The following is a 144,179-nucleotide window of genomic DNA, read 5'->3' as shown; positions in this document are numbered from 1 at the left end:
TCTGCTTCACGTTGCATCAGAAAACCCATCAGGATGAAGTCTTCATATCCAGTGTGGTTTCCCATCTCTAATCTTACAAAACACAACACAACAGCACACAACACAACACAACACACAAACAAAGAAACAAACACAAAGAGAATTTGCCTCCATAAATTGGCATGCAACTGCAATAGAATTAATTTCAAGTGCAGGTTTGAGTTTCAAAGAATTGGAAGGAACCTCAGAAATCATGTAGACCAACTCCATGCTGATGTAGGCTATGTGTTGCTAGACCATCCCTGGAAGGCTGCCATTTTGCAGCTGCCTAAAAGTTTCTAATGAAATCTGGGAGCCCGTGAAATCAAATACAGATTTGGCTGCCTAAATTTCAAAGACAGTTTTTTTCAAATTCAGATCTTAGGATTGTTACTTTAGCATTGAAAATGGTACTTCTTCCTCCCTCCTCATCCCCCACCCACAACCTGATGTATGATCTACAGCAGAGGTGTGCAGACTTCTGACTTGTCAGCTTTATCTGGATGATGATGATTCACTATAATCCTACGATCTACCAGGCAGAACCAGGTGCAAACTGAGAGACCATGGTGCTTATGAGCTAAACTGAGCTAAACTGAGAAGTACTCGCTTTATTCATTTCCGTAGTCCAATTCAGAAGAAGAAGTCATTTTAGATTGGGAATTTGAAACTCTTCCTGGTCTACTGCAAATCAGCTAGATATCTATCAGTAGTTCCTGATCTACCCTATCCTAGGGTTGCCATATTTCAAATCCAGAAAGAAAAGTTGTTGAGCTTTTCTTGGCCAAAGTTGTTGAACTGTGTTTCTTTGTTTCTTTGTGTTTGTTTTTGCAAAATCATTTTTATGGAAAATCAACAAAAATGACACCACTGACATGGGTTGCTATATGTCTGGATTATCCCAGACATTTCTGCCAATTTCCACCCAGACACTGCTACCAACTACAGTATTCCATATTTGTCCAGGAAATTTTGGACATGTGGCAACCCTACTGATTGACAGCATTTGTTCACCCATTGTGGTTTTAAAACTGTAAGACAATGGACCCAAGAGGCTTAGAGCGCACAGCAGGAGGAGAGGACTGTGGCATATTATAATATTATCCAAACTTTACAAAGTGATTTCTGATTTGTCCTGAAAACAAAGTAATACCCTTTTTGTGCACATTTTCTCCCAATATCAACATTTTCCTACACATTTTTTTGGGGGGGGGGGGAGGTTGTTGTATTGTTGCAAAATTCAGAAAATGAGAATTTTGAATATAGATTCATATCTGTGTATTGGTTTGGGCATTATGAATTGTATTAATTTGCATTCAGATGTGCACCAACATTACTTTCTCCCCACCCACAATCTGAACTAGAGTACAGCATTATTATTATTATTATTATTATTATTATTATTATTATTATTATTATTCCACCCATCTGACTAGGTTCCCCCAGCTGTTGTTGTTTAGTCGTTTAGTCATGTCCGACTCTTCGTGACCCCATGGACCATAGCACGCCAGGCACTCCTGTCTTCCACTGCCTCCCGCAGTTTGGTCAAACTCATGTTCGTAGCTTCGAGAACACTGTCCAACCATCTCGTCCTCTGTCGTCCCCTTCTCCTAGTGCCCTCCATCTTTCCCAACAGCAGGGTCTTTTCCAAGGATCTTTCCCCCAAGCTACTCACATATGAATATCAGATATTTACACTGAACTCTCATTCAGATCTGTGGCAAGGGAGGTTCCACCCAAAGTGTATATTAGCAACCTGTGAACTGAAACATTTTCTACAGATTTCACTGCATTTGAAACACTCGGCAGATGAGGAGGAGGAATGTCTCAGTGATTCAATGAATGGGTTAGTAGAACCCTCCAGATTATTCACGCAAGGAGGACTACTGTAGCCTCATGCTACAAAATAAATTGAAAGCAACTTGTCTGAAACAGTGAAAAACAGCCATGTAAAAATACTCACTTTAGCATATGAACAAGATCCAGTCTGATATTCCTTTTAGTTCCATTTCATTTAATGAGAGACCGTGCTCTTCTTCTTGGTTGTAGGCATCTAGTGATGAATGAACGTCCATTCTCTTTTTAATTGTTCAACAGCACATTCATAAGACTCAGAGGTAAGTTTCCCTGAGTTCGAAATGACTTTGCTGAATCACTGCATTGAAAGGAAGGAACCTCAAAGGTCATTTAGTCTTCAGCCCTGATGACTGAAGATTCACACTTCCCACAAACCACTTCATGTAATATTAGCTTATTCTAAAGGTAAAGGTAAAGGACCCCTGACAGTTGAGTCCAGACGCAGATGACTTTGGGGTTGCGGCGCTCATGTCACTTTACAGACTGAGGGAGCCGGCGTTTGTCCGGGTCATGTGGCAAGCATGACAAAGCGCTTCTGGCACAATGGAAACCCTGTTTCCTTCCCGCTTTAGTGGTACCTATTTATCTACTTGCACTTTTTGCCGTGCTTTCGAACTGCTAGGTTGGCAGGAGCTAGGACAAAGCAACGGGAGCTCACAGGGATTCGAACCGCCAACCTTCTGATCGGCAAACCCAAGAGACTCAGTGGTTTAGACCACAGCGCCACCCGCATCCTACCGTTGGCTTAATTTGGTTTGGGAGCATATAGAAATGGCAAAATTGTTGTTCCAGGAAAACAACTGAGACAGCATGAAACGATCATTCCCCACTTTCCCTGCTTACCAGTGTTTTAAGCATGAATTTTTGGGAGCTTAAATGAACATCCTCTTCAATAAGAGATCACAACATGTGGGGAGGGGATTTCCTCCTAAAATAGTTTTATACAAATGATATTTGTCTGGAATTGATTGGTGGAAAATGTATACACAGAATGGAATGGAAGGAAAGGGAATGACACAGAAAAAGGCCCACTTACTGACAGGAGAGACATTATTCCGTAAGTATTTAAAGGGAAAATGGGAAGTGAGGTGGGTCCACAAGTTGAACAAGAAGACAATGTTCCATTTGTACTCTACAGAAAAATCTGAAGCTTCTTCTCATCCAAAATCTCATTTCCCCTCCCCTTCTTCAGCTTACTTTTTCAATCTGTAGTGTGTTCAATTTCCTAAGATGATTCTATCTTCTCATCTTCTCTGGGGATGCAATCAGAAGAACATTCCAAGGCAAGGCTTGCTTGTTAACAGGAAGCCAAGGGATTCCATTATTTGTCATCCTACAAGGTGCAGCACATCTACCACCAAATTTAATGAGACTTCAGGACAGACGTTCAGTGGTAGGGCACATACAGTGCATGATGAAGGTCCCAGGTTTTGCCCCTTGGGATCTCCTGATAGGGCTGGTGTTAGAGTTATGGTTATGGTTGCATCGGAGCAAGGAGAAGCTTTGGGAGTCTTTTGCCAATCACTGTGGACAATACTGAGCCATATGGAGCAATGATATGACTTGGTGAAAAGCAGCTTCCTGTATTTCTATGCCTTTTAGCAAATCTGTATATTTTCCACTCATCATGCCAATGCTTGCATCTACATGGTTCCCACACTGTGTCTATACATAAATAAAATTCTGAATTTTATTATTTCCTTTCTTACGCTTACATTCTGCCTTTCTTTCGTCATGGAATCCAAGGTGGCGTGCACATATGGTTCTCAAGGGGTAATCCATCTAACCACTGACCAGACAGAGACCTACTTAGTCTCAGTGGTGGCATCATGTGCCATCAGATTGTATTGACCTTGATTAAAATAAACACAGATGACACAACCTTGATGGCAGAAAGTGAGGAGGAATTAAAGAACCTTTTAATGAAGGTGAAAGAGGAGAGCGCAAAATATGGCCTGAAGCTCAACATCAAAAAAACCAAGATCATGGCCACTGGTCCCATCACCTCCTGGCAAATAGAAGGGGAAGAAATGGAGGCAGTGAGAGATTTTACTTTCTTAGGCTCCTTGATCACTGCAGGTGGTGACAGCAGTCACGAAATTAAAAGACACCTGCTTCTTGGGAGAAAAGCAATGACAAACCTAGACAGCATCTTAAAAAGCAGAGACATCACCTTGCCGACAAAGGTCTGTATAGTTAAAGCTATGGTTTTCCCACTAGTGATGTACTGAAGTGAGAGCTGGACCATAAAGAAGGCTGATCGCCGAAGAATTGATGCTTTTGAATTATGGTGCTGGAGGAGACTCTTGAGAGTCCCGTGGACTGCAAGAAGCTAAAACCTATCCATTCTAAAGGAAATCAGCCCTGAGTGCTCACTGGAAGGACAGATCCTGAAGCTGAGGCTCCAATACTTTGGCCACCTCATGAGAAGAGAAGACTCCCTGGAAAAGACCCTGATGTTGGGAAAGATTGAGGGCACAAGGAGAAGGGGACGACAGAGGACGAGATGGTTGGACAGTGTTCTCGAAGCTACCAACATGAGTTTGACCAAACTGCGGGAGGCAGTGGAAGACAGGAGTGCCTGGCGTGCTCTGGTCCATGGGGTCACGAAGAGTCGAACACGACTAAACGACTAAACAACAACAACAACAACAACACAAAAACTACAAGGTTATATGCAGTTGCATCAGACCAAAGTTCCTGTTAGAACATTGATCCATCAAGCTCAGTGTTGTCTTCAATGAGTACCTGTCAGTCAGAGAAGGCAATACTGAACTAGATGAACCAATGACCTGTCTCAGAATAAGACAGCTTACTGTGTAGCCCATAATCTTGTGGCCTACACTGAGTAGTCCAGGGATGGGGACCTTTTTCAGCCCAAAGGTCACATTCAATTCTGGGCAACCCTCTCAGGGCCACATACCAATGATGCGTCAGCTAGGAGTGTTAAGTGGGTGGAGGCATGAGTGTTAATTTTACCACTGTACACACAGACACCTCCTTCCAGTTTAGCAAGAGACTTTATCAGAGTTCAGGGCTACGTTGTAGCTGGGCAAAAACACTCAAGGAGATTGTGAAGCAGGATTGGTTAGGGGGGTGGCTTGAAAAATAGTCCTAAGGGCCCGAAAGGGACATGAAGAGCTGCTGTCAGTCATTGGGCCTGAGGTTCACCATCCCTGGACTCTGCCTCAGCAACAATACTCTTTTGTTGTTCTGTGATCCCCCCCCCAACATATCCTTTTGAAGCAATCTAAAAACCACTTGCCACAGCAGTGAGCTCCAGAAGTTTAGTGTTTTGTGGGAAAGGATTTTATTTGGTATGTTCTAAATCTGCTACCAGCCAATATCAGGGTGACCTAGGGTGTTATAGAAGCCTAGTCATGGTCAGTTCATTTATATAAGGGATAGAGAACTGGTAGCCCCCTAAACGTTGCTCCTTGAATCCACTGGGTCAAACCGACTGGTACTGATGAGAGCTCGTGTACAGCAATGTAAGCAGGTCCACAAGTTCAGCTTCTTTAATTTATATACGCTGTTTACCCTATTTTAAGACGTGGTCATAAAATAAGGCATAGCAGGATTTTTAAGCATTCAAGGAATATAAGCCATACCCCAAAAATAAGACATGGTGATATGCCGGCTGCTGCAGGAGGAGGAGGAGGAGGGGAAAAAATAAGACATCCCTTGAAAATAAGCCGTAGTGTGGTTTTTTTGAGGAAAAATAAATATAAGATGGTGTCTTATTTTCGGAGAAACACAGGAACCTCATTTCACACATGCATCATGTTCAAAGTGTTTTGTTTTGGTTTTTAATAGAAAATAGAGAATTTATCACCATCTGCTATTGCCTTTCCTCCCTTTAATCATAGTGATTACATAGTTACTCCCAAGCAAAACAATTGGATGTTGTTTCGTTTCGTTTCATTCTCTCCTTGCCTCTCTGAGTCACCTCCAAACTTATCTGGGACCTCAATTTTTTTGAGTAATCAACACCTTGTATTGCCTCGACACATCTTTCAGTTCCTGCTTCGCAGTGTCATTTTTCAATGTTTCCTCAGCACCCTAACCCAGAAGAAGCCTGATTGTAGTCAGTTTATTCATATCAGGGATAGGGAACATGTGGCCCTCTAAATGTTGCTCCCACAGTCCCTGACCACTGGGGCCTTATTGACCATCACTGATGAGAATTCATGCCAGGCAATGTCAGCTAGTCCACAAGTTCAACTTCCTCGAGTTACGTACTGCATTTCACCCAGATGCACCATGTTTAAAGGGGGGGGTATTTTTTTAAAGAAAATAGAGGTTTCCAAACAATACGAAATACATTATATATTTTTAATAAAGGCATTCCAAATACCATTGTATTTATCCATATACCACCTGCCGCTAAAAGCAATCCATTCATTTGTTGCAAGAGTTGTCATATCTTTGGTCCATTGTTCAAAGGGGACCATGGTATTTTCTTTCCAATCATAGACTCAAAGAGTTAAAAAGGGGCCCAAGGCTCATCTAGTCCAAACCCCTGCAATGATCAACATCAGTCTTTGGCAGAAGTTAGGGCATGGAGAGTCCATCTACATTTATACGCTGTCAAACTTCATGTAATTGGTGTATATTTGAGAATTTTAAATCCCCCCCCCCAAAATTGGTATATATACACTATACTTATATACCTATATTTTGTATCCTATGACAATTTCAAGTTTTCTTCTTTTTCTTTTTGTCGTTTTTCTTTTCTATTCATTCACTTTATTTTCTCGCTGAAAAGTTTCAATAAAACATAAAAATTACACAAATAAAATAGAGAATTTATATACATCTGCCATTGCCTCTCCTCCCTTTAATCACAGTGATTACACCATAGCTGCCAACCCTCCCTTTTTTGCGGGAAACTCCCTTATTCCAAGCCACAACTGTCAACTTTCCCTTTTTTTGCTGGAAATTCCCTTATTCCAGCATCGTTTCCCGCTGCTATCCTGGATTGTTAGATATACCGTAGACTGTCCCCAGGACAGGTGAGGCTCCTGACCATTAGGTCCAGCCGTGACCGACTCTGGGGTTGCGGCGCTCATCTCACGTTATTGGCCGAGGGAGCCGGTGTACAGCTTCCAGGTCATGTGGCCAGCATGACAAAGCTGCTTCTGGCGAACCAGAGCAGCACACGGAAGCACCGTTTACCTTCCTGCTGTAGCAGTACCTATTTATCTACTTGCACTTTGAGGTGCTTTCAAACTGCTAGGTTGGCAGGAGCAGGGACCGAGCAACGGGAGCTCACCCCGTCGCAGGAATTCGAACCGCCGACCTTCTGATCGGCAAGCCCTAGGCTCAGTGGTTTAACCCACAGCGTCACCTGCGTCCCTGACTACACAGTTACTCCCAAACAAAACAATTGGATGTTGTTTTAGTTTCTTCCATTTCCCCCTTGCCCCTGTGAGTCACCTCTAAACTTACTTAAAAGGGTCTTTTCTTTTGCAAGGAGCTCCAAGCTTTCTGAGTGATCAACACCTTGCACTGTCTCAATACATCTTTCAGTGCCTGCTTCACAGTGTCATTTTTCAATGTGAAGATAAATGGGTTCAGAAAGGGGCAGACGATGGTGGTGAGAATGGCGGGCACTTTGTGAATTTCTAATGTCTCTTTCTGGGAAGGTGTGACATAGATGAAGATGCTGATGCCGCAGGAGATGGAGATTATGGTCAGGTGTGCAGCACAGGTGTTGAAAGCCTTAGCCCGGCCAGTGGTGGTGGAGATGCGCATCACTGCTGAGATGATGAACATGTAGGAAAACAGAGTCACGGTCAATGAGCATATGATGACAACAGCAGACAGAAAAAAGTCCATCAGCTCAATGAAACTTGTATCGCTGCACGACAGGTCCAGCAGTGGGCCGCTGTCACAGAAGAAATGATCGATGACGTTGGACCTACAGAATGACAATCTGGTGATCAGGATGGTGGGAAAGAGGACCGAGAGGAATCCACCCAGCCAGGATCCCACCAGCATTTGAATACACACCTGGCTGTTCATAATGGCATGGTACTGCAGGGGTTTGCAAATGGCAGCATATCGGTCATAGGACATGGAAGTCAAGAGGATGAACTCCACTGTGCCCAGAAAGAAGTAGAAATAGGATTGGGTCATGCAGCCAGCAAAAGAGATGGACTTGTTGTTGGAAAAGAGGTTCCACAGCAGCTGTGGGCTGATGGCCGAGGTGAAGAAGATATCTAGGGCAGCAAAGTTGCCAAGGAAGAAGTACATTGGGGTGTGGAGCCGGTTGTCCACCAACACCACAAAGATGATGAATATGTTGCCCAACACGGTCACAACGTACAGGACCAAAAAGAGGATAGCCAGAAGGATCTCTTCTTGACGGTCAATGGAGAAGCCCAGTAGGATGAATTCAGACACGCTCTGGTTCTCCATCACACTTTCCCCTCATCACTCCCAGCACATTCTCTTGAAGGAATAGTAGAATTGCGAGAGTCAGAACTTGAACCCAACACACAAAATGTTCTTTAAAATCCTCATTCATCTTTCCCACTACACTTTTTAGTCATTTATTTGAGATGGAATATAAATCTACTAAATGAATTAAATCAAAAACACAATTATGACAAACGTGAACATTTACTTACAGTAGCAAGCAAGAACCCAGTCATGTCCAATATTGAATTTGTAGGCATGGTTGCAAAGAAGATGCTTCCAGATACTCAAAGTTATTTTGTGTTCTGTCAATAAACCTGCTGTCTGTCTATCAAATTTGATTTGTAAAATACTCCATTCTTCAACCCTCTTTGATCTCAACTGTCCATGTTTTCTTAAAAATAGGAAGAAGAATTCTACTGAAAAATCTTCCTCCCTCCATGCTCTGTGGCAAGTAACCCGCCCATTTGTAGTTAGAATTGAATTGTTCCCAATGTGTGCATATGAGAGAGGACAAGATTTGAAGAATCCCATTTAGTAATGCATTGAGAGTCTGAAATCATTAGTGGGGCTCCAGAGAGACAGACTCCAGGGATATTGTTAGAATAATTCTCTAATACAAAACTTGATGTGGTAGTCGATGAAACCAAATTTTATCTAGTTCTTTTGATCCAGTTCTTTTCTATAATAATAATAATAATAATAATTAATAAATAAATAAATAAATAAACCAATTTTCCCTTTTACAAATGTACTATATTGGAATGAGTGTTCAATTCCAGGTGGAGAGTTCTGGACTCAAAAAAATTGTTTTCTGTGAAATTCACTTGGTACCCTTAGGATAATCACTATGTATATCTCAGCCGAACTTACATCACAGGGATGCTGAGTCGAAAGGAGAATTGGAATAGAAAACAACCCTGTTGCATCAAGTCAAAGACCCATCTAGTCAAGAATTGTGTTCTCACTGTGGCCAGCCAGATACCCATAGGAATTATTGCACAACAGAACGTGAACACAACACAAGTTGTCATTCCCAGTGACTGGTATTCAGATGCATACTGTCTCTGATGGCATAGGCAGAACATAGACACTGTGAATAGTGAATAGCCCTTGATGAGTTTGTCTAATCATCTTTTAAAGCTATCCATTTGCTCAATCATGATGCTTGCTCTTCTGGGAGCAAATTCCTTAAAATGGGGAACTGGGAGCTCAAATCAAGATCCAAGCCAGAGAAGAACTCTGGGGATTGTAGTGTTCCACCCCATAGTTAAGTTTGACCGGAATTGACTTCCGGTCTGCTGCAGAGTGGAATGGCGGTGCGCTCCGTGTCGTCCGATTAAAGATGACACGGTCCTGGCTGATATGGCACAGGGGGTGAACGCCAGGACTAGGTTCCCCCCCCCTGGAAAAAACCACGGATTAGTGGGGATTCCAGGGGTCCAGCAGAGCGTGGGATCTCCCCCTAACCCCGATATTCCCTTTGGAAGTGCTGCAAGGGGAAGGGGCTTGAATCCGCTCATGGCTCCATTGCCCCCTACAGCCGAAGCCACATACTGTTGCCAAAAGCAGTGGATCTTCTGATCAGAGGTAAAAACCGAAAAGAAAAAAATTAAAGAAGAAATTAGGCGTAAATTAACTAATTTGGGGAAAACGGAAGCCAAAAAGGAAGTCAGCTTCCGCTTTCTGCGGACAGGCTCTGCGAGGAGCTCTTTTTTAATGGGAGAGGAGTATAAGTAGCAGCTAATGGAGACTTTTTAGCAACTGGAAATTTTAAGAGACTCTCTTTCTTTTGGATACATATTGGTTACAGTAATGTCAGGTTGCCTTTCAGAGGGTAACTTTTGGATATAAGTTGACAGCTGGTGGAGATACAATTTGACAGACTGATATTTGGCAGAGTAGAAGGCAAAAAGACTTTTACATGAAGAGACTGGATATACAGGCTTTAAAACTCTAAACCCTGGAACTTGGAGGCACCAACCGAGGCTAAGCAGGAGAACTCTCTATTTACACTGGGGGAGGAATCCACCAGAAAGAAAAGAGAACCTGGAACAGCTGGAGTGGGATTAGAATATAAGTGCTTACTGAGACCAGGGAACTTTATTGCAACACTACCTGCCAGCAAGCAACTTTTAGCACCTTTTGACATTTTTGGAAGCATATCTCTTAAAGCTGGAAATTTGAAGATTTGGACTATAATATATTGGATTACAAATAAAGAACTGGACTATAACATATTGGATTATAATTAAGTTAAATTAAAAGTTGGCTACTTTCTGGATAAGGAAAAGAACTGCTGAAGAGAAGTATACAATTTTGGATTGATTGTTTGTACAGGTTTTATTCCTTTTTTGGTTATTTCTATGTCTGAATTCTCCTGTTTGATATTGGGCCTGTCGATTTTGACAAGTAGGATTTGGCTGTGCTAACTAACTAATTTCTGGGTGACAGAGGTATTGAAACAGATTGATATTATCCACTCTTTTTTATTTTTATTTTTGCTCTGGTCTTCTTACTTTTTCTTTTCTCCCCTTTCATTCTTCTATAAGGATTTGCAGGGGGAGAGGGCCCAAAAGTGTAAAGGGAAGATAGTATGGTCCAGCTTGGGAGTGGGAAAATCCTTTCACTTCTGGGCAGAACAAGTTGGGGGGGGGCAGTGAGGAACTGGGCCATCTCAAAGAGGAGCAGGAAGCTGTTATGGGAACTGTGAGACGCCTCCAGGAAAGACAAAATTATCTGGAATATCAAATCCTTCTTTTGTAGTTAAGAGAGAGGGAATAAATATTGAGAATAAGAGGATTACCAATTTCTGAGGAAGAACAGAATTTAGAAACATATGTTGCAAAGACAATTGCAGACTGGATGGGGGTGAGTCAAGAAGTGGTGGTGGAAATGATTCGCACGAGGGAAACTGGACAGAGAAAGCAGCCAGGGGATGTCCTTTTAACACTTGTTGCAGCCTTATTTGCTGATAAGGGTCCTTAAGTTGCGCCCAGGCAAGGACAAAGATAGTCAAAACGACACCGGGGTTGAGTTCCAGAGAAAGAATTTAATTCTTAAATTTAAGAGACTCTTGGTGGCCCATGTTTCACGACAAGAGTAAAGAAACATAAATTTGCAAACATTCTTATACACTTCTTGGGCTGCTTTCCGCCTCCTCTGTAATGTGCGCACGCAAGGTTGCAAATCCATATAAGGATCTTCCTGTGTCCGGTTGTTCTCATAAACAACTGACTCAGCAATGCTATCAAGCAGCCTTGAGTGTGCCTGATACTTGCGTCATCTCCTGGTGTAGACCTTGAGCATCTCCTGATGCTCCTTGTGCTTTCTGGCAAGGCCATCCTGTCTAGCTGTTGAATGTTTTCATTACACTTTGACACAGTGGCACTGAAATGCACAGAGGCAAAGGAAAGCACCCAGGAATATGGGGCTAAGCCACACAGTCAGAATTATACAATGCAGGCAATGCAAACTTATAGGATCCGATTTAGCTCAATAATACAATTGGCAAACCTCTCTCCACATTGTTACAAAAAAAGTAAGGACTACAATCTGGTCAGTGCCTGGATGGGAGACCTCCTGGAAACCATATGGATGTTGAATGGAGTTTAAGACATGCGAGATGTAAAATGTATTAGTTAACCTAGAAGTAGAAGTAAATAAATGGAACATACAGTGATTCTTGGGTTACATTGAGTAAATCCTCTTGCTCTGGGGAAGAAAGCAGAATATGCTTGTTTCATAAACAGAAATTAGTCCAACATTGCCTTGAAGGTACTCAAGTGAAGGAGCTCCCATCCTTCCCTGTGGAAATGTAGCAGGACCCCCAAGACCTACATCCGGTCACACCAGCAGCTTCACATCTCACCCGCCACAATTTTGTGAAAGTTCTTCCCAGTCTTTTCCTTTACTTCTTCCTTGAGGAACAGTCCTCTCTTCCTTGCAGCATCTCGAAGGGCTTCCTTCACCTTCTCATTGCGCAGGGTGTAGATGAAGGGGTTGAGCGATGGGGCCACCACACTAGTCAAAAGAGCCACCACTTTGTCCACCCTCTCAGTATAGGTGTGTGTGGTGCGGACATGCATGAAGATGTGGCTGCCATAGACAATGGTGACCACAACCATGTGGGAGGCGCAAGTGGAGAAGGCCTTGCTTCGACCTTGCACGGAGGGGATCCTCAGAACAGCCAGGGTGATCAAACAGTAAGAGATGACAGTCAGAACCAAGGATCCGAGGATGAGCACCCCAGCCAGAACCAAGTTGATGGTCTCCACCCATTCGGTATTGGTGCAAGCCAGGTTCACCAAGGGTGTGCGGTCGCAGAAGAAATGGTTGATGACGTTGGAGTCACAGTAGGGTAGACCAGTGACCATGATGAGTGGGCCAAGGATGTTGAAGAAGGCTGCTACCCATGTCCCACAGACCAGCTTAAAGCAGAACTTCCTGGTCATCAGTGCTGGGTAGCGCAAGGGGTTGCACACGGCTTGATAGCGGTCAAAGGACATGACTCCTAAAAGCAAGAACTCAGTAGCTCCGAGGAGAAAGTAGAAGTAACATTGAGTCATGCAACCAGCAAAGGAGATGGTGTGGCTTCCCCAGAGGAACCCGGCCAAAAGCTTAGGCACCGTCACCGTCGTGAACCAAATTTCTGCAAAGGAAAAATTGCGTAGGAAGAAGTACATGGGGCTCTGCAGGCGATGGTCGGACAGGGTGATGCAGATGATGACCGCGTTCCCTGAGAGTGTGATGAGGTAGTTGGTCAACACCAGGAAGAAGAGAAGCAACTGGGTGGAAGGTTCTGTGGGGAAGCCCACCAGGTAGAATTCCCGCACGGCTGAAGAATTGGCATAAGGCATGGATGGATGGTGGGCTCTGCTCTTTTCTGCAGGGGCAAAACAAAATTTGCAAATGATGTTCAACTCTGGATGGGGGAGAAATCAGATTTCGTTCACATTTAAAGGAGGAATTATTGAATTTGAGTTTCCTGAAACTTTGCCCTCGTATATGCATTTTGGTACACATTACTGGGCTGAAGAATTGCACTGCAGATTTCGGAGAAGTGTGAAATTGGAAGTATGGCTGTGCTTCGACTCACATTTCATTCTAGAAAGTGCACATTGGGCAGGTTTAAATGTGAGCCCCAGCTCTCTAAGAAAGATCTCTTCTCCCTTCAAGAGGCTTAGGGTGCTCTGCTTGGTTTTGTGTGCTCACTAACAGTGTCAAGGGAGCCTGATGATTTGGAGGGAGCAGAATCAAAACTGTACATATTTTACGCTCTGACTCTGCAGATGTTCATTCTATTGAAATCAATGGCATTACCTCAACCAAGAGGATAAAAACTTTATAAAAGAATGGGGGGAATTATAAGCTATTTAGGAGACCACTGTAAGCAGATGGAAACATTAGTGGGATTTTGATTTCACTTGTTGTGTAACAATTACCATGGATAATTATGGATTGATATAGAAGTTGGAGTATTGAAAAATATGCAGTATTACATGTTTAAAATAGGACCCCATGGAGGGGATGGGGGGAAGTCCTGAGATTCAGAGGAATCTCTGTTTATGGATATATATTTGGATAACTTTGTTTTTGTAAAACCAAATAAAAATGATTTCAAAAAAAGGAGAAATCAGTGGCATTACCCCAACTGATGATGTGAGGAGCTTCCAGCAGGGCATGTCATTACTACACTCCAATGAAATATAGTTTCTTACAAAGGAATGTGGATTCTGAGCCTCTGATAACAAGTAGGCGACTATGGACAGATACTTAAATCAACAGGATGGTTTGTGTTTTGGCTTGTGTTATTTTATTTTATTTATATTGTTATTGTTATTTTGTTTATATTTAGTGTTTATCTATTTAATTAAAATTATTTTTAAAAAAACCTACAAAGTGGTTTCCCCCACCCAAAAAAAAACCACCACAGCAGTAAAAGCAAGAAAAATTAGCAATCCTACTTTAAAACACACAAAAGCTAAAATATTAAGATTAAAATTACTTCAACTTCCTAGGCATCTAGGTATGCTTGCCTAAAGAAGAATGCTTTTAGCAGGTGCCCGAAAAGAGTCTAGCAAAGGCACGTGCTTTGTTGAAATTTCCTCCTTCACGACATAAGAAAACGGCCAAGTAAACAGCTATTTTCGTGGAGAAGGGTCAAGATATTAACTTATATGCATGAAATTTCATATGTAGCTATATAATCCCTAGTGTAGTAAGGTAAGACCTTTGGGGCAGGCATTTTTATATATATATAAAAAGTTTTTTTTATGAACCACCCTAGTAGGGCAGTAATTGTTCCTTGATAATTTGTCACCCCCCTCCATGATGGCACCTGGGTCGAACCGACACCTCCCCCCCGACACCCCTTTCCTACGCCCCTATGTGTATTATTTCTTTCATTTTAGTTTATTCAGATGTGCTTTCTATATCTGCACATATGCAATTCAGTGTGCTGTGTGAATAGAGCCCAAGGTAAGCAGGTAGACCTGCATTTTACCTATGTGTGTTTGGGATGATAAAAACAAAGAGACATGCAATTCTGTTATGTGCATTTAAGGGAAGGGCCACACCTCAATGATATAACATCTGCCTTACATGCAGAAGGTCTCAAGTTCAGTCCCCAGTATCTTTAGATAGAGAGCTTCTGCCTGTCAGTGTAGCCAGCACTGACTTTAAAGGACCAATAGCCCAACTCAGTATAAGAGAGATCCCTGTGCTCCTAAGAGAGAAAGTTACAGGTGATCTGGGATTGAATTGTTTTATGAATTAAATGTTTGTATGCATAGTGTGTTCCATGTTTGAGAATGGCAACTAAATCTGTGCCATTTTCCTCCCTCTCACTTATTCTCTCCTTTTACAACAGACAGAGCAGAGCAGAAAGAGATGATGGAATAAGTGATGTGCTGGTTTGTACTCCTCAAAAACCTTTTCTCTGTGGAGCAGGCACTTGACAAATATTGTATAATGTTCATTCCATATTTGTGAGACTTCCTATTGATATTAGGAAGGTACTTTCATTGCACTGTTTCAACGCCTGCTAAAAACCTTTGGATTTGTGCAAGCCAAACCTGATTTTATGTGCATTTGCACTTAAACTCTGTTGATTCTAGCTATATTTTGATCATTTTATTGTGTCTATTGTTCTACAAGTCTGCTTTTATTGCTATATATTTTTAGGATTGTTTTTAGTCATTTTAGTAAACCATTTATGTCTTTCTCAGTAGAGACCAAAATACAATTCTGCCTCACAGATTCTACCAATCCATCACCGTGGTAAGAGTTTTCTTAACATGTTGTAAAGAAAGGATTGAGTGGGAGTTGGTCAAGATTCCCCATAAGCTCCAGGGTGGATTGCCAGCTAGGGTGGGTCACAACAGACCAGGCATGTCCACAATCCGTTTTGGGGACCGTCTTTATCCAGCCCCTGTGGCTTTAATCCTAAAAAGAAGCTCAACAACTTTGGGGTAAAATCGTAAAAAAAAAAAAAAAAGGTTCACTTCATCAAATCTGGCCCTCTTTGAAAAAAGTTTGGGCACCCCTGCCCTAGAGGGACCAAAGCATTTCCACATACCTACCCTAGTTTTCACAGCCAAGATCACTCCTCAGAAGTTGTTTTCCATCACAGAGGCTGGGTGAGCAAGGTCAGAAGCAAGGTGATGCCTTGACAAAAGAGGAAAATGATGATGAACTATGTGCATACGAGAGACACAGACAAAGGGATAGAATTGGGCTCACCACCAGCTTCTTAATGCTTTGGTGAGGATCATTTCCCTGATTTCAGAAGCGTTTAAAGGAAGCAATTCTCCGGGGGCAGAAATCCCAAGAGAAAAGTGGCTGTTGAAAAAAAGATGAAGTATGTAAAGCTAATCTAGGATTCATTGGCCTGAGATGTTGACATGATAATTTTATTGCTTGAATGTGCAGAAGCTCCCTACATTTAAGTGATCAGAGCCCTGAAGCTACAGTTCCATGAAAATATTAAATATTACTGTACATATATAGCTACCGGTATCCCTTCCTTCAATGATGCATGGTTCTTCCCCCTGCCTGCATTACATATTCACAACACCCCTGTGAGGTAGATTGGATTGAGAGATAATGTGGATTTCATCATGTGTTTTAAGATTAGATTGGTGTTTGGCTAGGAATCCAGCATTTCCTTAGTACCGTATTTTTCGCTCCATGGGACACACCTGACCATAGGACGCACCTAGTTTTTAGAGGAGGAAAACAAGGAAAAAAATACTTTGCTTTCTTGAATTGTCCTAGGCATAGCAGCCAACTCCTAGAGGCCTAGGTGCCTTTGCCCTCCCCCCATTAACTATTTGAGGAAGCTTCTTTTGCAAAGGGGGAAAGCTCCATTTTTTTTAGGATCAGCTCAAAGTTGTGCATCTTTTTTTGCAAATGGGAAAAGCCGCTTTTTGGGGGGGGAGGGTCAGCTCAGAGTTGTGCATCTTTTTTGCAAAGGGGGAAAGCTCCATTGTTTAGGATCAGCTCAAAGTTGCTGAGTTTTCTTGCAAAGTGAAAAAATCCTGTTTTTATGGGGTTCAACTCACAGTTCTGCAGCTTCTCTAGGAAATGAAAGGGATCCATTTCTACAGTTTCTTGTGTAGGCTTGAAGATGCTCAAGAACTGGAGCTTTAACTCTGCAACAGAGCTAGGAAGGCTGCAATGCCAAGCTCCAGAGAGCTGTGTCCTCCATCACAGTTTCACAGAATTCCATATGGTCCCAGAGGCAAAGCACTCTGGGAAATAAAGATGGTGGCCAGAACGACGCAAGAAACTAAGAAAAGCCCTGCTAGATCAAGCCAAAGGCTCATTTAGTCCATCTTCACAGTGGTCAACCAAAAGCCTGAATGCAGGATGTGAGCAAAGGATGTGGTATTCAGAGGCATAAGACCTCCAACAGTGGAGGGACAACATAGCCATCGTGGTACGTAGCCATTGATACCCACGATGGACTGTCTAGTGCTTTGCTCTGCAATGCACCATCTTGGTTTAAAAAAAGAGGAAATACATTGTGGTTGACTGCCACAATGAAGTTATTTGGGGATGTCCTTGTGCCATACTGGTCCCACTGGTTCCACACAACAAAACAGTCCTTTGTGTTACATCAGCATCTTACAATATGCTGTCTTATGGTCCATTGTCTTTAACATTCAATACTTTTACACCTTGCATTGATGTATCCATTGGGGTATAATCATTTATAATAATATTTTATCATTTATACCCCAGCCACTCTGGGAGGCTTCCAACAGAATAATAATAATAGCAATAAAACATCAAACATTAAAACTTCCCTAAACAGGGCTGCCTTCAGATGTCTTCTAAAATTCAGATAGTTGTTTATTTCCTTGACATCTGATGGGAGGACGTTCCACAGAGAGGGCGCCACCACCAAGAAGGCCCTCTGCCTGGTTCCCTGTAACCTCACTTCTTGCAGGGAGGGAACCACCAGAAGGCCCTCAGTGCTGGATCTCAGTGTCCAGGTTGAACGATGGGGGTGGAGACACTATTTCAGGTATACTGGGCTGAGGCTGTAAATGGGGGTAAATAGTGTTGGACTCCAGGAAATCAAAGGTGCTCAGATTCAGCTCAGAATCTCCGCTTGATCACGTGATGCTATCTATGGCTGAAATGTACCACCTTTCTGAAATCAATAGAGTAGTACGTTCCATTGAACTATGCTGGATGTTGCACCTGAGAATATAATTAGTAATTGTGAGGTGTAAAGCTAAGTGCAGTCAAGTCACAACAGTTCCAAGAGTGACCACATGGAGGGTCACCTCACCAGGTCAGCAGCAAAACTTCCTGCAACTGATCTGGGATGGGCTTCCTCTACATGTAATTGAGATGGGCGTTACCTGGCCAGGTAAAGTCACTGGTCAGCAGCCATTTCATTTTTCTTTGAATCCTGACTTCAGAGAAGCAACATCTTAGTGAGAGGCTCTCTCTCGGCTTCCAGCCAAGAGAGAGAAAATGGAGTCTCACCCCTTATGAGTGAACTTCACATGTATATATTACTTTTTCTAAGCAAGCCTGCCCTTCTGAGATTATGCTGTTAACTCAGGATGTACTGTAAGTAAACTCTTTTTCCTTTTAAAGAGCACTGTGTCGTGTCTTTTCTTTTAAGAGGGATAAAAGGGGAAAATCCAGGAAATATATTTTATTCTAGAGGCTTAAGCAAGCCTGTGCAACCGTTTTTGCTGTGTATTAAAAGGGGAATGTAAACTCTGCTAAGTTTGGAGTTTGCTAACACAAGCTGGGATAGGATATATTAAACAATATCTCCTCATCCACATTCCTGAACATTCCCACAGTAATGAGCTACAAAACTTTGGTCTAAGATCCTCATTCCCTTAGGAAATTGCCCAATTAAACTTTGTAGTGAACTTCTTAAAAAAACCAAACAAACAGGACTGGGAGCTAGCAGCTCATAGACCTAATTAAGAGCAAGGGATCCCCTGGGTCAAAGAATATCCCTGGACAGGTGATCTTCTCCTTAATTAGAAAGGAGTTTTGTTTTTTTCCCAGTCCCCCTTAGTTTATTTTAGGAAAAAAGAAGAGTTTCAACAGATTATAAATGTCCCACCTGAGCATGGTCCTGCTTCCGCCACCCACCGTCTACTGATGAAATAATCCTATTTCTTTTAAGTTTTTTTTGTTTTTTTTATACAATAAACTTTATTTCTCATCTTAAAAACAACATATCAATAAACAGTAAACACTGCAATATACAAATACAAACCTATAGACAAGAAAACGGAAAAAACAAAAACAAATCAACAAATAACAAACATCAATACACTTAAATTAAAAATTCTTCCCAACCAGTTATATATCGCTTTCCTTATAAATTCTCTATTGCTTGCAATGCCTTTTATTTTTCTTCTACTAAATCTACTTCATCCGTCCTTATAATTCCCTTACAAATTACAAATATAAATATTTCCCCGTGTGACTCTAAGTTTCTTTCTATAACTGCAACAAACTGCTAGTAGAATAAGCATTCATTGTCCTAAGCCACCCCTAATACGGTGAGGGGGCTTGTAGACTTGTCTGTGGGGCACAGCAGTTAGGCATGTATTGCTCCAGAACACTTTGGCCCTGACTTTCATTAAAAAATATATTCAAAATATATTCAATTGCATCTATTTGTGTGCAACCCCACTGTGTTTATCCAGGGTTGGGTGTCCTTGGAATGAAGGTCAACTGTAACACGTTGGGCCTATTTTCCTCCATCCTAGAATGACTGGCGTATCACCAGCTGAGGTGGAAAAGGGGTTCATTTTTAAGATGTTGATGATGGATAGTTAGGTGAGCAGCTAAGGCCATTAGCTAACAAATAAGCCTTCCTTGATGATGATGATGATGCCACACATCTGACTGGTTTGCCCAAGCCACACTAGGCAACTTCCAGTAAATTATAAAACTTCCAGATTGAGAACCACTGATCTAGACTGATCCTCCAAACCTTTAACAATACAGTGGTACCTCTAGTTACGAACTTAATTCGTTCTGGAGGTCCATTCTTAACCTGAAACCGTTCTTAACCTGAGGTACCACTTTAGCTAATGCCACCGCACAATTTCTGTTCTCATCCTGAGATCAAGTTCTTAACCCAACGTACTACTTCCGGGTTAACCGAGTCTGTAACCCTAAGTGTTTGTAACCCGAGGTACCACTGTATGTGTTTCTGTTTTTCACAACTGACATAGCCGTGGTTGGAATAAGGAGACATAAAGGCACGCCATGAGATGCTTCTACCAGATGTTTCATTTTATTCTCCCCTCTGGGTGCCATGGTCAAGGTTGAGGTGGGGCAAAGGATGCCCTTCTGCCATGATCATGCCGTTAGCCAGGTATCGGAGGGGAGGAGGAGGAGGTGGACCCACAGCATCGTCTCTTGGGACCTCATACCACGTGGGGGGAGGCAAGTCTTCTTCTGCCACCATGGAAGAGACGAGATTCCCCATCAGGCGGTGGTACCTGTAGTTCTCTTCGCGCTCGCCCCCATCTCCGGCCACCCACAGAGTTAAAGAGGAGAGTGGAGGACAAGATCTCTGAGCCGCCCGGCGGAGACGGGCACCTCTACGTCCCCAGGAAGACAGCATCTCCTTTCGAATGGGGTCCAGGTCTTGGTAGAATATCTCGCTAGGGGCAAGCGATATTTCTTTGGGCTGGAACAAAAAGTTCGAGGTGAAATGCCTCCCTCTTTTAGGTGGAGTGGGGAGAGACAATCAAGAACATTAGCAAATCGGAAGGTATTTGACATCCTTGTTTCCATTCAGAGCTGAAATCCTGGTGGTTAAATGGAAACAAACAAATGGGGGCCATGTTCAACGCCATCCAATGGCTAAACTGTATCATGACACTTATCCATGCATACAGGTGAGACTTGGAAAATTAGAATATCGTCAAAAAGTGCATTTATTTCAGTAATGCAACTTATTATTTTTTATTTCTCTTTTAATTTTTACAAATGCTTTCATTTGGAAATTCCACAGTAATAAAACAAATAGTTACAATAACACAAAAATAAACACCACTATTACATTTCATTAACTGCATTCCATTTATAATTGACCCGCCTAATGACAAATAATTACAATTACAACAAATAAAGGCTTGACATATCTTGCTTTGCATGTCATGCACCTATCTCATATATTGGTTTCACCTTTTAAGTTGTGTTACTGAAATAAATGCACTTTTCGATTATATTCTAATTTTCTGAGTTTCACCTGTACATAATGGTCATATCAAGAACATAGCTGCCAAGTTATCCCTTTTTTAAAGGGATTTTCCCTTATGCTGAATAGGCTTCCTCGCGAGAAAAGGGAAAACTTGGCAGCTATGATCAAGAAAGGTTTGGAAAGTATGGCATGCCTAATGCTAGGCCACATTCATGGATGGGTTTGACTTTGTTAATAATAATAATAATAATAATAATAATAATAATAATAATAATTAATAATACCCCACCCATCTGGGTTTCACCAGCCATTCTGGGCAGCTTCCAGCAAAATACATAAAATAATAAAATGTCAAACATTAAAAACTTCCCGATACAGGGCTGCCTTCAGGTGTATTCTAAAAGTTGTGTAGTTCTTTATCTCCTTGACATCTGAAGGGAGGGTGTTCCACAGGTTGGGTGCCACTACCAAGAAGGCCCTCTGCATGGTTCCCTGTAACTTCACTTCTTACAGTGATGGAACCACCAGGAGGCCCTCGGAGGAGGACCTCTGTGTCCAGGCTGAATCGTGGGGGTGGATACACTCCTTCAGGTACAGTGGTACCTCTACTTACGAATAACTCTACTTACAAATGTTTCTACTTACGAATGGAGCTCTGTCTGCCATCTTGGATGTGGTTTAGATAGGATTTTTTCTACTTACGAATTTTTAGATAGGGTTGCTTCTACTTACGAATTTTTTCTCCCAATGCATTTCTATGGGATTCGACTTACAATTTTTTTCGACTTACGAATGTGCATTCGGAACGCATTAAATTCGTAAGTAGAGGTACCACTGTATACTGTTTCATAGTGATTTCTCTTCTTTTCATGGTGTTGATTGAAATGTGTCTGTAATTGTTTCAGAGTATGAATGCAATCGTTTCAGTTTGTTACAAAATCACTTATGCTGTTATAAAGAAGGTGAGTGAACTAACTACATGCTAGATTGAGTCTGACATAATTTGAAATGAAACCATTCCACTTCATTTTACACACACATACACTTTTCAAGCATTGAGGTGAGCAATGGGTGTTAAGGAAGTGGTGTTTTTAACTCAAAATAATCAATATGAATGGGAGTCATCTTCATGTGTGCATAGGACAGCCCAATAAATGCACTTTGACCTTCTCTTTAACAATAAATTGCAGCCTCTAGTGATATTCAGTTTAACTCAAAGCAGACAAATTGCAGCAAGAGAAACAAAAAAGAAAAATATTGACTTGGGTTCTCCTGACAAATGTGCTTCAAAAATTAAATATGTTCTCATGCTTCTAATGTTTATGCATTTTCTGTTAAAGATCTCCATTTAAAGATTTTTTTAAAAATGCAAAATATTAAATTCACCATTAGTATTTTTGCTTCATACCTCCTGTGGGGAAGACCAATGTTCAGTTGTGCACCTCCCGCAATCACAAATTTCTTGCCCCTTTCTAAAATTAATTTATTGGTTTGTGTGTGTGTGTGTGTGTGTGTTTTTCTTTGTAAATCTAGCAAAGAATAAAATGAAATCAGAATTAAGGAGATTTTCTCAGGACGGTGGAGGGCGTGTGGCACTCGTCCTTCTGATTGACATCCTATGCCCTTTTAAAATGTGGTGGTTTGGGGAAAACAGGTTGTTTTCTGCTGCTTCAGAGAAGTGGACACGGAGCAATGGATTCAAACTACAAGAAAGAAGATTCCACCTAAACATTAGGAAGAACTTCCTGACAGTAAGAGCTGTTCGGCAGTGGAATTTGCTACCAAGGAGTGTGGTGGAGTCTCCTTCTTTGGAGGTCTTTAAGCAGAGGCTTGGCAGGCATATGTCAGGAATGCTTTGATGGTGTTTCCTGCTCGGCAGGGGGTTGGACTGGATGGCCCTTGTGGTCTCTTCCAACTCTATGATTCTATGATTCTATGATAGAAAATGCTCTGCGGGGGCACACAGAAAAAGGAAGGTTGAGTCAAGCATGCACCCTTGCCCGCATGATTGGGGGAGCCGGGGTGCATGATGTAAGCATGTCTTATGTGTGCAGACCCCGTGACATGTTGATGTGTTGTGCACATGCCCCACAGCTTGTATGTGTGATGCAAGTACACCACAGGGCACACACACACACACGGCCGCTGGGTTAATTTTGAGGGGGCCCAGCCTCCTCCTTTGAAAATTTTGGGCGCCCTCAGCCCCCTGGTTTCCCTTTAGATGGTGTCCCTGGTGTCAGTTATGGGGCAGTGAGAAATGTCCCTGTTTTCTTCTGTGGAATGTTGGAAGGCATGTTAATCTAGGGCAGTGGTGTCCAAACTTTTTTCAAAGAGGGCCAGATTTGATGAAGTGAAGGACTGTGAGGGCCAACCAAAGGGCCAACCAAAATTGTTGACCTTTTTTAAAAGTTATTGAGCTTTTTTTTAAGGACTGAAGTTGTTGAGGGTTTTTTTTAAAAGGATTTTACCCCTGGAAATAAACTGCCAAAGGGGCCGGATTAAACCGACCGGCGGGCCCCTTGAACGGACTTTGGACATGCCCAATCTAGAGGGTGAGAATGTGGCCTAAGAAGCTGCTGCTGCTATTATTATTATTATTATTATTATTATTATTATTATTATTATTATTTATTGAATTTATATACCGCCCTATAGCTTAAGGTCTCAGGGCAGTTCACGGAACAAAATCAAAATATAAACCCACAAAATATATAATCAAAAGAAAAACAATGACTGAATAGCACACCCCTCCAAAACCACCACATTTTAAAAGGGCATAGGATGTCAATCAGATCAAACAAAGGCCTGGTTAAAAAAGGAACGTTTTTGCCTGGTGCCTACAGGTGTATAATGAAGACCAACTTCCCTGGGGAGAGAATCCCACAGACAGGGAGCCACTGCAGAGAAGGCCTCGTTCTCGTGCTTCCACCCTCTCAAGGAGGAGGCACACGAGAAAGGCCCTTGAGACCCAACGTCCCTGCAATGCCACTTCCATACCCCAATACTCACTGCCCATTGGCCTCTCCTAAAGAACTTCATCAACCCCTGACTTCCCCTGTCTGCTTTCTCCGACTTAGGTTCTTCATCGCCTGTTGCCTCCAGCTTCCTTCCGGAGGCCCAGTTCCCCATTCCAGGGGGCTCACCCCCTCTTGCTGGGAGATGCCCTTCTCCCCTTTCTCCAGCTTTCCCCTGTGTGGCTACCACCACTGGGGCTGAGGGCTGTGGTGGGGATGGAGCCATTGTGACCTCAGCTGGTCGCTGCCAAGGAGACATTGAGACCTACGGCCTTGACTCCAACCTCTTCAAGAGCTGTAGAATTCGGGCTGTCTGCATGAAGAGGAATCCGCCCGCCCCTTGTCGGACCAACACAATCCTTATTTTTATTTTGTCTGAAAAGCAGGAGTGGGGAACTTTTTACTGCCTGAGGGCCGCCTTGGCTTCAGAGAGACCTTCCAAGGGCCACATGGCAGGGCCAGAGGCAAAAGTGGGCGGGGTGACTATGCAAATGTTACTCTGGTTTAGGAGGCTGGTTTCAATGCATCTCTTTTTGTCCCCATAGAACCATAGAGTTGGAAGGGACCCTGAAAGTCACCTAGCCCAACTCCCTGCAATGCAGGAATCTCAACGGGAGATTCATCCAGGCAAGCAAAGTTCAAGGGCACAATCCGGCCAGGGGAAACCCACTTGGGGGCAGTGAGAGATGCGTCCTTGAGAGAGCTCTAAAGACCAAACAGAGAGGTCAGCAGGGACAGACGTTCCCTATCCCTGCTTTTAGGGGATGACCTATGACATGGAAGTCTGAGGGGTCATTTCGGAACTGTCTTCAAAGGCAGCCCCATGTATAACACATTTCCGCAATCTAACCTGGAATTTACCAGAGTCTATACAAGAGAAACTAGAGCATTGGCCCTCAGGACTCAAACCCCTCACTCTCCTTGAGTGTTTTTTGGCCTGGCTGGAATGTGTTCTTGAACTCTGAAAATAGCTCTTACTTGTCTGGAAGGAGCATAGGGAGGGCAAATTACGTGTAGAAACTAGTCTACTGTGCAAAGTTTGCCCCATTTTGTTCCTGGCCCTTCTGACTACTGGCGTGTGGCCCCTTGAAAAGTTTGCGGCCCTTGATCCCCACCTTTGATTTGAAGACGCCCAACCACAAAATGTATGGCGAGGGACCAACAATGTAATCAAAATGGCCCAGAACGAAGGCTTAGCTCTCAGATCTTTATTGTCCAGCAAAACGCACAATTTATCCCTTCAAACTTCCCCCCCTATGGCCCCTCAGAACATTGTTAGGTTTTTCCATCGGCGCTTGATCTCACGGGCTGCTTGATCCAGCCACCACTCTGCGTACATGACCTCCTGGAGCCAGAGCTGGAACTTCTCCCATTCATAGGAATTCTTGAAATCCTGAGACGTCAGCTCCAAGAGAGCTGTCTCCAGCCTACGGAGCGTGGCACTGGAAAGGCGCAGGTTCCGATAGCGGAAATTCTCCTTCCAGCCTCTGGCTTGCCCCTGTAACATAGAGTTGGTTACACAACAGGGTTAAACCTCCGTTTCTTACCATCTGTGGCAGGGCTACCAGGGGCAGATATAGACTTTTAGAGGCCCTAATCACTTGAAGGATTTTGGTGAAATGAAAACTGCGGTAGGATGGAAAATAATGTGGTGGTTTTTTGTTTTTTGTTTTGGTATACTTCCTTTTTTTCAAATAATTTTTATTGAATTTGCAAATAAACACAACAATTTAAACACAACAAATACAAACAGAAATAACAAGAAAAATAACAATAAAAATAACAATAAAAAACACATAAATCAAAATACCATAATCCTTCTTTTCCATTAACATTGTAAAGGGGGGGACTTCCTCGAGATCCCCCTATCTGCGGTTCATTTCTCATTCATCTTTAGCAATTTCCAATCCATTGTTTAAAACTCCTTCCTATTTCTAGTCTCACATACATCAATTTATTTAACATAATTCTCATACCCACAGTTTCTATGAACTTCTAAATCTAAACTCAATATACAATTTTACCATATTTTTTAAAATAAACTTTAAAATCTTTCCAATCTTCTTCTGTCGCTTCTTCTCCCCGGTCATGTAGTCTCTCGGTCATTTCAGCAAGTTCCATGTACTCCATCATTTTCATTTGCCAATCTTCCACTGTTGGTAGTTCTTGAGTCTTCCAGTTCTTATCTTATCTAATAATACTCTTGCCACCGTTGTGGCATACAGAAAAAAAAGTTACATCTTTCTTGGGAATCTCTTTTCCAACTGTACCCAGTAGAAAGGATTCTGGCTTCTTAATACAGTGGTACCTCGGTTTATGAACACAATTAGTTCCGGAAGTCCGTTCATAAACTGAAGCGTTCATAAACTGAAGCGAACTTTCCCATTGAAAGTAATGGAAAGTGGATTAATCTGTTCCAGACAGTCCACGGAGTACTTAAACTGAAGTGTTCATAAACTGAAGCGAACTTTCCCATTGTAAGTAATGGAAAGTGAATTAATCCGTTCCAGATGGGTCGGCAGCGTTCATAAACCAAAATTCGTAAACCGAGGTGTTCATAAACCGAGGTTCCACTGTAAATGTGTTTTTCAACACTCTCTTTAGTTCATTATAAATCTTCTCCCAGAAATCCCTTACTAGTGGGCATAAGATACCATCTCTACATCATCTTCATTATATTTTCTCTTAAAAGATTACACGCAGTAAATTTCAAGTTCTGTTTCCATAATCTTTCCCAATCTTCCATCAAAATATTATGTCCCACATCCTTTGCCCAAAGTATCATGACATTTTTTGTTTGTTCATCTTTCGTATGCCACTCAAGCAATAGCTTATACATTCTGGAAAGTATTTTTGTTTTTGGTTGTAACAATTCTGTTTCCAACTTTGACAATTGTTTTGGTATACTTCCACTTTATTCATATTTTAATTTCCCACCCTACGTTTTCCAATCGCAGTCTTCGATCAGATCTTCAAAACGAACCTTACATAACACATCTGCTTCTATACTTAGTAAAGATAAAGAATTCAGCCTGCCTCGTTGCATAGTTCTCAAGTTTTAATGCAGTGGAACCTCGGTTTTCAAACGAAATCCGTTCCGGAAGACCGTTCGACTTCCAAAATGTTCAAAAACCGAAGCAGTTACTTCCAGGTTTTCGGCGTTCGAAAGCCGAAACGTCCGACTTCTGAGACGATCGAAAACCGAGGTTCCACTGTATATTTCAAATAAGAAAATGAATAGCTCCACTGAGCAATTTGTTCCGCCCAACGCCCCCCCCCCCCCAAGCCAGCACAGCACACAACATGGAGTTGGAGCTGCTTTGGAGGCAAATAGCAACAAACAACAACAACAAAATAAATAAAGTGCAATGGACCTGAAAATCCTTTGGCCTGGAAAGAAAAGAAAAGTCATTTGGCCTGAAATGGCAAGACAGGCTGGGGTGGAAGCCTGTCCACCCCCTCCCATGGATGTGGCAGCTGCGAGTATGAAATGGGCTGGGGCAAGGGAAATCTGTCCCCTTCCCAGTCCTCAAAAATGGCACAATCCAGTCAGTGTGATCCTAAAGATCTTCTGCAGCAGAAGCAAAGGTCCCCTTCCACCAGCAGGGGGCAGCACAGAATTGTCATAGAACAATAGACCCGTAGCACTGGGAGGTCCCCCCCCCCCATGGCCATCTCCTCTAACCCCCTGCAGTGCAGTTGCCTGGCTCCACTGAGCAATTTGTGACTATTGATGTTAAAAATCCAGCAGTGGAAGATTTGTGTGGTGCTCCTCTTCCCTTGATGCCCTAAGCATGTGCGTATCTTGCATAAGGGTTAATCCCATCCGGTGGTGGCGGCAGACAGCATGTGGCGGGGTGTTGGTGGCAAGAGGCCGGGCACCCACAGAATTTTTTGTATGGGTGCCCCAAGGCTCCTTGGAATTAGCACCCCTATCAAAAGTAAGTTTACTTTTGATAGTAAAGAGTTGCCTTATTTTCCCATGTATAAGACGCCCCCATGTATAAGACAACCCCTAATTTTTTAATAATAAATAATAATAATAATTTATTATTTATACCCCGCCCATCTGGCTGGGTTTTCCCAGCCACTCTGGGAGGCTTCCAACAGAAAAATAAAACACAATAATCTATTATACATTAAAAGCCTCCCTGAACAGGGCTGCCTTCAGACGTCTTCTAAAAGTCTGGTAGTTGTTTTCCTCTTTGACATCTGTTGGGAGGGCGTTCCACAGGGCAGGCGCCACCACCGAGAAGGCCCTCTGCCTAGTTCCCTGCAACTTGGCTTCTCTCGATGAAGGAACCGCCAGAAGGCCCTCGGTGCTGGATCTCAGTGTCCGGGAAGAATGATGGAGGTGGAGATGCTCCTTCAGGTATACCGGACCGAGGTCATTTAGGGCTTTAAAGGTCAGCACCAACACTTTGAACTGTGCTCGGAAACGTACTGGGAGCCAATGTAGATCTTTCAAGACTGGTGTTATGTGGTCTCAGCGGCCGCTCCCAGTCACCACTCTAACTGCCGCTTTCTGGATTAGTTGTAGTTTCCGAGTCACCTTCAAAGGTAGCCCCACGTAGAGCGCATTGCAGTAGTCCAAGCGGGAGCATGCACCACTCTGGCTAGACAGTCTGCAGGCAGGTAGGGTCTCAGCCTGCATACCAGATGGAGCTGGTAGACAACTGCCCTGGACACAGAATTGACCTGCGCCTCCATGGACAGCTGTGAGTCCAAAATGACTCCCAGGCTGCACACCTGGTCCTTCAGGGGCATAGTTACCCCATTCAGAACCAGGGAATCCTCCACACCTGCCCGCCTCCTGTCCCCCACAAACAGTACTTCTGTCTTGTCGGGATTCAACCTCAATCTGTTAGCCGCCATCCATCCTCCAACCGCCTCCAGGCACTCACACAGGACCTTCACTGCCTTCACTGGTTCTGATTTGAAAGAGAGGTAGAGCTGGGTATCGTCCGCATACTGATGAACACCCAGCCCAAACCGCCTGATGATCTCTCCCAGCGGCTGCATGTAGATGTTAAAAAGCATGGGGGGAGAAGACAGAACCCTGAGGCACCCCACAAGTGAGAGCCCAAGCGTCTGAACACTCATCCCCCACCACCACTTTCTGAACACGGCCCAGGAGGAAGGAGCGGAACCACTGTATAACAGTGCCCCCAGCTCCCAAACCCTCTAGACGGTCCAGAAGGATGTTATGGTCGATGGTGTCAAAAGCCGCTGAGAGATCCAGCAGGACTAGGAAGCAGCTCTCACCTTTCTCCCTAGCCCGCCGGAGATCATCAACCAGTGCGAACAGAGCAGTTTCAGTCCCATGATGAGGCCTGAATCCCAGCTGGAAGGGATCCAAATGGTCCTGTTCTTCCAGGCGTGCCTGGAGTAGTTCATTAACCCCAAATTAAGAAATTAAGTTGTTTAGCTTTTGGGGGGAGTGGGGGAGGTCATTTCCACCAATCACTCACCCGCCTGCCCGCCACTGCTGACCCCTTGCCACAGCCACTGTCGATCGCACAACTCGCCAAAGCTGCCAACTGTCTGCCCGCTCGCCACCACCAACAGCTCACCCGCCTACTTGCCACAGCTGCCAATCTTCTGCCTGCCTTGCCACAGCCACCAACCACCCGCCCAATCACCACTGCCAATCTCCTGTTTGCTGCTGCCATTAATCGCACGCGCCCCCCTCTGCATTCACTCTCCATGTATAATACAACACCCAATTTTTGCCTAATTTTTTTTAGCAAAAGCATCGTCTTATACACAGAAAAATATGAGTTACAGGTAGGTGTTGGTCTGACATAGTCGAAACAAACAAACAAAAAATATTCCTTCCAGTAGCACCTTAGAGACCACCTAAGTTTGTCATTGGTATGATCTTTCATGTGCATGCACACTTCTTCAGATACACTGAAACAGAAGTCACCAGACCCTTATGTATAGTCAGATGGTGGGGAGGGGTATATGGTAATATGGTAATTCCTCACTCTGGACATACCTTGTCTGATGGCGCCATGACAGGCATTAACTCTGAATTGAAATTGGTTGGGGAGTAGAAATGAAACCTTGAATGAGGTTAGCTGCACCAACAAGCAAACTTTAATCTTACATTGACTAAGGATAATAATATCCACATAGAAATCTACTGTTGGGGCCGTAGCTCAGCGGTAGAGCATCTGCCTTGCATGTCAAAGGTCCCAGGTTCAACCCCCAACATCTCCAAGCAGGGCTGGGAGACACCTTTGTCCAAAACTCAGAAGACATGGCCAGAAGTGTGTGAGATCAGCCATCTTCAAACTTGGATCTCTATATGATGTTGGACTACAACTCCTATCATCCCCAACCATTGGCTAAACTTTCTGGGGATCAGAGTTGCCATCCAGCAATATCTGGGGATTCAAGGTTGAAAAGCAATGAGCTAGACCAGGCACCCCCAAACTGCGGCCCTCAAGATGTTTTGGCCTACAACTCCCATGATCCCTAGCTAACAGGACCAGTGGTCGGGGAAGATGGGAATTTTAGTCCAAAACATCTGGAGGGCCAAAGTTTGGGGGTGCCTGAGCTAGCCAGACCAGTGGTCAGCATAAGGCAGCTTCTTGGGTTCCTATGACAAAAACCACCCATGCCCTGTGGCTTGTGGCAGTGAATCTTCTGAAGATGTCCACCCAATGGTAAAGGTAAAAAGGTAAAGGACACCTGGATGGTTAAGTCCAGTCAAAGGAGACCATGGAGTTGCATTGCTCATCTCGCTTTTGGGCCGAAGGAGCCGGCATTTGTCCACAGACAGCTTTCTGGGTCAAGTGGCCAGCATAACTTACGCTTCTGGTACAACGGAACACCGTGAAGGAAACCGGAGCGCACGGAAACGCCGTCTACCTTCCCGTCACAGTGGTACCTATTTATCTACTTGCACTGGCGTGCTTTTCAACTGCTAGGTTGGCTGGGACAGAGCAACGGGAGCTCACTCCGTTACGGGGATTCGAACTGCCAACCTTCTGATCAGCAAGCCCTAGAGGCTCAGTGGTTTAGACCACAGTGCCACCCGCGTCCCTCCAATGGCGCATTAGTTGAAACATCAAATCTCATGTCGCCTTCACTGTCTTCCTCCTTCACTTCCCCCATACTCACAGCACAACAAATCCTTGGCCAACAGCAGTCAAACAGGTCCAGCTGTTTCTCTGGTCTTCTTGGGCTGCTGGATGTTGCCTGGCTGAGCCCAACTTGGGAAGGAACACTCCCCATCAGCCCCCCAGGGTGCTGTTTGGGACGGAGGCTCTGCCGTGGCTTTTGTTATGTGGAATGAAAGGAGCCCTCCCCATGCAGCTCTGGTGGCTTCAAGACCCCACCTGACCTCACAATGCAAAGGTGAAATCACAGAGGAACCATGCACACTATCTCTGCAATATCTATAAGGGTTGTGAACAGGGCCACAACCCAGGGGAAATCATGCCTGATCTGGATCTGCCCCCACATCGATTCAAGGATGGGGCTCGTGTTTAATTAGGGCTTTGAATTAAAAATACATTTGGGAGGGGAAGCAAGGAGACACTGAGTTCTGTTCCCTCCCTCCCAACCACACTGTGGGCAGGAGGGTTTAATCCTGCTGGGGCAGCCTGCCTCTGCTTCCTGACTGCTGCCTCACCTTGTGACAGGGCCCAGATTGCTCCAGGTGACTCGACCCAACCTAGGGCTCCACCATAGCTGCCAAGTCTCCCATTGCAAAATCCGGGATCAGCAGCAGCACGGCACCAGAAGTCACTTCTACGCATGTCTGGACATGCGTAGAAGCAACCTCCGGTGCCGCTCTGCCCGATTTCCGGTGCCCAGACATGGGCAGAGCAGCACCTGAAATTGGTTCTGTGCATGTCCAGAAGAAGCCTCCCTGACAGGTAGGAAATCGGGGGATTTGTGGGATTTTTTTTTCTATTCGGGATAACAGCAGGAAACAGATTAAAATCCGGGGGTTTCCCGCGAAAAACGGGAGACTTGACAGTTATGATCTCCACCCAAGTGGGACGCGGGTAGTGCTGGGGTCTAAACCACTGAGCCTCTTGGGCTTGCTAATCAGAATATCAGCGGTTCAAATCCCTGAGACTGGGTGAGCTCCCGTTGCTCTGTTCCAGCTCCTGCCAACCTAGCAGTTCGAAAGCACACCAGTGCGAGTAGATAAATAGGTACTGCTGCAGCAGGAAGGTAAACGGCATTTCCGTGCACTCTGGTTTCCGTCACGGTGTCTCATTGCGCCAGAAGTGGTTTAATCGTGCTGGCTACATGACCCGGAAAGCTATCTGCAGACAAATGCCAATTCCCTCGGCCTAAAAGCGAGATGAGCGCCACAATCCCAGAGTCGCCTTTGACTGGACTTAACCGTCCAGGGGTACTTTTCCTTTACCTTTTTTTTTATCTCCACCCAACTCAGCTGAAGTGGATCTGCTTGATTTTGGTAAGGGGTTAGGATTCAGCCAAATTTGGCGCGCAGCCCTAAACTCTAGCCCTTACCCAAAAAACAAGGATTTCCAAAGGAACATGGAGGGAAATCCACAACAGAACTGATCGTTTGCTCTTCAGCCAATATTCCGCTGACTAGTGGTTGGAATGAACTGGTTTGGTTTAACAAATTTAAATGCAGTACCTCAAAAATCTCCAACTATGCCAGACAGTAGTGGCCATAATGGCTGGGTGGAATTACGTTAATTTTGAATGATTTTTAGGTCATCTTCAAGTTCATTTTATTGCTTATGAGTTTTTTGTTTTGGTCCTTTAAGCATCAAGGTCATAATTGTTGCAGGAAAATAAACTTAAATGTTTTGCCATTTTGTCCTTGAACCTAAAAGGGTGGGGGGAAATAGGATGTCTAATTAAAAAAAATTCCCTGGCCCTGGATATGCAAAAGAACAGTTGTGGAGAAGTAAGTGTAAAGAAGCCCTCCTCTATCCTTCATTGCCGCAAAGAAATGGCTGTGGTGACTACTTTAGTGGCTAAGAGTGCTCCGGCCTCGGAGTTCTGAGTTCAAATCCTCACTCACCTTGGGCCAGTCACTGTCTCTCTGCCTAACCTACAGGGTTATTGTGAGAACCAGTTCCCTCCCAAAACGAGGGGGAGAACCAGGTACAGCCCTTGAAGTCTGTGGAGGAATATAAATGCACAACCAAAAAAGGCTGAATGAATGTTATTGTCACCCCAGAGGAAAAGCAGAAGAAACGAAAGCTGTGTGTCCACAAGAGGGCCGCTGGATGGCAGCAGAGGATTGAAAATGGGAAGAATAAAAGGTGAAAGCAGCAGCAGCAGCAGCAGCAGCAGCAGCAGCAGCAAAGTGGATGGCAATTTTGTCCCTGCCTGAAGAGGGAGGAAGGAGGGTGATGGTCACCTCTAGGCTTGATTATTGTAACTCGCTCTACGCAGGGCTGCCCTTGAAACTGACCCAGAAACTCCAGCGGGTGCAGAATGCCGCGGCAAGACTCCTTACGGGGTCCTCGCCGCGGGATCACATTCATCCAGGGCTTTACCAGCTGCACTGGCTCCCGGTGGAGTACAGGGTCAGGTTTAAGGTGCTGGTTTTGACCTTTAAAACCTTATGCAGTTTAGGACCCTCGTACCTGCGGGACCGCCTCTCCCGGTATGCCCCACAGAGGACATTAAGGTCCACAAATAATAACATACTGGAGTTCCCGAGTCACGAGGTGGTTAGACTGGCCTCGACCAGGACCAGGACCTTCTCAGTACTAGCCCCGACCTGGTGGAAAGCTCTCTCTCAGGAGACTAGGGCCCAACGGGAGTTGCAAGACAGAGCTGTTCCGCTTGGCCTTTGGACTGACTCAGTCTGACCCTGGTGCTACCCTCCCCTAAGGTTTTATCCTACAGATATTTAAATGAGGTTCCACTTGTAGATTCCCATTTTAAAATTGAATTTTAACATTGTATTTAATCTGTATTTTAATGGAATTGTTTATTTTATGCTTGTTTTTTATATTTTTGTTGTTAGCCGCCCTGAGCCCGTTCTTGATTGGGAAGGGCAGGGTATAAATAAAATTATTATTATTATTATTATTATTATTATTATTATTATTATTATTATTATTATTATCTAGAGCAGGAGTCCTGAAGCCCTGGCCCAGAACAGTCCCCTCCCAGCAAGACTCCACAGCTTTGGGTGACAAGGGAGTGACATTGGACACCACTTAGGAATGGCATCCCTGTGACCAATGCCCATATTTGCTTCTTCCGCTGGACACAACCTGGGCCTTGGGGTCCCAGTTTGTACCTTTGAATGAGACTTCCTCTTCTAAGGTAGAATGGCAGACCGAATAGGGAAGATTCCTCCTTTTTAAATTTATTGTATTTATATGCAGTCCTTCCTCTGTGCTGCTCAGCACATTACCTACCCCCTTTGTCACCCACGTTCTATCCTCACTATAAGACTGTGGCGTAGTTTTGGTTGTGTTCTCTATTCTTCCATCCCTCCAGACCAACGTAAGGTCCTCTATAGTTGGACTTGCAACTCCCATCACCGCCAGTTAGCGTGGCCAATGGCCAGGGATTATGCAAGGAGATGAGCTGGAAGGGGCTGGCAGTGAAAGAGGCGTGAATCTACTATTTAGGGTAACAGTGCACAGAGATTTGCTTATTTTACTTCATCATGCAACTCTGAAGTGATGTGCATGGGGGCAGGAGGTTTCCCATCCAAACACTGACCAGGCCTAGACCTGCTTAGCTTCAGCAAATGGGTCGCATCATGCGCCTCCATGCCACAGGCCTTGGCCTCCTTCATTTCTGGCATTGTAAGTCACAACAAAACCAGAGTTAGCAACTATTTTTTCCCCTTGAGGATAACTGGACATTTTGAAAGCTAGTGGCTCAAAATATGGGGTGTACATTCTCATGTGTTGAGAAGTCGTAAGTATTTCATCCACCCACCCACCCCACAAAAAATAAATAAATCACATTTAACAGGAATAAGTGGTCTCCGATGTTGCTTATTGAAGTCCACCAGATGGCAGCAGAGTGCTCTGGTTCAGCTTTACTCCTACGTACTTTCAGGTGGTGCTTAAGTTTCTCTGGCGACGTTCACATTTTAAACTCAAATGTGCATTGAATGCTGCTTTTCCTGTGTCTTTTGACTGCACATCCCTTCCTCTCCCTGTTCACTGAGCAGTGCACAAGTTGATCTGCAACTGATCATACCCTGCCCATTGTCAAGCACTCAATGTTTCTTACCTGAACCCGTGTCTCTTCCAATGTGATGCAGCGACTTATTGGGGCCTGTGCACAGGGAGGTTCAAACTCTAGGCCTATTATTATATTATTATTAATTCAACTTGTACACCGCCCTATACCCGGAGGTCTCAGGGTGGTTCACAACAAGACCACAACATATAAAATCAAATCAAAAGCAATAACCCAATACACCCCCCCAAGCCACATTCTAAAAGGGTGTTGTATGTCAATAAGATCAACCAAAGGCCTGTTTAAAAAGGAACGTTTTGATGTGGCACCTAAAGCTGTATAATAAAGGTGCCAGGTGAACCTCCCTGGGGAGAGCATTCCACAGATGGGGAGCCACTGCAGAGAAGGCCCTGTTCTCGTGTTGCCACCCTCCAGACTTTTCAAGGAGGCAGCACACGAAGGAGGGCCTCGGAAGATGATCTCAGGGTCCGGGTAGGTTCATATGGGAAGATGAGGTCCTTGAGGTATTGTGGCCTTGGGCCATTTAAGGCTTTGTAGGTCAAAACCAGCACTTTGAATTGGGCCCCGAAACTAACTGGCCGCCAGTGCAGTTGGACCAGGATCGGTGTAATATGCTCAAACCACCCTGCTCTGGTGAGAAACCTGGCCGCTGAATTCTGCAGGAGCTAAGTTTCCAAACCATCTTCAGAGGCAGTCCTATGTATAACACATTGCAGTAATCTAACCTTGAGGCTACCAGAGCATAGACAACAGTAGTTAGGCTACCTCTGTCAAGGTAGGGGTGTAGCTGGGGCACCAGCCGAAGCTGATGGAAGGCACTCCGGGCCACTGAGGCCACCTGAACCTCGAGCGACAGCAAAGGACCCAGGAGTACCACCTAGCTATAAACCTGCTCCTTCTATCAAACTCTCAGGACTCTGTGCCCAGGACACCCCCCTCACCAACCCCCCCTCTTCAGTTTCAAATGCTTCTTCCTGGCTGAAGTGTTCTTGACTGCAATGCCTCTGTCCTGCCTGTGTGGAGAAATGTCTCTGGATCATACAATCATTGAATTGGATTGGAAGGGACCACGAGGATCATCTAGTCCAACCCCCTGCAATGCAGGAATCTTCCACCCGATATGGGGCTCGAACCCACAACCCTGAGATTAAGAATCTCATGCTCTACTGACTTAGCAGTCCATTTCAGGATGCGCTTTTATAAACCTCCGAATTTTGCAAGGCTGGGGTGCAAGGAAACGCTAAACGCAGAGAAATGACGCAGCCTCTTTCAAAACAACACTTTCCTTTTACTTTACTAAACATACAAAATTTAGTACAAACCAAGGTGAATTCTATACAAAGCACCGGCAGGTGATTAGGTACAACCTCCCACAGATAACGTTAACATGGCACCACCAAGCAGGTTACACACGCATGCGCTACTAGAAGGCCACAGCTCCCAATGATCCTAAGGAGACAGGATTCTGTTTATTTTTGCCCTTTCAGTAAGTGCATCTCCCCCACCTCAGCCATTGCCTCATGCAGCGGGGGCGAGTTCGAGACAGCTAACATCTCAGCAAAAATAGAAAAGGAAGAAAGCAGGCAATGGGGTTTTTTTTCCTGCCCTCCCACCAAGATGGCAGTTAGTAGGGATTGTGGACATGTAAGTGTCTGAGAGAAAGGAGCATCTTTTGCAGGCAGGAACCCATCACATGGGGGGAATGGTCACACAACCTGCGCCACTAGGTGCCTTCATTGTCTGCTTTTCACCACTAGGTGGGGCTCAAGTGAGAGAGCAGAGCAGGAGTGATTCCCAAAACTCTTGCGCTGTGAAAGCCAACTGTGCTTGTTCTCTCTCTAGCCAATTTTTGACTGCTGCTGCCGTCCGGAGTTGGACAACGGTACATAAACTGAACAGTTCTGAGGTTATGTCAGGATTCTCAAACCTTCTTAAAATATGAAATTCCTCCGCCCCTGCAAAAAAAAAAAGGCTAATTCACAAACGGCAAAAACAGAGTTTGTGAATATCATGAGATTGCAGAAACAGTTGTGGCCAAGGGATACAAACAGCTCCAAATACTGGCCAGCTCTGTGTTTGATGGAGGATGCTGGGCTGTTTTCAGCCTCCCCTCCCTGCCACATAAGTGCTAAAGGGGTCTTCCTTTAGAAGGACAACCTATCATTTCCTTGTTCTAGTTTTCTGATTCTCCCCTAGCATTAGGGAGGATGTAGTGGGGCCAGCAGATCATGCTCAAGCCACAACTGCCCCCCCCCCTGCTTTCTTGATCCCAGCTGATGTGGCTGGAGGTCTTAGCCCCATGCCCGCTTCCCAAACTCAGTATACTGTCCTGATTTGGGACTGCCTTCAGAGTTGTTGTCTTTGCATCGTGCCTGGAGCATCGCATGGCAGCCCACGAAGGGCCCAGACTCCCTCGATGTGCACACCCTGATCATGCTCTCCTATTGGTGAGCAGACATGGCCAGAGCCCTCTCCCACAGCCAATGACCATTCAAGCGGGTATCGGTACAGAACAGCGCCCCCTTAAGGAGAAAGGGTCAATGGGAACATATATCCCAATTCCCCTCCAATCCTGGCTGTCTCCTTGATTTAGGTGAGGTTAAAAGTGGCATCTGCCAAAGGGAAATATAATTGCATTCCCTCCAGCTTAATAAACCAAGTAGCCTTGACTGACCGGATCAGCAATAGCATCTCTGGCAGGGAGAAAAACAGTCTCCACATTTAACCACCAGCCTGAGAGAGAGTGCAGGTGTAAGCAAATGTTACCCTGGTGTGACATCAGTGGTTGCAACAGAAAATATTCTTTTAAAAAAAAGCTTTCCAGCATGCAAATACTGTGGATGGTGTTGCAAAAAACAAAACGGATAGGAAGAACCAACAGCCAAGGGGGTCGGAAAGGTGGGTGAGGTAGCAGAGGAGGACAGTCCTGTTGCAGCACAGAAAGAGGAATGTCTTGGAGGAGGGAGGCAGGATAAAGCACACCAGGAGGCACATGAAATTAGGGGAAAATAAAATGATTGGAGCTTCGATTAACCCAAAGCAGGCGGCCTGCAACCTTTAAGTTAGAATGAAGATTCAGGGACAAATCTGGGGAGGGGGGGAGGGGGGCAGGTATCCTCCAAGACCAGCTTGCGGCCATCTTGAGGAGCTGGCGTCCCCGCTTCTCGGGGAGCACGAGCGATGTCTTGCGTGTGCGTTGTGTTTCTTGTGTGCGTCGCACCAGCTCTTCTGGGTCACGGGCGGTCAGTCAACAGAGTCACAGATCTCTGCCACAGCAGCATTGAAGGCATGGGGTTGGTCGGCATAGACGTGGTGGGAGGCACCCGGAATAGCCTGAGGGCAAGGGGGAGAATCAGAAGGGGAGATAGAAATATTCCCCAGCGTCGGGCAACCACCCGTCAACAAAGCATGCCCCTCAAAGTCCAGAGCAGGCATGTCAAACCTGCGGCCCTCCAGATGTTTTGGACTACAATTCCCATCTTCCCCAACCACTAGTCCTGCTAGCTAGGGATCATGGGAGTTGTAGGCCAAAACATCTGGAGGGCCGCAGGTTTGACAGGCCTGGTCCAGAGGAACAAGTTGCATACAGACGCAGACTCGCCATGGACAAATTTAACAATATTTGGAATTCATTTTTATAAATACTGTCTTAGGTTAAGGTGTGGTTAACTACAATAATAAACTTTCTTATTTTTATTTTTTGGTTCTTTTTTGTTTTCTACATGGGTGCTGTTTCTTTGTCTTTTTCTTCTTTGCGTATCATCTTACTCTGTGCACTTGCAATTACAGTCGTACCTTGGTTCTTGAATGTAGTCCGTTCGACTTCCGAAATCTTCGAAAACCAGGGCGCAGCTTTCGATTGGCTGCAGGAGCTTCCTGCACTCAAGCGGAAGCTGCATCGGACGTTCGGCTTCCAAAAAGCATTCAAAAACCGGAACACTTACTTCCAGGTTTTGGGCATTCGGGAGCCAAAATGTACGAGTACCAAGGTGTTCGAGAACCAAGGTACGGCTGTATTTACTTCTTATTTTCAATAAAGAATATGAATATTTTTTTAAAAGGTCTAGAAGAACCAACATCTCCATGAATAAGGGGCCTTCAAGAACAAGGTGTTTCCTTGAGAGCAATAAAGCTTGAAGTCTGGGCTAACCATTTGTTCCTGGGTCAGAGCCTTCAGGCTACATGAGCACTCAGACCCAGAAGGTTTATTGCATAACACCACAGCTCCTTAGCTGTGTGCAACTGGCTTCCTGTTCCCGATTCCTACCCTTGTGCTACTGACCCCTGTGAATACCTCTGCACTTTTGAATCCTGACTGCCTTTGGCCTGCTCTGTTGTGTGTGATATTGGCCTTCCCTTCCAATGCTGCTATTGGCCCACTCATGGTCCTGCATATCTGGATTAAGCAGACACCTGACTGATATGAAACTGGACAGCTTCCCTGCACCCCCCAACCAACCCTGACACACCAAAGTGCTCTACTGAGATGCCTCGAGCAAAACCATTTTGGAGTTACACATCAGAAGTGCTTCTAGCTGGCTTTTTGACCACAAGGTCTTCAGGGCAGCTGAAGAAGTTAAAACATCAAATGTCATTGAATGGGGAGAAATCACTATGTAGAGGGATTCCAGTGCCTGATTATGGGTGGGAGGGAGGCCCAGAACCAGGGTACCACTGATTCATTCTCCTATGCATGTATGTTGAAAACTGGAATTCTAACTCTTCTACCCTCTATGCTCAGTCCTCTTTAGTTCCTGACTGTCACTAGAATTTGGCCACGTTTTCCCCCTAAGTCATAGGGACGGGGAAATCTGAATTGCAAAAATGCGGAGGATTTTAGGCTAGAGGATTCTCTACTTAGGCCCCCATTCCCACACGAGGAACATCCAATGCAATGGCAACTACAATCATGCTCTGCTCCCTATCTCTCTCTACGTGCCAAAGTTCCTACCATGTCACAGACGTAGCTCCCTGGCCGCAGGCTCTTGACCTTCTCACCGGTGCTGGTATCAATCCAGGAATTGGCACCGTAGATGAGAGTGATCGGCAAGTCGTGGCGCACCAGGTGGATGCGTTCCAACATGGGGCGCCGGGCCCAACCAAACGCCTCCGACATGGCCTTGAACCCGGCCTCGCCACTGCAATGAGGGAGTGCATGGATGGAAATGCAGTAGTGTTAATAGATACAGGAACATGGACCACAGCACATTCCCCACAGCAGCTGGTATTCCGAGGCATTCTGCCTCTGACAGTGGATGTGAAACAGTGGAGGACCTCACCTGGGTGTCTGGGCATTGCAGTGGTAGATGTACTCCGAGATGGTATCGTCGTCAAAGAAATCGGCAAACTTCTGCTTGAAGTCTGGACGGAAGCGCTGCACTAGTCCAGGCCCTGGAGGAAAGGGTGGATGCAGTCAGTGGGTTCTCATCAAACTTTTACTTGAGCTTCCAATAAAAAAATAAAAACAGCAATGAATGAATTTCTCTTTTCAAGTTGGGTAGCAGCTTTCCTCTTTGCCAAGGGTCCACAAGCAGGACTGTAGATCTCAAAACGTCATTGTTTACATCTCCAAAATAACTGCCATCCCAAGTGACTTCCTGTGAGAACCGCTTCCTCTCCACATTTATCTCCAAGCACAGCTCTGCCCATTTTACAGATGGAAGTGCTAAGGGAGGTGGGTGATGCCTCATTTGAGGTCGTCCCGCAAACGTGTGAGATATGGGACTGGATTTAAGTCCTAGGGAAAATGTTTTCGTCATCCATGCAATCTCATCCTACCCATATGCACTTGGGATTATGCCCCCCCCCCAATATCTATGGGACTGGTCTTCTGGGATTTTTTGCTTTTGGGGGGGGGAGATAAGTAAAGGAAGGTTTGCATGGAATGGAGAAAGTGAAAAGAGCCTTTCTCCCATTTGTTTAAATATTAGATATTGGGGTCACCCAATTTGGGAATATCCAGGAAGAGACGCAGAAACAGCTCAGAACAAGAGAGTATTGTGGCACCTTAAAGATCAATAAATGTGCTATGGCTTAAGCTTTTGTGATGGATAATCCACTTCATCAAATACATGAAGTATTCCAGGAAGGGAATTCACTTTTTTTAAATACCAGAAAACAGATTTCTTTGAGCATGGATCCTTTAAGCGCCGAGGGCCTTCTGGTGGTTCCCTCACTGCGAGAAGCCAAGTTACAGGGAACCAGGCAGAGGGCCTTCTTGGTAGTGGCGCCCACCCTCCCATCAGATGTCAAAGAGATAAATAACTACCTGACATTTAGAAGACATCTGAAGGCAGCCCTGTTCAGGGAAGTTTTTAATGTGTGACACCTTAATGTATTTTAAATTTTTTGTTGGAAGCCGCCCAGAGTGGCTGGGGAAACCTAGCCAGATGGGCGGGCTACAAACAATAAATAATAATAATAATAATAATAATAATAATTATTATTATTATTATTATTATTATTATGTAGCCAAAATGCATGCTATCAGCAGGCTTGGGGAAACCCCGAGATTTACAGAAGTACAAAAAAAGTTTTAAGGAAAAATAGAAATAATCAAAGACAGAGTAAAATAGCCCTATGAGGAATGAGAATATTCAGTGGCAACAGAATGCTAACTAATTCCAGGTGGGGGATCCAGAAAACTAGGGAGAATGGAATGCAATGGAGTATCATGAAAGTGGGTATGGCTGGCTGTCACCCTTGACAGAAGCATTTCACCTATAACATTTTTGTTGCAGGTCCCTCTTGCCTCAGCAACTTTCAGCAACAGGGATAATAAGCTCGGCCACTTCTACTATGAACAAGTGTCAATTCCGGCACATCCCGCTGCTTGTTCTCCCGGCACCCTCCGTTTAATCTTCTTGCCAATTTCACTCACCCCAGGGCCCAGCAGCTCGAAGCACAGCCAGAGGGTTGGACCGTCCCAGCACCGTCGCCACAGCCTTGATCCAGGTTGGAGGGGTGCGGATCTGAGCCGGGTCGGACGGACGCATGGGGAAGCCCCAGGGATCCACGAGGATCAGATGTTTCACCCTGGGTCAGGAGAGGCATGAAAAGCTGCCTAAGGCTACAATCCTACACCACTGAACTCAGTGGGATTTACTTCAGGGTACATGTGCACAGAGGCCAGTCACAAACAGTGTTCGAAATCTCCATTGTTCATCTAGGCACATTTTGCAACCAGGAATTTCATTAGCACGAGCAGTTTCTGGGCTCTGGGTGCAGTACTGCACCTAAGATTTCAGATTAAAACTGCAGAGTGAAAGGAAAGGAGGACCTTTTTCTGCTTCCCCATTTCCACCCACTCTCTGAAGACTGGAGAAGAGACCCCCTTAAGAATATTAGAGTAGTGGGCAGGAGAAGGACTAGACCATGTGAAAAATGAGCACAATATTTTAGCTGCAGTTCATTCATTTTCAGCTTTGTATTCTTATTTTAAAGAGCACCTAGACATTCCATGGATGTGCCCATAACCCAGGTTTAAGGTGTCATTTAGCTCCTAGTTTTCATATCTCAGTTTCTAACACTGGTCACAAATCCAGCTGACTGCTTAAGAAAATAATAATTCCACACTCTAAAAGCTCTGCATGTTGGAAAACTAGCATGCCAGGAAGATCTTCTCTCTGATATGTTAGCTTACTATATGCGAGGATCATTCATTTATGATACTTAGTTGAGTATCTGATTTCCCACACCTAAATTCTCAAGTGGTACAAACCAGCAAAGGCTATACCATCCAACGTTTATCCTAAGAGCCTACTTAGGTACCCAATTAAGTACCTCCAGTGAGGTCAGCCTCTTAATAACATCTATATGCTTGACTTAGATGGGAAGGGCAGAAAGACAGGCATTACTGGCAGGTCTATTCCACTAGAAATTATGAACAATACTACTACAGACTCTCTGATGTCCTGGGCCTTAGGATCTTTCTGGAACTTCTGTATGACCTCCCTGTCCAGGCCAACCTTTCTGACTTAGGGTATTTACCTCCTTCACTGGAGGTTTTTAAATAGAGATTAGATGTCCACCTGTCATGGATGCTTTAGCTGAGACTAGGTGACCCTTGGGGTTCTTTCCATATCTACCATTCTATGAAGCAGGTGGGGAGAGGGAGATGGGCAGGATATATTTCAGATGACATAGCACGGGTGAGGGATCCCAGGCCTGGGAGCTCAAGAAGCCACCTACCCACCCTCCGCAGGCCACTTTTAGTTGGCTACACCTGGCTTATAACAAGGCTGGCTGCAACACAGGAGGTCAGAGCTCTGCTTCAGTTACTATAGGCATGGAGAACCAGATGTTGCTGAACTACAATTCCCATCATCCCTGCCTAGAGCCACAAAATGTACCTCTCTGGATACTGCAAGCTGTAGGAGGCTGCCAGGAAGCCACCAAGACTATGGCCAAGCAGGATCATGCTGGGGATGCCCATCTCCCGACGCCAGGCCTCAATGGAGTTCACAAACTCCTCTTCGGCCTCCTGGGCATCCCGGGAAAAGGGGGGCCGGGAACTGCGGCCAAACCCCAGGAGGTCGAAGGCATGGAGAGGGCGACGTTGGCTCAGCGAGTCTAGGTTGAGGATCCAGAGTCCGATGCCCCCACCAAAGCCATGCACCATCACCAGGGGGGTGCGTCCCTTGGCCCGTTCTGGAGACAGTGATACGGTCCAGATCTTGGCATGGTTTGGAAGGGAGATGTATCGGGCCACAAATCGGTTCTGGAGGCCTGAAGATGGAAGAGAGAAAGGGGAAGGTGAGCATCTATTATCCAGGATCCCCCGCAAAAAAAACAATACATACCATGGGGCCCAGGTTCTGTTGGATGTTACAAGGCACACTAGCACTAATGGCTGCAGAAAGGGATTTGATGGGAGGAAAGATGTTCCCTGGATATAGAGGAAACTGTGGGTTCCAACTATCATCAGTCCCACCCAGCATGGCCAATAGTCCAGAAAGATGGCTGTTGTCTTCAGGTCTCCCCCTACAAATCTCGTCTACCTCATCAGTTAGGCTAATCATTTCAAAAGCCTTCTGACCAATTAGCAAGATGCCCATGGCAATTTTCAAATACCAGATCAGATCACAATCAGACAGCAGAGATTGTTTTAGAAGAGGTATTCCTCTTTCTCTCACCCCCACTCCATTAAATGCTTCTTAGACAAAAGCTTAGACAAAAGAATGCTTTTCTTCTCCAAAAAGAATTTGGCTGTGTGCAAATGCATGCTTGTATAAACTGATTGATCCATTAAAACTCACCTGATTAAGCAATCAAGATTTCTTTAAGCAGGCGGTGGCTCTAGTTATGAGCAATAAGATCTAGGGGGGGAAATCTCCATATTCAGGATCACAATGCCACCAGGTATTATATGCTGTACATTGACAGAGAGGGCTCTCTTGACAGCCACCCTCAGAAGTGTGGGGAATGGTCCTCTCTGTGGTAACCTGTAAGTTGAGGAACTCCTGCCCCACAGAGGTGCATCTAGGACAGGGGTCCCCAGACTTACCGGGCTTCGGGCCGGTGCCCGCCGCGCCGACCGCGCGGCGGGCCGGAGGGCAGGGGAGTGCGCGCGCAGCGGGCTGGAGGGCGGGGGAGTGCGCGCCCATGCGCATGCACACACGCACATGGTCAGAAAAAAATCGCCGAAAATTGCTTGTGTGCATGCGTATGGGCCTCCCCCGCCCCGGAAGTGCACCGGAAATGACCTCTTCTGGGTCGGGAGAGGCCCATACGCATGCGCACAAGCGATTTTCGGCGTTTTTTTTTCAGATTTTGAAGATCGCCGCCGCGCCGCGCGCCGTAAGAGCGGGCGGTGGGGGTCGTCGCGGGCCGGATTGGGAGGCCAATTGGGCCGCATCCGGCCCGGGGGCCGTAGTCTGGGGACCCCTGATCTAGGATCTTCATTTCACAGCTTCTGGTGTATGCTGAAGTCACACCTCTTTACCCTGACAGTTAGGCAATTGTTATGAGACCCAACTCTTCTACTCTGGTAAATCTATACTGAGTTGGTTTTGCTTGGAAGTGTTTTTATCCGCTTTTAAAATTGTTTTACTTGTTTGTTCTATTGTGCTGCACTTCTAATGTAATGGAAGGCTAATACAACATATAAACAAGTACACAAGGAGCATTGTGGAAAATAAAAATGGCACCTTAGGCCCAACCACCTGGTTTTGCTCAAGAGTGCTGGGCCAGAGGAAAACAAGTACCAGGGAAGTCCTGGGCAGGCAACCACAGTAAGCCTTGGGGTGCCACGTGTAGATACCCTAAAACTGATGCTCAAGGTAAGAAACAAAACCCTTCCACTTCTTGGTGGGTCTTAATTAAACCACAGAAACTCCCCACCACCACCAATTGTTATTTGCCAACTAAGATTATTATGGAGCCATAGCATATATTTTTTCCTGGCAACTTCTCTGGCAAGTTTCTCTCTCTGTGTGTCTTGGCTTAAATTTGAGGCCATTCAATGAAGCTGAAAGTTGGAGGACTCAGGATAAACCATAGCTGCCAAGTTCTCCCTTTTTTTAAGGGAAATTCCCTTATGCTGAATAGGCTTCCTCACGAGAAAAGGGAAAACTTGGCAGCTATGGGATAAACAAATGAAAGCACTTCTTCTTACAGTACATCATTAAACCATGGAAATCGTTCCCAACCAGAGGTAGCGATGGCTGCCAATTTGGGACAGCTTCAAAAGAGGACCAGACAAAATTCCTAGTGGGCAAGGTTATCAATGGCTACCAACCCTGATGACTCTGTTCTCCCTCCACTGTCAGAGGGGAGTTGCTGGGAATTGCAAGAGGGGAGTGTCCTACTGTCCTCAGGTTCTGCTTGTGGGGCTTCCCACAGGACTCTGGTTGGCTGCTGTGAGAACAGGATGCTGGACTAGATGGGTCTTTCGACAGATCTTATAGGATATTAGTTACCATCTCTATTTTGGACAAAGGAGAAAGAGGACGCTCCTCAAGCCCTCCTTTACTTACACTGCAGGATCCGAGCTTCCACGTTCTTGAGGTGGGACATGGAGGTGGGACGCCAGGCAGGCAGCCAGCCCCCTAGCCAGCCTTGGGTCCTGTGGAAGGGATATAGTTTTGTTGAGACATGGGTGGGCAGAGGCAGGCAGAAAGGGAGAGCAAAGGGGTTGGGAGAAGAAAGGAAAAGGAAGACATCGAAGGGGGTCAGTGATAAACAGCTGCTTCCCATAGCAAGCTTTTGCAACTCTGTGATTGGAGGAGAATGTGACTTGATAGAGCAGGAAAAAGCCCTTGAATAACTAGGGCAGATATCCCCAAACTTCGGCCCTCCAGATGTTTTGGACTACAATTCCCATCATCCCTGACCACTGGTCCTCTTAAGCTAGGGATCATGGGAGTTGTAGGCCAAAACATCTGGAGGGCCACAGTTTGGGGATACCTGAACTAGGGTCTCTCTAGGCGTCACTCCTGATGGGCCACCTTGTTTTTCTCAGCAAAATGCAAAGCTTTCACTTCCTGAAAACGAGAGCCGATGCAATGCAAATACAGTAACTCCACACACAAATACTGAACATGAACAGAAAGGGCTGCCATGTGGAAGTTTCAAAGCACAGGTTAGATAGCCTTCTGTCCTGAATGCTTTAGTTGAGATGCAGGAGGTTGGACTAGATGACCCTTGGGGTCTCTTTCCAACTCTACAATTCTGTGATTCCACAAGGCTGCCACCCTACATTATGAACCTAGGTCCCATTAAGGGCAAAGTGAGTTAATACCTAAGTAAATACGCTTAAATAATGGGCTGGGAAATCCCTAAGTGAAATTGGCCCTGAACTCACTTAGTGGTCCAAAGGCAATACCTTCTCCCTTAGCCTCCATTTCTCACTGCAAAGGTGATAATATAGGTTCTGCAGCATATTGACACATCTATGTTTGAAATCGCTGAAAACCTGCCAATATCCTAGCAGTGCTGTTAAGTTTTGAACCATGCAGCTTTCACCACAGCCTGAAGACTAGCCACTTGCATCTTTTTGTTTCATTTAGAGAACAGCAGCCCATGATGGTCAACACAGAGTGTGGATTAAACCTGGGTCTCCCTGGTCCTAGCCTGACACTCTAGAATAAAAATACTATTAGATAATACCAGCCAAGCTTGTGGGACTGTTGTAAGGAATAATATGATGGTGTACGCCATCATCAAATTTGGGGGGAAGGGCTTTAACTCAGTGGTAGAGCACCTGCTTTGCATGCAGAAGGTCCCAGTGAGAGGACCTTGCCTGGAATCCTGGAAAGTAGCTGCCAGTCAATGTACAATATAGGCATACCTTGGAAGTCGAACGGAAACCGTTCCGGAAGTTGTTTGACTTCCAAAACATTTGGAAACCAAGGCAATCGGAAGCTGTGTTGGACATTCAGGTTCTAAAGAACGTTCGCAAACCAGAACACTTACTTTCGGGTTTGTGGCATTTGGGAGCCAAACGTTAGACTTGCAAGACGTTTGAATTCCGAGGTACGACTGTACTGCATTAGATGGACTGGCTCAGCATGAGGCAGCTTCCTCTATTCCAACATGCAATGAAACTTCTGATATGTTGCATAAATGCTGAACTTTATCGTTATGGTGGTATCAAAGTCCATTCCATGATCCTGTGAGTGATCAGATCCCCTATAGCCAGAGTCATGTGATCGGATAGGCAGTTTTCAGTGCCTGCCTACCTGCCTCCCTCTCTTAACAGTTTGCAGTGGACAAAGGAGGAGGAGGGGCATTAAAGTACTATACTCACATTTAAGTTTTTGCCGTTTCATCTCCTGCCCCCTGGTTTTCCACATAAGCCCCACTATCAAAATTCTAGCTATGGGAGCTCAGTTTGCAAAGAAGCAGTGGAGAGGTAAGGGTCCTCCCTTTCCCAACTTCAGCCAAACAAATTGATAACAACACTGTAACTAACATATAGCGCACATCAGCACATTTAGAGTCATTGCAAGCACTGGGTCAGTTGCAGAACAGCACCACTCACACCCCCTGCAGTGTCTTTGTGGGAATGTAAAATAGTTACATTGAAAAGGCATTGGCTGCACTCCTCATCCTGGGTGGAGGGGAAACTTGGGAGAACAAGGCTCTACTGTTATGATGCAATGATAAGGACAGCTAGACAAATTGCCTAGTCACTCTCCTTTTCTGCTGAATCACTTCCGACTCGCAACCACCTGGTGCCTTGAATTAGAGACAGTGCAGACCTACACACAGAGAGACACTCTGGAAAGGTTTGATTGAAGGGCCAAGTAAAACTAGTAGCCATTCCAAAGCCTTTCCCTAACACCAGGCAAATCTGCTTCCTTCCAATAACACCACAGCTAATGATTGTATCTGGGCACAAAGGATATTTCTTCAGCGTCTGGAGTTCAGAGGTGTTTGCCTCTCTTGTTCCCTTGGCAACTGCTCCCCTTCAAAATCAGCTCAAGAACCCAGCGCCTCACCCCAGACTATGTAAAGCCACATCGAGAAGCAAGAAACTCTGAACACATGCAGAGGATTTTTTCCTCTTCACCACTGAATACCATCCCACCCAGCTAGGATTGGGGGAGAGAGAGATCTGTTTTCATACTACTTTAACTTTGAATTTCAGCACCTCTCATTTAGAACTTAATCATCACTGCCTCTGGCATTATGAATAACAGCCTGTCTCTTGCCAAGACCTTGAAACTCTGCCTAAAATGCTGCAAGCCTTGTTGCTTAGTTCTATGTGGGAGGGATGTTATGCTTAACTAGCAGAGAGGGCACTGTGTTCATGCTCACATGCAGTCTGGACTTCGCACATTCCAGCTAGAAACTCTAGTGCAGAAAACAGTTCATGGGGCATGGGGTAGATTTATATTCTGCCTTTCAATTCATATGAATGTAAGATCAGGCCAATGCCCCATCTAATCTAGCATCCTGTTCTCACACTGGCCAAGCAGATGCCTGTAGGAAACCCACAAACAGGGCCCAAGAGCAAGAGGACTCTCCCCTCCTTTGTTTTACAGCAACTGGCATTCAGAAGCATTTCTGCCTGCTAATTGTGGAAGCAGAGCAAAGCTCCTCTACGAATTTGTCTAATGCTCTTTAAAAGCCATTTAAATTGGTGGTCATCTCTGCCTCCTGTGGAAGCGAGTTTCATAGTTTAATTATGGTTTGGTGGGAAAGTTAATTTAGGAACTCCTGGAAATTAACCCCCCTCCTTCTTTTCACATACTTCCCCTTGGCTTGCAAGCTATAATTTCATCTCACAGGCATGATTCCCTCAGTATCTTCCAGTGTTAAATTCTTCCTCCGTTGCCGTCTTTTGCCTGCCCATTTGCCTTAGGAGGAAAGGCAGATTTAGCCTCAAGCCTTATACAGATTCTGGTCTGCTTTTTCTTCCTTATTCCCCTGTCGGCTTCTTTGCAAACCCAGCCTGCCTCATCCCTTTCTAAGGACAGTATCTTGGTGACAGATCATAACACCTTCCCCCTCCGCAGAATCCAGAGCAACGCTTCCATCAGCAGGTCTCTTTAACTCCTTCCAAGCGCTTAGCCAAAAGAGTGCTTAGCCAACAACCCACACAACAAAGCACATAGGACGGGAAACCACCTGTAGGAGCGAGTGACATGCACAACTGCATACATTGTAGGGCTACATTAACAATCACCCCGTTTCAAACCTTAATCCCCTCTCCCCTTCCCTCCAGAACCAGGATCTGTATTAAAGCAGCAAAATTAAATTAATCTATGAGTGAGAATGGCTCCGCGACCCGGAAATATCCCACACTGAACTCACGACTGCTCAAGGTCTTCCTCCATTACTTCCCAAGAAGGAAAACATCACAACAGCTGGTGAGGAAAGGCGTGCGTAAGGAAGGGGTGGAACTAGAACTTGGGGGCGTGGTTCATATTTTATGAATGGCTTGGGGTTGGCGGGGAGGTCTGGGTGAGGCCTGTTGTATAAGCTTCCTGCTGGGTTATATAAGGGGGGGCGGGAGGGATTTTCCAAAAGGGAGCGCGGCAGCGCCCTCTGGACTCCCTCCGCTTGCCGGGTAGATTGGAGTGAAAGAGAGAACAAGAGGGCGGGCTCTTTTCCCCCTGATGTGGGCGGAGGCATCATAAAGAGGGGAGGAGTCTAGCGGAGATGATTGATGGCTGCAGGGAGGAGGGGCAGGATTAGAAAAAGGGGGAAATAATGAGGTTTTTTTCTGTACAATAGCGTAAGGAGAACTTGCAAGTGTTGTGAGGAGAAAGTGTTCGTAGTGTGGGACCCAGTTAGGAGGGACAGCCTACGATCCTGCACCCCCGGACTAGTTTTCGGTGTCAAACGAATGCATGCAAGAAAGCATTAGCTTTATAGAAATCACTTTTTTTCCTTTCATCCCTTATGAGGCGACTTTAGCCAATTACTGTAATCTGCATTTATTAAATGTCCACTATTCTGTCCTCGCTCATCATTAAAAAATGGTTCTCAGGGTTGTTGGCCGGGAGTTTCTGAACACAAGCAGATGGGCATTGCCTCTTTTTCAGTTACTTCCATGCACCACGAATTCTAAGGTAGTTTTGAAATGGCTGCATAGGGCATTTGTAATTGTATTCGGTTATGCTGTTAGTAGCATGGGGCGTTTGAGGGTATAATTATGGGGTGCAAAGCCGCATGCTATGGAATGCGAAGCTATAATGGTGTGCAAAGCGCCTTCCTTTCAAGCTGCAGCTTGTAAAACCAAGACTGTTTACTTTCGTTACCGTGAGGCTGGAAGCAGGGAGTTCTGATTACGCATGCGCAATAACATGCCCATGTAACCTATATAACACCCTCTCGTAACTGCTATTGAACAAACGCATGCGCATTAAATTCTCTCCTTAAACAGGATGCCTGCAACGCAAATTAATAAATAAACCCTTAATAGCATACTACTGCTGCTAGTTTTGCTCTTTTCATTTTTAAAAAAGTTAAGTCTTGTTTTCTTTTAACTTCTCCCTTGAACCAAAAGCTTATGTGTAAGGATGAGTGTACTACACATGCGCAACAGACGCCCCATACCAGGAAAAGGTCTGTGATAGTCTCCAATCCGATTGTGCCTGCGCTGCCCTTTTACAGCCGCTCATGAACAACGCTTGCGCACAAATCAGCCCATTCTAGAATTGCCCTTTTAGCAACCGAAATACGCAACACGCATGCGTACTAGGGGCTAGCACCGTCTCTGCGCATGCGCCTTGCCCCATACTGACACGGGAAGCGTTTACCCGCTTCCGGCCACCTCATTTTTTTTCTTTAACTCAAGTTGTGTGGCAGTGTCTCCGTCGCTATGTCAGGCGCAGCTTCTGGCTCGTCCGGGGCCGGGGCGAGCTCGGTGAGCTCGGTAGTGCGGCGTTTCCTAGCCGAGTACAGCAGCGGAACGCCGAGCCGCCTGAAGGTGCTGGACGCCTACCTGCTCTACGTCATGCTCACGGGAGCGCTGCAGTTCGGCTACTGCCTCGGCGTCGGCACCTTCCCTTTCAACTCCTTCCTGTCGGGGTTCATCTCCGCCGTGGGGAGCTTCATCCTGGGCGGTGAGGACGCTCCTTGACTTGGCAGCTTCGAACGCGAAGCCGTTGCTTTTTAAATTGGAAGTTGGGGCGGGGAGGGACGTGTGCAACGGTCGCCGGGTCAGCCTGCCAACGGTCTTTCCGGGAGGGAGGGGGGATGTTCCCATGGCAATGTCGCGGGGGTTCCATATGGTGACGTAGCAACTTATCCTCTTGGGATGGTGGGGGGGCAAGAAGGTTCTGCGTCGTCGTTGCAACGGCGCTGTTTAGCTAATGGAGACAAGGAACAAGGCGGGGTTATGACAATTGCCATGGCAACTGCGGAGTGTGCGTGGGATGTAAGTGGGGACCATGCTAGTGACTCCCACCTATGCTTTCCTCTGGGTCAGGCATCCCCAAACTTCGGCCCTCCAGATGTTTTGGACTACAGTTCCCATCTTCCCTGACCCATCTTCCTGTTAGCTAGGGATCATGGGAGTTGTAGGCCAAAGCATCTGAAGGGCCGCAGTTTGGGGGTGCCTGCTCTGGGTCTTCCTTCAAGCAGGACTACAACTCCCATCAGCCTCTGCCAATATAAGCAGTTGCTTTAAGGACAGCATCTGCAGGAGTCCCCATCCCTTCTGTTAAACGTCTCATCCAGACCAGTGAGCCGCTCTGCTAGGGGTTCTTACCCCATGGTCATGGTCGTGACTCAGCCCCAGGACTAGCTTTTGGGGTAAGCACACCTGCCCGTGGGCCCAGAAGGGCTCATTCCCATGCCCACCAAGGCACCTACCTGGCCTTGCTGGATCACCTGGTGTGAATGCTGCTGCCCGTCACTTGCCTCCCTTGGATGTATTTCTGACTGGTGATGGAAGCGCCAGCATTGTGCAGGAGGAAACTGTCATCTTAGATATCCAAAAATGCAATACCTGGACGTCAGAGCACTGATGTGCTTTACAAAGTACAGGTCCTGCCTGCCTGCCAAGAAAACATGTCGGAGCCAAGAGGGTGGAGGGGAGTGATGTGTGATGACTGTTCCTACTATAAAAGCAGGTCTGGGAGATTTATTTTCTAAACTCAAAAGGGCGAAGGTTCTTGCCAGAATAGATAACTGATGGCAAGGTTCCACAGACTCACTCTGTACTGTAGTTCTTAAATTGGAGTAGGAGGTAATGGTCATTCTTTAAAACTTGCTCCGCTGTTTAGTGTGATGTGCTGCATTTTCTTCCAGCAATCCATTACAGTTTGGTTTTTCTTCTCTCTCCCTCTCAAGTTTGTTTGAGGATCCAGATCAATCCACAGAACAAAGGAGAATTTCAGGGGATCTCACCAGAGCGAGCCTTTGCTGACTTCCTCTTTGCCAGCACTATCCTGCATCTTGTAGTCATCAACTTTGTGGGCTGATACAGAAGTCATGTAGGTACATATACCGGGTTGGGGTATACGATTTTAGAAGGGAAGACTTGGTAGTCAAAATATTGGCTGATGCCATCCTTACATTCATCTCTTATTTAGGTGGTAGATTTCCCACATAAGATTCAAGACTTAGTACTTAGAAATAGTGTACTAGTGTAGGCTAGAAAAAACGCTTAGAAGTACCCTGAGTATTCTCTACTACTTTGGTAGTTTTCATTCCTATCATGACTTCTTACAGCTGAACCTCATTATACAAATAAGGTCAGAGAGTCTCAATGATGGGTGGAGAAGAGGGTCTGCCTTGGTGGGGCTTGGAGTGAGATCCTCTCCTGTGTCTTTTCAGCTCGTGAACAGCATCTTAGAGAATCTTCTGGAATATTGTCTTGAATTTGTCTTGAATCAGTGAAGTCACAGCTTGATTGGTGTTCTCAGAGTAAAGCCTTTCACACTGAACCAGTGTTAGAAGTCCATATTTGTAAAAGTACACACACACACTCTGTTTGTGTTACCTATAAATAAATACTTGTGTGTGCAGTGTGGACTTGGGGCATAACTTTAGTTTTATACTCTTGATTGTAAAGCCCTAATCCTGTGCACTGGCTGAAAAGGCGAAAAGTCTTAGAAAGATTAGCATGTGGCTGAGTTTAGTGGCTACCAATCATTTAAAATTCTAGTTTGACGTTGAGACTGATAGTATTTGACTTGTATCTGTGTTTCATTTACAACACGGTGTGTTGGTATACAATATAATCCCTCAATTTCTTGCAATCTTCACATTAAAAACTTCACTTTTTTCTTTCCTTCTTGTAGGTCCTGGATTTGTCTTGTTTGCTGAAAACCCAGCATTCCACTGAACAGGCACCACACCACACATCACAGACTCTGAATAAGTTCCCTGGTGGCAGTAGGGATGGGAATTTAAAATGTTCCCTGAAAAATATGGCCATTGCCTTCACTTTCTATGATTTTCAATAAACCTCTTTTCTTACATTTCATGTATCTTAACTCTCGGTGATAAGTGGAGAAGAGGGCCTGCCATGATGAGCTTTGGGGTGAGATCCTTCTCCTGTGTCTTTAAACCCATGAAGGGCATCTTGGAGAACCTATTGGAGTATTGTTCTTTTGGAGATCACTTCTTGTGATCTGTCCTGGGAATAACAAATAAATAGCCTATCCTAAAACTTTTGTGTTACCTAACCTTAACAGGCTAAGTATTACCTTAATCCCGGACTCTCGTTTCTGTAATTTGAGACCTACTGATTTAAACAAAAATCGCACTGTGGCAGTGTGTGGCATAGTTCGCACAACACATTAAACCATAGCTTAAACCAAACTATCATTTAGTGCGAACATGTTCCTGAGATGCTTCTCCACACCAGCTGCTTCCAGGCCGTGGACTAAATGACAAGCCCGTAAGATGCAGTCCAGGAACCTTTGAGTACAGGGCATCAGCTGAACTCTGCTAAACTGAAGTAACAAGATAATGATTCTTTATAACCAGGATGAGTGGAATGGAAATGTTTTTCTGGCAGGAGAGAGAGAGAGAATACAGAGCCAAATCCTCAAATCCAGCATGGGCCCAAATGATTAGGAACTACTTACTCACAGTTACTGCAATATTTTTCTTTTTCGCTATCTTTTGCTGCCATCTAGTGTATGATTCTGTGAAGTGCAACTTCAAACCTTATGTTAACTGGGTGGGTAGATTTAGAAGAAGTCCTTAAAGCAGTGCTTTTTTCTGGGAGGGGATGCAGGAATACAAATACCCCTAATCATTTTGTAAATCTTTGTCATTTTGTCCATTTAATGTATTTATTTTTCCTGATTTGAACTATAAAATAGTGATTTTATTGAGTCAAAATGAGAGTACCCCTAAACATTTTTAAAAGAAAAAAACCATTGCCTTAAAGTATATTGAGATCTGTAGGAAACAAAACAAATCTTCCACAGTTCAAGACAGCACAATTCCACCAATGCCCATAGCTTTTTGCTTGCCCATGTTTGTTGAAATCTGGATCCAGCAACCTTGAAAAACCTACCTTCCAAGACTAGAGTAAATGGGCATTTGCCCAACTGTATTGAGGTCAGTAATTCAGAATTCACAAAACACCCAGCAGACTACATGCTACAGTCTTCATAGGAACATGACACCTCGGATATGCATGCAGAGGATGGCATATTAGAATTCACCCATCCCAATTGACACAAGCTTTTGGCTTTTATTTCCCATTCATATGCTAGGTTTGTACAACCAGGAGCAAAACCAACCGAGAGTCCCCCAGACAATTGATTCTGCAGCTTAAATACCTGAGGGTAATACATCCTTACTCCAACTTTGTCATATGACTTCCTCCCTTGACTTAGTTGACTGGTTTGGGCCAGTTTACAGTTTGGAGTTGTGTGGTCAGTGATCTATGCTTGTAAAGGAAACCAATGATGTTTAGATGTGGGTTCTCTGGTAAATGTGTGTGGAGAAATATAAAAAATTATAAGTCTGTTGTTCAAGATCCGCCACTAGCCATCTTAATTGCAGCTTTTCACCATCTTAACGGAAGTCCCCAAAAGCTGCAATTGGGACTTGCCGTTGTGGGAAGTGATACATAAATTCAGCATACTCAAAAGTGTAAGCAGTTATAACTGAAATCTCAATTGCTGTTGGGTTCAATAGGATTCTTATTAACTAGTGAGTATGGCTTGATGGGCCTACATAGTGCCTGACCAGGACCAGGACCAGTAGATACTATGCAAAACAAATGTCAAAGAAGTGAAAATAGGGTACAAACACTCATATCCCATCTATAAATGGTTACTGGTGTAGATGTCTCCCAACAGTATCTAGATGAACTAGTAGCCGGATAGGTCTGATAATAGCTTTTCATTACCCACTCCTCACCAGAGGTGGAATCTCTTGTGTACAGAGGTAGCATAATTCTGAATACTCTAAAAGCTGGGGGGAGATAGCAGGTGGTTGCTTTTGGCTTTATTTTCCTGAAGTGGGCTTCTGGGGGTCATTGCCTGACCACTTGAGAAAGAGAATCTTGGGACAGATAGAACCTTAGTCTGATATTGATGAACACAGCTGTTGCCATTAGTTTGTGCCTTAGCCAATATCAGAACTGCAGGAGGGAAAAACCTATGTTTCATAACCACTTCCGGATCTTTCCACTCTGTACCAAATAACCCAACCAAATAACACTTCTCACCATATGTAGCTGGGAAATCTCCACCTTTTTCACTTGGGCTCTAGTGACTGCATGGACAGACCTGGATATTTGGTACATGGATAGAGAGGCAACCGAGTGACTCTTAACAGCATCACTAAAGAACCTGCACTGATAACTTGTTTGATACTGGGCTAGATTTAGGTTTCAAGGACCTGAACTGCTTGGGCCTAGGTTATCTGGGATGCGGCATAGATTGTCATGGAGATCAGAGGCCATCCTTGTGCCACAGCCTGCAGATGTCCATCTAGCAACCACCACAAATAGTGTATTCTGTATTGATGCCCACACTCTGGAATGGCCCTCCCTCCTCCTCAAACCACCACGGTCTGGCATGCACCAGCTGATATAATTTGAGTGCATACTTTTAAAAAATTGATTCTGTTCACCGTGTCCTTTGCTCGCTTTTGATGCGGGCTGCTGTTGCATTTTAAGTATTAAGAACATAAACACAGGAAGAGCCTGGATCGGGTCAACATCCCATCCAGTTTAGCATCCCCTTCTCTCAGTGGCCAATCAGATGCTTGTGGGAATCCAGCAAGGAGGACCTGAGCACAAGACGTACCCTCCTGCCAGGGCCGGCTCTACGTAGACCCCTGGTGGCGCAGGGCACCACGGCGCCGGCCCACCAGGAGGGCGCTGCGAGCTGCACCCGCTGGCTAGCTGGCCGGTCCGCCGCGCAGCTGCGCGCGGCGCCCACCCACTCACCGCGCTGGGAAACGGGGCGGGAGGGTGCCGGAGAGATCGCGCTCCGCCCACCGCGCTGGGAAACGGGGCGGGAGGGCGCCGGAGAGATCCAGGGCACCACGGCTCCAGAGGCGCTTAAGAGGGCCCTGCCTCCTGCTCTTTACAGCAACTGGTATTCAGAAGCAATACTGCACCAGAATATAGCCACCGTGGCTGGTAGCCATTGATAGGTTCTCCATATATCTGTCCAGTCCTCTTAAAGCTGTCCCAAGTTGATAGACCTGGGAGCGACGAAAAAATTATTCCTAACAACTGCCTTTTTAGGTTTGATTTCATTTTTGCACGTTGCCTATTACGTTAATGCTCAGCAAACTTTTTCAGCAGGGGGCCGGTGCACTGTCCCTCAGAACTTCTTGGGGGCTGGACTACCGGTATATTTTGAAAAGAAAAAGGAACTAATTCCTATACCCCAGAGATGCATTTAAAATAAAAGGACACATTCTACTCATGTAAAAACACGCTGATTCCTGGACTGTCCGTGGGCCAGATTTAGAAGGCAGTTGGGCCAGATCCAGCCCCCGGGCCTTAGTTTGCCTACCCATGCGTTAATGTGTGTTGCCTTGAAGTGGAGGCATAATAGGTAATACATAAGTGTCTTAATAAAGAAAAGTATTCAGATTTGACTGGCAGACTCTATCCCATTCAAAGAGCGTGTTGGAGGTCTTCAGTTGCCCCAGATTTCATTTCCAACTTGCCCACAACTAAAGCAGCCATGAAGTTATTCTTAGAGCTTGCAGACTCCTTGAGTGGTGATATACTTAGCTATTCTCTGTTTCTCACCTCCCCAATCATTGCACCTGCAGCCTCCATCTTGGCTCCACGCAGCACCGTGCCTCCTGTCCTTGCGGTCTAACGTTTTCTCCGCCTCCGTGGCTGCCCGCTCGAGCCCTTGCCACGTGCCGTCTCTTTCAAGCTCCCCACCTTTCTGGAAAACAACTCTTGTTTTCGAGAGGAAGCGGTTTCTGTGGGGTGAGCTTCAAACGCTGACCCAGAAAAACCAACGCGCTCCTGACGTCATGGAAGTGAGCTGGTTGGCTTTGACCCATTTAGGGGGTTGACATAGTTTCCACTTCCTGCTGCCTTTCTTACTTGTTGCTGTACCTAGCTTGGGGTGGCGGCGGGGAGAAGTTATTTTTGAGAATTAAAACGTAAATAGGGCCACTGGGTTAGGGGTTGAAGGCACCTGTTTGGCGGAGGCTAAAAATAAGCTCACGAGCTCAAGTTTCTAAAAGAAAGTGGGTCTTTGACCTAGGGTGGCTGAACATCAAAGTCTTCACCCCCCCTCCCATTGGTTGTGCACAAGTTATTCTCAGTCTTGTACCCCAGTGCTAACTGCAGTCACCCCTACAATAAGTCCACATTTGCACCATACGTTTAAAACACTTCTTTATCAATCATGGCTTCCCCCACTGCATCCCGGGAAGTGTAGTTTGTTAGGGGTGCTAAGAATTGTTAGGACACCCCTGTTCCCTTCACGGAATCAAAATCTCCAGTACTTTAACAATCCCCTTTCCCAGAGAAATGGGAATTGTAGCTCTGTGAGGGAAATAAGGGTGATGGGACTTGTTAAGTGACACCCTAACAAACTACAGTTCCCTTGAGTGAAGCCATGGCTGTTAAAGTGGTATAATGGCGCTTTAAAGAGCCAGTGTGGTGTAGTCTCCTTTGGAGGTCTTTAAACAGAGGCTTGACTGGCATATGTCAAGAATGCTTTCATGGTGTTTACTGCTCGGCAGGGGGTTGGACTGGATGGCCCTTGTGGTCTCTTCCAACTCTACGATTCTATGAGGGCTTTCCTGCTCAGTTCCTTGCCAGTTTCCCACAAGCCACAGTGAGAACAGGATTCTGGACAAGATGGGCCATGGGCCTGATTCAGCAGGCTCTAACGTTTGTACATCTTCTGCAGATACCGAACCCAGCAGACACTTGGATTGTCACTCCTCTGCTGATGTGCATTGGACCGTTGTGATGGTAACTACCGTAATCAGATATGGAATCACAGAGTTGCAGGCCAGGGTGGAACAGCTCAGGCCCAAAGGCCAAATGTGGACCTCCAGGTCTGCCTATCTGGCCCTTGGGACTCGCCCAAAGCTATTCTCCTTCACCAGCCCTGCTCCATAACCCTCCTTGAGTGTCTCTTGTCAGGCTGGAATGTGTGATTGAACTGCAAGAATGCTTCTTGCTGCCTGGATGGAAAACATAGCGCACTGGTTCCCCCAAAGAATCCTGCACCCCTCGCAGATATACAGTTCCCAGTCCATTCAACAAATTTTAGTTCCCACATTTCTTTGGGCAGGGGCATGTGCTTTAAATGCAAGGTGACTGAAATTTGTATCCATTGCTCCACCCATTTTTGTCTCTGGCCCTGCCAATCACTGCCACGTGACCCATAGACGATTTCCTCCAAAGGAACGTAGCCTGAAAAAACTCGGTTTCATTTTCAAACTCCTCTAATTGTAAAGAAGTGTTTCCTAGTGCTCAACTTAAATCCACCCTTCAGTAACCTTAAGAGCATGAGATCCAAGGCCCTTTCACACGTTACACTGAACACAGGTACAAGCGATCTGTACGCATGTGCAAGCATTTGTGTGAAAAAGTGTACACGTCATTTTGATGTGGGGTTAGGGCTGAAAGCCTGAATTAATGCCCAGCCAGGCTTCAATTCCAATAACACTCACTAAAGAAAAATATGCACTGCATTGTAGGCAGATAAAGGACTGAGAAGGCAATTTTAACCTCTGGGAAAAACTTTGGGGAACTGATTTGAAGTTTACAGTATGTTATTCTTTGAAAATGTTTTACAGATGGTATTTAACTCTGAGTAGGCTTGCTAAGATGTATACGACTGAATTAGATAAGGGCTGGACATGCAATGAGGTTGAGGGAACGTTCTTTCACATGTGGTGGACTTGTAAAAGGGTAAAAGAATACTGGGAAATTATCCATAATGAACTGGACAAAAAGTTTAAAAGTACTTTTCCAAAAAACAAACAAAAACCCAGAGTCCTTTTGGGGGGGATAATTTCCAGTTGTCAAAAAAAAAAAGAAAAAAAAAAGGATATTTATGTATGCCACTACTGTGGCCTGTATTCTGTTAGCCCAAAAATGGAAAACGAGCGAGGTCCCAACTAAAGAAGAATGGCAACTTAAGTTGACAGAATATGCACAGCTTGCAGATTTAATATATAAAATAAGAGAACAAGAAGAACATATGTTTAGAGAAGATTGGAAAACATTTATGGAATATATGGGGGGGAATTGTGTACACTTGAAAACGGCAGCATTAAGATAAATTCAACAGTGTAAATAAGTTTTGATGGATGTAATAATGGAATACTGAATGGTTCCATCTTTTGTAAAATATGCATGGATCTATGATATGTAAAATGAACCATGGAAAGAGAAGAAGGGAAGTCATTGATATTTTAAGGATGTTTAAATGAATATTTTAAATTGTAAAACATCAAGACCAGCATCCCATTCTCAACATGGCCAACCAGATTCCTGATCATTCTCACCACCTGTGGCTTCCAGCAACTGGTATTGAGAAGAATTGCTGCCTCTGACTGCCTAGTTGCTATTGATGGGCTCTTCACATCTCACTACAGCACTCTGGTTTGGAGGAAGCATACTCAAGGACGAGTCCTGCTCTTCATGCCAAAATCGCAACCTGGCAAAAGAAAGTACCCCTGGGCATGTGCAGAGTGCCTCCCCCTAACTTCACAGTAACTTTGCTCACCTGCCTACCTATTATTGGAAGATGGGTTTCAAGATTAGAGGATTTGACTTGCAGACACATGAGGCCTCGACATCTCTCATTTCAGTAATTAAGTAACTTTCTCTCCCCCTTTCCTAGCGTTCCCACACTCCATCTCATTATGCCTCGAAGGGATGAAAATGCAATTTGGATGTTTAGCTTTTGTGTCCTTATAACATTTGTATAAGGGCGCATTGCTAACTTGGAGGAGGAGGGGTCAAGAAATGAGATCCAGTTCCCGAGGAAGGCAAACAGGATACTGCAGACTGAATTGAGGAATAATTGTATGGTATATTTTAGTATCGTGATAACCTCTGGCCCTTCCAGTCTCTCTCATTTCTCCCTCTTGACTACAAATGCGAACTCTCCTTAGAAGCTACTTCTGAATAAGAATTCAGAACAACGCATTTCACGCCTATGTTACTGTCATTTCTGTATTTCTTATTTGTCTATCATGTAGCAGGAAGAACTTTCTGACAGCAAGAGTTGTTTGACAGTAGAACAGACTCCCTCAGAAGGTGGTGGGCTCTCCTTCATCGGAGGTTTGAAAGCAGAGGTTGGATGACCGTCTGTCATGGATGCTTTAGCTGATATTCTTGTGTCGCAGGGGGTTGGACTAGATGACCCTTGGGGATACCTCCTACAGGTGAGCCTCGGAAAATTGGAATATCGTTGAAAAGTGGATTTATTTCAGTAACGCAACTTAAAAGGTGAAACCAATATATGAGATAGACGCATGACATGCAAAGCAAGATATGTCCAGCCTTTATTTGTTGTAATTGTAATTATTTGTCGTTAGGTGGGTCAATTATAAATGGAATGTCATTAATGAAATGTAATAGCGATGTTTATTTTTGTATTATTGTAAATATTTGTTTTTTTACTGTGGAATTTCCAAAAGAAAGCATTTGTAAAAAATTAAAGGAAAAATAAGAAAATAAAAAGTTGCATTACTGAAATAAATGCACGTTTCGACGATATTCTAATTTTCTGAGTTTCACCTAACTCTACAATTCTATTATTCTACCATTTCATTTTTGTGGATCGGAGGTGGGCGGCAGAGAAAAACCACCACATATTCATAAAGCACCAAACATGCACAGAGGATTCAAACATATACACTTTTAATATTCTGTAACAATACAGGATGCTTTGTGTAGATTATATTCACAAGATAGTGCGATACAATGAAGCAGGATGTTGGTTTGTCGACTTTATCTCTCTCCCAGAGCTCATAAGCATTAGGTGGCTGTACAACAAAGCAGAAATCCAGAAGTTGAACCTTTCCCCCTTTCAGGAAAAAAAATGGCGGCACCCCTAGCTGAAAGGAATGCAAGAATGTGGTTCTTTCCAAGCAGTTGCAGATGTTCCTCATGTATGCTCTGTGCTGGAGATGACTTTGTAAATGTCTCTGTTTTGAGGGGTTCTTCCACAATATACCAGATATGCTCCCTATATTTCTGCCATTTCTGAACTGGAAGAAGAGATTGAGAAATCCTGATTATTATCTAGATAGGAAGCCATTGCATAGGCAGCTGCAGAAAGATACAAGCATCGAAGACAGGAAAACATACATTCAGCTACAGGGTTTATGGCTTTTGTTACAGGGAGTGGGGAAGGCAATCTGGTCCCCTAGATACTTTTGCAACTGCATAATAACAGAGCCCTGCAGAAGCAGACAAGGGAGGATAACCTGTGGTCTTTCAGATGTTGATGAGACTACAATTCCCATCAGTCCTGTGTAGCATCCCCAATGGCCAAGGATGAGAGGAGTTGTAGTCCAGCAACATCTGGAGGGTGACAGGTTCCCTGCACCTGCTAAATAGATAAGGTAAAAGGTAAAGGACACCTGGACGGTTAAGTCCAGTCAAAGGTGACTATTGGGCATCTTGTTTTTCAGGCTGAGGGAGCCAGCATTTGTCCACAGACAGTTTTCCGGATCATGTGGCCAGCATGACTAAACCTCTTCTGGCACAACAGAACACTGTGATGAGTGCCAGAGAGCACAGAAATGCCATGGTGTAAACAGACACAACAACAACAACAACAACAACAATAATAATATATAAAAAATAATTTATTATTTATACCCCGCCCATCTGGCTGGGTTTCCCCAGCCACTCTGGGCGGCTTCCAACCGAATATTAAAAACAGTACAGCATCAAACATTAAAAACTTCCCTAAACAGGGCTGCCTTCAGTTGTCTTCTAAAAGTAAAATAATTGCTTATTGTCTTGACATCTGCTGGGAGGGCGTTTCACAGGGTGGGTGCCACTACTGAGAAGGCCCTCTGTCTGGTTCCCTGCAACCTCACCTCTCGCAATGAGGGAACCGCCAGAAGGCCCTCGGTGCTGGATCTCAGTGTCCGGGCTGAATGATGGGGGTGGAGACGCTCCTTCAGGTATACAGGACCGAGGCCCAACTCCCACCAATCCCGGACATCATGAGCAATGGTCAGGGATGATGGGAGGTGTAGTCCCACATCTAGAGGGTCTGTTTAATCCAGTATTCCCCCCCCTCCAGCAAGCAACATTGCCCAGCCAAATGCCTTTGTGAAGGCCACGAACAGATCAGCCCTCTCCATCCAGTATCCAGGGGCCGACTGCTCAGGTTGAAGGTCCCATTTGGCCTTCATGGACTGAAAGCCTCAGGATAATTCTTAGCCTCTGTGGATTTGACTATCTCCCCATCTCAGGCAGTGAATTCTAAAAATTAAGCTTCCATAACTAATCCAGTTCTTCAATCCAAGAGGATGTAAAATCAAACCCTAAGTACCTCTAGGCCAGGCATGTCAAACCTGCGGCCCTCCAGATGTTTTGGACTACAATTCCCATCTTCCCCAACCACTGGTCCTGCTAGCTAGGAATCATGGGAGTTGTAGGCCAAAACATCTGGAGGGCCGCAGGTTTCACATGCCTGCTCTAGGCTAACACCATTCATCAGAACAGAGGTGGAGAGGACCTCCAGTCTGCAGGTCAACCTGCCAGTTTGCCCTGCGACACCACTTTCCCCAAACCATGCCCACCGGATGGCATTAGGTGATGGGGGAGGGGCTCAGTCCTGCCTTGTGCAGCTTCGCCAGTAGGGAATGCTCTGGCATAACAAAACCTCAGCAAAGAGAAGGATTGGCACCTCTGCTCATCAGCTGGTGAATGGAAAGTTCAATCCTGCATGTCCCTTGTTGACCACTCCCGTCCAGCAGGTCAACTCTGGCATAGTACCGACATCATCATGATGTCAGGTGGGGGGCCTTCTGGGTAGGGTGGGGAGAGGGCTCCTCAGCAGCCCAACTGGTGGTGAACTGTGAATCACTGTGAGATATGGAGATCATACAGTGGTCCTTGGGGTACAGACGCTTCAGGTTACAGACTCCACTAACCCAGAAATAGTACCTCGGGTTAAGAACTTTGCTTCAGGATGAGAACAGAAATTGTGCACCGGCGGCGAGGGCAGCAGCAGCGGGAGGCCCCATTAGCTAAAGTGGTGTCTCAGGTTAAGAACAGTTTCAGGTTAAGAACAGACCTCCGGACAGGGCCGGCTCTAGGTATAGTCCCGGTGACACGGAGCTGCGCGCTGCGAGGGCGGGGGCACCAGAGCGATCTCCGTGCCTCAGCACCAGGGCACCCGACCTACTCAAGACTGCCCTGCCTCCAGAACAAATTAAGTTCTTAACCCGAGGTGCCACTGTATTAGAAAAAAAGCCGGAGCTCCAAAGACAACCTTCACTGACCAGATATGTTTTGGAGCACAGCTCCCATCAGCCCCAGCCAGGACTCTTAAGTGAGTCTGTTCCTTGCTTACCTCAGCTAGACCAAGCGTGGAAGGTGAACAGCAGGTTGAAGGCAACACACTTGAGGAAAATGACTCGCAGTCCTAGCACGGTGAGGGAGAGGAGATTCAACCTCTCGTCTGATTAAAACAAAGGGTGGGGGAAGAGAGAGAAAGAGAGAATAAATGTCAAAAAAGAACAGATGTCCGTTTGCAAGCTACTGTCTTCTTTGGGGACTCATGGCCAATTTGGACGATGAGTGTTGTTGTTTTAAAAGCAACGAGGTATCTTCTGGACTCTCGCTATTTTCGTGGGAGGGATTCAATCACAAACTGGCATATATAGGTTGGCCGAATTAAAGTGGATTAATGTGCTCAGATGCAAGGCCGGCGTGTCCATTAAGGCAAACTAGGCAGCTGCCTAGGGCGCCAAAATGGAGGGGTGCTGCCTGGGGACGCCTCCACTGCGCCTGTCAGCTGTTGAGCGGCTTCAGGCAGCTATCCCAAGGCGTGTGCACCTCCGGAGAGCGGCTTGAAGCCGTTCAACAGCTGACAGGCACAGTGGAGGCGACCCCAGGCTCGTGCTCCCCGTGCAACCGGAGGCGTGCGGGGAACGCGAGCCTGGGGCCACCTCGTCGCGCCTCTCAGCTGTTTTTTATTTTATTTTTATTTTTTATTTTTATTTTTCTACTTTTTATTTTTTCTATTTTCTATTTTTATTTTTTTATTCCACTTTTATTTTTTCTAAGAAAAGGTCAACAACTCTGGGAAATAGGGGGGGGGGGGCACCAGAAGGTGATCTCGCCTAGGGCACAAAAAACCCTAGCACCGGCCCTGCTCAGATGCATGAAGGAGATGGCTCCTAGCCACAATGGCTACACCCTGTTGCCACAGCTGGAGGCAGAAATGCTTCTGAATAACACTTGCTGGAAACCACAGGAGAGGAGAGGGCTCCTGTGCTCAAATCCTGTTTGCTGGCTTCCCAGCAGTTCAGTCACTGGGTGAAAAGGATACTGGACTAGATGGGCCATTGGCCTGATCCAGCGGGCTCTTCTTATGTTCTTAAGCAACAAACCTACTTTTCTTTTTAGGCCAGAGTGCGCTATTATTACACCAATGGCATGTTGTAGAATACACCCCCCTCAATATCCTCACTGGGTCTGCTTTAGTCAAGTTCTGGCAACTAATCTACAGACTTTAAAACAAACAGCTAAGCCAGAATGGCTGGTTGTTGACCCTACTTGCTCACGGGGGTGATTCCTAAGGCAAGATTATGATTTGATTTTCATTCGGTTCCCAGTCAAATTGCACATCTCTTTTTGCACATACCTGTCTCAAAACCGCCTGTTGTCTTTTCTGAGCAGGTGGTTGCAGCCTCTGTAACAATGATGGAAATGATCATTAATGATGGTGATCAAGGATTATTACATTTTCAGTTTTCATTGATTCTCTTTCCTTTATTCTTTTTTTCATATAATTTTTAGTGAAGTTTGAAAAGTACAAGGAAAAGGGGGGGGGAATGGAGAAAGGAAGGAGAGAAAGAAGTTGCAAGAAAAGCATGCCTGAAACATGCATATAGCAAAATATGAGGCAAAAGGATGGGATTGAATTTCCTGATCCCTTGACCTCAGGAAGCAAGGATGGTGATGAAGCTATTGCAGCTTTCACCCTGTACACCACAATTTGCCACAACAATCCCTCTGAATTGTTTTAGGTGGTTGGTAAGAAGAAAACTACTGTTTCTAAAAATGCTTCCACGCCACTGTTCTGCTTGGGCCGGTTTGTCTTTGCAGACAGTTAAAGCACAAATAATCAATCCTTTCCCAAAAAATAATCCTGGGACACTACAGATCACTCCTCACAGAGCTACAGTCTCCAGCATGCTTGAGAAAGTGCAGAATTATTCTGGGTTGAAATAATGTGCTTTAAAGAATGTTTCTTTATGTGACCTTTGTTTTGATGGCTATTTTGGGTTGTGGTTATCTCCTCATTGCTTTTTAGCATTTTGGATGGTAAGCTTCCTTGAGACTTTTTGAAGACCAGGCAGAATATATAGATTTTCAGCTCATCACCCAATTGGCTTGCAAACATTTACACAGTCTGCTTTTTACCTGCCGACTCCGGTTGAAATCTCGTGTTATTGTACTCAGCATAACAATCACCAGCCTTTTTGCCTTTGCCCCAGACCACTGTGCCATAGCTGGGTGTTTCCTTGCCATTTTCTTTCACTACGACGACTGAGCCATTGACCTTCTCTGAATTATTTATATCAGCCCCCACTGTGATGGGTGCAGGGAAATAGTCGGTGATAAGGCAGGCAGAAATGTCTCTATCTCCTTCCTTGGATGGCTGTAGTTTGTAGATGGAAGGCTCAGATGTCTTAAGATCTGAATGGGGGGAAGCAAAAGATAACCAGAAGTTAGCAACTGCAGCTGAAATTGGCATATGCCGCGAAAGTCAATACCATACTAATAATGGGCAAAGGGGTGGGTGAGAGGCAGGATTAAATTATCCATCCACTCCACAAAAATCTGACTCCAATTACATATGATCTCCCCTCTCTCTTTCACCCGTCCTTCAAGAAAAAGGCATTCAAGGCATCTCAGAATGAAAACTCAAGGAAACGAATATAAAAATGCACCACTCAGCAATAATCTTCAAAGAAAATATCAGAATAAATCAGTAGCAGAGAATCTCTGCCCCTCCAGATATTGCCAGATTCCGACTTCCATCATCCCTTAGCATTGACCATGCTGGCTGTGGGCTTAAGGGAGCTGGAGATTCTGGAGTGATTCCATTTATCCCTGGAATAAACGAACCGAAGAAAGGTTTGCATCCAACTAAGTCTTAGGCCACGTTCACACCATGCATTTATAGTGATGCCACTTTAAACCGCCATGGCTTCCCCCAAAGGATTCTGGGAGCTGAAGTTTGGTAAAGGTGCAGAGAGTTGCTAGGAATCCCCTGATCATCTCGCAGAGCTATAATACCCAGCATTCCCTGTAAAATGAGACTGATGGTTAAACAACACACTGTAGTTCTGTGAGGGGAAAAGGGGGCCTGCTAAGACCTCTCAGCACCTTCAACAAACTACAGCTCCCAGAATCCTTTGGGGGGGGTAGCCATGACAGTTTAAAGTGGCATTACTATAAAAGCATGGTGTGAACGTGGCCTAAGACTGTTTAAGATGAATCATGAATCATAGAGTTGGAAGGAACCTCCAACTAGTCCACCAACCTCGCAATGCAGGAATAAAGGTATCATAGCACTATAAATGTATGGAATGAATGCAGCCCAGAGTAAATGGAGAAATTAATGCTTCTATGTTAGCCATTCTTCTCAATAAGCATATGTTGGAATGTATGTTTCAACAGCTTGCTCTGAGTACCAATTACCAAGTGAGCAGATGCGTGTTCTGCATTGTTCTGCAGTGAGCAACTGGCAAAAAGTTTTCACCGAAGGACCCCGTCTGCTCCATTGAACTCTCGCTCAGTGCAACCGAGAGCACACTCCTCTAGCTCTCAGAAACCATTTCCCAGAAGCACCCACAAAGTTCACACCTCACTGTGGGCCTCTGTGGGTTGTTGTTTCGCTATGAGGATGACGGCAACCCACAGCTCTTCTCTACAGTTCAGTGAGGAGATGAAGGCGTATCCACCGGTTCCCCAAACCTGCTATAGACCAACTGCAGGGTCAGCATCCGACAAGCAACGACTAATCCCACCAATAACTACACTAAAGCTTAAAATATGCATAATGGTGAATTGGATGGTACTGCACAGGGATGGTCCAGAATTCCATGTGGACACTGGGGCACGGTTGGAATTTTTGCATAAGCCATTTTATTTATTTATTGGATTTATATACCGCCCTATACCCGGACATCCCATCACTGTGATTCCTCCATTTCAGGAGGTTGATCTTGATGACCATTTTGGTCCCTTCCAACTCTATGATTTCCCCTTCTCATTCGAATATACTTAATTCTGAATACACCTCTTGCACAGTGAAGAATAACTGGATCCAAATATATTCCAGAGCATATTATCTCTCTCTCTCTCTCTCTCTCTCTCTCTCTCTCTCACACACACACACACACACACCCTGACACACTTGCAGAAAGCTACCTTATCTGAGTCAGTTCTGTCTGCACTGACTGGCAGCAGGTTATCCAGGATTATATTATTATTATTATTATTATTATTATTATTATTATTATTATTATTATTATTTCAGGCCAGAGTCTCCCAGCCCTACCTGGAGATGAAAGGGATTGAACCAGGGATGTTCTGCATGCAAAGCAGATGCTTTAGGACTGAGCCATGGCTCCATCCCCATTTGAATGTTTCCAATATTTGACTTACTTGGTTTAACACTCAGTTGAGTCCCACCTCCAAACAACAATTTGTTAGCAGTTCCTCCATAAGTCACCCAGTGGGTTAGGGTATGACAAAAACACATCTTGACTTAACAGGGAACGTCATGGGAGCACAGGAAGCTACCTCAAACCAAGGTAGGCCAATGGCCCAGCTAGCTCAGTAAGGCTGATGCTAACTTGATACGCCTTTCCAGGATTTCAGGCAGGACAGCCCTACTTAAAGACACAACTGGAATCGAACAGGGGGGCATTTTGCATGCAAGGCAGATGCTGTAACACGGACCTCCAACCCTTCCCACCTTTATGTTTAGGGGTGAAGCCATAATAGCATAAGGATGTATCCAGCTAAGTTCTTGTCAAAGTAGGTACACTGAAATTAATGGATCTAAGTTAGTCATGCCCATTCATTTCAGTGTGTGTACTCTGATAGCACTGTAAATAACCCATGCTCTTCTCTCTGTGTCCTGCCCCCCCAGGGTTTGGCTCAATGGGTGGCTGGAACAGTCTGCATATGAGTTGGCTGAACTGTGTTGGGTGAAACTCTGTTGGGCTGCATGTGCACCCAATCTCTCTATGGATCAATAGGGCAGGTGGGCAAGGTACAGAGGTCCTGCTGGCAATGGCTTGGGGTGGCTACATTAGCTCTTTGAATCTCAGCCGACACCATCAATGTAATCATCATCAATGTTGCTGTTACAGGTAAGTAGCCGTGTTGTCTGACGTAGTCAAAACAAAATAAAAAAAATTCCTTCCAGTAGCACCTTAGAGACCAACTAAGTTTGTCAATGGTATGAGCTTTCGTGTGCATGCACACTTCATTCATCACCATCTATTATCACCATTTATGATTAACACAGTTATCGTAATCTGCTGCCAATGCTCCATAAATAAATATATACATATGCAGGGTTTTAAATTAACCCTGTTTGAAATTTAAAATATATTTGAAAAAATATTGTAATATATAATGTTTTGAAATTCTTAAGGAAGTTGTTATAGGCTATCGGAGTAGAGATAGGAGTTATATGTTGTATTTTAATTTATGTTTAGGATCTATGATGAGTAAATTTTTATTTGTATTTATATGAGTAAATATTATGAGTAATATTATGATTTAGATATAAGATGAATTTTAGAAACTGCTAAGGATGAAAGAAGTGAAATTCAGATGGGGGGATTTGGGAAAGTCACCAAATGAAGTTAAGAAAAGGTAGAAATTTTAAAAAAACAAAAAATAAATTAACCCTGTTTGCTTATCTTTGAGCTGCCTATGGATTTTGGTGGGCATCTCTGAATGTTTGAAGCATTTCCAGAGAGTCTAAAAACATAAGAAGAGCCTGTTGGATCATCTAGTCCAGCTTCCTCTTTCCAAAGTAGCCAGTTAGATACCTGTGGGAAACCCACAAGCAGGAGGATCCAAGCCCAAGAGCACCCTCTCCTCCTGCGGTTTCCAGAAACTGGTATTTTCCAGTTGTGGAGGCAGAATATAGCCATCGCGGCTAGTAGCCGTCAAGAGCCTTCTTCTGCATGAGTGTGCGAATGCTCTGTCAAGGAGGTAGAGAAAACCCATACAGTGCTAACTATACGCAGTGTTCAAAGGAACCAAAGGTACTAAATCCAGTAGTAAGGGGGCTGCAAGCCAACCAGAGCTTTGGGGTAGCTGAAAATTCTAATAATTAGGTGGTGGACTGGACCAGAATGAATGGGCCTGACCAATGCTTGGAAAACATTTTGGAGCCTGTGTGGTCGGAAAATGACATTACAACTTCCTACCCCCCCAAAATGGCCGAACTATAGAATGCATTAAAGTTGTGCGCATAAAGGGGGGAGGGAGGAAAATAACAGACATTTTTGCATCATTCTCCACGTTCCCTCAAAACCAGCACAAACAGAAGTGTCAACTTACCAGGGGTAACTACAAGTCTAGTCCCACCTCCCAATGTGAATTTAAATCCAGCAGTGTTATCACTGTGAGACACGTCTGTACAAAATGGTGGTTCTATGGAAGCTGATGTGTGCCATGGTTTAGCCTGTTGGATGGCATGCTATTGGAACCCTGTGGGGACTTTTTATACTAAAAAAAAAAAATAATATTTCAGAATGGAAAGTCCACTTTTGAGTCTCTTGTAAATTTGTTGATCTACAAGAGGTTTTAGACTCATGGGTAAGGTAAAAATCAACAAATCTACAGAATACATGGTTGGATGGATCAATATATGTCTCCTTGTGTCAGACTAACCAGGTTTAATTTTGTACTACCTGATGCTTTAAGCCAGGGGTCCCCAAACTAAGGCCCGGGGGCGGCCCGTGGATGGTCCGGGAATCAGCATGTTTTTACATGAGTAGAATTTTATTTAAAATGCATCTCTGGGTTATTTGTGGGGCATAGGAATTTATTCATATTTTTTTTCAAAATATAGTCCCCCCCCCAGGTCTGAGGGACAAGGGACCGGCCCCCTGCTGAAAAAGTTTTCTAACCCCTGTTCTAAGCAGTCTAAAAAACCATCAATAGTCTGAGATCCAAAGAACAGACCAATGAGTGGTTTGGATACGGGTTTTTTGCTTGTTTTCATCCACACTCCTTACTTCCCACCCAACACTAACTACTTTTCAGAACATTTTCACAACTTCTTTGTGATAGGGCCTACTGTTCTAAGATGAATAAAAGAAAACGGAAATCTAAAAGGGTGAATCCAAAGCCTTTGGGAATGCATAAAGTAGCCTTTGGGATCTTGGCCAAAATAAGTAAATAATGTTATTTGCTCACCATGTCCCACTGACAACCTTGTCTCTCTCCCAAATAGAATTGTATTACCTGCATAGGTCACCCGTCTTCTTATAAATACACGTCTTTAAATAAATGGAATGACGTGAATTTCTACTGTCTGTGACCACCATTTGAATAGTTTCCTAATGTGAGAATTGAGTGGTATTGATGGTGGTAGTTGTGGTAAAGAACACAGGAACATAAGCATTGCAATCTTATATGGCAGCAATGGTCTGCTAACATTCTTCCTCCCAACAGTGGTCAGCTACAAGTGACAAGAAAGACATTATGCTATCCACTCCTTATTAGACTCAGAGAGGTTATATCTAGCCAGGTTACACTCCCAGTAAATACTGGCTCCCTAAAAAGAGGACTGAGCTTTATAGAACAAATCAAGAAGTTCCCCACAAAAGTGCATAAAATGAACACCCAAGTTTCCTATAATGCCAGTATAGGCAGAAATGCTAACTTACCCGGTGTAACAACAAGTTTGGTCCCACTTCCAAATATTTGAGACCAACCAACATTGTTAACACTGTAAGACACATCTCTACAAAATGGTGGCTCTGTGAGACTTGACATGTATCAATCAAGTTGCCCATTTGGTTGTTATTGCATGGAGGGGAATATGAAAGAAAAACAATAGACCAGGCATCCCCAAGCTGCGGCCCTCCAGATGTTTTGGCCTACAACTCCCATGATCCCTAGCTAACAGGACCAATGGTCGGGGAAGATGGGAATTGTAGTCCAAAACATCTGGAGGGCCGAAGTTTGGGGATGCCTGCAATAGACCATTGCTATAAAAGAAAAAGAAAACAAACTGGTTTGCTCTACAACTGAAATGTATGAGGGTTGAATCCAGACTTTCAACCTTGCCATCTTTAGACTAAATAGCATTGTCCTCCTCAGAATACTGTAGACATAGGACTAATTTTGCATTTACCTCAACATTATGATTGCAAACTGACACCAGTTAGGTCCCTTCTGGTAGGTGATAAAGAGGACATGATTGAGTTAGTCAGTTCCTGTTGCCAGCCCCTAGCACTGAATGTCTAAAAGGTTTAATTGAACTGACACATATCCAACCCAGGAAAGGGGAACCTGTCGTCCTCCAAATAATGTTGGACTCCAGCTCCCATCAGCCTCAGCCAACATGGGCAATGGTAAGGGGCGATGGGACCAACAGCTAGAGGGCCACAGGTTCTCCATCCCTGAACCTATAACAATGCATAGAAATCTCACCGCCTATAAGAACAGAGTCCTCTGGAAATTAATGTAACCATAACTTGAAAATAGAAAGTCCCAGTTGACAGTGTTATGAATCAAGACAAAAGGTAACTCTCTAAAAGGTAACTTTTATGCCCCTCTCAATTCTTTCTATCTATCTATCTATCTATCTATCTATCTATCTATCTATCTATCATCTATCTATCTATCTATCTATCTATCTATCTATCTATCAATAAAAGAGTTTCCAAACTTGGGTCACCTTCTGTTTTTGGACTACAACTCCCACCATCCCTAGCTAGCAGGACCAGTGGTCAGGGATGATGGGAGTTGTAGTCCAGAAATGGCTGGAAACTCAAGCTTGGGAACCCCTGATCTATCCTATCAATATGGCTTAAAAACAAGAAGAAGGAAAAATATATAAAGAAATTCACTTACTAGGGAGAATTACAAGTTTTGTCCCACTTCCAAATATGGGTTTATTCCATCCACCACTGTTAACACTATGAGACACACCTTTACACAATGTTGGAACAGGTAGTGTTACCTGCTAAATTCGTCTTCTGGAAAACTTACATACATTGTAGCCTGCATGTTCACAGCAGCAATCTGTGTAGTTTATATTTTTTACAATTTAGGTCAGGAACATTATGCCCATGTTCTAGATATGGGGCAGATCCAGCCTTCCACCTAAGGAAACCTAGAGAGTTAACAGCAGTTGTCCCCATGCAGCATAAAATGGCATATATGAAGTAGATCTCAAATGACTTAAGGAATCTAGGTCAGGGATAGGGAATATGTGATCCTTCCAGATGCTGGATTCCATCTCCCATCAACCCTAGCTAGTATGGCCAATGGTGAGGAATGATGGGAGTTGCAGTGAGTTCATGATCTAGATCAGGGGTGGCCAACTCCCAAGAAACTGAGATCTACTCACAGAGTTAAAAAATTGGCAGTGATCTACTCCACTTTTTGGGGTTCAGGTCAAAGTTGTTGAACTTTTTTTAGGAAGGAGGAAGACCGATTTGGGGGGGGGGTTCAGGTCAAAGTTGTTGAGTTTTTTCAGGGAGTTTTTTTAAAATATTATGCTTGGCACATTTTCCCCTGGAGAGTGAAAGGTCAAAACAGGCTAAAGAAAATCCATATTGTTCTGATAAGTGGTCATTAAATATGTATCTGGTGCATTTCCAAGATCTGGGCCAAAATGGCTCGCCTGCCAACTAGAAAGTTTCCTGTACTTGACTTACTTGGTTTAACAATCAGTTTGGTCCCCGCTCCAAATAATAATTTGGTGCCAGTTCCTCCATAGACACATTGATTTCATGTATAACAAAAACCCAGGTTTCATTTTGGATCCCTCAAGGATCAAAAATGAAGAGCCACTTAGAACACAGTGTGACAAGAAAATCCAGTTTTCTGCCCAACTGTGTTAAGGAATAAATGAATATATATATATATATATATATATATATATATATATATATATATATAAAAGTTTTTTTAACGTTACAGTCAAGTGTTCTTAAACAGTGGCAGCAACAGAAATGCCAGCTTACCAGGAACAATTGCAAGCGTGGTCCCACTGCCAAATATGAATTTTCCCCATCCACTATTAACACCATAATATGTACCTCTACAAAATGGTGGACTTGTAAGACTTGAATGCATCGTGTTGCCTGCTCTGTTGGTGCTACACGGTGGTGGTTGTGAATATCTAGTCATGTTTCAGAAGGAAAGATTTACCACTGAGCTTCAAAAAGCATCCATGACAGATGACCATCCAAGGATGGAGAGTCCACAGCCTCCTGAGGGAGACTGTTCCACTGTCGAACAGCTCTTACTGTCAGAAAGGTTTTCTGTCTGTCTAGTCAGAATCTCCCTTCCTGCAACTTGAAACCATCGGTTCGAGTCCTATCTTCCAGAGCAGGAGAAAACAAGCTTTCTCCATCCTCCATGTGACAGCCCTTCAGATATTTGAAGATGGCTATCATATCGGTATCGGTATCAAGTTTATTGCTTTTGGTCTAAGGCTGCTGCAATGTATACAATGTCATTCAGTAAAATATATACAAATTTGGTACAAAACTTAGAACATTTACATTACCAAAACATGACCTAATCAGCACAAAGCTATGGAAACACTTTAATATACCAATTGAAATATTAAATAATAAAATTTATAAACTAAAATAATCACATGGCCACTGATGTATTAAAAGAAATATTAAACAATACAATTGATAATTGTGTACAACTTTGGTGAGAGAAATGCATCTTGGTATGGATGGGGTCAGATAAATTCATCTCCTTTACAGTTACTAGCTACCTCAGCAATATATTTTTTTCTAATTTTACTGGCGGCAGTTGCAAAAAGTGCTACACGCCAGGTCACATATTTATCTGTGTCTGCAAGGAGATAAAGAATCATATCAGAAGGATTCTGACGAGGGGACCTTGTCATTATAGGTGTCAAAAACCATTCTCTCGCATCACTGTATAAAGGACAACGTAACATATAATGCGTAAGGTCCTCTAATTCAGGGCATCCTCTAATACAAACACGTTCTAATAGCAGAGTTTATTGTCTTTAATCATAACTCTGTAAAAACTTTCTGGAGTTGTACAAAAGTCAATTCATTAAAATACGTATGTTCGTGGGCCTCTCTAAGTTTAAAATATAATGGAGCGCATGTGGATGAATACATGGAATTTAAATCATTTTTAGTAGCCACTGTTCTTATGGTACGTTTGAAAAAACAATTTCTGAGCATGTAGGGAAAGTTATTTATATCATATCTCCTCTCAGTCTTCCCTCAGTAGGTTGCTATTTTAAAATAACAATCCCACAGACACAGAACTGGCACCTAGCAGTCAGAGATATGATATAACAGACAGATATACTGTCGATTATCCATCCCAAAGCCCAGTTCTTTTTATCTCAAAGGTGTTGTTTCTTTTAATGCAGTTGTATACCTTCTCTGGAAGTTAATGCCAATTTACATTGGGTGATAGTCAAGTGAACAATACTCAGAGTAGACTCATTGAAATCGATGCAATTCAATTACAAAAGTCCATTGATTTCCGGTGGTGTGTTCTAAGTATGACTAACATTGGATATCACTGACAGTAGGTGCTTCCATCCAATTTGTAAAGAATGCTCATGATAGTGTCATGCAATATATGGAAGCAACATACCAAGGCAGATAATGATCTACCATGAATACCTTAAACATGACAATATGTGAAAACGAAGAAGTGTCATCTTACCAGGGAGTATTACTAGTTTGGTCCCACTTCCAAATGCAAGTTTACCAAATCCACCAGCAGTGTTAGCACTGTGATATGTACCTTTACAAAATGGCGCCCTTCTTATGGGCCCCAGGCATTTTCCTGGTCCTTTGCACCAGAGATATAACAACATATATACAGCCGGTTGCCCATCGGCTTTTCCTTTTCAAGGCGCTCAGATATCTATTTGGAAGTTACGTCAAACAAACTTTGGGTCATACTCAGACTAGACCTACTGAAATTAATGTAGTTACGTTACACAAGTCCATGGCTGTGATCGTAGAGTATGGTTGACATTGGCTCATGACTCATGGATATTAGATGCCTCCATCCAATCGGTAGATTGGACTATGTCATGCTGTTGAGGCAAATAACACATCCACTGGGGTAAATAATGGTGTGCCATGATTACTATGAGGAAATTAACATGAGAAAATGTAAAAAGTCTCTGCTTACCAGGAAGTACTACTAGTCTGGTGCCACTTCCAAATGTGGGTTTCCCACTAGCAGTTGTAAGCACTGTGAGATGCACCTTTACAAAATAGCGGTTAAACTCTTTGTCCTGTGGTCTGAGGTGAGGAACCTTTGTCCCTCCAGCTGCTGCTAAACTACAACTCCCATCATCCCCGGCCATTGGCCATGCTTGCTGGGTGTTATGGGAGCAGAAGTTCAGGAATATCTGGAGGGCAAGACACCTAATAAAGTGGTAAATACAAGCACACAGTGTAATATCTTAGCCATAGAGGAAATCCATTTATTTCAATGGGTCTACTCTACCATTGGATAGCATAATCATAAATTGAAATTAAATGTGACTTCAAACCAGTTTTTTGTTTTTGTTTTTTTAAGAAGAAGAAGAAATGTTCTCAATTAGGTTGTATCAAGAATAAAGAATTATCCCACAAAGATAAACAGAGTAGGGACAATGTATTGGCATAATCAGAAAATCTCAATACGGAACAAATCATGAAAAAGAATCCCATAAAAACACCCAAATCCAGTTTCTTTAAATGCCACTGTAAACAGCAATGTCGACTCACCAGGAATAATCACAAGCTTGGTCCCACTTCCAAATATCTTTTTCCAACCAACATTTTCAGCACTGTGAGACACATCTCTACAAAATGGTGGCTGTCTGAGAGTTCATTGACATGCATTATGGTGCAACGGAGTGGGTTGTGTGTGTGTGTGTAAAAATATCTTTGGGGTAATAAAAAAGGGGAGGAGGAGGACAGAATGTAAGAGATAGGTAAGGCTTAGTTAGACTAATCTATCCTACCCTGTCCATCCCAGCAGCTACAAGTCAAAGGTTTAATTGAATGGACTTTTATTCTTACTTACATCAACCAATTTGAAGCATAGCAGAGATATTTGAAACCCCAACGTCCACCACTGAGCAAAGCACATCTCTTTCAAGGTCTGAGCAGGGGTGAGAAACCCACAGCCCTCCAAATGGTGTTGGATTCCCAACTCCCACCTGCTTCAGCTGGCGTGTCCAATGGCCAGGATGATAGCAAACAAAGTCCAGCAAGATTAGCAGTTTCCCCACCCCAACCTAAATAACAGAGTCAGCTGGCTGGTGCTGATGGGAGTCAGTGTCTACATTGACTACCTGGAGCCCTGCAACATTTTGAGGGCAAAATGTTGGCTATCTGCAGGCAACAGGATGGTTGCTTAAATGCTGGCTGGTAGCCAATGCCTACATTATCTGTGGTGCTGGAACTATGTAAATATAGGTGTGTTTCGAAGGGAAGAGAGTCGGCATGGGACTCCAATGGTATGTTAACGGTTTGAGGGAATTCACAATGTTTTCAGCTGCAACTCCCATCATCCCTGACCATTGGCCATGCTGGGTTGAGCTGTTGGACTACAAAATCCCCCAGAGGGCAAAAAAAAGGTTAGAGAAAGCTGTTAAAGACTGCCTTCTTGGTTGCTCTGTGAAGCTCAACTTGACCAGGGCTTTTTCCCAGCTAGAACTCGCCAAAAGTTCCAGCAGCTCTCAAGTGGGTACCATTGTCATTCTAAGAGAATGAGGGAGGTGTTCACGGTGAAAAATACACAGGGTAACACAATTTCAAATTTAGAGGGTTGCATTTGGATGAGGAAGAGGGGGGTATTCTGATCTGTCACACTCACAAAATGAAAATAAATGAGGGTTTAAATTTACCTGGTGTCACAATTAGCCTAGTCCCACTGCCAAATATTACTTTCCAGTTACCAGCAGTAGGCGCACAGTGCTTCCTGCCTTGATAAAAATTGCCCAGGCACAAGGAGTGTACAGAGTTGAATGTGCTCAGGGATAGTATAGGGCAGGGATGGTGAACGTGGTATCTCCTAGATTGGACCACATCTTCTATCATCCTGCTGGATGATGCGGATGGGAGTCATGGTCCAAAGCAACTGGAGGATTCAAGGTTCGACAAAGATGCTCCACATACTAATATTGTGTTCCTGGTTGCTCCACTCAACCCGGACCAAGTTTTGGAGGTTGCATTTGTTTGGAGAAGGGGGAAGGTATACTGATCTGTCACACATAGGGTTGCCAGACTCAATAGAGGACAGGACTTCTGTGCCTTTAATTGCCCTGCTCGCTTTTGAGTCTGGAAACCTTAAAGAGAAACCAGCAGACCCTTTGCTTGGAAATTAAACAAAGGGTCTGCTGGTTTCTCTTTAAGGTTTCCAGACTCAAAAGAGAGCAGGGCAATTAAAGGCACAAAAGTCCTGTCCTCTATTGAGTCTGGCAACCCTAGTCGCACATGGAAGGAATTAAGGCTTGAAACTTACTTGGTGTCACAACCAGTCTTGTTCCACTTCCAAAGGTTACTTTTCCATAACCAGTGGAAGACCCACAGTGTTTCCTGCCTTGACAAAAAATGTCCATCCACAAAGAGCACACAGAGCAAAGAGCTGGACATGAGAAAGGGTAGCGTAGGACAGGGAGGAGAACCTGGTGTCCTCTAGATATTGCTGGACTGCAACCTTCATCACCCCTGGATTAGCCATGCTGACAGGGGCTGATGTGAGCTGTAATCCAACATCATTTGAAGAACCACAAGTTCCCCATCTCTGGTATAGGGATGGACTTACAACATTTTCTGATTGTCAGATACCGATGCTATGTGATTCTGTTCCAGAGCCAAATAAAACCATTCTTGCATTTTCATGGTGACTGTTGGTCACACACATCTCCCCCCACCTGGATTTGACATCAAACACAACTTAAGTGAGCCTTAACACTTACTGGGATTCACCTTCAGGATAGTTCCTTTTCCAAATATCACCTTATTTCCAGCTACATTCCCACAGTGATTCAATGCCTCACAAAAACCTCTAGAAGAGGGACAGGGAACGTGTCTTTCCAGATGGTGTTGGACTACAACTCCCATCACCCATGACCATGGGACATGGTGACTGGGGCTAATGGGAGTTGTAGTCCAGGAACCCCTGGAGCACACAAGGTTAGCTAGGCATAGCTGTTGTGTGAACCAACACAGTATTTCTGGTCTTCCCCCTAATCTCAACCTATTTATGGCAATGTAAGACTAGGTTTTGGTGTTGCACTTGGATGAAGAGGTGTAACCCAAACTGCCATACACCCAGAATTTAAGAGATTAAGAACTATAACTAACTTGGTGTCACCGCCAGTCTAGTCCCATTTACAAAGATTACTTTGAAGGACCCACTGAACACACAGAGTGTTTCCTCCATTGACAAATATGGCTCACTCACAAGAAACACACAAAATTAAGAGTTGAACGTGCTAATAGATATTATAGGGCAGGCAATATGAGGCAGCTGGTGTCCTCCAAATTATATTGGGGCTACAACTGGGTTAGCTGAGGCTGATGGGAGTTGTAGTCATAAGCACCTGGGGAGGTCAAGGTTGGAGGGAGCTGCTCTAGGGACTAGCACTATGTTCCTGATTGCCCCCCTAAGCCCAACCTGAAGACTAGGTTTGTGGTAAGGGGGGCTGCCTTTGTTCGGGGAAGGATGGAGGTAATCTGGTTCATTACACATGCAAAATGGAAGGAATTAAAGATGGAAACTTACTTGGTGTCACAATCAGTCTTGTCCCACTACCAAAGGTTACTTTCCAGTTACTACTGGAAGACCCACAGTGTTTCCTTTCTTGACAAAAAATACCCAGGCAGAAGAAGCACACAGAGGGTGGAGATAGTCTAGGACAGGCATGTCCAACAGGTAGATCGTGATCTACCAGTAGATCACTGGATGTCTGTGGTAGATCACTAGTAGATCATTGGGTCCCCCCCAAAGAAGCTGAACATCTGTGGCTCCCCTAAAAAAAGCTCAACATTTTACCTCCTCCCTGAAAAAAACTCAACAACTTTGACCTGAACTCCAAAAAAGGGGGTAGACCACTACCAGTTTTTAACTCTGTGAGTAGATCGCAGTCTCTTGGGAGTTGGCCCCCCCTGGTCTAGGACAAGAAGGGTATCTGGTGTCCTGCAGATATTTCCTGACATTCTAAATAATAGTTGTTGCATCCCCTGCAGTGCCCAGTGTGACCCAACTGGTTGTGCTCCTCTAAACCTTCCTTTGATCCTATGCAGTTCAACTCCCAGTCTGGGTTCTAGGGAGAGAGCTTTCCTTGCTTCTTTTCAAGAAAGGAATGGTGGAATTCCTCTATATGAGATTTACTCTTCTATCCGCTTCCCCTTGGGACCTAAGCCCCCTCAATTCAGAATTAAGTCCTGTGCCCCACAAAAAATGTGGTTGGATTCCAACTCCCATAAGCCTCAGACAGCATAACCAATGGTAAGAGATGATGGGAGTCCAGCAATCTCTGGAGGGACACGGGCTCCTCACCCTTGCAATAAAACAATTCTGACATTCTCATAGCCAGGGTAAGTGTTAATAAATACTAGCATATTCAAGATGACACAGTAGTGTGTTAGGCTGAACAGGATTTCCTTTCCTCAACAAGATTTGTTGCTAAAACAACAGCATGGGGATCACTGGGTCATCTGCAGATACCCTTAACTTATAGACACAGATGTTCCACACACGGAATCATCCACAAATAAAATGAACTATGACTGCAAGAAGATCAAACCTATCCATTCTGAAGGAAATCAGCCCTGAGTGCTCACTAGAAGGACAGATCGTGAAGCTGAGGCTCCAATACTTTGGCCACCTCATGAGAAGAGAAGACTCATTGGAAAAGACCCTGATGCTGGGAAAGATTGAGGATACAAGGAGAAGGGGATGACAGAGGATGAGATGGTTGGACAGTGTTCTCGAAGCTACCAACATGAGTTTGACCAAACTGCGGGAGGCAGTGGAAGACAGGAGTGCCTGGTGTGCTCTGGTCCACGGGGTCACAAAGAGTCGGACACGACTAAATGACTAAACAACAACATGATACTTACTGGGATTCACCTTCAGTTTAGTCCCTTTGCCAAAGATCACATTGTTTCCACTGTATTCCCACAGTGATTCAAAGTCTCTCAAAAACCTCTAGAAGAGGGAAAGGGAGCCTATGTCTTTCCAGATGGTGTTGGACTACAACTCCCATCACCCTTGACCCTTGGGCATGGCAGCTAGGTCTCATGGGAGTTGTAATTTGACAACACCTGGTGCAAGGGCACAAGCTTAGGAAATCTATGGATCTATGGATTAACACTGCTTGGGCTATTGCATGGTCAATTAGGGTGGGAACTGTACATAGCTGCCAAGTTATCCCCTTTTTAAAGGGATTTTCCCTTATGCTGAATAGGCTTCCTCACGAGAAAAGGGAAAACTTGGCAGCTATGGAACTGTAGCCCGGAAACATCTGCAGGGTCACAGCCTCCCCACCCTGCAATAAAACAATTCTTACATTCTCATGGTCAAGGTTAAAGTCTAGTATTTTCAAAATGGCAGGACAGGGAAGCATAGCTATCAAGTTTTCCCTTTTCTCGTGAGGAAGCCTATTCAGCATAAGGGAATCTCCCTTAAAAAAGGGAGAATTTGACAGCTATGCAGGGCAGTAGACAGAAAAGGCTTTCCTTCCCCCAGCCATCACTGTGATTATTCATCTGCAGCTGCCCTTAACTGTTAGTAACTCTCACCATCACCATAATATCATGAACAAATAATATGAACCATGATACTTACTGGGATTCACTTTCAGGACAGTCCCTTTACCAAAAACCACCTTGTTTGGATTGGATACGCACAGTGATTCAATGTCACTCAAAAACCTCTAGAACAAGGGGTGGGGAGACCTGTGGCTCTGCAGATGATGTTGGACTACAACTCCCATCATCCTTGACCCTTAGTGTCTGGGTCTGATGTGACTTGCAGTCCAACGACCCCTGGAGGACACATGGTTAGAGACTGCTGCTCTAGGGATTGACGCTGCATTTCTGAGTTCAACTTGCATATGATTCTATAAGTCAAAGTTTTGCATGCGGCATTTGTGTGGGGAATAGTATTCCCAATCGCCACCCATCCAAAACAAAAGGGATTAAGAGCTGAAACGTACTTGGTGTCGCCACCAGTCGGGTTCCACTTCCGAAAGCTACTTTCCAGGATCCACTGATATAGCCACAGTGTTTCCTGCCTTGACAAAAAGTGACCCAGGGAGACTTAAGAGGAGAAAGTGCTAAGGCAGGCATCCCCAAACTGCAGCCCTCCAGATGTTTTGGCCTACAACTCCCATGATCCCTAGCTAACAGGACCAGTGGTCAGGGATGATGGGAATTGTAGTCCAAAACATCTGGAGGGCCGAAGTTTGGGGGTGCCTGTGCTAAGGAATAATATAGGGCAGCGATCATGGGGTACCTGGTGTCTCCCAGATGGTAGTAGACTATGACTCCCATCATCCCTGATGATTGGCTGAGGTTGATGGGAGTTGTAGTCCAAAGCGCCTTCAGAGTTCAAGTTTGGAGGAAGCTGCTCTATGGACTAGCCCTGCATTGTACGTATCAGACCAAGTTTAATTGGCTGTGTTTGGTTAGGGAAGGGGATCCCGATCGCTCACAGTCACAAAATGAAATGAATTAAAGGCTAAAACCTACTTGGTGTCACAACCAGCTTCGTTCCACTTCCAAAGGTGAGCTTAGTGTAGCCACTGCTAGACCCACAGTGCTTCCTGCCTTGACAATAAAGTCCTCCCCATTTTAGGGGTTCCCATCTCAGCTTTCTTTCTTTTTTAAAAAAGTAAGCCTCTAGTCCCCATGACTGAAATTATGCAACTGTTCCTACCGTAAATCTAAAGTCACATTTCTTTACACTTCTGCAACCACATGGCATTCATGTATTCTGTCTGGGATTGTAGCAGAGGTGGGATGAATGCTGCTAAGCTGTCATTGTGGCCTTAAAGCAAGTAGAACTGTTGGGAATTGGGTAGAGATTATCTTAAAAAAGTAGATTGCATTTTAGTTAGATTTGATGGCTGTGGTGGAGAATATATGAAGAGTCCTGTTGCATTAGGTCAACAGCCCGTCTAGTCCCGCATCCTGGTCTCACAGTGCTCAATCACAAACAGTTCCAAAGCACTTTCTGACTTATGAACCCAGTAGCTAATATTCAGAGGCATACTTCCTCTGATATTGAAGGTGGCACATAGCCAACATGATAGCCTTCTCCTCCATTACAAAACAACAGCTCCACAATGTTTCCTGCACAGCTGTAGGCAACTCATTTTTTTAAAAAAAATTAAAAATAATAATCTAGACTATGACTCCCATCATCCCTGATGATTGGCTGCGCTGGCTGAGGTTGATGGGAGTTGTAGTCCAAAGCGCCTGCAGAGTTCAAGTTTGGAGGGAGCTGCTCTATGGACTAGCCCTGCATTGTACACCAGACCAAGTTTAATTGGTTGTCTTCGGTTAGGGAAGGGGATCCCGATCGCCCACAGTCACAAAATGAAATGAATTAAAGGCTAAAACTTACTTGGTGTCACCACCAGTTTAGTCCCCTTTCCAAAGGTTACCTTCCTGCTGCCACTGCCATCCCCACAATGTTTCCTGCTTTGACAAAAACTGCCCAGGCTCAAGGAGCGCACAAAACCAAGAGCTGAAGGTGATAACATAAGACAGGGATGGCAAACCTGTGCCCTCCACGTCCTTTTTGGGGACTACAATTCCCATCAAGCCCAGCCAGCATAGCCAATGGTTGGGGATGATAGGAACTGTTGTCAACATTGTCTAGGGTGGCACAGATTTCCCACACCTGCTTTTCCTGGTATGGACATAAACATTGACTGCTAATGTTCCCCAGACTCTAACGTCTATTGAAGGTACAGGCAGAGAAGCATCTGGAAAAGCTGACAGCTCTTTAGAAATAAAACTCTTTAAAAAAATAAATCAGAATGACCTGTGTGGAGAATTCAGAGAATTTTCAATTATGAATGAAAGCTGTGTTTTGGTTCACATATTGTTTTGAAAATTGTAAATCAGGTAGGGTCACAATTCCAAAATCAAGTAATTTTCCCTCTGGACAACATACAAGGAGAACATTATGTGAAGTTTGAATCTAAGGAGGCATATGTGGTCTAGGGGCAAACGACAAGGGAACCTTCAAGTAATTTCTGTAAGCTGTGCGAGGCAGAAACAAAATATTTGGCCAACAGCACAATCCCAAACATGACGACTCAGAAGTAAGTCCCATTGAATTCAGTGGGATGTACCTTCCAGTAAATATGGTTAGAACTGCAACCTTAATGGCTCCAGCAAGGCTACCTGTATAATCTACTTCTAGAAAGTAGCTTACATTACTTACTTGGCTCCACCACTAATCTTGTTCCTTCCCCGAAAACCAACTTGAAGTTCCCAGTATTCACACAGTAAGATTAGCCATAGCAAAAACCCAGCAGGTGTGTTTTGCCTTTGCTGGAAACCAAAGCAGCACGTTTTGTCACAAAAAAGATCTACCAGGAGGCTGACTGTGGAATCTTTGGCCCACCAAATACTGCCAAACTACAACTTCTGTCAGCCCCACCAAGCATGGCCAATGGCCAGAGAAGATGGGAGCTGTAGTTCAGCAACCTATGGAGGTTCAAAGATTCCTCACACTTGCTGTAGTGGAAAGACACCACACCACCAGCATTTCTGGTGGGATGTGATAGGGAGCAGATCACAAATAAAAGATCCTTGATATCTACTGCTCTGGTGTCTATTAGACAACAGAGAGACTATAGAACACATTGCCCACACTCTTAGAAACGCAGGAGCCACCTATTCCAGTATTGGTCCATCTCGCTCAGAATTACCCACACTAGAGATGCGGAATGTGTCTCTACAAACATTACTGGACTCCAGTTTCCAGTAGTCCCAGCCAGGATGGCCAACGATGAAGGGGGATGGAAGATATAGTACAACACCTGATTGACAATGGCTCTCCAGGCTTTCAGGCACAGAAGGTGTCCAATCCTTCCCAGAGATGCTGGGGATTGACCCTGGGACCTTCTGCATGCAAAGCAAATACTCTACAACTGAGCTATGGTCTTTCTCTAATTTCCCCAGAAGCGGCAAGTGAGCATTTAGCATGTCCCATGCCTGAAACACTCAATTTCCATGGGAGAAGCAGATACAGAAGGAGCATGCTGGGGAAAGCACCTTTGCAGGTGGAAGCAGGGAGCTCTCTATCATCCTTGGAGGTCTCATTTTGCAGGAGTGGGGGGCCGGCAGCTGTTTAGATGTTGTCAAACTAAAGCTCCCATCACCCAGGCCATTAGCCATCTGGTTGGGGATGATGGGAGCTGGAGTCCAACGATATCTTGACAGCCACAGGTCCTCCAACCCTGGATTAGATAGAACTTTCAGTCTGATCCAGAATGCATCTTTTGAAATGATATTTCTGCTGGCTGGAGGGCATACTGAGCACATATAAAATACACACTCATGTTTCTCATAGATTGAAAATGACTTACTTGGCTCCACAACCAATCTCGTGCCTTTTCCGAAAGTGATTTTGTAATTGGAGCCTCCACTATTCACAGTCATACAGGCCATTACAAAAACCCAGCAGGACCCTCGGGGACTACTTCCTCTCTCAGAAACATTCCCCTGTATATCAGCTATCCATGTTTTCAGCCTGAGGACCACATTCCCTGATGGGCAACTTTCCAGGCCAATGGTGAGTGAGGCCAGAGGCATAAAGTGCGTGGGACCAAAGCAAAAGTGGGAGGAGCGACAGAGGTGCATAGCGGGTGAAACGCCAACCATGCCATGTCAATTTCGGTTTCTCCTAGTTTCTAATTTTTCCAGTCTTAACTTCACCTCTTTACATGTCTGCATCAATTCATGATTTTTTAAAAAAGCCTTATGAAAATTCAATAAGTGTGAATTATGTAGTTTAGCATTAAAATATAAAGAAAATTTAATTTCTCCCCTAACAAGTGCTCAATCACAAACAGGAGCAGAGCACTTTCTGACTTATGAACCCAGTAACTAATATTCAGAGGCATACTTCCTCTGATATTGAAGGTGGCACATAGCCAACATGATAGCCTTCTCCTCCATTACAAAACAACAACTCCATAATGTTTCTTGCACAGCTGTAGGCAACTCATTATTTTTAAATTAAAAATAATAATCTTCCTGGACTGGTTGGTTTACCTCTTCTGTTCTCAGTAAACAAGACAGGAAGTTCTTCACTACGTGACCAGATTCAAACCATTAACCGCGTTTTAGTGGGGCCACAGAATTTGAAATCATTTTCACTTTCTATTTTTGAAATCCCACACAGAGAACTACTTTGTAATCTAAAATGTGTGGAAGCCTTGTAGGATGACAATATGCCATATCAACTTACAGAATCCAAGGCATAGCTGCCTTTTACTTAACTCCCCCATGGGTGAAATGTTCACAAGCCCAAACAATAATAAAATGATTGAGAAAAGGTCTGTGGCCATCTAAATCATCACTAGTGAATTTTCTTCAATGTTTATTTCAGCTCTGCTGCACATGGATCATTTATTTATATTTTTATGGAAAAGCATAAAGGCACTACTGGAAAAATATTGCTTTTTAAAGCAATAATGCAAGCAAAACAGAAAATGAAGGAATTAACTGATTTTTTTTGGGGGGGGGGAATGTAGCTGCTTTTGAGCAAACAAAACAAACTTACGTGGCACGACAAGCAACATTGTCCCAGATCCAAATGTCACCTTGTTTCCAAAATTTACACAGTGATTTCCCCTTTAGCATAAACTCATGCAATGCAACATGTGTGAGAGTGCACATATTGGAGAATACTTTGCACAAAGAACAACACCACTTCCTACCTGCCCTGCCTCTAAGTCGAACATTGTAGTAGCATGAAAAGTTATCCATTGTTTCCAACACAATCTAATGCTGAGTTTTAAAAATTTCGCGCCGGTGGAGGCATTTCGAACCAAATCCTACCGCTGTCTATTGGTGATCCCCCCCCCCGGTGTATCTAATATAGCCATCTGCTTAGAAGTTGGACAACTACCCGTTAACGCGCGGCTGTGGATCTTAAAGATACACTACTGGTTAAAACTTATCTTCTTCCCGGCTGGGTTGGCACCTTTAACATTGTTAGACACCTATCATTCTAGCTGGAAAGTTTCCCTGTTCGAAAAGATAAGAAGCTTGGGATTTTCTCCACAGATCTTGGTTGTGGCAGGATACGAGAGAGTCAAGTGCTCCAACGTATTAGGGATGTGGAGCTGCAGTGTCATATGGGCAAAATGGACAAACATGCCACAATAAGAGATTTTGGGAGAGGGTTCTCACCCGCAAATTACCTGGCAAAACTGCAAATACCCAAGTATAGACATTCCTTTACTTTGGCCAGATTTAATGTGTTGCCCTCCGCCCTGTTGCTAGGCAGGTATGAGGGTAAACCGTATGAGTCACGCGTTTGCCCATGTGGCTCATCAGGAGTGGAAACAAATTTGCATGTATTGCTGCACCGCAGTTTCTACGAGGATCTACGCCTGACCTTTATCACGCCAGCCTTACAAAAGCTTAAAAATGAACCAGTATCCCAATGTCTGAGAGCCTTGGTAGAAGACAAGGTCCCTGAAATTACGATCAATGTTGCCAAATTCTGTGTCTCTGCTATTAGACGCAGGAAACAAGAGCTTTCCAATGTCAATACGCAGGCGAATGCAAATATCTAATTTTATCTATGTCCTTTAATTTTAAAGTGTTGTTATGGCCTAATTTGTATTGAAATTGTCCTCTGTTTATTTCTGTGTTATCCTTTGTTGAATAGTTGTATGAGTTGATTTGGTCTCTGACCGTTTAATAAAATTTGATTTTTGAATCTAATGCTGAAGGAGACTGCCTGTGTTTCTACTCTCATTTTACTCATTTACTTTACCATTCATAGCTGTCAACTTTTCCCTTTTCTCACGAGGAATCCTATTCGGAATATGGAAATTTCCCTTAAAAAAAGGGGAAAGTTGGCAGCTATGCCACGAATATTCATTCTGGTACTCGGTTGCAAATTTTGAAGCAGTGCTCCTTTCAAAGGATGGTTGTGTTTCAGTTCACACACTGCTTTAGGGTGTGCGAATTAGGTAGATTCATCTAGAAATGCAAACTGAGCAGAATTCAACACCCATCTCTACTTGCAGGTGCAAGAGTCTTGGGGGATATTCTTATGACGCTACTTTCCTGCAGAATGGAAGGAGTCAACAGCTGAAACTTACTTGGAGTCACAAACAGTTTAGTTCCACTTCCAAAGGTTAGCTTGTAAGTGCCACTAGTATACTCACAGTGCTTCCTGCCTTAACAAAAAAAAATAAGTCCAGCATATAAGAAAACTGGTGCAAGAATGAAATGGAGGGCTTGCCCACACTTCTGCCACTTCACCCCAGAAAACCTGCTCTTTAGTTCTACATTTGAACTGCAATTCCTGGAAACATCAATGCTGTTTTTGCTGATTCAGCACTAAAGATAGGGGGGGAAAGATGGGCAAACAAGGGTGCAAATAAGCCCGAAGAGCGGAATGGTAAAAGGAGGAAATGTATTTTGCATGTGTGGTTGATTTCAAGGAAACAAAACAATCTTACAGGACAGGACAAGCAATCTTGTCCCAGATCCAAATGTCATTTTCTGACCTTGATCCACACTGTGATTTTCACTTTAGTGTAAACTACGGTTTCCCAATCTTGGATCTCCAGCTGTTTGTCGACTACAATTCCCATCATCCCTGACCACTGGTCCTGCTAGATAGGGATGATGTGAGTTGTAGTCCGAAAACAGCTGGACACCCAAGTTTGGGAAACCCTGGCGTAAACTCATACAGTGCAACATCTGTGGCTATCTGCATATTGGGAAATACGTTGCATACAAACCATTCTTCTGGGTTGCAGCAATGAACCTGCCTATCTGCCCTGGCCTGCTCCTTTTGTTGTTCTGCCCGAAAGTCTAATATTGTAACAGAGTGGGAAGTTATCCATATATTTCCACTGTTTCCAATGCAGTCTGATGTTGGAATACACTGCCTGCTTCATTTGCAGCCCTGTTAATCCCTTAATCCTTTGAGTAAAACCATTTTGGGTTTATTTACAGTTCTGGGCCATTGTTGGAAACTGAATGCTGAGCTAAATGGGAAGTGATAAGTTTTCTGAACCTATTAGCCGTCTTTTCTTCTTCCAATGACCAGGGGTACTATTAAAAAAAGGGTTACCCTTTTCATAATGATTCAGGGTCAAAACTATTCCCCACTTCAAAGTAGCTTGTTGGAAATCCCACTGTAATAATTAGGTCACCTGTAGTTCTTCATAACTACAGAACCTTTCCCCCCACATTTGATGCTATTTCAGCATCTCAATTTCTCCTTTCCCCCCAATCTTAAATCCAGTTCTTCACATTTTCTAATCACTTTGCAAATTCCCGGACCTAAACTGGAAATGGCAGGGATTTAACCTTCTCCATGCAAAGAAGATGCTCAGCTCTTGCAGTAGATTTCTACATTTCTACATTTCTATGCTATATTATGGTCAGACAACATAAGCTTAACACATGAGCTTTTGTGTAGCTAATAGCTTAGTATGTTTATTTAACAGGTACTGGTGGCTACAAGAGATTTGCTTAAATGCCTGGTTCTCACTAGTTAGCTTCCAAATGGTCAAAGTATTGCCAGATTCGCTAACTTGCAAGGGAGAGAGCCGAGTTGAGGGCATGGTGATGTTTTGGGTGAAATGATGCTGTTTTGGAGACTAGCACTATCTGCCTGTTTGCTCTCCCATGCTCAGCTTGGATCTAGTAAAAACCAAGTGGGGTGGGGTGGGGGTTGCAAGTGTCAGGGAAGATACCCAGAGTGGCTATTTCTAACAAAATTGGAGGAATTTAAGAGCTGAAACTTACTTGGAGTTACAACCAGCCTAGTTCCATTTCCAAACGTTACTTTGTAAAGACCAGTGCCAGACCCACAATGTTTCCTGCCTTGACAAAAATTGCCCTGGGAACAAGGAGAAGGCTGACACACAAAAATGAAACAAAAGGGGTGAAAGTTTTGCTCTTGGATTTTAGATACCCATGCTGAATAATTATTTGCAAACATTCCCTTTACTTCCTTAAAGCAACTGTAGCAAAGATAAGAAGAAATATATATTTCCCCCATTTATCATCCAGCTGAACTTTCTGCATCACTGTTAGTTACACAATGCTAGAATACAGAGGCATCAGTCTGAACCAATAAATTGATCAAGTTCAGCTGGAACAGGCTAACATGAAACGGGCTCCCCTATGAGTTTAAAGTTTCTAGTCCTCACATTTTATGTCTCTCCACCTAGAAGCAATCAAAGATGCTCTGGCAACAGACCCAGAAAATAAAAAAGGTTTGCTCCATGGTTGCAGAAATGCAATAACAAACTGAATAATGTAATGGTTCTCTTCTTAGTATCCTACAATCAAAGGTGAATGGAAGGGGAACTGAAAAGGCAATCTGCTTGCTATTAGGTGTGAAGATTCAGGCAAACAGAAGAGACTTACAAGGCTGGACAGTCAACCTGGTTCCAGAGCCAAATATAATCTTGTAACCATCGTTCACACAGTGGTTTATGCTTCAACATAAACTCATGCAGTGATGCAGATCCCAAGTTTGTTAAGAAGATAGGCTCTGGGATTGTAAACCAAAATCGTATAATACACTTTGCACTTCAAAAAAAAGCTCCTAAATTTTAGAGTGCAAAGAAACCCTAATTTTCTACCCCCAAAATGCAACCCAGTTTAAGCTGATCCTTGCAAGCTTGAGAAACTTTCTTCTCCATAGATTTTAGGTGAGATTCTCAGGCTCTTGTAAACAGAATTTACTAAGAAATAAGTATGAGACCATCTTTGGCTTTATAAGAATTGGCATCAGTAATATTTATAAGAATTTTAGACAGGGACCACAGCATTTTGCAATTCTTGTACAGTGCCTAGCACACTGTCAGCATGTAATTGAAATATAGTAACTAACAGGGAATTCTTTGAAGAATTGATGCTTTTGAATTATGGTGCTGGAGGGGACTCTTGAGAGTCCCATGGACTGCAAGAAGATCAAACCTATCCATTCTGAAGGAAATCAGCCCTGAGTGCTCACTGGAAGGACAGATCCTGAAGCTGAGGCTCCAATACTTTGGCCACCTCATGAGAAAAGAAGACTCCCTGGAAAAGACCCTGATGTTGGGAAAGATTGAGGGCGCTAGGAGAAGGGGACGGCAGAAGTCGAGATGGTTGGACAGTGTTCTCGAAGCTACGAACATGAGTTTGACCAAACTGCGGGAGGCAGTGGAAGACAAGAGTGCCTGGTGTGCTCTGGTCCATGGGGTCACGAAGAGTCGAACACGACTAAATGACTAAACAACAACAACAACTATCAGGGAAATTTTTTTTGGGGGGGGGCACCTTAAATTATGCAATTTCATGTTTCACATGAAACACTTCTGCTTCAGTGTATCTGATGAAGTGTGCATGCACATGAAAGCTCATACCAAAATAAAAACTTAGTTGGCCTTTAAGGTGCTACTGAAGGAATTTTTTTAAATTATGCAATGATATATTTGCTGGCTTCTAAGATGCCTTGTTCTTTCAGCTGCAATAGACTGACACAGCAGCCTCGGGAAGACAGGACATATATAACTATATCTCTCCCATAGCTGTTTCTATTATTGTCATCATACAATGAGAGATGATATTTGCTACAGCTAGCCGACGTCTGTTTAGTGGGCACTGATGGCTACAAGACCCATAACCTTTACTAGATATGGAGTGTTACTAGGTATTTGGAATGTAAGCAGCTCTAAGGGAGCAATGATGCTTTGGGGAAATCGATGCTGCTCTGGAGACTAGCACTGCCAGCTTAGCTGCTCCCTTGTGCTCAACTTGGATATGATACAGACCAAGGCTTTTTTGGGGGGGGGGTCTGTGTGTGCAGGTGTGTGAGGGGAACTTCTATTTTCTATCAGAATTCATCATAGCTGAAACTTACTTGGAGTCACAAGAAGTTGTGTTCCACTTCCAAAGGTAATTTTGTTGAAACCACCAGTATACCCACAGTGTTTCCTGCCTTGACAAAAATGTCTGGTGCTCTCGAGGTACTGATGTCTCTTTGACAGCTACCACAGTCAGGCTTATTTTTCCTCTGTGCTCAACTTGGATAAGAATGGCAAAAAAAGCTGGGATAGAGCAATTGGTAGAGTATGACACCCTAAATCCCAGGGTCGTGGGTTTGAGCCCCATGTTGGGCTAACCAATTCCAGCATTGCAAAGGGCTGGACTAGATAACTCTCGTGGTACCTCCCAACTCTACAATTCTATGATTCTATGATTTTAAGTATTTGGGGTTTCAAGTGTCAGTTAGAAGTGAGATGCTATCCTGAACTGCTTTTCAGAGCAGAATGTCAGGAATGAAGGGCCAGGTTCTTAACAAAAGATGGAATCTAAGGTTGCTTCCAGATGACCTGTTTATTGGGCATTCATTGTGAGGAGGTCACATGACATGAGAAGAGGCTGCTGCATGAGGTCCAAAGACCCATCTTGTTCAGTATCTTCTTCTAACAGTGGCCAAATAGATGTCCGTTATGGGAAACCCAAATGCAGGACTTGGGGACTTGTGATTCCCAGCAACTGGAATTCAGAGGCATATACTAGCCTCTGAAAATGGCAGTAGGACATAGGCATCATGGCTAGGAGCCACTGATAGTCTTACCCTCCATAAAGGCTTATATGAAGCCACTCCGAGCAATTGCTACCCACACTTTCAAGTGCATTTTCTTAGTGCAAAAAGTATTGAGTGGTTTTTTGTGGGGGTGGGGGAATCCAATTTTTTGTGCAACAGTGTCAAATCCACTTAAATTCTGCAGCCTGAATTTGCTGCTATGCAACTGAACCTCACCCACAAAATAGCGACAGATTGAAAGCACCCTAAGGGGGAATGGTGATACTATCTGTTCACAGATGCCCACACTGAATAATCTGCTTGGCAGCAATTATTTGGGGAGGGTACAAGTGTGTGTGGTGTGGAAAGTTTTTGCAGACAGCTAACAACTAGCAAGATGGAAGAAACAAAAGCTGAAACGTACTTGGCGTTACAAGCAGTCTGGTCCCACTTCCAAAAGTTAGCTTATTGAAGCTGCCACTAGACACACAGTGTTTCTTCCCTTGACAAAACCTGCTCAAGAGGGAAGGAGGAATCTAACAGGAGAGTGGAACTACCTAAGAGGTGAGGGAATGGCAATGCCGTCGGGTTTATAGAATTCCGCTCACTTCTGTTCCAGTGGCAGTAATGAATTCTGAGGACAAACCTCCATGCCACACTCTTTCTAAGGCTATACACTGAAAATGAATTTTTGACCAGTGCAGACCTTGGCCACACTTACAACATACATTTAAATCACTGTGATACCACTTTAGACAGTCATGGCTTCCCCCAAAGAATTCTGGCACCTCATCCCCATCGTCAAATGTATTATGTAATAATGTATTGGCAGGACAGTGAGCCATGTACGAGACCCAAAGATGAATTTGTAGTTTGAGGTACTCGCAGCAATGCAGCCCCCTAGAAAAAACTCAACACACTCTAGATATTGTCATGCACCTACAGTCATTAAGCACTGGATTTCTTGTGGCTGGGAGGTCTTCTGCACTCACAATGGCAGCCCCTCCATGCACCCACAAGGAATCCTTGGACTGGAGAAATATCCGAGTTCCTACAAGTACACAAACACAAGAAGAGCCTAATGGATCATCTAGCACACCCTCCAACATTTTCCTGATGAAAATAGGGATGTCCAGGGCTTTTTTTCAGCCAAAATTCACTGTAGCTCAGTTCTGGCACTTCTCAAGTGGGCACCATTGCCATTATAAGAGAACAAGGGAGGCGTTCATGGTGAGTTCAGGCACCTCTTTTTCTCGAAAAATACCACCGGGGACATCATCACCATTACTCTTTACACCCCACACATCTGACTGGGTTGTCCCAGACACTCTGGGTGGCTTCCAACATATATAAAAACATAACGAAACATTAAAGATTAAAAAAAAAACCCTTCCCTATACAGGGCTGCCTTCAGATGTCTTCTAAAGGTTGCATATACAGGTAGGTAGCCGTGTTGGTCTGAGTCGAAACAAAATAAAAAACTTCCTTCAGTAGCACCTTAAAGACCAACTAAGTTTTTATTTTGGTATGAGCTTTCATGTGCATGCACACTGTATCTGATGAAATGTGCATGCACACGAAAGCTCATACCAAAATAAAAACTTAGTTGGTCTTTAAGGTGCTACTGAAGGAAGTTTTTTTATAAAGGTTGTATAGTTACTTATCTCCATGGTTCGGGGGTCGCATAACTCCATACCCTCCAACATTTCTGCAATGAAACTAGAGACATCTTACCATGCTCTCCTACATCTCACCGATGAAAATAGGGATGTCCTTAGGGAAACCAGAACATTCTGGGATCAAACCAGATTTGCAGAATATGGGACTCTCCCTGGAAAACAGGGATGCTTGGAGGGTTTGATCTACTCCAGCATCCCAGCCTCACAGTGGCCAAGCAGATGCTCAGATAGGAAACCTGCAAGCAGAACTTCTCCTCTACCACGGCTGCCAGCAACTGGGATTCAGAACAATACTGCCTCTCAGCAGTGGAGGAGAAACATAGCCATGGTGGGCAACACCCACTGATGGCCTTGTCCCCTCTGACCTTCAGTCATTAAGCACTGAATCTCTTGTGACTGGGAGGTCTATTCCATTCTCATACTACTCAACTCACAGTGATCACAAATCAATTGCCAAGATGGTCATGCTCTTCCTACGCTGTCAGTATGTCTCTGGGCACCAGTTGTTGTGAATCACAAGTGGGGAGAATGCTTTTGGGAGCTTCCCATTCTGGGCATCTAGTTGGAAACTGTGAGAACAGAATGCTGGACTAAATGGGTCTTTGGCCTGATCCAGTAGGGCAGGCATAGGCAAACTCGGCCCTCCGGATGTTTTGGGACTACAACTCCCATCATCCCTGGCTAACAGGACCAGTGGTCAGGGATGATGGGAGTTGTAGTCCCAAAAACATCTGGAGGGCCGAGTTTGCCTATGCCTGCAGTAGGGCTCTGGCGTTTCTTGAGTATCAATTAGTTGCATAACATTTCAAGTCCTGCTTATTCAGTCCACCACAAAATATGGTACTTACTGGGATTCACCCTCAGAATGGTTCCTTTACCAAAGATAATATTTCTTGCAGCTGTATTCACACAGTGATTGGAGGCCCTTCAAAAACTTTTTTTTAAAAAAGACTTCCTGACTAGTATTTAGGGACCAGATCTGCAGCAACAGCTGAAGCAGAATTCTAGAGACCTTCAGAATGCAGTGGGATGTTCTAACTTCAGAATCTATCATAGGTAAGCCTGGAAAAAAAGTCCTTCAAAACTTTAAATATTCATATATCAAATCCTGAAATTTTGATTTGGGGAATTCTCTTTCCCCTTACCCCAAGATTTTCACATGAAATTTCAGAATCCAAGAAAGAGAATTAAAAGCTCCACAGTCAAGCCTGATATGTACAAGTAGTGAGATTTCCCTCAATACCAAGTTTTTGATGAAAAGAATAACTAATAATAATATCGCCCATCCCAATCCAGGAAAGGTAAGCACTATACTCACACCCACACCACATGTTTTAAGCGAATTTAACACACATTTAAAGCAAATGAACTTCTCCAAAGAAACATGGGGACTGTCATTTGTTAAGGGTCCTGGGAATTGTAGCTCTGTGAGGATGAAACTAAAGTTTCCAGGATCCTTTGAGGGAAGACGTGTGTTTAAATGTTTGGTGTGGATATGACCCATGGGTTGTATCCAACTAAGGCCTTCTCAGAAGAGACCCATTGAAATGGATGAGTTTAAGTTAGTCATGTTCAGTGGGTCTACTCTGAATTGGATACAACCCTATCCAGTACAACCCTCTGTTTCCTCAGAAGTAAGTCTCATTTTAGCATCCTTTTGTCTAAGCAGAAGGAAGGTCAGTGACAGACCCATCCTCATCTCTCCAGCCCAATAGATTCCTTTCCTCTCTAGGTCCTCCTGCCTCCAGATGGGAGAGATTCAAGCACATACTAGGCATTTAAGTTTGCATAGTTAAAGTGGCTTAAAGTGCACTGACACAAAACATCCACCTTTTTCTGGGGGAAAAAAGAGATGAGGATATGCACTGAAATTGGGATGCACCAATGATTAACTGGGAAGCCTATCAAGATGAATCCTCGTTGTTGTACAACCTCCCTGGAAACAACTCAGAACAAATCTTCAATAAAAGCATAGTCTAACCTCTATGTTGGATTTGTGCAAACAAATCAGGACAAACACTCAAAAAATGAGTTATCTGAAGGAGCTCCATCTCCTCCATGAAACTTACTAGGTGAGATGAGAAGTCTTGAGCCACCACCAAAGACAAGTTTGTTACCAGCTCCAACATTCACACAGTGGTTGAGTCTAAGACAAAAACTCCAGCAAGGGTGATAGAAACTGCATAGCTGCCAAGTTATCCCTTTTTTACAGGGATTTTCCCTTATGCTGAATAGGCTTCCTCGCGAGAAAAGGGAAAACTTGGCAGCTATGAGAAACTGGTGTACTGTATTGGCCACTTCTCACGCAGAAAAACAAAACACCTCAGGACTGGGATTGTGGAAGCCATCCAGAATGAGTTCCAGTAAACAGCTACAGATTTCTAAGCAGGATCCATTCACTTCAATGGAGGGAAAGGAAGGTCTGAACGGAGCAGAGGTCTGAAAGGAACACTTTGGGGGTGCAGATGTGTGTAACGTGGGGGAAATAATTCTGAATTTTTCGTTATCTTGAACAATGGAAGTAAGGTAGGCTTAAAAAACTTACTTGGTGTCACAATCAGCCTAGTCCCACTGCCAAAGGTGTACCTGTAGCCTTGGGAGTCCCACAGTATTTCCTGCCTTGACAAAAATCACCCTGCAGAACTCTGAGTGAAGTCTAGAACTGGGGAGGTGGAGGTGTGTGTGTGTGTGGGGGGGTCATTTGTAGATTTTCAGGTATCCAAGCTGAGGAATCATTTCCAAAATAGAAAGTTCCCTTCTCTTCACCAGAAACCAAAATGGAGGCACCCAGTTTAAAGGATAAGGTAGCATTTCCTCTGCTTTCTACTGGAATTAACCTCCTAATTTTGTACACTTTTCAGGACTCAGCAAGGCCAATAAACGAGCATCTGCATTGCACAAGGCCACATATTCAACCCCTGGCATCTCCAAATAATATTGGTGAAGGGTCCTGCCTGAAATTCTGGATAGCGGCTATCAATCACTCTAGACAATCCCGAGCTACATGGGCCAATGGTCCAACTTGGTATTAAGTAGTTGCCCATGGCCCCATGTTGTCTCACAGTCTTCCAGTTTTAGTGCATGCATTTCAATTTCCATTTCTTGAAGTCTCTAGTCCTCTTGATGGAATTTGCATCCTGCTCCTACTGAAAAAAATCTCAACTCTCGCTTGCACTTCTGCACCTTCTGCAGATGTGACTTCTGCTCTGAGCTCTGCATTTGCTAGAAAACATGGGGTACTGTGGTTCTAAGCAAGGGAGAGAGATGAATAGAGTTCTAAGGTCATGCTGATGCTCAACTTGGGTGAGATAAAGACCAAGTATTTGGGACTGCAAGTGTGTGGGAAGATGCTCTTAGCTGCATTTTTCTTTTCGTTTAGAAAAATGGAAGGAATTAAGATCTGGAACTTACTTGGAACCACCACCAGTCTCGTTCCACTTCCAAAGATTGGCTTGGAAACAGCATTGCCATTCCCACAGTGTTTCCTGCCTTGACAAAAATTGTTCAGAATGCAAGGAGAAAGGATCTGTTTCACAGAGCTGGGCTTTTGTTCTACTTCGCAGAGGATAATCTACTCTGAGTAAATGTTAGCTGAATTCTACCCATTATCTCTACAAAGGCATCTATTCATATAGATTAGCATCTGCTAGTTATATGCAAACCTGCTTCCATTCTGCCACTTTTTTGGTGATGCATGTGCTTCTTTATATATGTGGTTCATTTTTGGGCAGTGCATAACTGAACATCCTATCCTATTTTTTAACAGTAGGCAGAGCAGAGGTGAGAATGATTCCCTTCCCTGAATAAGATTTATTGTTAATACACACACAGAGAGAGAGAGAGAGCGAGAGAGAGAGCAAGAGAGCTAGAGCACAAAATCGATAACTTCCATAGGTTATTTGTAACCATCTTTAACAATCAGCCATATGGCTCTTTTTGCTCCATTAGTTAGCAAAGGAAATCAACTGTGAGACTTACTGGGATTCACTTGCAAAAGGGTTCCCCCGCCAAAGACCACTTTTGTGTTTGTATTCCCACAGTGATAGGAAGTCTTTCAAAAACCCCTCTAGCACTCTTCTCTCCTTGACTACCTAAGGTTCATTAAGGCTGGCTTTCAAGGCAAGAGCTGAAAGGAAACACAACCCACACCTATCACATTAGCAACCATCCTTAACAATTAGTCACATTAAACCTTTTCCTTCAACTGTTAGCAAAGAAAAGCAACTATGGAACTTACTGAAATCCAGTGCTTTTTTTCTTAAAAAAAAATGTTTAGGGGTAATCTCATTTTCCTACTCATATTGAAATACTGCCCCTCAATGAAGCCAAACTTAGATTCACAAAATGTTTAGGGGTATGCGCACCCCTGCACACCCCCCCCCCAGAAAAAAGCACTGCTAAATTTCACCTGCAGAAGAGTTTCTCCACCAAAGACCACATTTGTGTTTGTATTCCCACCATAGCTGCCAAGTTATCCCTTATTTTAAGGGATTTTCCCTTATGCTGAATAGGCTTCCTCGCGAGAAAAGGGAAAACTTGGCAGCTATGATTCCCACAATGCTATGAATCTCTTAAAAAAGGCATATTGCACCTGGCAATACCTGACCACCTAAATTGTCTTAAGGTTGAAATTTGAAGCACATACTGAAATATAATCCAACATATATTTTTGCTGATGCAGCTTTTAGCTGATCACTTTTTTAAAAAACCAGACAAAACCAAACACTTTTTTGGGGGTGTCCTATAGATGGTCATTTTATGGTATAATCATATGCACACGCTTACTCAGAAATCAATCCCACTGGGTTTAATGGGGCTTACTCCCATGTAAGCACACACAGTTTTGGGCTACATTTCATTGCTATAAGCTCCCTGCAAACAAATCAGATTGAAAGCTCAATAAAACATGGGTGTTGCACAGCGCACAGAGATTGTGCAAATTTGGTGCACACTCTCAAGAGGAATCCTCAATAAAGAGCTTATCTGAAAGTTACCAAAATGTTTTTGAACTGTTACAACAGACTGGAATGAGGAGCTGAAACTTACTTGGGCTCACAGCCAGTCTGGTTCCACTTCCAAAGATTAACTTCTCAGCACCCCCACCATAACCACAGTATTTCCTGCCTTGACAAAAATTACTCAGCACAAGGCTCTGGACTAAGTTCTTGTGGAAAGGTGAGAATGCATCCTACTTTGGTGGGTTGTACGTAAGAGGACAGTCTTCTATTTGAAAGTGCAAGGACACCATAGAATTGTAGAGTTGGAAGGGACTATGAGGATCATCCAGTCCAACCCCCTGCAAAAATGGAATATGCAACTGTCCCATACAGGGATTGAACCTGCAACCTTGGTGTTATCAGCACCACATTCTAACCCACTGAGCTGTCCAAGGAGGTCCATGAGATTGCTGATCATCCACAGCTAGCATCTAAAGGCTCTAGACAGTAGGCTGAGCAGGCACACGAGTCAGAATGAAAAAATATGTTAGTTCTCTTTGAAAATTAAGTTATATGGATTATTTTTTAAAATCCCATCTATTAATAAAAAAATAGCACATGCAAATTTTACACAAACTGGCACCATCTTTTGATGTTTTTTTGGGTGATACATTCCCTCTTTCGCTGGGTGTGTGTGCATAATTGGGCACCCAGTCTTACATGGTAAAGATTACAGAGAAATAAAGAATAATTTTGTAAAATGCTTTGAGAGTTTTGTTTTGTTTCCTACAGTCAAGTGGTGTATAGATTTTACAAAATTAATAAATATAAATAAATAACTGGGTCATTTGTGATTGTCTTTAACAATCAGGCACATGAGACTTTTGGCTGCATCTCTTAGCAGAGAAAATCAGCCATGAAACTTACTGGGGTTCACCTGCAGAAATGTTCCTCCACCAAAGACCACCTTTCTTCCATTGATATTCCCACAGTGATCTGAAGCCTTTCAAAAAGCCCTTGACATCCCTGACTGCCTGAGATACATTAAGGCTGAGTTTTGAAGCAAGAATTCAATTCCAATCACTATTGCATTAAGCATTCCTAGTTATTGCCATATAGCTGGTCTTTTTATGATGGAATCATGGGCAAGATTACTTGGAAGGCACCCCTACTGTGTTCAATGGGGCTAACCCCCAAGTAAGCATGTACTCCTTGATGTGAGACTTGTATATCCTCCCTGCAAACAAATAAGACTGAATGCTAAATAAATATGCAGAATTTATCATGCGAAAGCTGGACTGGATGAATCCCATGCCGGAATTAAGATTGCCGGAAGAAATATCAACAACCTCAGATATGCTGATGACACAACCTTGATGGCAGAAAGCCATAGCTGCCAAGTTATCCCTTTTTTACAGGGATTTTCCCTTATGCTGAATAGGCTTCCTCGCGAGAAAAGCGAAAACTTGGCAGCTATGCAGAAAGCGAGGAGGAATTAAAGAACCTTTTAATGAGGGTGAAAGAGGAGAGCACAAAATATGGTCTGAAGCTCAACATCAAAACTCCCATGGGCTGCAAGAAGATCAAACCTATCCATTCTTAAGGAAATCAGCCCTCAGTGCTCACTGGAAGGACAGATCCTGAAGCTGAGGCTCCAATACTTTGGCCACCCCATGAGAAGAGAAGACTCCCTGGGAAAGACCCTGATGTTGGGAAAGATTGAGGGCACTAGGAGAAGGGGACGACAGAGGACGAGATGGTTGGACAGTGTTCTCAAAGCTATGAACATGAGGGCCTGGCGTGCTCTCGTCCATGGGGTCACAAAGAGTTGGTCACGACTAAATGATTAAACAACAACAACAACAACAACAACAACAACATCTTATCACACGTGCACACTACAATTTTGTGCACAACCTCAGAATGAGAGCTCAATAATCAGGTTGCCTGGAAATGATCCAAATCCCATTTTTTTGGAGGTGGGAGTTTGCTTATGATAGGAGGGTATCCTTGAACTGCTGCAACAGAATGGAAGGAATAAAGAGCTCGAACTTACTTGGAGTCACCACCAATCTAGTGCCTCTTCCGAAGACTGGCTTATAGCCAGTCCCCTGAGACCCACAGTGCTTCCTGCCTTGACAAAAATTGCCTAGAGCTCAAGTGGTACCTTGGTTTACGAACTTAATCCGTTCCGAAAGTCCATTCTTAAACCAAAGCGTTCTTAAACCAGGGCGTGCTTTCCCATAGCAGCGGGGGACTCGATTTACAAATGGAACACACTCAACAGGAAGCGAAGCATGTTCTGCTTCCAAGGCAAAGCCCACAAACCAAAACGCCTCCTTCTGGGTTTGCAGCATTCTTAATCCAAGTTGCTCATAAACTAAAACTGTTCTTAAACCAAGGTACGGTACCACTGTAAATAGAAAAATGAGTGAGCCATGGAATGAAAGTTCAGGGGAATGGGAAGACTCTCTAATTCCTACTCAAAAGGGTGGGGGGCACCTCCTTTCTTCAGTTCCCAAGCAGCCCACTTTCCACCGAGAACCAAACTTTCTGTCTGGTCTCAGCAGGGGCAAATAAACAACAGAGCATCCTCTTAACAACGAGTCACACAAACACTCACTCACTGTAGTTCATTTTGGTCCCCACACCCCAAGATTATGTCGATGGTTTGGGGAACTGATGCTGTTCCATTTAGAGGAGATAAACACTAAGTTCTTGGGAGTGCAAATACATGGGTATTCACGCATCAAGACTTGCATTTTTTTAAAAAAGAAAGAAAAATGGAAGGGATTAAGAGCTGAAACTTACTTGGGGTCACAACCATCCTAGTTCCACTTCCAAAGGTTAGTTTGCCTGCAGTACCACTGCCATAACCACAGTGTTTCCTGCCTTGACAAAAATTGCTCAGCATATGAGAAGAATGGGTTTGGGTCTGGTCCTTGGAGGCCAATTCTTATATTCCTATTTCTCCCACTGAATCTATTCATAATAATTAGCATGTGCAAATTTGACACACATCAGAGTCCATCTTCCTCCATGATTATATATATATATATATATATATATATATATATATATATACACACACACACACACACACACACACACACACACACACACACACACACACCCCGCCCATCTGGCCGGGTTCCCCCAGCCACTCTGGGCAGCTTCCAACAAAATATTAAAATACAGAAATCCATCAAACATTAAAAAGCATCCCCTCCTTTTGTGGTGCATGACTGGGCTTTCTTAAATATCCTTAAATATAGGGTGCCAGGCAAAGCCTTTCCTCTATAACAAAGCCCTTATCTGTGGCCATTTAGAAGTGGGTGCGATATTTAAAAAGTATTTCTTTTTCCTCTTGGTTTTAATGTATTTATATGGGAGCTTTTGTTTGCCTGTTTGCTTTGGGTTGCCCTGGGCAAGATAAAGCAACTAGCAAATCAAACAAACAAATAGTACTATCCTATATGGTAAAGGTTACATGTATTAATAAAATACCAATATTTTTAACATGACTAGACAGGGTTGAGGTGAGAATGATTCCCTTGCCCCACCACTAGGGTTGCCAGACTCAATAGAGGACAGGACTTCTGTGCCTTTAATTGCCCTGCTCTCTTTTGAGTCTGGGAACCTTAAAGAGAAACCAGCAGACCCTTTGCTTGGAAATTAAACAAAGGGTCTGCTGGTTTCTCTTTAAGGCTTCCAGACTCAAAAGAGAGCAGGGCAATTAAAGGCACAGAAGTCCTGTCCTCTATTGAGTCTGGCAACCCTACCCACCACAACCCACATTCACCATTGGGTCATTTGCAACTGTCCTTAACAATTAGCCACACAACACTTTTTTCTCCATCTGTTAGCAACGAAAATCAGCCATGAAACTTACTGGGATTCACCTGCAGAACGGTTCCCCTGCCGAAGACCGCATTTTTTGTGTTTGTATTCCCACAGTGATCTGCAGCCTTTCAAAAAGCCCTCTCCCTGCCACTGCTGTCCCTGATTACCTTAAGCCCTTTAAAGCTGGGGTTTGAAGCAAGAGCTGAAATGGAACCCAACCCACATTTCCTTTTGCTGATATGGTCTTTAGCTCTTCTTGCTTTAATCATTCATAGTTTTCATCCTATTGTTGGCCATTTTAGGGCACAATCTTATGCATTCTTGCTCCGAAGCTAGTCCTGCTGTGTGCACTGAGGCTTACTCCCAAGTAAGTGTGCACAGGCTGTATTTTATTGCTTGGTGTGACATTGTACAATCTCCCCACAAATGAATTGGATTGGAAGCTCAATAAAACAATGGATGTTACCTCTCTCACACACAAACCATTACCCAGCATCTTATTTGCACACTATAAAGATGAATTCCTGGAAGAGACCTAAGTCTTCTTTTTTGGTGAGGGGGGAATGTTAAGGCATAGGAGGTTATCCCCAAACTGTTACAAAAGAATGGAAAGAGTAAAGAACTGAAACTTACTTGGGGTCACAACCAGTCTAGTCCCACTTCCAAAGACTGGCTTATAGGCACTGCTCTGTGTCACACAGTGCTTCCTGCCTTCACAAAAACTGCCCAGATCTCAAGAAGAATCAGAACAACAGCTACCCATGGAGCCCAGGGTTGGGGTTTTTTTCCTACTAAAAATGTTTAGGGGTGCTCTCATTTTGACTCAAGAAAATCACTATTTTTTGGCTCAAATCAGGAAAAATAAATACAGTAAATGGTCAATAATAATAATAATAATAATAATAATACCCCGCCCTTCCCAGTCAAGACCGAGCTCAGGGCGGCTAACAGCAAGAATATCAAAGCAAGCATAAAAAAAAAATTCAATTAAAATGCAGATTAAATACAATGTTGAAATTCAATTAAAAAATTAGGAATCTACAAGTGCATTTAAATATCTGTAGGATAAAGCCTTAGGGGAGGGTAACACCGGGGTCAGACTGAGTCAGTCCAAAGGCCAAGCGGAACAGCTCCGTCTTGCAGGCCCTACGAAAAGATGACAGCTCCCGCTGGGCCCTAGTCTCCTGAGAGAGAGTGTTCCACCAGGTCGGGGCTAGTACTGAGAAGGCCCTGGTCCTGGTCAAGGCCAGTCTAACCACCTCGTGACTCGGGATTTCCAGTATGTTATTATTTGTGGACCTTAATGTCCTCTGCGGGGCATACTGGGAGAGGCAGTCCCGTACAAAGTACAAAGATTCACAAAATGTTTAGGGGTATGCATACCCCTTCGTTCCCCCAGAAAAAAGCATTGATGGAGCCCAAGGTCAGGAGGATGGGGAGATACTCCAAGTTCTACTCAATAGCAAAGTGGCGATCACCTCCTTGCTTCTGTTCTGTTCGGAATCAGCTGACTTTCCATTGAGAATCAAACTTTCTGCCTGGCCTCAGCAGGGTCCAATAAACCACAGGGCACCGTAGAAGCAAGAAGTCACATGCTCACAGTGCTCACTTCCTATGGTCCAGTGTGGTCCACCCACCCCAAGGGCATGATGATGCTTTGGGGGAAATTGAAACTGCTTTGCAACCCTGGTCACTTGCTTTCATGTGCTCAGCTTGGGCGAGATAAAGAAACCAAGTTTCTTGGAGGTGGGAAAATACCCTGAGATGTTATTTTCTAGAAAAATTGAAGGAATTAAGAGCTGGAACTTACTTGGGGTCACAACCAGTCTGGTTCCACTTCCAAAGGTTAACTTGCCAGTGTTACTGCCATAACCACAGTGTTTCCTGCCTTGACAAAAACTGCTCAGCACACAAGAGAATTATTGTTGTTCTGGTCTACTAAGAACATTCTTCATTTCTCGTGGCGAGGTGGGAACCTGTCCTACTTAACAGAGGTAGTGCTCCACATGGAGAGTTTTCTATTTGAAGGTGCCCCCTATTTGAAAGACTTTCTGGTCCAATTCCAGTTTAAAGATCAAGAACCATAAGGAGGAAGAGCAGGGACATCTGTGAACAGTAAACATCTGAACAGCAAATTGAGTAGGCACACAAATTGCCTAGTCATAGCCGCTCCATTATTTTGAGATTTCTCCCCACTTTTGGGGTGATGCATTTCCTATCTTTTTTTGGGGTGGGAGCATGCAGGGAAATAATTGTCAACCCTATCCCATACTAAAAGTAAATAGGTATTCCTGAAATACCACTATTCTTAACATGACCAGACAGAGTAGAGTTGAAAAAGAACCCCTTTCCCTAAATAAGATTTATTGCAAAATAAAACTCAAATAGTGACCACCAGATCATTTGCATCCATTCTTAACAATTCATCACATGGCACTTCCTGTTAGCAAGGGAAACCAGCCAAGGAACTTACTGGGATTCACCTGCAGAATTGTTCCTCTACCAAAGACCACCTTTTCTGTGTTCCCATTACCACAGTGATCTGAAGCCTTTCAAAAACCCATCTTGCACCCTACTATCTCTTCCAGTAGCACCTTATAGACCAACTAAGTTTGTCATTGGTGTGAGCTTTCATGTGCATGCACACTTCTTCAGATACACTGAAACAGAAGTCACCAGACCCTTATATGTTTCAGTGTATCTGAAGAGGTGTGCATGCACACGAAAGCTTATACCAATGGCAAACTTAGTTGGTCTCTAAGGTGCTACTAGAAGGATTTTTTAAAAAAATTGTTTCAACTACGGCAGACCAACACGGCTACCTACCTGTAACCTACCATCTCTTACTACCTTAGTTCCCTTAACGCTGAGCTTTGAAGTAAGAGCTGAAATAAAACCCAGCACAGATTTCATTTTGCTGATGCAGTTTGACAGCTCAAAATTGTTTGGAAGTGAACCAAATCCGTTTTTGTGTGTTTGTGTGGAAGGTGGAGTGCTACAGCAGAAAAGAAAGAATAAGGAGTGGAAACTTACCTGGAGAAATAATCAGTTTAGTGCCGCTTCCAAATGCAAGTTTATAGTCATATACCCACAGTGTTCCCTGCCTTGACAAAAAAACCAAACCCACAGCGCTTCCTACCTTGACAAAAAATGCTCAGAGCTTGGGAGAATTAGAACAGTGAGTGAATGATGGAACAAAAAGTCAGGGGAATGGAGAGACTCTCCCAAGTGCTACTCAAGAAAGGGAGGAAACACATCCTTGCCTTTGTTTGCAAGCAGCCCACTTTCCATTGAGAATCAAACTCTGTGTCTGGCTTCAGTAGGGTTCAATAAACTACAGTTACACAAACGCTCACTTACTGAGGTCTGGTGTGGTTCACCCACCTTTGGCACTTTTATTGGCTTCATTAAAGCTCTATCATCTATCTATCATCTATCTATCTATCTATCTATCTATCTATCTATCTATCTATCTATCTATCATCTATCTATCTATCTATCTATCTATCTATCTATCTATCATCTATCTATCTATCATCTATCTATCTATCTATCTATCTATCTATCTATCTATCTATCTATCATCTATCTCTATCATCTTCTATCATTTATCACCTATCATATATCACAGTGAATCACAGACCCGCCAAGTGTCTTTGTTTTCCAGAGACAGTCCTAGATTTGCAGAAGCCATCCCAGTTTCTGATTTGATGCCAGAATGTCCCACTTTTCCTTACGTCTCTGTTTTCATCAGAGAAACATTGGAAGGTATGGTAGGTCGTCCCTATATTCATTGAAGGGTATGGAGTTATATGACCACCCAAGCCAAAGAGATAAGTAACTATGCTACCTTTAGGAGACCTCTGAAGGCAGCCCTGTACAGTCCAACCTCGGTTGTCGAACATAATCCGTTCCAGACGCCTGTTCAGCTTCTGAAACGTTTGACAACTGAGGCGCAGCTTCTGATTGGTTGCAGGAGCTTCCTGCACTCAAGCAGAAGCCGCATTGAACATTCGGCTTCTGAAAAATGTTTGAAAACTGGAGCATTTCCTTCCGGGTTTTCAGCATTCGGGAGCCAAAACGTTCCAAAACAGAGCCATTCGAGAACCGAGGTTTGACTGTATAGGAAACCTTTTAACTGTTTATTGTTTAATTATGTTTTTAGATATGTTGGACACAACCTAGAGTGGCTGGGGCAACCCAGTAAGATGGGTGGAGCATAATAAAATTGTTGTTGTTGTTGTTGTTGTTGTTGTTGTTGTTGTTGTTGTTGTTGTTGTTGAACAGGACGTCCCTATTTTCATTGGAGAAATGTTGGAGGGTATGGAATAACTCACATGAACACAGGAAATTGCATTGGTATATACTGAGTCAGACTATTGGTCCCTCTAGCTCAGTTCTGTCTACTCTGACTGGCAGTGACTGTCTGGGACTTTAGGCAGGGTTCACTCCCGGCCCTACCTGGAGATGCCACGGATTGAACCTGGGGACCTACTGCATAGAAAGCAGATGCTCTTCCACCGAAACAAGGCCCTTCCTCTTATTTCTTCTAACTGAACCAAGGGGGTGCTTGACAGCATGCTATGCAGCAAAGGAATGTTGATTTGAAAATTAACATGAAAAGTAGGAGGTGGGGAAGCCCCTTACATCTTCATAGTGCAAGGATGGGAAACCTGGTGTTCCCTCAGATAATGCTGGACTTCAACTCCCATCAACCACACCCAATGATCAGGGATAATGGGAGTTGTAGTCCAGCAACATCTGGAGGTCCACAGGTTCCCCCATCTGTTAAAGTACCTTGGAAAAGGGAAGACCTGTCTGTCAGGAATGCTGCACTCTTGCAACGAGGATATACTGCACCATTTTGTTGCAGAACCTAGATGTGTTTTACGAAGCAGTCCAAAGGAAATGGGCAAAATTACTTGGTACTGGGATTCTTGTAGACAATCTAGTTTTGCAATCCATTCCAGTTCTTATCTGAAAATGGAATCTGCCTTCAGAAATCAATGGTGATTGTGGTTCTCTAACATGAGGCAGTGGACATAGCTCTAAATTCTACCTTAAATATTTCAATAATCCGACCAGAGCTTTGGTAGCTGGTTGTGGATCTGGAGGACAAGAGGGACCTATATTAGATAACTGGGATAAGTCTGGCTCAAAAAGGACAGCCCAAAACGCTCTATTTAATATAGTCCCCTGCTGCATGCTGATAGCAGAAACCACATAGAAGTTAGAGATTTGTATCAGCTCCTGTGCCACTCTAAAACCAAATGCACACATTTCTTCCAGTAACTCAGAGTCCAACCCCCCCCCCAACAACAATAGATGTGACCATCACCTACCAGGAATCACCACTAGTCTTGTCCCAGCCCCAAAGATGACTTTCCGGCTCGACCCAGAGCCACACAGTGATCCACTCCATGACAAAAACTAGAAAGTAGGTCTTTTACCCTCTAGAACCCACCAACCAAAACTCTATTGGCATGAAAGCATAGGCAAGACACTAAGACACTGCATAGGATAGGAACATAGGAAGGCTGCCTTATTTGGAGTCAGGCCACTGAGCTAGCTCATTATTGCCTGCACTGACAGGCAGCAGCAGCTTTGCAGGTTTTTTTGAGGTAGGGGACTCTCCCAGCCCTACTTGGAAGTTTTTAAATGTATTATACTATGACCAGGCAATGTAGTTTAAAATTTCCTCTTGGCTCAGCTAAACATGTTTGTTCAAGGGGGACTGGTGGCTACAAGAGGCTTGCTTAAATGCTAGCTGGCGACAACTAACAGCTAAAGGCAAACACCTTAGGAAAAAAAGACTTTGCAAATTTTGGATGTGATAAGCAAGGGAGAGAGCTGAGCAGGACTCTAAGGGCAGATGATGTTTTGGGCAAACAGATGCAGAAGGCTAACACTGCCTGGATGGTTAGCTACTCACCTGTGGTCAACTTGGATGAGATAGTGACCAAGTTCTTGGGGGTGTGGGAAGATACTGTGAGATGCTGTTTCTTAGAAAAAATGACCGAGTTAAGAGCTGGAACTTACTTGGGATCACTACCAGTCTAGTTCCACTTCCAAAGATTTGCTTGTTGCCATACCCACAGTGTTTCCTGCCTTGACAAAAATTGCTCAGGGGACATGGAGAGTGTTCTACCACTCAGACCTTCTCCATCCTCTTGGGCAGCTTATTAAATGCAATGGTAGGTGATATTATTGCAGCAGACTTACTTGGCAATACAATCAGCCTCATTCCAGACCCAAAAGTAGGTTTGGGGTTTGCGTTTGATCACAGTCATACAAAAACCCATCAGCTCACAACTTTGTCACTTTCGTTTTTTCTTAATTTCTCACTGTTCCAAACTTCATCTCAGTTCATTTCATTTATTCCCCAATCTGTGATGTTCTTTAAAAGTCTGCATGAAACTTTCTCCTAATAACACACCCACATGGTTCCTAATAAACACCTTTTTGTATGCAAGTTCCCCTGCAATTCCCCTTTACATGGGTATTTCTCCCTACACAATGCAGATTTCCCCCTCATGTAATCATTTGCACATGATTTTCAGTGCTAATAGCTGAATCCACACATTTTATGTGGATGTTTTGCTAACTCTTGCTCTTTTACTACACTTTGGGGGGGTGAGAAATGCCATTTCAAATTGGGGAGAACTTCAAATTTCAAAATTTCAGTTCACAAATTAGTTTATAAAGCTCAAATTGTGTAAGTTTGCATTTTAAATGCAAACAGAACCATTTTTCCCCTTCCCGAGTCATTAGTGACTAGGATGGCATGCATTTTAAAAAAATCCCATCATCCATGCATTATTCCAACTCCCCTCAAAACATCAATCTCCTAGCATTTTTTTAAAAAGAAAATTGTGTCCATGAAGGTGATCTGGACTGGGGCCCTGAGAAAGGGGGTGGAGTGCTTTAACCCTTTGCACAGTCATACCTCAGTTTAAGTACGCCTCGGTTTGAGTATTTTCAGTTTAAGTACTCCGCGGACCTGTCTGGAACGGATTAATCCACTTTCCATTACTTTCAATGGGAAAGTTCGCTTCAGGTTAAGTACGCTTCAGGTTAAGTACAGACTTCCGGAACCAATTGTGTTTGTAAACCGAGGTACCACTGTAATATTAATTCCCTGCCCCTCACATCAGACACACATAGCCCTACTTTTTTTTATAATGAAATCTGGGTCAGATAAAAAAGTAGGAGCTTGATCCAACAAAGTTGTCTGGTGCAATCTTCTGTTTCCTCAGAAGTAAGCTCCACTTTAGCATTCTTTGTTTTAATAAATAAGAAGAGCCCTAATGGACCTGACGAATGGCCCTTCTCATCCCGCATCCTTTGCTCAGAGTAGCCACCAAGATGTTTGCAGGAAACCTGCAAGCAAGACCCAACCACAAGGGAATTCTCACTTCCTGTGGTCTCCAGCAACTGGTATTCAGAAGTATCACAGCTTCCAACCAGGCAGAACATAGCCATCATGGCTGGTAAAACAGAATAGTATTAAACTCATGCCCACTTCTCCAGCCCCGTAGATTCCGTCCTTTCCTAAATAGTCCCATACCACCAGCAGCACCATCCATCTCAACCTTATGCAAAACACCTAGCACTTACTGGGTGTGATCAGAAGTCTCGAGCCAGCGCCAAAGACAGTTTTGTAACCACCACCACTGCCATCCCCACAGTGATTTGGTCTCAGGCAAAAACTCCAGCAAGCAAGCAAGCAAGCAAGCCAGAAACTGGTATAATGGGCATATCTTAACATAGGGGAAAAGCTCGGGATTGGGAGTATGGAAGCTGTAATCCAGTACAAAGTCCAGTAAACAACTACATGTTTGCATTTATTTCGAGGGAGGGAGGTTAAGGGCACAGCAGGTGCTTCAAGTGGAAATGGGGAGCTCTGTGTGGATCTTGGGGTTCCCATCCAGCATCTGGAGAGCACAGCATTAACTACCCTATAGTCCATATCTGCACAGATGGCACACAGAAAGTGACCTTCTTTGCCAACCCAGGCAATACAGGAACAAATGAACTAGTGGAGTCTGCTTCTCATCTTCGTGAGCATCAAAGAGATGGAAAGGAGAGACTATGATGTACAGCAGAACTGAGGAACCTGTGGCCACGAATCCTTCTTACTATTGGAGCCACTGAAAACAATGTGACTTTGACAATGAATCATTTGCCCCATTGATTATGTTGTAAGCCGCCCAGAGTGGCTGGGGAAACCCAGCCAGATGGGTGGGGTATAAATAATAAATTATTATTATTATTATTATTATTATTATTAGTAGTAGTAGTAGTAGTATTTCAGGTGGATCTAATTTCAAGTAATTTAGGATAGATCAATCCTTAATCCTCAGACCTATTGGGTTTGTGTTTATGCATCCATAGACAATATAAATTTAATAAGGAGACTGTCAAGGTTTTAAGCATGATCAGCATATTAAATTTTCTTGGTAGGTGGCAAGTCTTGGAACAAAGACAGTGGAAGCCACAAGAACCTAACCATATAAGAAAAAGCTTTATTTCTTTGTATGGGGGTGGGTGTCTCCTAATGACTTGTGCATCAGTTAGCACCTGCACGTCTCAGATGTATAGCACAAATTCCTCTGTCCTTAGGGCCAGAGATGGAGAATGAGGTTGGTTGTATGGGTCTCAGGTTCTCAGAGCACTGCCCATCTGCCAGGGGTACCAACTTGAAGAAAATATTAGAGGGGCCCATGTAAGCCCCACCCCAAATAATCAATCACTCGACATGACACATGCATACCATTTGGATGGCAATGTCCATCAACTTTGGAGGAGCCCAGTCCCCTCAAATATTTTAGGTGGGGGGGGGGCGAAGGGACCTCGGCCCCTAGGAGTTGGCTCCTATGCCATCTGCAAAGCTCTGTGTATCCTCCTTGTTTTATCTCTCCCCCTCCCTAATCCTAATCTAATCCAGACTTTATGTAAGCATAAAACTAGCTGAACCATTGCAGCCTTCTAGTGCTAGGATTAAGTGACTACAGTTTCAATGTGGGCAGGGTGGGGGAATCATACATTACAAAATTACTGGGGTATGGATCCTTTAGCTATGAGACTTATTAGCAAGGAGTAAAGATCCTGTGATCAAGGTGGTTACAACAGTTTTGCTACCATATGCAGCAGTGAAAGTCTTTACCTTGGTTGCATCTGGTGGGTCTTAGAGAGAAATACATTGTTTTGTTAGATCAGGAATGGGGAAATGGCGAGCCTGCAGATATTTTTGGACTACAACACCTACTTTCCCTGACAAAGGGGCCATGCTGAAAAGGAATAGGATCTCCGTCTTTGGATTAGACGGAATGTCCAGTCTGAATGCATAATTTGAAATTATTATTTTTAATGACAGAGAACATATAAAATACACGCTTGTGTTTTCCATATATTTTAAATTACTTACTCGGCTTCACAGCTAATCTTGTTCCTTTCCCCAAAATGAGTTTGTAGCCTCCAGTATCCACACAGTCATACAGGTCATAACAAAAACCCAGCAAGTATGTGGATGACAGTCATGGAGAATTTCCTACCAATAACTTTTAACTGTTATCTCTTGCACAACAGAAGTAATACAGGGTCAAAACACTTACTTGGTCTCACAGTCACTCTAGTCCCACTGCCAAAGGTTAGCTTATCATAGCCTTGTGAGGCCCACAGTGTTTCCTCCCTTGACAAAAAAATGCCCAGGAGAACTTTGAAGGAAGTCTTGAACTACTAGACGGTGGAGGGTGGTGATGCTCTCAGATCTTTACATATCCAACGTGAGAAATTCTTTCCAGAAGAGAAAATATCATTTTCTTCACTAGAAACTTGAAAAGAGTTGCCCAATTCAAAGAATATATTTTCTCTATCTTCCACTGGAATTAATCGCCTCTTAATTTTGCACTCTAATTTTGGGCTCAGGGGGACCAACAAATTATGGAGCATTCTGAGGCCAGTAAGCACTGGTCTAACAGACTTCCATTTCTCACATTTAAGCGGCCATCTCTTAAAGCAGAGTTGGGGCCCTCAGTTGAGGGCCCTTCTAGAAAGCTTACTGAGGGCCAAATGCCTGAGCTAGGTGGGGCCACAGGCAGAAGAAGACAGAACAATGCATGCACCTTTCACAGCAGGCTGGTTTCTACACATGCTCACGCACCCCTCTCTAGCTTTTATCCAGACAAGGGTGGGGCATTGGCCGTAAATTTGCTTTAACACATCTGAAAAGGATCGTGTCTGGTTCTAGATTTCACAGGTGAACATAGTTTTGTATATTGTACAGTGCTGAGTCAAACTCTCTTCCTCTATTTTGCAAAAATAAAAAAAACCATGTCAAGATTATGACCAAACAATTGTAGAAAGAAAGACAGAAGAAAGGAAGGGAATAATTTGGACAAGGCAGATATTGTAACTTACTGGGTTGGGCAAGCAACTTTGTCCCCAATCCAAAAGTTATCCTGGTTTGATCACACAGTGATATTAACGTTTGCATAAAGTTGGGACAGGCATGAGAACAGCATTTGTTGGCTTAGAACAATGGTCCTTCCTGGCTATAGTCCTGGGATGGAGAACCTGTGTCTCTCCAGATATGATTGGGCTCCATCTCTCATCACCATAACTCAGGTTAAAAGAAGAAGAAGAAGAAGAAAGGCAAGACGTACCAGGAATCACCACCACTGTTGTCCCAGGCCCAAAGATGACTTTCTCACTTCCCCCATAATCCACACAGTGACCCACCCAATAACAAAAACTACAAAACCATCCACATCCTTTCTGTTTATAATGTTATACTACCTACCCCATTGTGTCAGCTACCAAATGCAATGACCTGTCATATCTGTTTTGCCTACTTACTTGGAAGTACGCTCAGCCTTGTACCAGACCCTAAGACGAACTTGAAGTTGTTATTATTCACAGCAATGCAACCCTTTACAAAAACTCATCCACTCGAGGCATTGCCATTGAGCCAAAACCTACAATTAAACACCTGTCATTAGGTGCCAGTTTAGCACCACAAAGATCCACACAAAGATCCACACCAGTGACTCCTAGACTGATCCTTTTGTCCTATCTAGATACACCTCTGTAAATTTTTAGTGTTTGAAATCTGAAGTGTTTTGGAACGCCCTCCCACCAGATGTCAAAGAGAAAAACAACTACCAGACTTTTAGAGGGCATCTGAAGGCAGCCCTGTTTGTTGTTGTTGTTTAGTCATTTAGTCGTGTCCGACTCTTCGTGACCCCATGGACCATAGCACGCCAGACACTCCTGTCTTGCACTGCCTCCCGCAGTTTGGTCAAACTCATGTCCGTAGCCCTGTTTAGGGAAGCTTTTAATGTTTAATAAATTATTGTATTTTAATATTTCTGTTGGAAGCCACCCAGAGTGGCTGGGGAAACCCAGCCAGATGGGCAGGGTATGAATATTAAATTATTATTATTATTATTATTAGGCTTGTTACACTGAACACAGGCACATGCTGTCTCTGGCCCAAAGATGACATTCCCCCCCCCTGTCCCAAAATTCACACAGTGATCCACCCAGTGACAACCCCACCCAAATTGTTATAATATGCCTTTTGGAAGTTAGGAACTGATCTCCTAGAGATACCTCTGCATGGCAATCAAAACCCAAGACATGGTATAATATTTATCCCATTGTGTGGACTATCAAATGTCATACCGTAATCAATTATGTCTCTTCTGCCTACTTACTTGGGAGTACGCTCAGCCTTGTCCCAGACCCAAAGGTGAACTTGTAGTTGCTATTGCCCACAGTAGCACAACCTCTTACAAAAACCCACCTGAATTGTCATTGAGCCAGAGCATCCATTTAAGCTCCCATCTATTTGATATCCATTCTGGACCATAAATATCCATCCTAGTGACTCGTGGACTGAACCATTTGTCCTCCCACCCAGTTCCTCTTCTTGCCATTTTTCTATGATGCATTTGCTTTCTTAATTATTTTTATTTTTACAATGGCACTGCATAATTAGGCATGCTTCCCTACATGACAAATCTGTTCAACATAACAAGGCACAACAAGACTGTCTCACCGGAATAGTGCATGCTCTAGTTATCTCCCGCTTGGACTACTGCAATGCGCTCTACGTGGGGCTACCTTTGAAGGTAACCCGGAAACTACAACTAATCCAGAATGCGGCAGCTAGACTGGTGACTGGGAGCGGCCGCCGAGACCACATAACACCGGTCCTAAGAGATCTACATTGGCTCTCAGTACGTTTCCAAGCCCAATTCAAAGTGTTGGTGCTGACCTTTAAAGCCCTAAATGGTCTCGGTCCTATATACCTGAAGAAGCGTCTCCACCCGCGTTGCTCAGCCCGGACACTGAGATCCAGCGCCGAGGGCCTTCTGGTGGTTCCCTCACTGCGAGAAGCAAAGCTACAGGGAACCAGGCAGAGGGCCTTTTCGGTAGTGGCGCCCGCCCTGTGGAACGCCCTCCCATCGGAGGTCAAGGAGATAAACAACTACCTGACATTTAGAAAACAACTAAAGGCAGCCCTGTTTAGGGAAGTTTTTAATCTGTGATATTTTAATGTATTTTGGCATTTGTTGGAAGCCGCCCAGAGTGGCCGGGGAAACCCAGCCAGATGGGCGGGGTATAAATAATAATTAATAATAATAATAATAATAATAATAATAATAATAATAGAAATGAAAAGCAGTTCCTTTCCCAAATGAGATTGATTGCTAAATAAAAACCCTGGAGTAATTGATGCCAACTGTCCTTAACAAAAATGGAAATGGAAATGTTTCAACATTTTAGTGTGATTTTCTCCTGATATTCAGCTGTTTCATATGCAACTTTTGACTCATCCACGTATTTTTGTGAAGCAGTTTTGCCATATGTGATGCTTTTTCACCACAGTGTATTTATTTTTGTACCCATTACATGACTGGAGAACTGGAGTGAAGACACCATATTTCTATAGTCCTCCACTGTGTGATGATAGCAAAGAAAATCACACTACAATCAAATTCACACACTCTTCCACAATCCAGATCCAAGAACAGATGCCACCATCCAAAAACAGATGCCACCATCACCTACCAGGAGTTAACACCAGTTGTGTCCCAGCCCCAAAAGTAGCATTCCAGGTTCCCTGAGATTCACACAGTGATCCACCCAGTGACAAAAACTGGAAAGTAGGTCAGATTCTCCAAGGCTCTATTGCACAAGTCAGGAATCTCCCCCTCTAGAACCCCCCTAGAAAACTCCAACGGAATGAAAGCAGAAAACACAGGAGGGACAGTGCAAAGGAAAGCTGCTTTGTACTGAGTCAGACCATCAGTCAATCTAGCTCAGTGTTGTCTACACTGACTGGCAGCAACAACCAACCAGGGTTTTAGACAGGGGAGAATCCCAGCCCTTCATGTAGATTATTATAGTGAGGCAATAAGATTTAGAATTGGCTTGGGTGTAGCTAGTAGCTGGGTGTGTTTATTGCAATGGGCAGTGATGGCTCTAAGAGGTTTGCTTAAATACTAGCCACTAAAACCAAATTCCTAAGTTTTTTCAAAACTCATATTTGAAAACTCAGGTGCCGCCATCACCTACTAGGTAAAAGCAAAGGACCCCTGGATGGTTAAGTCCAGTCAAAGGTGGCTATGGGGTTGTGGTGCTCATCTCGCTTTCAGGCCAAGGGAGCCGGCGTTTGTCCACAGACAGGTTTCCGGGTCATGTGGCCAGCATGACTAAACTGCTTCTGGTGCAACGGAACACTGTGACTGAAGCCAGAGTGCACAGAAATGCCATTTACCTTCCCATCACAGTGGTACCTATTTATCTACTTGCACTGGCATGCTTTTGAACTGCTAGGTTGGCAGGAGCTGGGACAGAGCAATGGGAGCTTACCCCGTCATGGGGATTTGAACTGCCGACCTTCCAATCAACAAGCCCAAGAGGCTCAGTGGTTTAGACAACAGTGTCCCAGCCCCAAAGGTGACCTTCGTGTTTGACCCAGATAACACACAGATATCCGGGCTGTGACAAAATCTAGCAAGAAGGTCCTATCCTTTCCCCCCAAAGTACTGACTTAATGGATTTCACCCTCTAGTACCCACCTCCAAAACTCCATTGGAAATAAAGCTGGAACCCAGGTATGTGCAACTTATCAAATGCAATAAAGTGAGGTATTATTTCAGCAGACTTACTTGGCAACACAGCCAGCCTCGTACCAGACCCAAAGGCAGGTTTCAAGCCTTGGTTGTTACCCAGTGATACATTCCTTAACAAAAACTCACAAATTGCCAATTTTCTTTTCTGTGTTCCAACCTTAACTTCAGTAGCTTATGATGATTTTTCACAAGGTCTGCATTGAAATTTCTCCGAATGCACAGATTTGCCCCTTAGTGGATAAGAGGGTGAAGCAGAATGTTTTAAGGGGAGAGGAAGGATAAAGTAAGGCTCAGTTTTTGGGCAGGCAGATGGAACAAAAGAGGATCCACGAAGAATATATTAAAGGCTGAAACTTACTTGGTGTAACAAGCAGTCTACTGCCACTTCCAAAGACTGGCTTACTGAAAGTTGTACCAGACCCACAGTGTTTCATGCCTTGACAAAAATGTTCAAAGGCATGAGGAGAATGGTGATTTTGAGATGCATTTCAACACAAAGCTGTGAAATGGCTGGCAGCAACGACCATCCTCACACCTGTTCACAAAGGGCTCGAACACAAAATTTCACTTTGGCTTAAACTCCCGCCCCCCGCCCGGCTCAATTTTTTCCTCATCTCAGCAGTATGATTTAGGAAATCAATTCCACACAGCTATTGTCAACCAACTGGGAGTCAGAAATACTTGCAGATCTACTTGCAAATCGGCCAGAGATCTATCCAGAGATCAAAACACACCTTTAAGGTGTCCCTGCTTTAAGATGCCATTAGAAGTCTTTGAAACATAGAACTGTAGAGTTGGAAGGGATCCGAAGACTCATCTAGTCCAACCCCCTGTAATGCAGGAATATGCAGCTGTCCCATATGGGGATCAAACCTTGGCATTATCAGCAACACACTCTAACCAACTGAGCTATCCATAGGAGGCACGGTGTCAGATTTGAAACCTTGGGTCTTCCAGGTCCCGACGGATGTGCATGCCTAGATTCTGCTTGCCTTTGAACATACCTGGTTGGATTGTTAAGCTGGTCCCCTGGCCAAATACCAGTTTCCCATAACTAGCTGTGCCTGCACAGTGAAAAGGTGCTTTACCAAAACTGCAGGAAGAAAATAGCTGATATTGGATACTGTTGTGATAACGTGGCAGTTATCCACGCAGCAGCTGGGGCATAAGGTGAAAAAACCTTTCTGCCCAGCAGCAATTCTTAGCTGTGTCACAAATGTCTAGTGCATTTAAAGCAGCGAAATAGCGATTATCAGCCTCTTGCATCTGTAATAAATCAGAGTGACTCCCAGCTCATAAAACACAGGATAATTTATTTAAGAGCCTTCAGCTGGGGGTCGTAAGATCCATCCCTTTTCCTCTCGGCTCACCAAACAAACCCAATCCCCTCTCAGAAAAAAAACCCTGTTGGATGGAACCAAATGTTGGATTTAGTTACTCACCCCCCAAACCTCACCACCAAACTGAAGAAGACTTTGTGAGAGAATCTGCATTTTTTCCACCGTCTTTTGAGAAAGCCAAGGGGAAAGTTGTGGTTCAATGGTAGGGCATCTGCTGAGCATCTCCAGGTAGGGCTGGAAGAGATTACTTGCCTCAAGCCAAGCAATCAGTGTAGGCAACCCAGAGTTAATGGACCACTGGTCTGACTCTGTATAAGGCAGCTTTCTATGGTCCTAAAATCCACTGCAACCTCCATAAGGACATCTGTTCTTATGCAATTCTGCAAAGTACGCTGATGCTACAGCATGAATAACGCTGAAGTTGAACTCAGGTTGATGACTAAAGATAGAGCAGGCAATTCCTGCCCCACACTAAATTACAAAATATATAATTTGTTTTATTCAAATGACATAAAAAATGTATTATGGTGAACTTCCTTGTAGTCAACTTACTTGGGTGAACTCTCAGCCTTGTTCCACTACCAAATACAAGTTTACGATTTCCTCCTGTATTACACTGTGAAACAGACCTTTACTTTAACTCCTCAGCTGAGATTCACTTGACTAACTAGACTTGGTTGACAAAAGGGGCAGGGAGTTTCCAAGCAAAATCTGCCCATCAAAATTCATTTGCCAACATTTGAATCAACGATCTTTGAATGTTATCTTTTGCAATATCCCTGCTTATGGGTGCTGTGCATTTTTACAGCTTTAAATATTTGCATCTTTGTTTATCTATTTTTGGTTCAGAGCTACCCATCTGTTCAGTACCTACCAAGTACACTTACACCAATAGGTGTATCTGGGCATTTATCTTGGATGCAAAACAGGGGTGGGGAAATTTTCCACCCCAAGGGCCACATTCCCTTCCAAGGGCCACATCCAAGAGGTGGATGGGGACAGGGGTAGAAGTGGTCAGAGAAACAACGTCAGTATTACCACTGCACGGTAGATTGGTTTACACACTAACACGCAAACATCCTTCTCTGTTCTCCAACTAAACAAGCAAAAATCATTATCGGGGTTTAAGGACACATATTTCCAAACCGAAAACATTTGTGGGAGGGGAGGCAGGCTGTGGTCTTTGCTGAGGGTGAAGCCTGTGGAGATTTCTGGGGGCCAAAAAGTGAACTATGGAGGGCCACTTGAGATTCCCCAACCCTAATATGAAAGCTATTCCCGCAGGAGTAGCTGAGTTCTTGGCAGCAGTGTCTCAAAGAGTAGTTTAATAGGAAGGAATCTCAGATTTTATATATATACATACAAACAATTAGTGTATGCAGTTTACTGTTGCCTCTTTGTATGCATTTTAAATACTTTTGTATGTGATTCTTTTTCTCACGGTTCTATTTGTAAAATGCCTAACAAAGGTTTGATAGTCAGAATATAAAAGGGAGGATTTTATTGGATACAGTAGATTTTTTTAGAGCTTTAAATATATGCATTCGTATTTATTTATTTATTGTTTGATTCAGTCCTGCCCTTCCATTCAGTATCAGCAGAGGATAAATTAAGCAGCAGGTTTGACACATAATTACTTGGTGTCACCATCAGTCTAGTTCCACTTTGAAACAATGGCTTACTGGAGGTACTGCCACACCCACAGTGCCTCACACCCCTTAAAAAAATAGACAAGGCCAGATGGAGAACGGGGAACCCGTGGCTCTTCAGATGTTGTTGGACTCTTCCCTTCAGCCCCAGCAAATGCAAGCGATGGTCCAGAAAGATGGGAGTTGTACTTTAGCAGCATCTTGAGGGCCACAGGTCCCCCACCCCTGACAGAAAGTGAGGAGGGGACAATAAGGAATGAGGGAATGGGCTTTTACAAAATAGATCGCAGGTAAAGCAGTGATGTGGACTGTCCTGATAAAAGGGGTAGTGGGAGTTGGGAGTAGTTATTTTTTTTCATTTATTCTGAATAACTAGTTTTTTTGTTTTTGTTGTTTTAAAAAAATAAAGTTAAAAACTTACTTGGATAAACTCTCAGTCTTGTCCCACCTCCAAATAGAACTTTGTTACTGCTTCCAAAATCGCACAGTGGAAGAGAGCTTTGCAAAAACTGGCTGACAATGTTTGGAGTGAGGGAGTTTCAAGCAAACTTTGACACCTTTTTGGAAAACCAATTGAGATTTTTTGGATTTTATCCAATAACAGACATATTGAAATAAGTAGGCATGTCTAACTTTGGTTGATTAACTTCAATGAGTGTACTCTGATAATAACTCAGTTATTGGATGATAAAGAAGGAAGGAAGGAAGGAAGGAAGGAAGGAAGGAAGGAAAGAAAGAAAGAAAGAAAGAAAGAAAGAAAGAAAGAAAGAAAACAATATTATCAAGAAGGGAGAACTTGTGTGTTTAGAGATTTTACCAAATTTTGAATTTGTGCAGAATTTCATCTGTACTGTTCTTAGTTATTTCTCCCTATACAAACTGGTAGCTCCATCTTTATCTTTGCTCATAGAAACTATAGCCTTAAGTTAAGCAAGTTACTCAAGCTCTTTTCTTTAGTAATGAACTATCAAGCCCTCTCCCATCAACTGAGAATACCCACAGGGCAAGACCAGGAGCTATGCAGAACACCCAGGTCAAGTTCAAACATGAAGGCCACATGCCAAAAAAATCACAATGATTAATACACCTTTATGGAATTGTGTTTTTTCCCTCCTCATAGAGGAGGTTCAGAACAACCCCAGCAATATAACACAGAGCAGGAGGGAGTCATTTTGGAGCTGATATTGTTAGCCGTGAGTCTGACCAAACTGCGGGAGGCAGTGGAAGACAGGAGTGCCTGGCATGCTATGGTCCATGGGGTCACGAAGAGTCTGACACGACTAAATGACTAAACAACAACAAATTGTTAGCCAACGGGAGGTCAGAAATCTTTCCTACTTGCAGATCACCCATACACCAAGATCTTCTGCTTTTGTGCAAAACAGGCATGGAAAAGCTTTCTGCTAAGATGAAGCAAATTGCTAGAGAGGGGTTTTAAATTTGTAAGCTTTCTGGGCCATTCCTATTTAAAGTACATCTCCAAGCAGCTACCAATGCTAGGCAAATATTAACCAGGAGAGAGCAGAAAGAGTCTCGAAACATAACTGGGAAGGGATATCTTTTTAAATACTGTATCTGAAATAGTGACTAAAAGAAGGGAAATTGAGCATCATATCTGTACATTTCAAACTTACGTACTTGGTGTCACAATCAATCTAGTTCCACTTCCAAACACTGGCTTACTGTAGGCACTATTAGAACCACAGTGGTCCAGACCCTTACAAAAAATAGACAAGGACACCAGGAGGACATAGAGGGGAATGGGGAATCTGTGTCCGCCCAGATGTAGAACTTTAGCTTCCTTCATCCCCAGCCAACACAGACAATATCCCAGGAGGATAGGAGCTCTCATCCAGCAATGAGTAATAGGTCCCTCAACCGTGGCAAAGAGTGAGGAGGGGAGCACAGAGAATAAGATACTGCAAGACAACTAGAGGACAAGGAAGTATTCCAGAATGTGGTGATAAAATGGGTCGTGGGACTCAAGAGTAATTGGATTATCATCTGTTCTGGAGAACTAGCTGAAAGAAAGTGTTAAAACTTACTTGGATAAACGCTCAATCTTGTTCCACCTCCAAATATAACTTTGTAGCCACCTCCAGAATCACAGTGGAACAGAGCTTTGCAAAAAGTGCCAGAGAACATTGTTTGATAATAATTTGGGAAAGTCAAACAAACTGACCTTTTGGGAAAAACAACCTGACAATCAACAATCAGCTGAATGTCAAAGAGGTAGAAAAGTCAGGATCGGGGGGGGGGGCATTTATTCCAGTGAACTAGGCTTTGCTTGTGTTTAACTATTGGAACTTACTTGGATAAACCCTCAGCCTTGTTCCACCTCCAAATATAACTTCCTCGCGAGAAAAGGGAAAACTTGGCAGCTATGATTTTGACCTTTCGGAAGGCAATTTGAGAATCAATATTCCTGTGTGATTTTTAACAAAGCAAGATTGCCAATGAGCAAGTGCTTTCCAGTCGAAAGATCTGCCAAATTTGTTGTGCAAAATTTGTGTTCAGACACAAAAGTCACAGACCAGATCAGTCATGGCAATTTCACCACAGATATGGAATTCTCTCTCTGTGCCCCCCAGTGGATGTTTCAAGAAGTTTATCCTGAGCATCCTTAAGTCCTTTTTGCCCCAGGCATTTGGTGGTGGGGTGGTTATTTTAATTATGTTTTATTTAGCTCGCATTGGATCATGTACCATCTGTATCTGAGACACCATGGGATATAAGCATTCCACGCAAAGCTTCAGAATCATCCAGTTTGCATAGGGACATAGGAAGCTGCCTTTTATGGAGTCACATTGGTGCATCTGAATCAGAGTTTCAAGTTTCCAAGCTGTGCCTGGAGATGCCCAGGATTGAACCTGGGACCTTCTGTCTGCATAGCAGGTGTTCTGTTATAGAGCTATGAGCTTTCCCTTACAACCCCCCCCCTAAACACACAAACCTTTCTTCCCAAATACCTAATGGGGTCCATAGATGTGGTGAAGTTACTTCTCTGAAGACCCAGCCTAGGAATGAATCTGGTTGCTTCTGACCTACCTGGCTGGATGGCTAATCGGGTTCCCAGACCAAACATCACTTTCCCATAGCTGCCTGTAGTTAGCCACACTAAGAAAATGCTTTACAAAAATGGCTTTCCTATCATCTGTTTCAATATCAATTAAATAGACATTGAACTATCTCGATCCACAACTGAAACAGAGCCTAAGTTAGCAGTCATGAGCACACTTACTTGGAAGTAAGTCCAAGTGAGCTCTGTGAGGTTTACTTCCAAGTAGTGACCCGGAGAAATTTGATTCACTTCTCATTTAAAGGCATGCCTACCTAACCTGTACCTTCCAAAGCAATACGTAAACCAAAGCACAGCCATCCTTTGAAATTCACACCTCTTCCGTTTTTTGCAATGCAGTTTTTCAGCCAAGTAAAATGTGCATTAAAACATGAAATGCATATGCATAACATATACATATATTGATGAGAATGAAATAGAAAAAAGAATTCTATTTGGGGAAAATTGGAAAACAATGTAAATTTCACATGTAAGTGTGTTTATAGAAAGGGAAATTCACACTAAACTGTTAATCAGTTTTCATGAGGAACCATATCTAGAAGAGCAAAAAAGAGGACAACCCAAGCTGCTGCCAGTCCGAGCTGGGGAATGAGGTGCATGGGCACCGCGGTGGCCCTGCACGCCCCTTTCCCCGGTCTGTGCCCAAGCCACCCGTGCCCAAGCCACCCCACCTCCACCTGGACATTTCCTTTAAAATGTAAAAATCCCCCCAGATGGGCATGTTGGCCCCCCAAAAGAGGACACGTCTGGGAATTCCCAAACACACAAACACACACAGTTTAATGGCAAACAAAGCCCAACACACAAGCAACATGTGATATGCTATTTATCTCATTGCTTACAATATCAAATGCAACTATCTGTGAGGTTTATTCTTCCTACTTACTTGGGAGGACAACCAGCCTCGTCCCAGACCCGATGGTGAAACCATAGTTATTGCCCACAGCAACACAACCCTTTGCAAAAACCCATCAGTGCTAGGGATTGTGTCAGGCCAGCAAAGGTGACTAGCATTCTGACATTCAAGCAGAGGAGGTCAACCACTTCATATTTCATCTCCCAGAAGCTGGAGGGTGATGGCAATGGACAGTGATATCCAACTAAGTTATACTCAGAGGAGACACCCTTCAAATGAATGGAGTTATGTTGCTTAATTAAATTTATTTCAGTGGGTCTGCTCTGAGTGTGACTACTGTTTGAGATCACCCATATACGCCTACAGATGGATCAAATGGAGAGTTAGCTGGAATAAATTAACCCAGTAACTCAGACAAAAACAAGAAAACCAAGATATACCAGGAATCATCATCATTGCTTTCTACCCTGACCCAGAATCCACACAGTGGACAAAAACTACAGTTAGATAAGTGTATTATGTATTAAGATTTAGTTAAGTGGTATTATGTTATTGTATTTTTTAGATTTAATTAGAATAGATTTATATTTTGAGATAAGAATAAGAGATTTATGGTATTGTTAAGGTATCAAGAGTATTAGTAGATTTTGATCATTATTAAAAAGATTGTAATTAAGATTTGGAAAGTGCTAAGGAAGAGATACATAGAAACGTAGTTGGGAGGGAATGAAGGAAGTCGACAAAGATATGGAATATAAAATAATTTGAAAATATTGTTTTTTGTTGTTGTATTGTATTGTTGTTTATTATGTTTTTTGTTGTGTTTTATGCTCTGTTTGTTATGTTGTGTTATTGTTAAAAATCAATAAATATATTTAAAAAAACAAAACAAGACAAAAACTAAAAACCACCCACATCCTCTCTGTTTATAATATGCTTTTTGGAAGTTATGAATATAACATACGAACACACCTTCATTTTAGTCAAACACGATGGCAGTAGATAATATGGTATTGATCCCATTCCCTACATTATAAAATATAATATTCTGTGTTGTCTTTTCTTCCTACTTACTTGGGAAGACATTCAATGTTGTACCAGTCCCAATCATGAATTGGATGTTGTTATTGGTCACAATGACACAACCCCTTACAAAAAAAACCCCCATCAGTGCTAGGTGTTGCTGTTGAGCCAAAACGTTCATTAAAATGTCCATCCACTGCATTTTCATCGCTTTGTTCCCCATCCCTTTTCCTTCTGTCTGACACCCCAGGCTAGAGCTGTGGCTCAGTGGTAGGTAGAGTTCATGCTTTGCATGCCAGAAGTCCCAGGTTCGATCCCAAGAATTTCCAGGCATTTCTAGGAGAGACCTCTGTCTGGAAAACAGCTGCTGCCAGTCAGTGCAGACAATACTGAGCTAGATAGACCCATGATCTGACTCGGGGTAAGGACACTTCTTATATTCTCTAGAACACCATTCCTTATATAAGGCAGTTTCTCATGTTCTGAAGGTTCCCTCTCAGAAAACAGATTGCCAACTCCATGGTGGGAAGAGCCCATTTTTGCCCTTACACAGCTCCGTAAAGGTGGGAGGATGCCTGTTTTAATATCTGAAATAGTAGCCAACAGAGGGGAAATTAAGCATCATGTTTGCAACATCTCACATGGACTTACTTGGTGTCATGATCAATCTAGTCCCACTTCCAAACACTGGCTTATTGTTGCCACTGCCAGACTCACAATGATCTACGCCCTTACAAAAAGTAGACAAGGCCACAAGGAAGGTCAATGAGTACAAAGACATATTTTGGCAGCATGCAAAACTGCAAACTCTTCCACACTGTCACCTGACCTGTATTTTGATTGTATTGTGTATCAATTACTTCCCCTGAATCTGAGAGCTTTCCTTTCCTCCCACCCAGAGCTATAAAGTCCAATCTTACTTGCTGTATTGAAGTTTGGTTAAGCAGAAACTCTCTTCAGATTTTCTGTGCATCTGATTATATCCAATTCAGAAGGTATACTCTGATTTTCACAAGGAACAGCCACAGAACAACAAAATAGATCTCAGACCCAAGGAAATCGGTGGTACACAATGAGATCAAAATATGCATCAAGCAAAAGTTTGGATGAGGCTTTTCTGGCTGCTATGAACATCACAGACTCGGATTTTGATACTTCTTGACGGGCTGCACTGACAGATAAACACTTGTTTCTTTTTGTTTTACTTTTGACTCCCCTTGTCACCTCTGTGACAAGGTTGTTTTCTACTATTAGAATTGTGCTGATAATTTTAAAAAAATAAATAAATAAAAATATTAACAAAGAAGACAGCGGAGGAGTCCCAATACAGAACTAGGGGTATGTGTGTGCATGTGTGTCTGTGGAGGGGGTTACATTATAATATCTGAAATAGTTGACAACAAAGAGAGCTGGGAGTTGACCACAACATTTCTGCTTCTCAGACATACATACTTGGTGTCACCATCGATCTAGTCCTGCTTCCAAACACCAGCTTATTATAGGACACAGAACCCACTGTGTTCAGTTCCCTTACCAAATATTACACACAGAGAGAGGGGGGGGGAGAGAATATATAGAGAGTAAGCAACTGAGTGATTTTATTAAAAAAAACTAAATGGGGGCTTGGAATTGATCCAGATCAGAATCCTGGCAAGGGGGTGGGAGTGGAGCTTTAACCCTTTGCAATTCTGATTACAAAGTGATGTATGGAAGTGAGAGCTGGACCATAAAGAAGGCTGATCGCCGAAGAATGGATGCTTTTGAATTATGGTGCTGGAGGAGACTCTTGAGAGTCCCATGGACTGCAAGAAGATCAAACCTATCCATTCTGAAGGAAATCAGCCCTGAGTGTTCACTGGAAGGACAGGACCTGAAGCTGAGGCTCCAATACTTTGGCCAACTCATGAGAAGAGAAGACTCCCCGGGAAAGACCCTGATGTTGGGAAAGATGGAGGGCACTAGGAGAAGGGGACGACAGAGGATGAGATGGTTGGACAGTGTTCTGGAAGCTACGAACATGAGTTTGACCAAACTGCGGGAGGCAGTGGAAGACAGGAGTGCCTGGCGTGCTCTGGTCCATGGGGTCATGAACAGTCGGACACGACTAAATGACTAAACAACAACAACAACAACAACAACAACAACAACAACAACAACAACAACATATCACACGTGCACACTAAAATTTTGAGAATGAGAGCTCAATAATCAGGTTGCCTGGAAATGATCCAAATCCCCTTTTTTTGGAGGGGGTGGTTTGCTTATGATGGGAGGGTGTCCTTGAACTGCTGCAACAGAATGGAAGGAATAAAGAGCTCGAACTTACTTGGAGTCACCACCAATCTAGTGCCTCTTCCGAAGACTGGCTTATAGCCAGTCCCCCTGAGACCCACAGTGCTTCCTGCCTTGACAAAAATTGCCTAGAGCTCAAGAATACAGTGGTACCTTGGTTTATGAACTTAATCCGTTCCGAAAGTCCGTCCGGGAGGCAGTGGAAGACAGGAGTGTCTGGCGTGCTCTGGTCCATGGGGTCACGAAGAGTCAGACATGACTAAACGACTAAACAACATCAACAATTCTGATTCATGCTACTGTACCTGCAAACACCCCCACCCCCACCCCCCATCCTTAGTTTTGTTTTGGGAAACCTCTGCCCTCCTGCTAGTTTGTATAGCACTGGTAGTTGCCAGGCATGTACAGAAACTTGAACGGAAAAATCCCTGCTTCAGTAGGGACCTCAATAAGTGCTGGCAGTTCAGATGGAACTCTCTCTATCATACCTCTCTCTATCATATACCACTTGCTCACCTTTTCCTCTAAACTGAAAAGCTCTTAAATGTTACAGCATTTTCTCACAGGAGAATTTCTGCAGTTCATTTTGGTAGCCTCTTTCCGAAACCTTTTCAGAGAGGCCATCACATACCAGGAATCACTGCCAATGTTGCCCCTGTTCCAAAGGAGATTTTGCCGCCTGATTCACACAGTGATTCATCCAGTGGCTAAAACCCTGTGGTCATTCTCAGATCTCACCTGAATGCCTTTCTTTTAAGAGTACAGCAGTGTAGCCCATTGCAATGACAGTTGAACACTCCCCACCCCAAGCATTTTGTTAGGGCTGGGGGAGGGCAGATTCAGTTCACTTCACATTTCAATGCAAACCTACCTCATTCACATTTCCCCAAACAACATAGGAACGAAAAGGCAGCTGTCATTGGAAATGCAAGCTTCTCTGAATTTTGCAAAACAGTTTCCCAACCAAAACATTGAGTGGACAAATGCATATACTCGTGAAAGGTCTGTAAAAATTGTGTAAGTGGTGAAAAGAACAAATTAAAATGCATTATATTAGGGACTGTTGCTTGCAAAATGTGCATATTGGGGAAATTGCATACCAACTGTGTTTATTAGGAGGGATGCACTGTACACTAAGATTATTACACAGGCATTTCTTAAAATAATAACCATATTGCTGCAGATATGTGATGGACTGAACTTAAGATTAGAAAAGCAAGAAACCAAATATAACAGAATCATCTATCTCTATGTTTCTTACACGTCACTAGATGTGAAATTTGGACTTCTTTCTCTGTTGTATATACTTACTTGGTGATACAACCAGGCTTGTACCAGACCCCAAAGTGAACTTGGCATTGTTGCTCACAGTAGTACAGACCTTTATGAAAATGCATCCACTTACAGTGGGATCTCATACAGATCCACTCAGAAACCAGCTCCATTCAGTTCAATGGCAAGAAATTGCAGCACATGCACACTCCTGTTTCACAGCTGCTATAATGAAAGCAGAAGACTCCCTACAACTTGTTAAGATATTATTTTGCAATTGCTCTGTCATCCTTCTGCTCACAAGAAGAAAATGTCCCTGAATGAACTCTCATTTCAAAAATGCACACTGGGAAAATCTCTATTCTAAAGGAAGGGATGGAGAGAAGCTGTAGGCCCCCAGATTTTTAACAACAACAACAACAACAACAACACATAAAATGACACACATTATTCGTTTAAAAGTAGCAATATTCATTTAAAAGTAGCAATATTTTGTTCATTTAAAAGTAGCAATATTTTGTTGGCCTCCAACATCCATCAGCTCTCCCTGCCAGCTCTCCCTCCCAGGACAATGTGTGTGTGTGGGGGGGGGGGGGTGACAGGCACCTCAACCCAACATCTGAACCATCACAAGTCCCTACTCCTTCCTAAAGACTTACCAGTATCTGCCCAGTGCTTTCCGCCCAGGCAAACATATATCCATAGTTTGGAAAACTAGTTATCCGTCTTTCTTTCCATGATGGGGGTTCACCATAGCCCTATCCTGAACATATTTGACATGGTCAGGCAATAGATTAGAGTCTAGTAAATAAAAATGTGTTTACCATCACATTCTTATTGATTACAGGATTGATTTGCAAATACAAATGCATGTCTAAGACGGTGGAGGGATTGGAAGCTTATATAAAGAAATGAGCGTTCTTCCCAAGGCTGGCAGTTATTAACTTGATGGACGGGGACTGGGCCACGATGGAAGCAGCTCCACAGATAATCCTCACGTAGTATTTCTAGTAGGGAGGAGAGCCTTGAATCATTGCATTGTTTGCCTATTTGGCTGGCCAGCCCCTTTCAAGGACCCACCCACTTCTCTTACCAAAAATCTGCATGAGCTCAAACCCTCAGTTCTTTGGCCTGCAACATAGCTTTGGTGAGGAGCTTGTGTTGTAACCACACTGAGCTACTGCCCCGTATCTCAATATAGTTCCAAGTCACAACATTGTATTTGAAAATAATAATCATCAAATTTTCATTTTTGAGCAACACCTTTGAGGTGGGATCACTGTTAGGCTCGTTATTATTGAGGCCAGTGTTATGTACACAAGTCCATGACTTGACCACAAGACAGGAAAGAACAGGGTACAAGGAGGTTTCTGATTCATACAGAAAAAAATGGATTGAGTAAGTTGCACATAATGGACTGTGGCTGGAAGAGAGATGTGCCAGGTTGGCAGAAGGTGGTTGAGTAGAGGATGAACAGTTAAGATAATACATATTTGCCTATATATTCTTCTCTCGCAGACTGTTTTAACTCTGTCTAGTAATGCATTGCTGGATTGGGTGTGAGCCTCCGTTTTAGAATCCTCAAGGGGAATTTCTCAATCCCTTATTATATGCTGCTTCCCACTAGCTAAAACTTCTGTGTGCCCTCAATGGAGAATTTCTCCCACACTTTCATAAGACTGGATCCTAAGTTATGCTTGTCAGTCTGAATACACTGTGAAGTATTAACATATCATAGACATTTACAGTCATACCTTGGTTTAATTACGCCTCGGTTTGAGTACTTTCAGTTTAAGTACTCCGCGGACCCGTTGAACAGATTAATCCACTCTCCATTCCTTTCAATGGGAAAGTTCACTTCAGGTTAAGTACGCTTCAGTTTAAGTACTCCTTGGACTGTGTGGAACGGATTAATCCACTTTCCATTACTTTCAATGGGAAAGTTCGCTTCAGGTTAAGTACGCTTCAGGTTAAGTACAGACTTCCAGAACCAATTGTGTACTTAAACCGAGGTACCACTGTACTTGCATTATGATTTTCTTTAGAAAACACTAAACCAGAAGATGAGTAGGGAGGTGGAGGAGAGAGACCTGCAACAAATTATTGTTGATACTCCAGTTCATCCTTGCCCTACTTCAGAATACACTATTCCACTCACACCCAACTTTTCTATTTCCACCTTGTAATAATCAGTTAGCAATCGATTTGGTCTGTGAAAGTTTAATAAAATTTGATTTGATTTGAATCCACAATCACTGTTTCCAAAGATGCTTATCTACATTGTTTTTTAAAAACAAACAAACAAAAAATCAAAAACAATTTTGGTACTGTGGGAAACACTGGGTATCCCAAAATCTGCTAATGCTACTCTTTTGTGAATGGATGATGCTGTTTTGGCTATATGAGGAACCACCCCCACCCACCCCCTTGTACTTTGGAAATAGAGGGGACAACACTATATTGGTTATCATGGTGATAATGGGCCAAGGAGAAAAAGAGGTAGTGAAATTTCTAAACTAGGGCAATTATTTATTCTGAATGACTCATTCATAAAAAGTGTGACAAGGGTGTACCTTCAGCACAGTGAAGAAGATCAAAGCTCTTCAGGTTTCTGTGCAGCTCGCCTTGCATTTCCCACCACTGTGTCACTTGCAGCACAATGGTAGATCCCGGCGTCCCCCATCTCCACCTTGCTGATGGAAAGCTCTGTAGACAGGTTGCCTTTGTCAGTGTCCATCTCCAACCGTTCTTTCTTCTCCATTTTAGAGTAACTGTAGATGACTAAGGAAGGGGCTGCATCTTGGGTTTGCTTGTACCAGAAGACCCCATTATATGCAGAGACTCCATGTTTACAGAAGATCCGAGCTGTTTCTCCAAAAGAAAATGAGACTTCAGAAAGCTGAGAAGCATCACCACTGATATCTCTGCCTGGAAAAAGAAAAATCAACATTGTTCCATAACTTAATGGCTGTTCAACATGCCTCTCAATACCAGATGGTGAGCTTTCCAAGTGGGAAGAGTGCTGTTGTGCTGACATCCTGCTTGCAGACTTCCCAGAGACATCTGCTTGGTTCTTCTAAGAACAAGATCCTTGACTAGACAGAATATTGGTTTGACTCCACAAGGTTCTTACATTCGTATTTCCTCGGAATCTTCCATAGATATACACAATTGCCATGATGACCTTACTGAGTACATTTAATAGTAATTATAGTCAATAACTGTGTCTAATATCAGCTACACACCAAGAGTATCAAATTCAAAAAATCAGTAGCTATACATTTGATTACAGGTAGGTAGCCGTGTTGGTCTGGATCGAAGTAAAATAAAAAAAATTCCTTCAGTAGCACCTTAAAGACCAACTAAGTTTTTATTTTGGTATGAGCTTTCGTGTGCATGCACACTTCTTCAGATACCATACATATGATATCACTCAGCGACCACTGATAATAAAAGTTCAATTGTGTGTACAATTCCAGATCTATGCCAGCTTCTATTTATTACTGGCAGTACTGGTAATTGTCATATGGCTTCTCCTCCTCATAGTTGTAGGAATGGTATTAGCTTATGTTGGTCATTGGACAAATGGAATCCACTGAACGGAGGAGAGAGAGAGAGGTCCCCGAGGGAACAGCAAAGTTAGTATATTTCTGTGGAGTAGCTGCTTTTCGCCTATTGTTAAGGTTTACTATTTTCTGTAAGCTTTGGAAACTGCCTTATACTGAGTTGGTCCCTTGGTCCCATCTAGCTCCATATTGTCTACACTGACTGTCAGCAGCCCTCCAGAATTTTCAGACAGGGGTTTTCTCTAAGCCCTGCCTGGAGAACAGAGAATGAACCTGGTGTCTTTTGCATGCAAAGTTCTGCCACTGAGCTCCGTCCCTTCCCCAAATTTCTAAGGATTCCCCAACTTACATAGCAGAAATAGCCCAAAGAGAATCCACTGAGCTGGGTGGACTCTTGGGGTCATTCTGAAGAAGGCGGATGCTCTCACCAACGCAGATTCCTCCTAGTAAGGTCTGAAAATTCAGAAGAATCTAAGGTCACCGTCTTCCCCAGTTCAATGAATTATCAATGTGTGCTTTCTCTTTTCCTTTTTTAAAAGTTTTTTAGCTCTCTCTCCTGCTAGTCAGAAGTAGAATTGTGAAAATTCTAAGTTAACACAGCTAGAATAAACCACAGCTGGTGAAGGGTTTTGTGAGGCAAGAATGACTCCTCATTGCTATCTAGTGGAAGAAAACAAAGATAGCAGGGTTGCTTACAAATTGTGTTTGTGGCTTCCGGCTTGTGGTTTTCTTTTGAGCAGATGGATTTTTAGTTACACTGGGGTCACATCTACAGGTGCTGTCAGCTCCCCTTAACAGATCTGACCTTATGCCAAGGGTCTCTCAACACTTTGGGGAGGTACGTACATTTTGGAATTCAAGAAACTGCTGTGGACACCACATAGCACTCGTCTCACAGAAGGAAAAATGGATGCTCAGGACACACATGCACCCTATTACAAACCAGGTGAAACACTTACAAAAATTAGGCACCCTGAACCCAAAAAACACCCCAGGCAACCTTTCCTGCAACACCCCCTATCTATCTATATATTTAGAAATAATAAATTCAGAGGAGCAGGGGCCTTGATATGCACCAAGGGAGATTGCCTAAGGGCACCACCTTGGGGATCCCTGAAAGTGATGCTTTTGAATGCAAGTGATGGAATGAGTTTCTAGGAAGACGGAAGAGAGTAGGCGTGATCTGTTGTGTGTGTTCTACATCAAAGGTGTTGATGTGTTCACAATCTACTCTTGGCTTTTCTTCTTTAACAGACTTGCAGCAGAGTTTACACTGGTCGAATACTGTACAGATAAAATGACACAATCCTTTCCTCTTCCAGCCATCTGGCCAGAGACCTAACGCTGACTCATGCTCATTGACACACTGACCCTTTTACACTGACCCTTATTGATCACATGTCCTTAATAAAGGCACCTGTTGCTGAGTAGATTTTTCTGTTGCCTATCAACCTGTTCAAGACCAATTCTCAAGTTCTTTCTAGAATATTCCAAGAAAAGGGTGGGGAGGAGCAGCAAAATTAGATTAGATTAGATTTATTGTCATTGTGTAATTACAATGAAATTGGATGCTATCCCATAATAACAGAAAACAAAACAAAGCCACACATTCACAAACCTACACAACTTTTCAGGGCAATTATTTGGTTACAGTATTCAAGATGGTTACAGCTTTTGGGTAGAAACGGTTTGTTAGTCTATTTGTTCTTGATTTAATTGTTCTATATCTCTTGCCCGAAGGCAGTAGTACAAAAAGACTATATCCCGGATGTGATGGATCCTTTAAAAAAAGTTGGTTTTTAAAAATCTTTTTTGAGGCAACGGGAGCTGTATAGATCTTCCAAAGATGGGAGGGGATGACCAATCATCATTCTGGCTGTGGTTATGACCTTCTGGAGCATCTTCCTCTCCATTACTGTACAAGTTGAAAACCAAGAACAAATACAACATGTAATAATGCTTTCTATCGAGCCACGGTAGAAGGACACTAGCAGTCTCTCACTTAGATTGTTCTTCTTTAAAAGTCTGAGGAAATAAGTTCTCTGCTGTGCCTTGTTACCAGAGCAGTGGTATTTGCACTCCAAGTCCTACCCTGCTCGATAGTCACTCCCAAAAACTTTAATGCAGACACCCTCTCCACCTGATCCCCTTTGATATACAGTGGCTGAATATACACTTTTCCCCCTCTGTAATTTATCACTAGTTCCTTAGTTTTGGTAGTATTAAGAGCCAGATAATTTTCTCCACACCAAACACAGAGTCGCTCTACCTGCGGATTCATCCCCTCCTGATCATAGCTGCCAAGTTATCCCCTTTTTTAAGGGATTTTCCCTTATGCTGAATAGGCTTCCTCGCGAGAAAAGGGAAAACTTGGCAGCTATGCTCCTGATGAATTTATTACTAATGATAAAGTAGGCTGCCAGTTAAAGCATAACACACACTAGAAATTCTTAAATTATTACCATTATTTATTAAATCTGAATACTGCCCCATACCTGCAGGTCCCAGGGCGGTTCACAACACAAACATTTAACATTGTTCCTAAGACATAGTCTTCTAAGGTCTTGAAAGATCTACATTGGCTCCTAGTATGTTTCTGAGCACAGTTCAAAGTGTTGGTGCTGACCTTTAAAGCCCTAAATGGCCTTGGTTCAGTATACCGGAAGGAGCATCTCCACCCCCATCGTTCAGGCCAGACACTGAGGTCCAGCACTGAGGGCCTTCTGGCGGTTCCCTCGTTGCGAGAAGCCAAGTTGCAGGGAACCAGGCAGAGGGCCTTCTCGGTGGTGGCGCCCGCCCTGTAGAACGCCCTCCCATCAGATGTCAAAGAGAAAAACAGCTACCAGATTTTTGGAAGACATCTGAAGGCAGCCCTGTTTAGGGAGGCTTTTAATGTTTAATAGATTATTTCATTTCATTTTTCTGTTGGAAGCCGCCCAGAGTGGCTGGGGAAACCCAGCCAGATGGGCGGGGTATAAATAATAAATTATTATTATTATTATTATTATTATTATTATTATTATTATTATTATTATTATTACTAGTGTCTTCAGCCCGTTAAATAAACGGGCACTAGAATGCATGCCGGCTCCTCGATCCGGTGCTCCGCGCAGCGCTGATCAGCGCCGACCCGGCAGGCCGCCAGATCAAGGAAGCGGCCTGCCGGGTCGGCACCCAGCAGCGCTGCACGAAGCACTGGGAGACTGGCGGCCGGGAAGGCAGGCAGGCGCTTGCTCTATTGCCTGCCTGCATTCCCCACTGCCTGTCACACGAAGATCGGCGGGCGCCGCTTGCCGGGGTTTGTCAACAGCTTCCCGGGCTGTTGCGTCTCCCTGCCTGCTTCCCAAACTAAAGCGCGCGGGGGACAGAGCCGAATTGCGGCGCGAGCTAAGGGGGAGGCAAACGGCAAAAAGCCCCCGCCGCGCCATACTTTGGCTCGGAGACTGGCTTGGCGGCGGCGGGAAGAAGGGGAGGAATTCCTCCCCTTCTTCCCGCCGCCGCCAAGCCAGTCCCCGAGCCGAAGTGCGGCGCGGCGGGTGCTTTTTGCCGTTTGCCTCCCCCTTCACTCCGGGAAGTCAAACAGCGAAAAGCCCCCACCGCGCCGCACTTCGGCTTGGGGACTGGCTTGGCGGCGGTGGGAAAAAGAGGAGGAATTCCTCCTCTTCTTCCCGCCGCCGCCAAGCCAAAGCCGGCTTCCCTCGGCGCCCGCTGCCGCTTCGGCCGAGGAAGCGCCGTCCCATGCCGGAGGTGCGCGGCAAGGCTGCTGGGGGGAGCGCTTCTTTCCCCCGCCGCCTCGCCGCGCACCTCCAGCATGAGACTGGGCTTCGGAACGGCGGTTGGCGGAGCGGCGGTTGGCCGTTGTCCCTCCGTCCAATCCCTGTGTCTCTGGGGTACATGCGCAGTACCCCAGGGACACACGGGACAACTGGACGCAGGGACAACTTGGACATTATTATATAGGATTATTATTATTATTATTATATCTATGAGTTTTCTTTTTTCTCATCCTGCTAAGGAAATAGCCCTTCTACGTTCTTAACTGCAACTGTTTTAGAATTATTATGTCTGTTTTTGTTTTCAAAATGTGGGTCTGCTTGCTGCCCAAGGCTCCTTTGGGAGCAAGAGTGGGATATACCGTGTTTCCCCGAAAATAAGACACCGTCTTATATTTATTTTTCCTTAGAAAAACACACTATGGCTTATTTTCAGGGGGTGTCTTATTTTTTCTCCTCCTCCTGCTGCGGCCGGCATTGCTGCTGCGCCTATCACTATGTCTTATTTTCGGGGTATGGCTTATATTCCTTGAATGCTTAAAAATCCTGCTATGGTTTATTTTATGGGTATGTCTTAAAATAGGAGAAACAGGGTAAATCCTACTAGTAGCAGTAGTAATAGTATTACTTAACTACTGTCTACATATTTTGGAAAGTTATTTGTCCATCTGTTCTCTATCCGTCCAGACACGTCTTAAGATATCATAACCAAAATAGGCCCGATGCTTCCTGAGATCAGGGAGAAGTTTTTCATCTCTGCTTCAATACTATTGAACATCATTTTGAAGTTATGACGGAGGACTGAACATAAGAACTGCTTTGATTTGAAAATGTCACAACCCAGTTTTGCATAGTGGTGCTTAAGAATGAGGAACGGGTATCGGTTATGTTTGCCTGTAAGAGGACAACGTTTTGAACGAAGATGGTGGACCAAACTTTTGCAAACTGCACTTATTTGTCACTCTCCTGAGATATCACAACTCTCATGTCCTTGGGGGAAGACCCCTCACAAAGTACATGTTGCAGGGGAGCAGGCTGTGTCAATGGACACTGAGGCAGAGCAGGGAATCCGGGTCATGGTACTCCGGTCTCCTCCATGAGATACATAATCAGAGGCAGATTGGGTAGGGACTGGGCCATGAGGGAAGCAGCTCCATAGATAATCCTCACATAGTATCTCTAGTAGGGAAATAAAAAAATTCCTTCAGTAGCACCTTAAAGACCAAGTTTTTATTTTGGTATGAGCTTTCGTGTGCATGCACACTTCTTCTAGTAGGGAAGAGAGCCTTAAATCATGCTGCTTTCCATCATTTGCCTATTTGGCTGGCCAGCCCTCTTCAAGGACCCACCTACTTCTCTTCCCAAAAATCTGCAGGAGCTCAAACCTTCAGTTCTTTGGCTTGCAACATAGCTTTGGTGAGGAGCTTGTGTTGCAGCCACACTGAGCCACTGCCCCTTGTCTCAATATAATTCATGTTCCAAGTCGCAACATTGTTCAGTGGTACCTTGGTTCTCAAACGTCTTGGTACTCAAAAAACTTGGAATCCAAACACTGCAAGCCCAGAAGTAAGTGTTCTGGTTTGCAAACTTTTTTCGGAAGCTGAATGTGCTCCGTTTTGAGTGTTACGCTTCCGATTTGAGTGCCACACTTCCGTTTTGAGTGTTACGCTGAGGTCCTTCTGTTTTTGCTATTTATTTTACGTTTTTGTGACTCTTTTGTGTGTGTGTGTGTGTGTGTGTGTGTGTGTGTGTGTGACTGTTTGGAATTCAGTTCAGCTACTGATTGAACTGCTATGGTCCATGGGGTCATGAAGAGTCGGACATGACTAAACGACTAAACAACAACAACAACTGATTGATTGATTGATTGAGTGACTGCAGTACATTGTTTATTGCTTTCATTTTATGGATCCATGATCCTGTTAGATAGTAAAATTCATGTTAAATTGCTGTTTTAGGACTTGTTTTTAAAAGTCTGAAATTGATTAATCCATTTTGCATTACTTTCTATGGGAAAGCGCACCTTGGTTTTGGTTTTGGAATGGACTTCCGGAACGGATTAAGTTTGAGAACCAAGGTACCACTGTATTTGGGAACAGAAATCCTATTTTCATTTTAGAGGAACACTTTTGAGGTGGGATTACTGTTAGGCTCATTATTAGTGAGGCCAGTGTTATGTTTGTTTGTTTGTTTGTTTATACCCCACCTATCTAGCTGGCAGGAAAGAACCAGGTACAAGGAAGTTTCTGGCACATACAGTAAAAAAATGGGTTGAGTAAGTTGTATTTAATGGACTGTGGTTGGAAGAGAGATGGTGACGTGCCAAGTTGACAGAAGGTGGTTGAGTAGAGGATGAACAGTTAAGATAATGCATATTTGACTATATATTCTGCTCTCACAGACTCTTTGAACTCTGTTCAGTTATGCATTACTGAATTTGGTGATATCCCCCCAGAGGGTGATGAACAGATACACTTTATTATAATGGAAAGCTGGATGGGGCTATAAGGACTTGTAGTCCAAAACATCTTGTGGGCATCTATTTCTATTCTATTCTATTCTATTCTATTCTATTCTATTCTATTCTATTCTATTCTATTCTATTCTGTTCTGTTCTGTTCTGTTCTGTTCTGTTCTGTTCTGTTCTAGTTGTTCCAGAACTACCCCATAATGTAGGGGTAGTCAATGCAGTGCCCTCCAGATGTTGGTGGAAAGATTTCTCTTCATCCCTTACCACTCCCCATGTTGAATGGGGTTGGTTATTCACAACTTCTGGAGGACACCGCATTGGTTCTCCTTGCCATAATGGGACAATTAGAAGAAAACAAGGTGACATTTCTGACCTAGGACAGTGATTTCTTCTTAATGACTCATTTATATACAGTGGGATGTGCATGTGGCTGTCCCAGAAGTGAACCTTCAGTGCAGTGAAGAGGAACAAAGCTCTTCAGGTTTCTGTGCAGCTCGCCTTGCATTTCCCACCACTGTGTCGCTTGCAGCACAATGGTAGATCCCGGCGTCCCCCATCTCCACCTTGCTGATGGAAAGCTCTGTAGACAGGTTGCCTTTGTCAGTGTCCATCTCCAACCGTTCCTTCTTCTCCTTTTTAGAGTAACCGTGGATGACTGAGGAAGGGGCCGTATCTTGGGTTTGCTTGTACCAGAAGACCACAGTGTATGAAGAGAGTCCATGTTTGCAGGAGATCCGAGCTGTTTCTCCCGAGGAAAAGTAGACTTCAGAAAGCTGAGAAGCATCACCACTGATATCTCCACCTGTGGGGGGAATCACTGTTATTCCATGAATTCTCATGCTGAATTTCTGACTGTTTATCTGGCGTTGCTTGTGAACCCCCCATCTCTCTCCAGCTGACTCTGTCTTTCTGCCTCTTACTTCAACATCATTAGTTTGGTCATCTCACCCACCCACCCACCCACCCATTAATCCATCACTCCATCTATCCTTCTCAAGGGTCTCTCCCTCCTTCGGACATTCCCATTCTACACATTATAGTCAAGCAATGGATTCTGCTACCCTTGCGATGACTGCCAACTTGAACAGCTTTAAAATATGATGAAGCAAATTAATGAAGGGTAAGCTTATCAACAGCTACTACTATTAATTTTTCTTGTTTATTCGATTTATGATTTGATATCCCACCCTGCCTCTCAAAACAATCCACAAGAACTATTACCCATTATGTCTATATGGCCTCCAGCATACACCAAGCAAACATCATTTTCTGGGAATTGCAAGTGTGGAGAGCCCTCTGGCACTCATGTCCCGTTTGTCGACATCCCATAGACACCTGGCTGGTCACTGTGAGAACCAAATCCTGGACTAGAGAACTCTTAGGTTCACATTGCCTTAAAACCTCCTATAAATATGCACCATTTTGACCTTTCTGATTTCAGTTAATAGTCCTTAGTCACTAACTGTATCTAATAGCATTTTTTTTATACACCTACATCAACTTCTATTATTGGTGGCCGTGTTCACAATAATGAAATTGTAACATGGCTTCTCCTCTCCCTAGGAGTCATAGAGGCATTATGGCTAGATTCTACTCTTCAGTGGATCAATGGAATCAACTGAATGGAAGCTAGTGGGAGATCCCAGAGTAGATGTAGGTGAGTGTAGAGTAGACATTTCTACCTATCTTTTTCTATTATCAATATTCTCTGTAAGGATAGGAGCTGCCTTATACAGAGTCAGGCCACTGTCCCATCTAGCTCACTTTTGTCTACACTGACAGCTGCTCTCCAGGATTTCCCAGACAGGGCTGATGTCAAGGTCCTCACTGAAGCTGGGGTCTTCTGCATGCAAAGGAGACCATCTGCCTCTGAGCTATGGCCCTCTCCCAAATTTCTAAGGATTCCCCAACTTACACAGCCAAAACAGCCCCAAAAGAATCCTCCACTGAGCTAGATGGACTCTTGAGGACATCCTGAAGGACATGGACGTTCTCGCCGACAAGGATTCCTTCTGGTCCAGTCTGGAAATTCAGTGGAGAAACTAAGGTTGTCTTCTTCCAACTCAATGAATTCTCTATATGTGCTTTCTCTTCTCCTTTTCTCAGCTCTCCTCTGACAGTCAGAAGGAGAATCGTGGTTCTTTTGTGAAAACCTCAGAAGGTGAAGAGCCTTTTGTATTTAGTGAAAGGGGAATTTCCCATTGCCACCTGGTGGAAGAAAGCAGGTATGGCGGCAGTGGAAAACCAAGACTTTGGAGTGGTTAAAAGTTGTGTCTGCGGCTTCAAACTTGTGGTTTTCTTTAGAGCAGATGGATTTTTAGTTACAGTGGGTTCAGTTCTGCAGGTGCTGTGACTCTATTCATGGCTATAACCTAATGGTTAGAGTCTCTGACATTTTTTTGGGGGGGGGTACATTGGGAAATATAAGAACCTGTTTCGGACAACACAAAGCACGCTTGTCCGATAAGAGAAAGCAGGGATGCTCAGAGCATGCACACACACACACATCAGACAAACATCATGCACATATCTGCAAACTAATAAAACATGAAGAAAAAGCAAGCACACACAGATACACAAACATACATATGCATGCGTTTAGATACCTGAAGGAGCGTCTCCACCCCCATCATTCAGCCCGGACACTGAGGTCCAGCTCTGAGGGCCTTCTGGCGGTTCCCTCGCTGCGAGCAGTGAAGCTACAGGGAACCAGACATAGGGCCTTCTCGGTAGCGGCCCCTTCCCTGTGGAACACCCTCCCATCATGTAAAGGGAACAAACAATTATCTGGCTTTTAGAAGACATCTGAAGGCAGCCCTGTTTAGGGAAGTTTTTAATGTTTGATGTTTTATTCTGCTTTTAATGTTCTGTTGAAAGCCACCCAGAGTGGCTGGGGAAACCCAGCCAGATGGGTGGAGTATAAATATATTATTATCCCAACCCAGAAAACCAGTGGTTTACGATAAGTTATAGTTTTGGAGGGCTGATATCTTCACACCCCGCTCATGGGGTTCCTGTAAGCATCTGATCAGCCAAGTTGTGATTATAGGTGTTTAGCATTTCTGCCAGAAGAACCTTTGATCTGACCCAGGCTGGGATTCTTATATGTTCCTAAGCTGATGTAAAAGAAGAAGAACCACCAGACCTATGAGAATATGTAGGAACTTCCTGCAACTGAACTCATACCACCACCTGGTGGGGGGAAAGGCACACTGCAGGCTAGATAAGATGCAGATCCCTTGTTTCATCAAAATAGTCAGGCAATTGCTGATTGGCTGGTTAGATGCTTTAAGCCAGGCTTCTCCAACCTGGTGCCCTCCTGCTGTTTTAAACTACAATTCCAATCAGCCTGAACCACTACATCTGCTGGCTGGAGCTGATGGGAGCTGTAGTCCAAGAAAATGCCAGGCTGGCTTTTAGAAGACATCTGGAGGCAACCCTGTATCGGGAAATTTTTAATGTTGCATGTTTTACCCTGTATCGGGAAATTTTTAATGTTGCATGTTTTACCATTTTTAATGTGCTGTAAGCTGCCCAGAGTGGCTGGGGAAACGATAATAAAATTTAGTAGTAATAGTAATAGTAGTTGAGTAGTCAGTGTACATACACCATGGCTTAGCTGCACCAATTATATTATTATTATTATTATTATTATTATTATTATTATTATTATTATTATGTAGCTCAGAATCATGATGGGCAGAGGTTCTCCCCTGTTTCAGGCAGGGCTGTCTCCCAACCTTACATAGAAATTGAGGGAACTGGTATTTAACACCAAATAAGCTAACCAAAACATATAAAACTAAGTCAAGTGTGTGTTGGAAGTGCAAAATGACAGAAGGAGCATTTCTTCACATGTGGTGGACTTGCAAAAAAGCTAAGGGCTACTGGGAAATGATATGTAATGAGATGGAAAATATGTTTAAGTTGATGGTTTCCAAGAAACCCAAAGCTTTTCTTTCAGGAATTGTAAATAATGATGTTCCAAAAGAGCTGCTTAACTCATGGGCATACCCAGTGAGGGGCGGCAGGGGGGAGCAGCTGCCCCCCCCCCGAAGCAAAAAAAAATTAAATGGTTATAAAGTGATGAAACGAAACAAAATTAGGTAGGGCGATGGCGAATAATCAGTTGTTTACCACACTGAAATGGTGTAAAAAGCGAGAAGTATCTAGAGCCACCTAGCGACTGTCAGCCATCCATTGGGATTCAAGGGAGGGAGAGGTCTCTAGCGGGCTCTAGCAGAGAGAAGAGGGAATCTTCTAGATGGGTCTAGTGAGTTCTGTGTCACTAAACTGAGCCGCCCGCCGCTAAACTGAGCCGCCCGCTATTAGTTTACCTTCTTATTTACAGTTATAAGACATCGAGGCTGCCTAAATGGATATAAGAAACTGGTTCCAAAAAGTTAAGTTAAGTAATTTCTGTAGAAAATTAAATGTTAAAGGGTAAAGACCTGGCTCAGAAGTACAATGGGAGAGGACAGACTGACTGGGTTGTGTTTGACGAGCGTCCATCGGAAATTCTTCAAGGAAAATCAGGACTAGATTGAAACGAAAGTTTTGAACAAGTTTTCTTCAAACCCAAGAAAAATGATATTAGTATAAGACATGTAACTAGAATAAAAATTAATTTTTTTCAAGCAAATAATTGTAATAACTACAGTGGTACCTCGGTTTATGAACACAATTGGTTCCGAAAGTCTGTTCATAAACTGAAGCGTTCATAAACTGAAGCGAACTTTCCCATTGAAAGTAATGGAAAGTGGATTAATCTATTCCAGACTGTCCGCAGACTGAAGCATTCATAAACTGAAGCGAACTTTCCCATTGAAAGTAATGGAAAGTGGATTAATCCGTTCCAGATGGGTCTGTGGCGTTTGTAAACCAAAAATTCGTAAACCGAGGTGTTCATAAACCGAGGTTCCACTGTACCGTAATAA

General features: G+C 43.8%; 6 protein-coding genes across 7 annotated transcripts in view; 1 reads left to right on the top strand and 5 right to left on the bottom strand.

Moving 5' to 3' along the window:
- LOC118094532 (olfactory receptor 6J1-like) overlaps window positions 1–65 on the bottom strand; it is a 969-nt gene extending 904 nt beyond the window's left edge. The window contains exon 1 of the mRNA XM_035135047.2: window positions 1–65. This exon is cut by the window's left edge and continues 904 nt beyond it. Within this exon, the coding sequence (XP_034990938.1) occupies window positions 1–65 (65 nt within the window).
- A 7,261-nt stretch (window positions 66–7,326) lies between these two features.
- On the bottom strand, window positions 7,327–8,298 carry LOC118095715 (olfactory receptor 6J1-like). The gene has a single exon (XM_035136947.2). The coding sequence runs from the start codon at window positions 8,296–8,298 to the stop codon at window positions 7,327–7,329; it is 972 nt and encodes a 323-aa protein (XP_034992838.2).
- Window positions 8,299–12,158: 3,860 nt separating this feature from the next.
- Window positions 12,159–13,157, bottom strand: LOC118095716 (olfactory receptor 6M1-like). Its single transcript, XM_035136948.2, has one exon. The coding sequence runs from the start codon at window positions 13,155–13,157 to the stop codon at window positions 12,159–12,161; it is 999 nt and encodes a 332-aa protein (XP_034992839.2).
- A 23,315-nt stretch (window positions 13,158–36,472) lies between these two features.
- On the bottom strand, window positions 36,473–50,088 carry ABHD4 (abhydrolase domain containing 4, N-acyl phospholipase B). Its single transcript, XM_035136288.2, has 7 exons — window positions 49,966–50,088; window positions 46,182–46,270; window positions 43,557–43,932; window positions 42,086–42,240; window positions 40,485–40,596; window positions 40,157–40,343; window positions 36,473–38,538 (listed from the first exon to the last, which is right to left on the bottom strand). The coding sequence occupies exons 1-7, from the start codon at window positions 49,986–49,988 to the stop codon at window positions 38,449–38,451; spliced, it is 1,032 nt and encodes a 343-aa protein (XP_034992179.2). The 5' UTR covers window positions 49,989–50,088; the 3' UTR covers window positions 36,473–38,448.
- A 1,332-nt stretch (window positions 50,089–51,420) lies between these two features.
- Window positions 51,421–54,086, top strand: DAD1 (defender against cell death 1). Of its 2 annotated transcripts, none has more exons than XM_035135203.2 (3): window positions 51,421–51,722; window positions 52,954–53,096; window positions 53,907–54,086. In XM_035135203.2, the coding sequence occupies exons 1-2, from the start codon at window positions 51,479–51,481 to the stop codon at window positions 53,082–53,084; spliced, it is 375 nt and encodes a 124-aa protein (XP_034991094.1). In that variant the 5' UTR covers window positions 51,421–51,478; the 3' UTR covers window positions 53,085–53,096; window positions 53,907–54,086. The 2 variants fall into 2 exon arrangements, with proteins under 2 accessions (XP_034991094.1, XP_034991093.1); XM_035135202.2 differs by having other exon boundaries at window positions 51,422–51,722; window positions 52,954–53,100.
- Window positions 54,087–64,623: 10,537 nt separating this feature from the next.
- LOC118094647 (M1-specific T cell receptor alpha chain-like) lies at window positions 64,624–141,215 on the bottom strand. Its single transcript, XM_060281347.1, has 8 exons — window positions 141,158–141,215; window positions 139,755–140,044; window positions 133,349–133,442; window positions 132,058–132,361; window positions 118,927–119,015; window positions 66,701–66,976; window positions 65,919–65,966; window positions 64,624–64,730 (listed from the first exon to the last, which is right to left on the bottom strand). The coding sequence occupies exons 1-8, from the start codon at window positions 141,213–141,215 to the stop codon at window positions 64,624–64,626; spliced, it is 1,266 nt and encodes a 421-aa protein (XP_060137330.1).
- Between the last annotated feature and the right edge of the window lie 2,964 nt (window positions 141,216–144,179).

This window comes from Zootoca vivipara, chromosome 13 (genome assembly GCF_963506605.1).
Source record: "Zootoca vivipara chromosome 13, rZooViv1.1, whole genome shotgun sequence".
In the NCBI taxonomy this organism is placed as follows: Eukaryota; Metazoa; Chordata; class Lepidosauria; order Squamata; family Lacertidae; genus Zootoca; species Zootoca vivipara.
The sequence above is the reverse complement of the archived record's forward strand: the minus strand, read 5'-3'. Positions and strand labels throughout refer to the sequence as shown.

Excerpts from the sequence above, each read along its gene's own strand:
- LOC118095715 (XM_035136947.2), bottom strand. The coding sequence starts at position 8,298 with ATGGAGAACCAGAGCGTGTCTGAATTCATCCTACTGGGCTTCTCCATT.
- LOC118095716 (XM_035136948.2), bottom strand. The coding sequence starts at position 13,157 with ATGCCTTATGCCAATTCTTCAGCCGTGCGGGAATTCTACCTGGTGGGC.
- ABHD4 (XM_035136288.2), bottom strand. The coding sequence starts at position 49,988 with ATGGAGGAAGACCTTGAGCAGTC. Across the intron at positions 43,933-46,181 it reads GGAAGCTCGGATCCTGCAGT|GCCTCCAGAACCGATTTGTG; the intron begins GTAAGTAAAGGA and ends TTCCATCTTCAG. Across the intron at positions 40,344-40,484 it reads TGCAATGCCCAGACACCCAG|TGGCGAGGCCGGGTTCAAGG; the intron begins GTGAGGTCCTCC and ends CCCTCATTGCAG.
- DAD1 (XM_035135203.2), top strand. The coding sequence starts at position 51,479 with ATGTCAGGCGCAGCTTCTGGCTCGTCCGGGGCCGGGGCGAGCTCGGTG. Across the intron at positions 51,723-52,953 it reads GGGGAGCTTCATCCTGGGCG|TTTGTTTGAGGATCCAGATC; the intron begins GTGAGGACGCTC and ends CTCCCTCTCAAG.
- LOC118094647 (XM_060281347.1), bottom strand. The coding sequence starts at position 141,215 with ATGTCCTCAAGAGTCCATCTAGCTCAGTGGAGGATTCTTTTGGGGCTG. Across the intron at positions 65,967-66,700 it reads ATTTCAACCGGAGTCGGCAG|AGGCTGCAACCACCTGCTCA; the intron begins GTAAAAAGCAGA and ends TCATTGTTACAG. Across the intron at positions 64,731-65,918 it reads AACAGGCGGTTTTGAGACAG|ACGAGAGGTTGAATCTCCTC; the intron begins GTATGTGCAAAA and ends TGTTTTAATCAG.